Source organism: Pseudorasbora parva, chromosome 4 (assembly GCF_024679245.1).
Source record: "Pseudorasbora parva isolate DD20220531a chromosome 4, ASM2467924v1, whole genome shotgun sequence".
NCBI classification, from domain to species: domain Eukaryota; kingdom Metazoa; phylum Chordata; class Actinopteri; order Cypriniformes; family Gobionidae; genus Pseudorasbora; species Pseudorasbora parva.
In genome coordinates, this window is record NC_090175.1 from 17,490,897 (window position 1) to 17,635,075 (window position 144,179).

At 39.0% G+C, this 144,179-nt stretch overlaps 3 protein-coding genes across 3 annotated transcripts; all 3 read left to right on the top strand.

Annotated features, from left to right (window-relative positions):
• Positions 1 to 6,855: 6,855 nt before the first annotated feature.
• On the top strand, positions 6,856 to 76,426 carry LOC137073777 (mucin-2-like; the record flags this gene model as incomplete). Its single annotated transcript, XM_067442485.1, has 18 exons — positions 6,856 to 7,056; positions 20,508 to 20,574; positions 44,442 to 44,623; positions 45,520 to 45,541; positions 45,804 to 46,184; positions 47,388 to 47,570; positions 48,210 to 48,347; positions 56,739 to 56,888; positions 57,426 to 57,511; positions 60,371 to 60,430; positions 61,512 to 61,597; positions 63,289 to 63,472; positions 66,324 to 66,360; positions 67,116 to 67,268; positions 72,357 to 72,499; positions 74,072 to 75,188; positions 75,816 to 75,940; positions 76,376 to 76,426. Coding segments are annotated over exons 1-18 (3,366 nt in total), but the record flags the coding sequence as incomplete, so codon positions are not given.
• A 780-nt stretch (positions 76,427 to 77,206) lies between these two features.
• Positions 77,207 to 87,930, top strand: LOC137073778 (mucin-2-like; the record flags this gene model as incomplete). The annotated part of the gene is made up of 9 exons (XM_067442486.1): positions 77,207 to 77,275; positions 78,768 to 78,804; positions 81,921 to 82,052; positions 84,381 to 84,505; positions 84,673 to 84,694; positions 85,179 to 85,280; positions 85,383 to 85,442; positions 85,614 to 87,223; positions 87,862 to 87,930. Coding segments are annotated over 9 exons (2,226 nt in total), but the record flags the coding sequence as incomplete, so codon positions are not given.
• Positions 87,931 to 88,373: 443 nt separating this feature from the next.
• LOC137073942 (mucin-2) lies at positions 88,374 to 92,005 on the top strand. Its single transcript, XM_067442649.1, has 7 exons — positions 88,374 to 89,979; positions 90,058 to 90,221; positions 90,337 to 90,458; positions 90,584 to 90,645; positions 90,755 to 90,858; positions 90,953 to 91,116; positions 91,298 to 92,005. The coding sequence occupies exons 1-7, from the start codon at positions 88,409 to 88,411 to the stop codon at positions 91,391 to 91,393; spliced, it is 2,283 nt and encodes a 760-aa protein (XP_067298750.1). The 5' UTR covers positions 88,374 to 88,408; the 3' UTR covers positions 91,394 to 92,005.
• The last annotated feature ends 52,174 nt before the right edge of the window (positions 92,006 to 144,179 follow it).

A 144,179-nucleotide genomic window follows, 5' to 3' on the forward strand; every position in this document is an offset into this window, starting at 1 on the left:
TTTTTTAATGAAAACAACCATTCACTGCCATTATAAAGCTTCTTTTAAAACATTTTTAATATCACTCCGACTGTATTCCTCTGAGAGAAGAATGTCATGTACACCTAGGATGACTTGAGGGTAAATCATCATTATCATCATTTTCATTTTTGGGTGAAATATCCTTTTAAGTAATTTCATTAACATGAACGCATCAAGTTACCAAACTTTATTTTTACTGGAAGGTTATATTATACACATACACAATTAATCATCAGATATTTAATTATGAATTCATAATTTTTGGATTATGAATTAATAATTAACCCCCCCCCCCCCCTTCGGTAATCCCCCCCAAAATAAATAGAGAAATAAAATAAGTAAATTAAATATATGTTGTGATAGTAATCACACTGGAGCAGGAAGTTTTCACTGTCTCATTTAATTTCTCTCTCTTTATTGATTAGTCACTGACAGTAAATTGTCAGGAAATATGCCAAGCATGAGCTACACCTAGTTAACTGCTTTTGGACATCAGTACAATTATTCAACAACGACTTTTATTAATAGCAATGAGGCTTGACAAAAAACTGCCTTGTTATTCATATCCTCTGAATATGCTACAATGAGTGTGTCAAGGCAAGTAGTGGCGTTGAGGTGTGTCTGATGATTTATGCACTTGACTTGAAAGGAACAATGAGCAATTTCAAAGCAATTATGCCAGATGACACTTGATAAATTTCAGGCCAGCTTTAGTTATGAAATACTTATTTATGGACCAAGACAAAACTGTTCCATGGCAACCATTGTTTGAGCCATAATATTGTCACTAACCCTCCATCAAACTGCATAAAAAACTTCCAGAATCAGTAATTTTGTTTATTGCTCTATATGGTATTTTGGTAGAAGTTTATTTTATGGTAAATGCCCATGACCAGACATTTTGGATTAATACTAATACAGTTTTGGTGCTGTTACTGCAAATGCTCGGTCACCTCTAAGTTTTAGTCTGGTCCTTGGAACTTCTAATAGAGGTTCAACATTGCAATGTGCACACAATTTAATTGCTAATTGATTGTTGTAAATGTGATGTATTTCTATTGGCATGCCAGTCTAATATATATACAGCATTTAATCAATTATGGTATGGCTGTTTTGCTTTTATGTTATTATATGTATTGAGTTTTAATCCTATAATGTTATTAATGTGTGTACAGAACATTGGTCAACAGATGTTGTTTTAATAGCTTTATAAATAAACTAAAACTGACATTCATATTAATTAAAAGATGTGTCATATTGTGGTCTAAAAACATTGCTTTTATAGGATACTCTTTTGACTTTTACAAAATCCTTATTACCATTATCGGAATAATTGCAGAATGAGACGGTCTTTTTATAAAGAAAAATGTAATTGCTCCAGTCAAACAAGGTTATTTTCTTATTGGTTGAGTGATGATAAAGGTATGCAGTATGGCCAGTCCCTTGGTGTAATATAGACCAGAAGTTTTCAAACATTTTAAACCTGTCTCCTTCATTTTATCACACCTGATTCAACTAATCAGCTCATTAGTAGAGACTGCAAGAACTAAATTAGGAGACATACGACATGTGCAGGCCAGGACATGTTTAAATGATCAAGTGTTAAAGTGTTCTTGTTAGTTGACATCAGTATTTCCTATTTGTATAAAGATAATATTCAAATTGTAGAAGTTAATTATATATAACTAACTCTTGGTGGAAAACGAATCATCATTAAAATAAGTGATTGTATAAGATAAGTGATTGATCGCATAGGTCTAATATCTTCAGATCCCTTATCTTTACATCATAACCATCTATATCTGTGGTTTTTAAACCACTTAAACTCTGCGGACCCTGTACATTTTGAAAGTAGACCACTGTATGTGTGTATGGGAAGCTTTTCAATTTGGGTAGGCCAAATCCAGGCGGAAATCCCCAAAATGGTCCCAGATCTTAAGAGGTTAAACAATGAAACATTAATTTTACCCACCTTTTTAGTAAAATGACTGGCTTCTTTTTTAGTCTATGAGCTTTGTCATGCAATAAATAACCTTCATACAGAATTAGCCTCGTTAATCATAACATGATGCTTTTTCTCCACTTATTCTCACCTCCCAACCTTGTTCACCTCCTTTGTAATTTTGGAACCATAGTATTCAAGTAACAAGACAAACCTGCTGCACAACTCTACATTTAAGATTCAGAGCAACCAATTGTACAAATATTGCTGTTATCTCGAACATAGATCAAGCTTCTTTCTGGCAACCAATTTACATAACCTGGTTTTAAAGTAATTGGCATTAAAAACAAAAACATTAAATCGAACATTTTTAAATAAACCAATTATACGATTCAGTGTTTATTGTTAGATCATAAAAAAGCAAACAAATGTAGGTTTAAATCTATAGGCATTTTGGTAACATCGCTTAATGAATGCAAAATAAAAACTATTACAATATAACACTTATATTGCAAGATTAAGCACATATTTTTGTTTTTAGCCTCTGTTTTATACATTTTTGATGGGAAGTGGCAATAAATTAAACATAATAAATAATGTAAGCATATCTGCTCCCTTCATTTAAGTTTATTTTCATGTTGGACAAGTAAATAGATCAATTAATCAGCAGCAATTCATGACATTATTGTACAGTAATAGCAAACCACAACCATCCAACAATCAATTCCAAAGGGATAAAATCAAGTCCCACACATTTTTTGGGAAGAAAAGGCAAGCCCCACCATCTCATGGCTTTAGGACAACTGTGCTTGGTGGGAAATATTGCACATTTACTGCAGTTAGCTAGTGACCATGAACCAAGACAATAGCCACATTCATTAGATAATAATATTTATAAGATATCATGTCATGTTAAAGGTCACTCTCAAATGAAGTTGTTATCATTTGTTATAATTTGCAGTTATCAATTTTGCCTATATTTGTATAGGCAAAATTGCTCTCTCACACACACACAGAGAGAGAGAGAGGGGGGGGGGGGATCAAAGGCTCACTTGAGACTTTTTACCCAGAAGATTAAAAAAAACTCTCTCTCTCTCTCTCTCTCTCTCTCTCTCTCTCTCTCTCTCTCTCTCTCTCTCTCTCTCTCTCTCTCTCTCTCTCTCTCTATATATATATATATATATATATATATATATATGACAGAAAGTCTTTGATAATGTCTAAATATAAATTCAAATGCAATACCTACTAAAAGTTATTACACATGAATTGTACAAACTAGTACAAAGTAGTTTAAAATTCAGAGCCTCATAAAAAAAATCCTCACTCAAACCAAAATAACTATCAAAGCTATTATCAGAGCTAATGGGTAAATTAGAAAGTTGTTCAGTTCGATGAAAATAATATATATTTACTGAGTTTGACTGTGGGTTAAACTAACCCCCACCCCACTTTAGTCAAAAGGTGGCGCTACAGAGCTCCCTCTCCACGTTCATTTCTTCAACGTCAAGGTCAAGGTATTATTTATTGTCTCCCTTAGGAGAAATTTGTTTCAGATTAAAGAACTGCTACAACGAAAACGCACAAGACATATTCAACATAAAAATAAAAAAAAACATTCTAATCCTATAACCCTATATCATAAAAAAAGTCTCAGGTTACTCAAGTGACCTATGTTCTCTGAATAGGGAACGAGACACTGCGTAATGACGCAGTTGGGGTACGCCCCTGGGCGTGCCGATTGTCTGCACCCTCTAGCTCATAACCTTTGAGCTATACTGGCGCGCACGCTATCTTCTCTCCAGATTTCGCTGCCGAACAAGACAGCTTGTCGGTAACACAGGTAACGTGAGTAACCTGAGACGTTCTCTTTCATAGGTTCACTTCGACGCTGCGTAATGATGCATATGGGGAACGGTATACCACACACGCCAAGCTAAAGCACTGCTGCATCTGACATGAACGTCAGGTAGACCTGAATGGCTGGATTAAGCTGACAGAACATGCAAACCCGGAGCCATGTCAAGATCTAGATTATACAATTTGACAAATGTGTGTGGTGAGGACCAACCTGCTGCGACACAAATGTCCTCCAAGAGAGCCCCCTTGGAGAGCGCCTGAGAAGAGGCCACACCTCTAGTAGAGTGTGCTTTAATGCCCAGAGGTGAAGGAACTCTGCGCACCTCGTAAGCTAAAGAGATAGCCTCTATCACCCAGTGTGACATACTCTGCTTTGTACGCGGCAAGCCAAACGCGGCAAGCCCACGGCGGCCGGCTCCGAAACATACCAGCAACTGGTTAGACTTCCTCCAACCACCCGAGTGGTCAACCAGAGGTGGACAAAATACACAACTCTATTACTTGAGTAAAAGTAAAAGTACTACTGGTCAAATATTACTCCGTTACAAGTGAAAGTTGTAAAAATTTGATTTTTACTCAAGTAAAAGTACAGAAGTAGTTGTTTTCAAAAGTACTTAAGTATCAAAGTAAATTTCCTTTTTTATGCCCGTGCATTATTTTATTATTGTTGTATAAATGCACACTGTCATCATGGTTTAAGTCATTCAGTGATGCTCCATCTGACATACTACCATATGACTAACTTAAACTCATTTAAATACTTGTATATAAGTTACAAAGCTCTTTACAAAGCTGATGTCACTTTAAGGCCAAATTCACGGATCCAATACATTGATACACATCTGATATTCTCCCAACTTTCCTCTTCTCTTTCTCCCAGATGTTTATATTGTTATTATTTTATAAGACATGCACCAAGTGTATGCCAACTAAACTAATCTTGATTTTTTTTAAAAACTGAAACACACTTTCAAAGTATGGCTATGGTTGCACACACTTGTGCCTAAGAACTGTCTTCTTCCATTTTGCTATGAACTGATCAGTGTTCAAAAAAGTTGGGAAAATGTATATGACCCTATAAGAGTGATTCCTGACAGACTGTCTGAAACAACAACACCAAAAAAACATTTAAAGATGGAAAAAAGTCATCCTCCGACTTTCAGAGCTGCTGCAGAAACGACTTTCGACCTAGACAGAAATGTAGTAAAAAGTACAATATTTGTCTTTCAAATGTAGTGAAGTAAAAGTAAAAGTATCCAGAAAAAAATTATACTCCAGTAAAGTACAGATACTCAAAAAGTGTACTTAAGTACAGTACTCAAGTAAATGTTGAGTTACTGTCCACCTCTGCGGTCAACATGCAACTTCAATGCCTTAACCAGGCAGAGCAAATGCAACTTCTCGTCCTCCAAGGGCGTGAAAGGCGGAGGGTGGAATGAATAGAGGATGGTTACCTGCGAGCGGAAAGATGTGGACAAAACCTTGGGCTAATAACCCGGCCTGGGTCTCAGCGAAACCTTAACCAGGCCGGGAGCAAAGTCCAAGCAAGCTTCACTAACAGAAAGGGATTGTAAGCCTCCCACTCGCTTCAATGAAGTAAGAGCCAATGAAGGAGCAACCTTAAGTGTCAGAACCCGCTCTGGAGCTGACTCTAATGGCTCAAAGGGAGCCCTCGTCAAATCCTCCAGGACAATAGACAAGTCCCAAGAGGGTACACCAGGGGAGCGAGCTGGCCTCAGGCGCCTGACCCCTCTCATAAAGGATGAGACTAAAGAGTGTTTCCCCAAAGGGGTCTCATCCAACTCCCTGTGAGCGGTAATAGCCGCTACATACACCCTGAGTGTAGTAGCTGCCGCCCCAGCTGCAAACTTCTCCTTCAGAAATTCCAGAACTGAACCAATAGGGCAGTTGACTGGACTTCTACTATGGGCTGAGCACTATGCCTGAAAAACCTCATAAGGTTAGAGGGGGCTCTGGCATTAGGCAGACCGGCACTTAAGACTGGCGGCCTCTGATAGGCCACACCCACAGCTTCCAGATCTCGGAATGAGGATGCCAGATCCTGCCCTGGAGCTGTAAAAGCAGATCCTTTCTGACCAGAATCTCCCAAGGAGGGGAGTCCAGAAGAAGAATCAGCTCCGAGAACCACGTCTGAGATGGCCAGAACGGTGCCACCAGCAGAAGGCTGGCCTAGCTCTCTCTCAATCTGTGCAGAACCGCCGGAATCAGCTTGATTGGCGGGAAGACATAGAGCCTCAGCTTCGGCCAGGGGTGAGCGAATGCATCCACTCCCAAATCTGGGCCACTGTGAGAGGATGCAGCATCCATTCCCCTGACTTGAGTTTCTGCCTCGAAAGGAAGTCTGCCACGAGGTTTAGAGTTCTGGGGACATGGACTGCCCTGAGGGACAGGAATTTGCCCTGGGCCCACAGGAGGAGACGGCGTGCATGGCTGTCCAGGGTGCGCGATCGTGAGCCCCCATGGCGATTTACATGAGACACCACCGCCATGTTGTCTGTCCTGACAATGACATGGTGCCCTGTGAGGAAAGGGAGGAAATGCCAAAGGCCCAGGAAGACCGCTCTCAGCTCTAGGCAGTTTATGTGCCAGGCCCGAGTCTCCTCCGCCCAGATGCCGCATGCTGGATGGCCTTCGAACATCGCACCCCAACCGGTGAGAGAGGTGTCCGTCGTAACCATCTGGCGATGGAAAACAACCCCCATGCCGACACCTCTTTGGAGAAAATGAGGGTCTCGACACACTGATAGGGCTCGAAAGCAACCTTGCGACACCCTCAGTAGGCGGGGGATCCTATAGACCGGATCCCTACATGTTTCATTTACCAATGGAAGGGCCTCATGTGAAACAGCCCCAGAGGAAGGACCTGGGAGGCTGCCGCCATGAGGCCTAAAAGCCTGCGTCATGTCCCTACAGAAACATGATGGCCGCGCTTGAAGCAAGCCAGACAGGTCCTGATACTGGAAATCTCTCTGGACTGGGCCAATAAGAGCCAATCGTCCAGGTAGTTGAGTATGCGGATGCCCTGGAGCCTCAGCGTGGCCAGTGAAGCATCCACACACTTCGTGAACGTCCTTGGTGCCAAGGGCAAGGCCAAAGGGGAGCACCCTGTTCTGGAAAACCTTCCCTCCGAAGGCAAACCTGAGGAACTTCCTGTGCCGCTGAATGACCTGAATATGGAAATATGTGTCATTCAGGCTGTTGCCATGGAAACAGTATTTAAGATACCAATAATTCTTTGCAGATCTACATTATTCTAGTGAAGTTTTTAGAAAATTGGGTGGTAAAGAGAGTGATTTCAAAGCATTTTTGTTCAACGAACATACAGTTAAAATTTTATCCAAAACAGTCAATGTATGTAGAAGTTATTACACGCTCCCTGTTTCCCATGTCTCAGCATAATTTTTTAAAACCACAGCCAACCCATTTGAGATATCAAAAGTCTGGTCATAATGTAGCATCCTCAATGTCTTCTTGCTGACGTCTTGCTGTTTGTGTCAAACAGATGAATTCTCTAATGACTGTGGTGCGGAAGTTGTTTGGCCCGATGAGATCTATATGTGTACCGGGTTTCATACATATATGTGCTAGTATGTAACCAAGATTTCAGATTGCGTTCAAGGGGTTGCTGTAGAGCCCCCCTGCCATACCTATGTACCAGCTTTGGCCAAGCCCTAATGGCCACATATTTCGACCTGTGTGCAAAGCATATTAAGGGCCCCAAAACCTTGACAAAAAATAAGGATACAATAAAAAAATATATAGCTGCAAGCAGCAATAACGGGACCAAGTCCTGGCGCCACCCCAGAGTCTTTAGGGCAGCTGTGCATTATGGGCAAATGTTCCCCTAAATTTAAACAGAATATCCCACATTTACTTCAGACAGATGGTATCATGACTGTGAACCACCACAGCCACATCCATAAGATCATTAACATTTAGGCAAATATCCCTAAGAAACCTAAGGAAAGCTTACTTCTAAAAATATCATGTTTTTGTACAGGCCATATCATACAAATTCATATGAAATCTCAGCCTTGTAAAATAGTTATTTTTTTCTGAAAAAAAAAAAAAAATCAGCTAGTCATATAACTATTTCAAATACTGATATATTTAAAACCAAATGCATTCTGTTATTTCTTCTTATTTCTTATATGGGTTAAGTATTTATTTTACCTTATTATAATAGCTAGATTCAACCTTACCTGAACTAACAGCAATTAATTTTTACCCCCCTGTTCTAAATGTCAGGTTAAAAACACATGCAGTATTCTCAGATTCCTTACCCTTTGTTTCCACTGAACAGAAAAGGTTTCCATCATTGTCCAGCGAATTCTATTCAAAAAGCCCATCCCATGTGAAAACTTTGTGCTTGGTGCTAAGAATATCCACTTGGTCTTTAGCCTAGAATTTTGAAATCACGGGGTTTGTATAGTTGCGTAGGAAATGTTTTAGGGCACCTGTTTAGGACACTTTCGTTGGGTGTTCTAATTCTTAAGACCTTGATTAGTTGATTCATGTTTTTAATTAGGTTTGGTGATGAACTCTGCAAGAAGGTTGTCCTCCAGGACTAGGTTAATAAAATCTGTAGATTAACAGAATCATACAGAATTATAAGAAACAAAAAGCATAGACTTCATGAGAAATAACCTAAGTTGACATAACAGGTTTGATGGCACTGCCTTCTATTTAATGATTGTAGCTTTTTACTCAAACACATTTTTCTATGCACATCTTTCATATTAAGCAGATGCATTTTTTTCATACCCTAAAAAGATGTATTAACGAAAGAAGTTTTAATCTCTAAGATTGATTGTTGTTGGCTATTGCTGTTATAAATAAGAAACCACTCCTTAAGTGAAAGTGTTAAGCATGCTGATGTGAATTTTAATACATAATATTATTTATAAATGGTGTAGTATGATTTTGTGATTCATCAAAAGAAAACTGTACCTCTGGTAACTGTACATTTGATGACTATGTAATTGTCACTCTCTCTGCTCTTTACAAACCCCGTAATTATGAGATTGTATTTCAAAGAAGAAAAGCATTCAAGCTTAAAGTTGGTCATTACTAAATCCTTTGTATCTACGTCATCAAGAAGGTGGTGTGGCTTTCGAAGCAATCCTACCTAAATTTCTCAACAAAAAAAACAACCGAACTGACTGCAGCACAAAAAGCTGCTGAATTGATCTTTGTTTGCGTTATTTTGATCATTACTTTCCTGTTTATCGTTGTAAAGCCGCTTTTAAACTAGATGTAGCCTATTTTATAAAGCGCTAAATAACATCGGACTTGAATTTACATGACATTTCTTAATGTAACATTTCCATGAATTCAAAGTTTAATTTTATTTTTTATAAAGGCTATTTTGTGTTACACCAATACAGAATAGAGATCAATTGTAAATTAAATTCTACTTTAAATAAAATAGCCCACAAACAATACAACTTGCTAGCTACTATATGTGGAATTATATTAAAAGACAAAAGCCGAATTATAAAGATAACTCACTGAACGAATGAGCGAACGAACGAATTTCTGCGGATGGAAAAAAGAACACCTATTATAGGCTAATCAACTTCTAATATCTAATAACATAAATATAGAAAAAAGGCCTTTTAAATCTGTCGTCGCTGATTTGATTAGCCTACATATATGCGACATAACAGTCATTTATAGCCTATAACAATAGCCTTTTTAATGAAGCCTTAAATTATTTGTTTAAATGTGCGCATAACGTTAGATTTATTCAAAGCATATGTAGCCTAATTAAATGTTTTAACATAAAATGTTATGGCCGATCACTTTCGTTTTTGACATTCACATTATCTTCCTTGTTGAAATGGCATAAAAGGGAATACCACTGGTCTGTTTTCATGCATGCTTCTGTGATCAGTCACAAATCACCACACCTTACAAACTTCTAATTCCATCACCTACATTTTTCATGTCAGTCTGTTAGCCTAATTGAAGAATCGAAGGACAAATCGTAGAGAGCTCTGCAAGAAGAATTATACCGTTTTAGAGCTCATGGTTATGAGTTTGAACAGCGAGAAAAGGTAGGTTAGCCTACTTAAACGCTAACAAACTTGTAAATGTATTGATGAAATACTGTAGCTAATCTTTAAAGATTTATTAATGTCTCTGAATTTGCATTTAAGTCGGATATATATATATATGTATATATATATATATATATATATATATATATATATATATATATATATATATATATATATATATACATACACGTAGGCTAATATAAATATATATATACATGATATAAAAATATATATATATACATGATCTTATTAACATGGCAGGCGTTTTCTAGCAAATGTGTGTGTGTGTGTGTGTAATATATATATATATATATATATATATATATATATATATATATATATATATATATATATATATATATATATATATATATATATATATATATATATATATATATATATATACACACACACACATTTGCTAGAAAACGCCTGCCATGTTAATAAGATCATTTTTATTTCATATTTCTATACATTTATACAATGCATTTATAGAATGTATCCTCTTTTTTTTTTTAGCTGATTTTAGATTTTTTTGTTTTTTTTTGCACCGTGTCTTTATATTTTCATGTTCATATTTTCATATTAATCTGATACAAATTCAAGTTATTTAAAATGCATACTTGAGAATTGTGCAGAAGGTTACAAGGAATTGTGCAGAAGGTTTTTTTTGCTTATTGTTTTATTCTGTCGAGTGTTAAGGCAACAGTTATGCTATTTTTTTCCTGGGATCTTCTGGCCAAAAAAGCTTTTTGGAGGAGTTTGCCCGGTTGGTGGTGCCGCATCAGACGCTCCAAGCAAAATAGCACTCACTCTGGAGAAACTCTACCTGCCTTCAGTTCAGATCGCTTTCCACACATGCTCATGTGCAATGTGTTGCGTTCAGCTAAATCTCGATGGAATCGTAGCTATAGCTAATGATTTTTAGATCCCCCGCGTGGTCTTGGTATTTTTAATGTAGCCTAACAATTTTATTACGAATTAATAAAAATAAATGTAAAAAAAAAAAAAAATCATGCACAAAATTTGAACTGATGCCTTTGTTTTACACCGCAGTAAAGCTAGTTTTCAGTTTGATAATCAGATTTTGTTCGACTGTAAATTCGCTGTAGTCGCATAGGCTGCAAATAGCCTAATATCGCATGCCATCACGATTTGGGAATTCAGGTGACGCGGGCCGAAATCGATGTTTCTTCCACAGTGACTCTTAATTTTATAATGCAATAGCTTAAAAATGTCGACACTTGGAAGACTGAAACCAGCATCAGCTTGACCTGCTTGATTATTTTAACCCCACAGCAATTGCACTTATCCATAAAACTGTTTAACGTCTATTTCTAAAACAGGCAGAACGCGTTAATACACAATGATTTGTTTTAGATCGAGCCTAATTTTTGAATAAATAATAATAATACAAAATAAATAAAAAAAACAATAACATTGAATTGCTTTCCGTGTTTCTGTGTTTAATTTTTTATTGTGTAATAATGACAACAAGTAGGTAGGCTATGTGCCAATTAAATAACGGTCTAGCCATTAGATGAATCAGATAGGCTAATAAATATATAGAAAATGGTAATTTAGTCGATCAAGTCATACTAGGCTCATATAGACTATTTGGGATTTGTGAAATATTTTTGATCAGTTAACCCTTCCATGAACCATGAATCCTTAACTTTTCTATTCTGATTTGTGAACTCTCTTACAGTATAATTTCGACCACTCAACCCATTAGCCTTTAACTTCACTAATCCCATTTGTGAAATCAAAATAGTAAAGTTAAGGAAATAAGGAAGGATTAACTGAACAAAATTATACTGGGATTAGAAATGTTTATTAATTGTAAAAAACAACAACATATAGCCTATGTGAAACCTTTTCACAAATAGGAACAGTGATATAAATAGGAAGAACTCATGTTATATATATATATATATATATATATATATATATATATATATATATATATATATATATATATATATAATTTATTTTTTTTTCCTTCCTTTTTTCACCTCACTCCAGTCTAAACTAGGCTAAATTATTGTTTTTAGGTAATTTGTCTACACATTGCCATATAAATAACCTGAAAATACTGAAGTTCATTTAGATTAAATCTTACTATCCACTCTTACTAAAAAAAAATATATTAGCACACTTATATTCTTATTTCAAGAGGTGTTCTGAGTAAATGATTTGTTTGTAACACATTTCAATATGGTTTGATTATTTACCATTACATTAGTTCCCAACCTTTTTTCAGACATGGCACCCTTTGAACCTTTTCTAAATGGTGTGGCACCCTCTGACATACGTTACGCTAGGGGTAACGGTACAGATTGCTCACGGTTCGGTTTGTATCACGGTTTTAGGTTCACGGTTTCTGTACAGTTCGGTATTTGCTATGTTCAGGGAAAAAAGGACTACTGTCAAATAAAAATAAAGAAAATAAGAACAAATAACTTAAATACAAGCAGAAGCACAAATAAATACTATTGACCAAAGATACTAATAAAATAAACAATGCTTTTCAGGTTTTTGGTCTAACATTAGTTTTTAGGTAGAGAAATCGAATAAAGTAATCAAATGTAGAATAACTGCATATATTAGTTATATTTCATATTTTTAGTTATATTCATAGTTTCAATAATAAAAAAAATCATTATTAAACTTACAAAAGCTATTCAATCAAGAGCAGTGAGTGATGTCATTATCTTTTGTTTGACATTAGACAGACAGCAGTAAATGACAGACTGCCCCTTTAAGACCTAATGCAGGGATACATTTTGTCTTTCTTGACTGTATACAGCTCTCTTAAAGGGTTACTTCAGCGATTAGCATATGGCTTTCTATCAGTAGAAACCCTGGAGTATATTTGAATTATCGTGCTCCCCCCTCTCATGTCCCCCTGAGACAAGAGGCATTTATGCATTTTATTTCTTGAAAAATTAATCCGGTGATGCAAATATCATCGATTTGCCGGTAAAATGTTTGGCCAGACAAAGACTACAGCCAGCAGAGGGAGTTATTTCCGAATGTTTTCAACTCGCACATGGGGGATGGGGTCGCACTTACAGCTCAGCTCGGCTAAGGAGTTCATGGAAACGGTGCGGCCTGTGGAGCAAAGTGAGTATTTTATCTTCTCAAGTTAATTCCTATGAAAGTTAATCTTCCAAAGGCATGAACTGAAAACGCGCCAGACTGAACACGCGCTGAGAACTACTGCCGCGAGCGTGGACGCGTTTACCTCAGCTCTCATCAGGATGCTTGTAATCTGACTCCTGCTGCGTTTGTGCTGACACTTCCTCAGCGGCTAAATCACAATATATTGAACAGACAATTTTCAGTTTTAAATTGAAGTGTCTGTTCTCTAACTGAACTGATTTTATGAAAATGAACGCATTGGTGGCTTTGGGAGTGGCTTTAAATGGCAGCGAAGAGCTCTGGGAATTGTAGTCTTTCATCCCCATAAGACAAAAATAAATTTTCTGTCTTTTTGAAAGCACCAAATTCAAAAATAATTTCACATTTCTACTACATTAATGACCCAGTTTAAATAGCCAACAGATTAATCTTTCCAGCACTGAAGTACCCCTTAACCATATACATCAAGATGGACATGTTGACATACTTTTTGTGTGAGTTGGTCCGTTCAAGCACAAGATTTGAAAGAGAACTCAAGTGAGACGTGTGTGCGCTTTGGGATATGTGCACAGAGATAATCTTCTCATGCTCTAGCCTACACATGGCCATGGGTGATGATGCCTATAATGACCTGGGGTCTCATTTATAAAACGTGCGTACGCACAAAACAGGGCTAGAAACGTACGTATGCCAGTTCTCACGCAAAGGTTGTGATCTATAAAAAACAAACTTGACGGGAGAATGTGTGCACCTTTAAGCAAATTTTGAGCTGTGCGTACGCACATTTTTAATTTTTTAAATTTATTTTATTTGCGACACATAGTGAAATCGTGAACTGAAGTTAGATTGTAGAAAATAAATATGAGAAGAACGATTATAAGAATCAATTAATGACATTTCATTTTCACTCCATTTCATACGTTATATCCACATTATCATGAAGATTAAATCCAACAGTGTTATTTGTGCTGATTGTTTTAGGCTATGCATCTAGTAAAATCCACACATAATTCAAAATGTATTAAAATAATATATCACTGCCTTACAGTCACATCGTCTACAACGGGAGCGCAAGGGGAGATGGCGGGACTACATGTGATACAGAATAGCATGAAATACCCTTTTGTTAGAGATCTGCGCGCAACACAGTGTAAAATATTTTCCTTAAGTCTGCAAATACAGTCGAAGCACAATCGCTACTCATCATCAGTCCTAGCTATTAACTATTACGGTGTTCATTACAAAACCGTCATGAAGAAGCATGTGTTCACTATAACATTTTCTTCTTCAATTTTCCCCCAAAAATAGCCTACATTCTGTGATTTTTTTCAAGGTGTTAACGATCAGTCTATTTGTTAAAATAAATCCTCCGGTAACCCGTGTATGTAATGCTTGATGGCACTGCTGGCACTGTTGGAGGATTAATCCAATGGCAGAATAAGGAGAGAACAAGTTTTCATCTAGGGATATTATCAGCAAAACTTCATTAATTTTATTCAAATTTATTCTAAAACATAAAAAGGAAATTGAATGATATTCAGCAATGTAATGTGTAAGGCACAAAGAGCATTTATAGTCCATATCTAATATTTTTCAATGTCTTTTACCTTTGAAAGTGTTAAACATGGTGTCACGTGGATGGGAATATGCATGCAAATGATATGCAGATGAGGTTATGCATAGTAAAACTAGGCGTCGTAAGCTCCATATATGGTGATTTCGGGGAGGAGACAGGGTGGAGAAGCACCTACGCACAATCTGCTGCTGGCTGTGATTTATAAAGGGATTTTGGCGCAGATTCTGGCGTACGCATGGTTTTATAAATCTGATTTGTTACTTAGCTTTTGTACGTACATACACTTTTAGGATGAAATCTACGCAGTTTTATAAATGAGACCCCTGGTCATATTAGAACGGTAGATACGGCAGCACTCGCATGCATTGAAAACATTTTTTTACAAAGAGAGACTGTTGCCCACTTTTTTTCTTTTATTACCGCTGTTGTTTTACTGTATAACTGAGGAACCAGCATTGACAGAAACATACATAAAGAATTATTTTAAAGTTACAACCCATATATTAAAGACGCACCCCGGTTGGGAAACACTGGATTAGACTAATAAATAACATGAACTAACCATGATCAATACATTTGTTACTGTATTCATTAATCTTTGTTAATCATGGATATATCTCTGTAAATAAAAATACAGCTGTTCATTGTTTGTATGTTACTTCAAAGTGCACACTAACTAATCTAAAATCTAAACAAGACAGCGCTCGCGTTGTTAAGCCTTGTTTATATTTTCGTCTGGCTCCACTGTGCGAGCCTCCACTGACTGCTCGTGCTCCTCCCCAAACGGACGAGGTATTTATACTTGACGTGCTCGCCGTTGTGCTATTCTTTAAAACGACAGAGTACTCAGAGTAATTGTTCTACAAATCATCAGGAAAAATCATTGATAAGGAGTGGGCTAATGTACACCTCTATGATGTACACAGGTGATGATATTTATTTTAGTACATTTCACTAGGGCTGGGCGATTAACGATAATTATCACGATATAATAAAACGATAAGAACATTTCGATAAATTCTCGATATAATGCTTTCGTGTTATGCGTAATGCTGCGCATGCGTATTGCAGACCGGGCTTCTGGGTGCTGCACGCGCTGTTGTTTACATTCTGTGGCTGACAGGCTTGGCGGATCGGAATGAAGTGGAGAGATAAAAATGAGCAATAGTGAAGAAAAGTCAGCGCTCACAACCAGCTCGGAGGACACCGATATCGTTGACAAGTTAGTTCACTCAACTTCAGTGGTTTGGGGATATTTTGGCGATCCCATCCGACATAAAACAGAGCGACGTGCGTGGGCTGCTTATCATAGGTTCATCACGCGGAATGTATTATCGTGCTTCTTTGAAATTCTTCCATATAACATTAAGCCCAACACAGCGGTAAATCTATAAACTACATTCACGCACAGCAGGCTTATTACCTTGTTAGTTGTAGTGGGTGACTTGCAAGTTAACGCTACCAAACTATAATCACTAAAACATCGGACTTGTACATTGCTATCATAATTGTTTGTCTTTGGTGATGTATTAATGACTCAGCATCGCATGTATCAAAAGAGAAATAATATCATCCAATGTTTAAAATGAATAAAATAGACTAGACAGAGCTCTGGAGATCTGCAAATACTGAACTTTGCTCTCTCTCCCTCATCTCCCGACCGGCCCACTGTCGGTGAGGTAGTGATGGGACATCTGAAGCGAGGCTCCGGAGCTTGAGTCGAGCAAAAAGGGGCGTTCCAGATGAAGCCCCGATTCGAGGCTTGTATCGTTTCCGTGAAAATCACGTGACGATGACAAACGAGGCCTCGTTTTCTGTTGAATACGTCATTGCTTCATTCTGAGTATCGCTTTCGGACAAAAGTGGTTCGAAACCTCGCGGCTCTTGTGGGGTTTGCAGTAGGCATTTGCATTGGTGTTGAGGTGTTGGTTGTATGTAGTAGCGATATCATTATATATCATAGCTTGTATTATATATTATATTACATTATACTTAGTTTAGTAGATTATTAGAGTAAATTATGCATAGTAAATTAGCCTATATCTAGTTGTAATACCTATACTACGTAATTATATATATATATATATATATATATATATATATATATATATATATATATATATATATATATATATATAGCCTATATTAGTAGTAGGCCTAGTGTTATTATATATATATATATATATATATTATTGCTATTATTATTATTATTATTATTAATATTATTATAAGACTAGACTGTATTAGGGAAAGCTTTTCCCATCCCTGTTCCACAATTCCTGTCCCATAAGCACTGCACTCACAATAATTTATTTACAATCATTCTGGGCATTCACTGTCATCACTAACCTAAAGATCTACTGAATAGTTGAACACAAAGTTGTGTGTTTGTGTGAGTTGTGTGTACATAGGTTAATACAAGCAGAGTAAAATACTTTATTAATACACAGGCAATAGAAAAAGGGTGTGCCCACAGTATGATAATTTGGTTGCTCAGGATGAATAGATTTGTGTGCGATGCATTGCTTTGCACAGCAGGTGTCACTAGAGAGCAGACTGTTTCATGAGGCTTCAGGTAAATGAACCTTTTGGTGAAGCAATGGGCTGGAAAGCCTCAGTGGTTCAGGAAGCCTCATTTGGCCATCACTACGGTGAGGTGTGTGTGTGTCGGCGTTGGTGAGATGGGCGTGTGTGTGTGTGAGTGAGTGAGTGAGTGAGTGAGAGAGAGAGAGAGAGAGAGAGAGAGAGAGAGAGAGAGAGAGAGAGAGAGAGAGAGAGAGAGAGATGCACAGTGGACCAATCCACTGTGATGCAATAGAGGGGGGAATCAAAATGTTTCTTAACTTAAAACGCTTTTTTTTGTGCCTGTTTGCATTTTTAGTGTTTTACTACTTACACAATTAAGTGATGATGTTATTGATATACAGTGTAGAGTAAAAAAAAAAAATGCTTACCACAATTAATATTTTAATAAATAAATCTACCTACCTCAGTTTCAATAAATTGTTCACCTGTTGGGAAGTGTTTATCATGTTTTGGCAATAAAGGATAGTTTAAAACCACAGTTAAATATCTGTTTTCTACATATTTCACTCATGAGCAAAAATATCCCTTTAAATTTTAAAGAAATAAAAATGTTACATTTATCGTGTTATTTATCGATATCGACTGATATGGAAAATTATATTGTGATAATTTTTTTGGGCAATATCGCCCAGCCCTACATTTCACCAAAAAACACTACAAAATAATTTAAGTAAACCTTGGCTTGATATTATTAGGCTACTTGTGACATGAGAACAAAATATGCACTAAATTAACAATCTCTTAAATATTTCCTAATTTCACTAAAATTTAGTGTCGTGATTTATTTATTTGATTCAAAATGGATCTTTTTTTAAAATGGCTTATTTCTGCTTTTGTAGGCTCATTTAGTAAATATAAGCACCTAATTTGTATGTGCAAACTGGGGTCGGTGTGATGAGACGTTATCCTCGGCTAGATTCGCCTAGAACTCTTTCATCTTCGGATGCGGAGCTGCGCACGGAGTTACAAAAATATGCAAAATATGCCCACAGCATATAAATGCCGTCTTATGTGTCATTCCCTTTGTTCAGTCCAGCTCTTCACTAAGCCCCGACTGCGCAGGGCCCAGAGGTGTTGTACCCCGTTTCCCTCCTTCTGGGAACAGTAGTTATATGCACAATTCAACGTTCCCATTCAGTCAGTTCACTCGGTACAACACATGACAATGGGACATATATTCACGCCCCACCAAGTCGCTGAAGTAAACGTAAGGGACCAGCACCGCCACATATCTTTTCCCAGGGAAAGACGGCCTGTAGTTAACGCTGGTTAAACCGGACAAAACGTGTGCAGTAATGCCTAGCTGTCATCCGCACAAAATCTCAAACCATGCCAATGAAATCTCCATGTCCTCGTAGAGTGCTCACCCACCCTTCCAGGCAGAACCAACTCCTTACATGCTATAGAAATAGCTTTGTATAATCCCATGTGAAAGACATCGCTCAGATAGCGGCTCCCCATGGGCTGAGTTGGAAATCATGACAAAAAGGCTGGTCAGGCAAGTGCATAGCCTACAACTGCCCAATGCACCTGTGTACAACTTGCAAATGGCACAAGTACAAAGCAAGTCTCCTGTCTTCCTCTGAGTCAGAGATTTTACAGGGCAGGCTGCTCGAACAAGAGCGTACTACCAACATGCCTTTAGGCATATACGCCACGTTTGGGCGCAACACCACCAAGCACAGCTTGGGAGCCACCAATAGTGCATGAGGATCACTAAACGTGCTTCACTGATACCAGTACCAATGACATGGCAGCATCCTTATATTCAAAGGATTCTAGAGGCTCAAACTGAGGTTTACAACTAGCCTCCAGAGTCCAGACCTACCATCAGGTCATGACAGCACCATTACAGTTCGTAATGAGCCTAAAAACGCAGACTTAAGCTCCAGGTATACTATGGATGTCCGCATTCTGCGTACCATCCACGTGACGTAATTCTCGACTGTGCTCGAAACAGAGTGAAAAATGTAGTATGCCCAGAACTTTTTAAGAAACCAAATATGCACGCTTAAGCGCAGCACCACTAATGCCCTCGTGAAGACCGAGTCACCCAATAAACTTCCAGTATGGAATGGGAGTGATTTCCTTCGGAGAAGAAACCAGTATCCCCTCAATCAGGTACTGATATGGTAATACATATCTTCACCTGCACCAAACTTCAAACAAGCGCTACTTTGACATAACATAGAGCGCTTCAGAATGCAAGTGCCCCGTTTTGTAGCTATAATCAGATTCTCCTTCTCTCAACATGTAGGTCCTGGAGACCACAGTTCCCGTTGAGGGTACAGAATCTGCGTCCTGTAGTTCCACCGAGAGAAACGCATACAGTATAGTCTAGGGCCATGCGACAGGGCATCCACCTGTCTATTGAGAAGAACAGCGGACAGTGCGTGTTCTTTGTGGACGCAAAAAGATCTTCCTCGGCCCTGCTGAACTGAGCCCAAATCTGCGCCACTATTCGAGGGTGCAGGCGCCACTCTGACTTGTGGTCCCCCTCTGGATAGTAGGTCCACTCCAATATTCATACGGCCCGGGACATACACTGCCCAGAGTGATGCTAAATGCTCGCTGGCCCATATCAGGAGCGTCCGTGTCAGTTGCAACAGAGGAAGAGAGTGAGCACCTCCCTGTCTGTTTATATACGACATTACTGTCATGTTGTCCATTCTGACTAACACATGTCTGCCACAAGTGCTCAGCAAAGTGTTTTAGTGCCAGAAGAAACGCCTGCAACATCATTTGTGACGCTCTTTTCGGCTGCCGACCACTCTCCTTACAGAGTTGCCCTGGCACAGAGCTCCCCATTCGTTTAGTGACGCATCCTTCATCACCACTATACATGATGTAGCTCTTCCTAGAGGAATCCCCTCTGTCAACAGACTCTGGGATCCCCAGGGGATCAGAGCTGGAACGCATGACAGGATTATTGTCAGTCTGTTCTTATAAGGTGTGCTCAACTGCTGCAAAGGTTTTTTTAATTTATTTATTTATTTTTAGGAGGAGGAATTAACGTTGAAATATCTCTTCCTCCATCTTTCCTTGTGGCAAAACTCAAATTGCCATTTTGCTGAGGAAAGCATGGATTTCCCCCTCAGTAGTGGGGAAGCCCTTTCGACCAACGAAGTTGCGATTACTCCGCCGAAACAGAGGGGGCACAAGAGAACCCGGAGCCGACAGCCCCACTGGAAGATAAACTTGCTGCTAAAAAAAAAGCTTTCTCTTTGACCTTCATTTCGACAAGAATCACCATTGTGGGCTTCCCTTGTGAAAATGTGGCGTGATGGTGTTCTAGCAGCACGATGAAGAGCTGAAGAACAACGGGAATGACCCATACGACGGCATTTATATGCTGTGGGCAGGTAACCTCGCCCACGTCATCATTCGTCATTGGCCTGTCAGGCTTGAATAAAGGTTTCTTCGGCAGTTGGCGCTAGAGCGCAATATCCCATAGTCATGTGTTGTACCGAGTGAACCGACTGAACGGAAACGAGGCTTAACGTGCACGACCGCCCACTTTGGGTTGATGTAATTTTCGCCGCACACACCCTCGTGCACCCTCGCCCTGAAGTGGACGCGTCGAGTTTGGCCCTGTCCCAAATGGCACACTTCATGTGCACTTTTGGTCTTGTGGACTTACAATGGCCATTGCGGCCGCCTTCCCGATAAGTCCACAAGACCGTAGGGTGTCCCATTCGTCATTTAAGCAAGTTTGCGAGCTAAGCAGAGGACTTGCTGACTCAGAAGAAGACCATGAGGGTTTAGGGTGCCATTTGGGACAGGGCCTATAAACAAGATATAAACAAGGCGGTGAATGTGTGTGTGGCCGAGACGCTCTCTCTCGCATATGAGCCTCGCAGTAGTTTTGCAATTCTACATCACTCACCGAACAAATATGGCTTTGGCAGCAAAAAAAGGCAGAACGGGAGCACGCGCAGTCTTCTTGAATCGCTTGATTCGCTCAATGATGTGCCAGCTTCATCAAACCTGCCATCTACCATTCTGGCAGTGGTAAATGTGGGTTTGGAATGGAATGATTCGTTGCATTTTTATAATTGTAACGAGTAACTATGCAGCACATAAAAATATCGGAGTCAAAGTATTAAACTCATCGAAAATATGTACTGAAGTAAAAGTGGAAGTAGGAGAAAAAAATAACACTCTAGAAAAGTACAGATACCACCTTCTTCATCACAGCACCTGTTAGTAAGTGGGATATATTAGGCAGCAAGTGAATATTTAGTCGTCAAAGTTGTGTTAAAAGCAGGAAAATTTGCTAGCATAAGGATTTAAGTGAGTTGTGGTGTGAGGACAAATTGTGATGGCTAGACAACTGGGTCAAAGCATCTCCAAACTGCATTCCTGGCCCAAGGAAAGAACAGTGGTGAACCAGCAAGCATGGGGAAACCAAGGCTCATTAATGCACGAGGGTGTCAGGAAAAGAGAGAAGGATTAAATTTCAACAGAAATGTATTCAAACACAAAAGAAAAGCCAGCGAACATGAACTCACAGGAGGACTAGGCCACAGGAGATAACCAAACGATCTGACAAACACAGGACAGAAACACAGACATTAAATAGACCTGCTGATGAGCCGACAATGGTGCTTATAAGCTGATTAGCCACAATCAGCAGACACACCAAAACAAACATGAATGAGTCAATGAATCCATGAACCATAACAGGATCAGCTACTGTAGCTCAAATTGCTCAATAATGTTAATACTGGTTCTGATTGAAAGGTGTAAGAATACACAGTGCATCAGTGCCAACAGCACATCAACATCAGAACATCAGAACTGGATCATGGAAGAAGATGAATATTTTTTTTTACATCACATGGATTACCATAGGGAACACAAGGCACCAGGATGCACTATGGGAAGAAGGCAAGCCGACAGAGGCAGTGTGATGCTTTGGCCAATGTTCTGATGGGAAACATTGGGTCCTGCTATCCATGTGGATGCTACCTTGACACGTATTACCTACCTAAGCATTGTTGGAGACCAAAACTTTTTCCTGGTGGCTGTGGCCTCATTCAGCAGGATATTGCACCCTGCCACAAAGCAAAAAATGATTCAGGAATGTTTGAGGAGCACAACGAGAGTTTGAGGTGTTAATTTGGACTCCAAATGCTCCAATAGAGCATCTGTGGGATGTGCTGAACAAACGAGTCCGATCCACGGAGTCCCCGCCTTGCAACGTACATGACTTAAAGGATCTGCTGCTAACATCTTTGAGCCAGATACCAAACCACACCTTCAAGGGTCTAGTGGACTCCATGCTTTTACGGGTCAGGGCTGTTTTGGTAGCAAAAGGGGAACCAACATAATATTAGGAAGGGGGTCATATTGTTATCTGATCAGTGCATATATATGCTCAGCTGTCAAAATGAATTTCTTTCAGTTTAACATGTTTAAATTTTAGATTTTTTTAAAATATGAAATTGACTTACAAAACAAAACTTAATGTAGTGATCAAAATCATGTCTGCCGATCTTACTCCTGCTGTTCACTTTTCATAATTAACATTTTAAATGACCATTTTTAAAAAAAAATAACACCATAGGCTAATGTTTAAACATAGCTTAACTATAAAACTAAATAGGCTATACGTTTTCTTTAACTCTGGCCGACAAAAGTGGCGGTGCATACTGATCACTGATCTATATAATTTATATACTGACACATAAGTGCGATTTACCTGGGGTTTTCTCTCAACATCCAAGTCCCTGTATACTCTGGTATGATAAAGGCACAGGCTATATAAATTCTCTAATGTGGATAAAGGAATATTTTTTACTCATCACCATACAACATATAGGCTGACATATGTTCGTATTAGGAGAAAATATTTGTTGTTTTAACTAGAAAAATGTTGTTTTAACAACATCTCATTATTACAAGAAAAGATGTCGTAAAAACGACATATCATCTCATTATTATGACATAATTAAGAGAAATAAAATATGTATGTGGCAGCAATGCGTTACCGTACTTCTATACTGCATAGACCACACTCAATTAAATTAAACTGAATTTTATTTAATAGGCTTATATTGTACACAGCTGTATTCTTGTAACAGACACTGTATTAAGCAGTACATAAATTATTGAATAAAAATGTCTGAAATGTCTGTGCATTTTACAAATATTGCATTTAATTAACTTCATCTGAGATAAAGTAGGCAAACACCACATGAGCAGTACGGAATGCAGAAAGTGGCCGACTACCTATCTCTGTTTTCAGCTCCTCCCCAACTGCAAGTGGCAACTATAGCGATCGGTAAAATTCAGCCGAAGTTGAACGCAAAGTGTCTGGTGTATCTGAATGAGATATGACTGCTTTCGTTCACAGAGGCAGACAAAGATCATTTCAGCAATTAAAATATTAAGATCCACTCTGCCCTTTACATGAAGATATCAAATGGCTTCAGAAGACATGGAATGGCACATTAGTAATCTAATTATATATTTTTTTACTTGTAGGTATGATGGCGGAAGGAAAACTGTCTTCACCATATGTGAGTAAATCTATGTTAAATAATACACTGTTTTTAAGATAAATTTAAAAGGATAGTTCACCCAAAAATAAAAATTACCCCATGATTTACTTTTTTGCATTTTTGTGAGATGCGATGCATTTGTGTGAGAAAAATATCACTTTTAAAGGTGCCCTAGAATGAGTAGAAACAATATGTTAAATTGTTCTCGGATATCTACATAGAGTGGCTTATTTAAGGGCAAGATACAGATACAGTTTTACAGGTCCATTTACAACCCTATATATTGATAGAGTGATCCAACACCTAAAAAGCTCAATGAGCTTATGAATGGCAGTAACAAGAGCAAATGACTCCCAACTTAAAGCTTTTTTCAATCGTTAGTGGCTTTATAGGCGCTGAGAGCCCACTGATCATCCTTTAGTGGCCTAAGGCAGTTCAGAATAGGTGGCTTCCATGGTAATCCACAGTCACCCGTCGCAATGGAATAGGCTTTTAATGAAGCAGTAGAGCACATCGCACATCACAAGGGCCTTATATGATCGATGTGCAGGTCAGTACCCAAGAGGGCTGATTGATCTAATTGAGGTTTCAATTGATTGAAGGCCAGACAGCCTCCAGTGATATGTAAAATGTAGCAAGGTTAAAAACAAGGCAAAAACAAAAAAATCTTTAATCATTGAGGTGACTCATTCTTCACAATGCAAATGAAACACAAGTAGTGAGTCTAATTAACTGATTTGAAGGAAGGAATGCAAAAAAAAGGGTTGATGGTAGAGAAAAAAAACAAAAAACAACAACCTCAATTCGATATACAAAACTAAAGTGAGGAAAATAAGTATTTGAACACCCTGCTATTTTGCAAGTTCTCCCACTTAAAAATCATAGAGGGGTCTGAAATTGTCATCGTAGGGTCATGTCCACTATGAGAGACATAATCAAAAAAAAAAAAAAAAAAAACTTCAGAAATCACAATGTATGATTTTTTGCCACTATTTATTGGTATGATACGGCTGCAAATAAGTATTTGATCACCTAAGAAAATCAATGTTAAAGGTGCCCTAGAATGAGTTGAAAGAATATGTTAAATTGTTCTCTGATATCTACATAGAGGGTATGTGGCTTATTTAAGGGCAAATATTGTCCAGATACAGTTTTACATGTCCATTTACAACCCTAGAAATTGTCCCTACGATGCTCTGTTTTTGCCTTATTTGGTAGTCATTAATATTAATGTTAAGCTCTGCTCTGATTGGCTTATTTCAGCAGCTCACAGCACACAGCATTTCAGTTGTTCAGCGAAGCGGCTCGTGAGTCCTGACAGAACACAGACCGACTGAATTACACTTTAAGCAGAACATCTCAAATGGAGATTGCTAAAATACAACCTACTTGTTTATTGGTGTTTTCAGATCATCCGCGCGAGCGAGTGAGCTTGCGTGCATATGGTTGCCAGATTGTACATGTTCAGGTAAAATAACCAGATAGTATACGTGTTCTTTTCACAGAAAAGATCTGTTTGGGGGATTTAAATGACTGAAATCTGGCAACCGTACAAACCAAAACCAGTGATGACTCGTCTTTTTTTCGTCAACGATATTGCATGTTTATATAACGTTAGTCACAATGTAGGCTACGCAGTGATTGTGATGTACTCTGAAATACAAGCATGCAAAAACATCATACTTAAGTTCTCAAAAATATAAATATATATATTTTTTCAAAATGAATAGCCTTGTCAACTGACTATCGTTTTAACTTATATAGTGGAAAAGGTGACGTTTGCTAGAAGGATCGAGTGAATGATCTGTAAGCAACGTATCTATGGTTGTATTTTGTAAAACAAAAAAATATAACCTTTGTCATTAGACAAACTGTATGGTACTTGGAGTTTCCTAGTTAGTGTACTAGCATCTTGCGTTATCTAGACAATGCTGTCTCTCTAAGAAACTTTCAATTTAATCAGAAATTGTTTAAAGAGTCAATAAGTGGATAAAATCGCTACTTACTGCTTGCAGGAATACAGTTGTAATTCCCCCTTTCTTCAGTTTAAGACGGTGAGCGAAGCTTGCTTGAAATGGGCCGAACAAACGAACGATCTTGAATTAAATTGTTGTGGTATCCGATTATAATAAACCTCAACCATGACTGTTGACATTTTTTATCTGTGGGAAGGGTAGAAAAGGCCTTACGTATCCTGCACAGCCTGGAACATGACATGTGTCCATGAGAGCAGCTTGTTTACCTGCAGTCCTGATGATTCAGCAATGAACATGTTTGGACAGATGCAAATGTTGGGGGCGTACATATAAATGATCCCCAACACTTGCGTCATGGTTGGCATTATGTTGAGAATCTCGTGGTGTTTTTCATTCACAAGATTTACATATGAAGAGGAGGCAATCGTGTTTAAGACTCACATTATGTGATGTCCATGTACTGACTTATTATTTCACTATGGCAAGGTTAATTTAATTTTTCATTCTAGGGTACCTTTAAAACGTAATAAATGAAAATAACTAGCTCCCGACAGACGGCCGTACGCATCAATTTACGGCAAAAGAGTAACCGTTGATCCGGTGCATCACACATTGTGGAACATAGGATAGGATTTCGATATTAGAGGAGCTTGAGTTTGTTGCCCAGCCCTATTTGTTTAAACCATGAGAGCCATCAAAGCTTAAGCTAGTCCTACATTGAGTAAGGGTTTACTCTTTTGACGCAAGTCGACTTGCGTAGGCTATTTGCCGGAAACTAGTTATTTTAGTTTTTAAAGTTTTAAACATGGACATTTTCTCACACAAACACATCACTTAGTTAGGCAGGGTTGTCGCTAGGGGTTTTGGATCACTTTTACTCAGGACATGCTAGCTGGCAACATAGGATTCCATTCATAATGCTACAAATAATTATGCACATTTTTAAATGTAGGAAAGAAGTTAAAAAAACCCCATTTCTAAAAACAATGAAGTGTTCCTTTAAAAATATGAAAAGGATAATAATATAATGGGCAAAAACAAATCAAGAATAACTTATATTTATCTGAAACAAGCAAAAAATAAATAAAATAAACAAACAATGAATATATATTTTGACAGTATATTTGTGGTGGATGGTTTACGGCTCTACAACAGTACTTGGTCAAACTACAAAATCAGTTCAGTCTACAGAAAATGAAGATTCTACAGCCACAGATGTGCTTCAAACAATAACTAATGATTTAACCTCAATACTACTATCTACAACGACAATAAAACCTCAAACAATAGCAGAGGAGTCCACGACAGAAGCAAAAACTATCATTCATTCAACAAGCACAACGATGCCTGACACCACATCCACTATTGGAACAAAAAACACTTTGGCTCTCACTATTGAAGAACAAACGTCGACAACTGAAACAACAAACATAAATGAAACCACAACAAATCTAACAACAACAATTGATGAGACAACATTGAATTCATTTACCACAACATTTTCAACTACAGGACCAACTACTACTACTGATGTAACAACAACTATGCCTGAAAGAGGCGTGCATGATACAACAGCTGTTGGTGCAACAACAACTGTGGCTACAAGTACTCCTCAAACATCTTCAACTTTAGAACCAACATTTACGAGTGATGCAGCAACAACAACTATGTCTGATAACACAACAACTGTGGCTACAACAAGCACCCATGAAACATCATCAACTGCAGAATCAACATTGACAACTGATGCAGCAGCAACAAATATATTTGACACCACAACAACAAATGATACAACAACAACTACTTTGGAAACCACAAGTAATCCTCCAACATCTTCAACTGTAGCACCAACATTTACAAGTGATGCAGCAACAACAATTATGTCTGACACCATAACAACTATTGGTGAAACAACAACTGTGGCTACAACAAGCACCCCTCAAACATCTTCAACTGTAGCACCAACATTTACTAGTGATGCAGCAACAACAACTGTATCTGACACCACAACAACTATTGGTGAAACAACAACTGTGGCTACAACAAGCACCCTTCAAACATCACCAACTGTAGAATCAACATTGACAACTGATGCAGCAACAACAACAACTGTATCTGACACCACAACAACTATTGGTGAAACAACAACTGTGCCTACAACAAGCACCCTTCAAACATCACTAACTGTAGAATCAACATTGACAACTGATGCAGCAACAACAACAACTGTATCTGACACCACAACAACTATTGGTGAAACAACAACTGTGCCTACAACAAGCACCCTTCAAACATCACCAAATGTAGAATCAACATTGACAACTGATGCAGCAACAACAACAACTGTATCTGACACCACAACAACTATTGGTGCAACAATAACGAATTTGGAAACCACAAGTAATCCTCAAACATCACCAACTGTAGAATTAAAATTGACAACTGATGCAGGAACAACAACTGTATCTGACACCACAACAACTATTTGTGAAACAACAACTGTGGCTACAACAAGCACCCCTCAAACATCTTCAAATGTTGAATCAAAATTGACAACTGATGCAGCAACAACTGTATCTGACACCACAACAACTATTGGTGAAACAACAACTGTGCCTACAACAAGCACCCTTCAAACATCACCAACTGTAGAATCAACATTGACAACTGATGCAGCAACAACAACTGTATCTGACACCACAACAACTATTAGTGAAACAACAACTGTGCCTGAAACAAGCACCGCTCAAACATCTTCAACTGTTGAATCAACATTGACAACTGATGCAGCAACAACAACTGTATCTGACACCACAACAACTATTGGTGAAACAACAACTGTGGCTACAACAAGCACCCCTCAAACATCACCAATTGTAGAATCAACATTGACAACTGATGCAGCAACAACAATTGTATCTGACACCACAACAACTATTAGTGAAACAACAACTGTGCCTACAACAAGCACCCTTCAAACATCACCAACTGTAGAATCAACATTGACAACTGATGCAGCAACAACAACAACAACAACTGTATCTGACACCACAACAACTATTGGAGCAACGATAACGAATTTGGAAACCACAAGTAATCCTCAAACATCACCAACTGCAGAATCAACATTGACAACTGATGCAGGAACAACAACTGTATCTGACACCACAACAACTATTAGTGAAACAACAACTGTGCCTACAACAAGCACCCCTCAAACCTCATCAACTGTAGAATCAACATTGACAAATGATGCAGCAACAGCAACAACAACTGTATCTGACACCACAACAACTATTGGTGAAACAACAACTGTGGCTACAACAAGCACCCCTCAAACATCACCAACTGTAGTTTCAACGTTGACAACTGATGCAGCAACAACAACTGTATCTGACAGCACAACAACTATTGGTGTAACAACAGCTACATTGGAAACCACAAGTAATCCTCCAACATCTTCAACTGTAGCACCAACCTTTACAAGTGATGAAGCAACAACAACTGTATCTGAAACCACAACAACTATTGGTGAAACAACAACTGTGCCTACAACAAGCACCCTTCAAACATCTTCAACTGATGCTGCAACCACAACTATGTTTGAGACGACAACAACTATTGGTGAAATAACAACGACTTTGGAAACCACAAGTAATTCTCCAACAACTTCAACTGTAGAATCAACATTGACAACTGATGCAGCAACAACAACTGTATCTGACACCACAACAACTATTGGTGAAACAACAACTGTGGCTACAACAAGCACCCCTCAAACATCTTCAACTGTTGAATCAACATTGACAACTGATGCAGCAACAACAACTGTATCTGACACCACAACAACCATTGGTGAAACAACAACTGTGGCTACAACAAGCACCCTTCAAACATCACCAATTGTAGAATCAACATTGACAACTGATGCAGCAACAACAATTGTATCTGACACCACAACAACTATTGGTGAAACAACAACTGTAGCTACAATAAGCACCCCTCAAACATCACCAACGGTAGAATCACCATTGTCAACTGATGCAGTAACAACAACTGTATCTGACACCACAACAACTATTAGTGAAACAACAGCTGTGCCTACAACAAGCACCCTTCAAACATCACCAACTGTAGAATCAACATTGACAACTGATGCAGCAACAACAACAACTGTATCTGACACCACAACAATTATTGGTGAAACAATAACGAATTTGGAAACCACAAGTAATCCTCAAACATCACCAACTGCAGAATCAACATTGACAACTGATGCAGGAACAACAACTGTATCTGACACCACAACAACTATTGGTGAAACAACAACTGTGGCTACAACAAGCACCCCTCAAACATCTTCAACTGTTGAATCAACATTGACAACTGATGCAGCAACAACAACTGTATCTGACACCACAACAACTATTGGTGAAACAACAACTGTGCCTACAACAAGCACCATTCAAACATCACCAACTGTAGAATCAACACTGACAACTGATGCAGCAACAACGACTGTATCTGACACCACAACAACTATTGGTGAAACAACAACTGTGGTTACAACAAGCACCCCTCAAACATCACCAACTATAGAATCAACATTGACAACTGATGCAGCAACAACAACTGTATCTGACACCACAACAACTATTAGTGAAACAACAACTGTGCCTACAAAAAGCACCCTTCAAACATCTTCAACTGATGCTGCAACCACAACTATGTTTGAGACCACAACAACTATTGGTGAAACAACAACTGTGGCTACAACAAGCACCCCTCAAACATCACCAACTGTTGAATCAACATTGACAACTGATGCAGGAACAACAACTGTATCTGACACCACAACAACTATTGGTGAAACAACAACTGTGGCTACAACAAGCACCCCTCAAACATCACCTACTGTAGAATCAACATTGACAACTGATGCAGCAACAACAACTGTATCTGACACCACAACAACTATTGGTGAAACAACAACTGTAGCTACAACAAGCACCATTCAAACATCACCAACTGTAGAATCAACACTGACAACTGATGCAGCAACAACAACAACTGTATCTGACACCACAACAACTATTGGTGAAACAACAGCTGTGGCTACAACAAGCACCCTTCAAACATCTTCAACTGATGCTGCAACCACAACTATGTTTGAGACCACAACTATTGGTGAAATAACAACGACTTTGGAAACCACAAGTAATCCTCCAACAACTTCAACTGTAGAATCAACATTGACAACTGATGCAGGAACAACAACTGTATCTGACAGCACAACAACTATTGTCGAAACAACAACTGTAGCTACAACAAGCACCCCTCAAACATCACCAACGGTAGAATCACCATTGTCAACTGATGCAGTAACAACAACTGTATCTGACACCACAACAACTATTAGTGAAACAACAGCTGTGCCTACAACAAACACCCTTCAAACATCACCAACTGTAGAATCAACATTGACAACTGATGCAGCAACAACAAATGTATCTGACACCACAACAACTATTAGTGAAACAACAACTGCGCCAATAACAAGCACCCCTCAAACATCACCAACTGTAGAATCAACATTGACAACTGATGCAGCAACAACAACAACTGTATCTGACACCACAACAACTATTGGTGTAACAATAACGAATTTGGAAACCACAAGTAATCCTCAAACATCACCAACTGTAGAATCAACATTGACAACTGATGCAGCAACAACAACTGTATCTGACACCACAACAACTATTGGTGAAACAACAACTGTGGCTACAACAAGCACCCCTCAAACATCTTCAACTGTTGAATCAACATTGACAACTGATGCAGCAACAACAACTGTATCTGATACCACAACAACTATTGGTGAAACAACAACTGTGCCTTCAACAAGCACCCTTCAAACATCTTCAACTGATGCTGCAACCACAACTATGTTTGAGACCACAACTATTGGTGAAATAAGAACGACTTTGGAAACCACAAGTAATCCTTCAACAACTTCAACTGTAGAATCAACATTGACAACTGATGCAGCAACAACAAATGTATCTGACACCACAACAACTATTAGTGAAACAACAACTGCGCCAATAACAAGCACCCCTCAAACATCACCAACTGTAGAATCAACATTGACAACTGATGCAGCAACAACAATTGTATCTGACACCACAACAACTATTGGTGAAACAACAACTGAAGCTACAACAAGCACCCCTCAAACATCACCAACGGTAGAATCACCATTGACAACTGATGCAGTAACAACAACTGTATCTGACACCACAACAACTATTGGTGAAACAACAACTGTGCCTACAACAAGCACCCTTCAAACATCACCAACTGTAGAATCAACATTGACAATTGATGCAGCAACAAAAACAACTGTATCTGACACCACAACAACTATTGGTGAAACAACAACTGTGGCTACAACAAGCACCCCTCAAACATCACCAACTGTAGAATCGACATTGACAACTGTTGCAGTAACAACAACCATGTCTGACACAACAACAACTATTAGTGAAACAACATCTGTGGCTACAACAAGCACCCCTCAAACATCATCAACTGTAGTTTCAACATTGACAACTGATGCAGCAACAACAACAACTGTATCTGACACCACAACAACTATTGGTGCAACAATGACGAATTTGGAAACCACAAGTAATCCTCAAATATCACCAACTGTAGAAACAATATTGACAACTGATGCAGGAACAACAACTGTATCTGAAACCACAACAACTATTGGTGAAACAACAACTGTGGCTACAACAAGCACCCCTCAAACATCTTCAACTGTTGAATCAACATTGACAACTGATGCAGCAACAACAACTGTATCTGACACCACAACAACTATTAGTGAAACAACAAATGTAGCTACAACAAGCACCCCTCAAACATCTTCAACTGATGCAGCAACAACAACTGTATCTGACACCACAACAACTATTAGTGAAACAACAACTGTGCCTACAAAAAGCACCCTTCAAACATCTTCAACTGATGCTGCAACCACAACTATGTTTGAGACCACAACAACTATTGGTGAAACAACAACTGTGGCTACAACAAGCACCCCTCAAACATCTTCAACTGTTGAATCAACATTGACAACTGATGCAGGAACAACAACTGTATCTGACACCACAACAACTATTGGTGAAACAACAACTGTGGCTACAACAAGCACCCCTCAAACATCACCAACTGTAGAATCAACATTGACAACTGATGCAGCAACAACAACTGTATCTGACACCACAACAACTATTGGTGAAACAACAAATGTAGCTACAACAAGCACCCCTCAAACATCACCAACGGTAGAATCACCATTGTCAACTGATGCAGTAACAACAACTGTATCTGACACCACAACAACTATTAGTGAAACAACAGCTGTGCCTACAACAAGCACCATTCAAACATCACCAACTGTAGAATCAACATTGACAACTGATGCAGCAACAACAACAACAACTGTATCTGACACCACAACAACTATTGGTGCAACAATAACGAATTTGGAAACCACAAGTAATCCTCAAACATCACCAACTGTAGAATCAACATTGACAACTGATGCAGGAACAACAACTGTATCTGACACCACAACAACTATTGGTGAAACAACAACTATGGCTACAACAAGTACCCCTCAGACATCTTCAACTGTTGAATCAACATTGACAACTGATGCAGCAACAACAACTGTATCTGACACCACAACAACTATTGGTGAAACAACAACTGTGCCTACAACAAGCACCATTCAAACATCACCAACTGTAGAATCAACACTGACAACTGATGCAGCAACAACAACAACTGTATCTGACACCACAACAACTATTGGTGAAACAACAACTGTGGCTACAACAAGCACCCCTCAAACATCACCAACTGTAGAATCGACATTGACAACTGTTGCAGTAACAACAACCATGTCTGACACAACAACAACTATTAGTGAAACAACATCTGTGGATACAACAAGCACCCCTCAAACATCATCAACTGTAGTTTCAACATTGACAACTGATGCAGCAACAACAACAACTGTATCTGACACCACAACAACTATTGGTGCAACAATGACGAATTTGGAAACCACAAGTAATCCTCAAACATCACCAACTGTAGAAACAACATTGACAACTGATGCAGGGACAACAACTGTATCTGACACGACAACAACTATTGGTGAAACAACAACTGTGGCTACAACAAGCACCCCTCAAATATCTTCAACTGTTGAATCAACATTGACAACTGATGCAGCAACAACAACTGTATCTAAAACCACAACAACTATTAGTGAAACAACAACTGTGCCTACAAAAAGCACCCTTCAAACATCTTCAACTGATGCTGCAACCACAACTATGTTTGAGACCACAACAACTATTGGTGAAACAACAACTGTGGCTACAACAAGCACCCCTCAAACATCTTCAACTGTTGAATCAACATTGACAACTGATGCAGGAACAACAACTGCATCTGACACCACAACAACTATTGGTGAAACAACAACTGTGGCTACAACAAGTACCCCTCAAACATCACCAACGGTAGAATCACCATTGTCAACTGATGCAGTAACAACAACTGTATCTGACACCACAACAACTATTAGTGAAACAACAGCTGTGCCTACAACAAGCACCCTTCAAACATCACCAACTGTAGAATCAACATTGACAACTGATGCAGCAACAACAACAACAACTGTATCTGACACCACAACAACTATTGGTGCAACAATAACGAATTTGGAAACCACAAGCAATCCTCAAACATCACCAACTGTAGAATCAACATTGACAACTGATGCAGGAACAACAACTGTATCTGACACCACAACAACTATTGGTGAAACAACAACTGTGGCTACAACAAGCACCCCTCAAACATCTTCAACTGTTGAATCAACATTGACAACTGATGCAGCAACAACAACTGTATCTGACACCACAACATCTATTGGTGAAACAACAACTGTGCCTACAACAAGCACCATTCAAACATCACCAACTGTAGAATCAACATTGACAACTGATGCAGCAACAACAACAACTGTATCTGACACCACAACAACTATTGGTGAAACAACAACTGTGGCTACAACAAGCACCCCTCAAACATCTTCAACTGTTGAATCAACATTGACAACTGATGCAGCAACAACAACTGTATCTGACACCACAACAACTATTAGTGAAACAACAACTGTGCCTACAAACAGCACCCTTCAAACATCTTCAACTGATGCTGCAACCACAACTATGTTTGAGACCACAACAACTATTGGTGAAACAACAACTGTGGCTACAACAAGCACCCCTCAAACATCTTCAACTGTTGAATCAACATTGACAACTGATGCAGGAACAACAACTGTATCTGACACCACAACAACTATTGGTGAAACAACAACTGTGAATACAACAAGCACCCCTCAAACATCACCAACTGTAGAATCAACATTGACAACTGATGCAGCAACAACAACTGTATCTGACACCACAACAACTATTAGTGAAACAACAAATGTAGCTACAACAAGCACCCCTCAAACATCACCAACTGTAGAATCAACATTGAAAACTGATGCAGAAACAACAACTGTATCTGACACCACAACAACTATTGGTGAAACAACAACTGTGGCTACAACAAGCACCCCTCAAACATCACCAACTGTAGAATCAACATTGACAACTGATGCAGCAACAACAACTGTATCTGACACCACAACAACTATTGGTGAAACAACAACTGTGGCTACAACAAGCAGCCAACAAACATCACCAACTGTAGAATCAACATTGACAACTGATGCAGCAACAACAATTGTATCTGACACCACAACAACTATTGGTGAAACAAGAACTTTAGCTACAACAAGCACCCCTCAAACATCACCAACGGTAGAATCACCATTAACAACTGATGCAGTAACAACAACTGTATCTGACACCACAACAACTATTAGTGAAACAACAACTGTGCCTACAACAAGCACCCCTCAAACCTCATCAACTGTAGAATCAACATTGACAACTGATGCAGCAACAGCAACAACTGTATCTGACACCACAACAACTATTGGTGAAACAACAACTATGGCTACAACAAGCACCCCTCAAACATCTTCAACTGTTGAATCAACATTGACAACTGATGCAGGAACAACAACTGTATCTGACACCACAACAACTATCGGTGAAACAACAATTGTGCCTACAACAAGCACCCCTCAAACCTCATCAACTGTAGAATCAACATTGACAACTGATGCAGCAACAGCAACAACTGTATCTGACACCACAACAACTATTGGTGAAACAACAACTATGGCTACAACAAGCACCCCTCAAACATCTTCAACTGTTGAATCAACATTGACAACTGATGCAGCAACAACAACTGTATCTGATACCACAACAACTATTGGGGAAACAACAACTGTGCCTACAACAAGCACCCTTCAAACATCTTCAACTGATGCTGCAACCACAACTATGTTTGAGACCACAACTATTGGTGAAATAACAACGACTTTGGAAACCACAAGTAATCCTTCAACAACTTCAACTGTAGAATCAACATTGACAACTGATGCAGCAACAACAAATGTATCTGACACCACAACAACTATTAGTGAAACAACAACTGTGCCTACAACAAGCACTCTTCAAACATCACCAACTGTACAATCAACATTGACAATTGATGCAGCAACAACAACAACTGTATCTGACACCACAGCAACTATTGGTGCAACAATGACGAATTTGGAAACCACAAGTAATCCTCAAACATCACCAACTGTAGAATCAACATTGACAACTGATGCAGGAACAACAACTGTATCTGACACCACAACAACTATTGGTGAAACAACAACTGTGGCTACAACAAGCACCCCTCAAACATCTTCAACTGTTGAATCAACATTGATAACTGATGCAGCAACAACAACTGTATCTGACACCACAACAACTATTGGTGAAACAACAACTGTGGCTACAACAAGCACCCCTCAAACATCTTCAACTGTTGAATCAACATTGACAACTGATGCAGCAACAACAACTGTATCTGACACCACAACAACTATTGGTGAAACAACAACTGTAGCTACAACAAGCACCCCTCAAACAACACCAACGGTAGAATCACCATTGTCAACTGATGCAGAAACAACAACTGTATCTGACACCACAACAACTATTAGTGAAACAACAGCTGTGCCTACAACAAGTACTCTTCAAACATCACCAACTGTAGAATCAACATTGACAACTGATGCAGCAACAACAACAACTGTATCTGACACCACAACAACTATTGGTGCAACAATAACGAATTTGGAAACCACAAGTAATCCTCAAACATCACCAACTGTAGAATCAACATTGACAACTGATGCAGCAACAACAACTGTATCTGACACCACAACAACTATTGGTGAAACAACAACTGTGGCTACAACAAGCACCCCTCAAACATCTTCAACTGTTGAATCAACATTGACAACTGATGCAGCAACAACAACTGTATCTGATACCACAACAACTATTGGTGAAACAACAACTGTGCCTACAACAAGCACCCTTCAAACATCTTCAACTGATGCTGCAACCACAACTATGTTTGAGACCACAACTATTGGTGAAATAAGAACGACTTTGGAAACCACAAGTAATCCTTCAACAACTTCAACTGTAGAATCAACATTGACAACTGATGCAGCAACAACAAATGTATCTGACACCACAACAACTATTAGTGAAACAACAACTGTGCCTACAACAAGCACTCTTCAAACATCACCAACTGTAGAATTAACATTGACAACTGATGCAGCAACAACAACAACAACTGTATCTGATACCACAGCAACTATTGGTGCAACAATGACGAATTTGGAAACCACAAGTAATCCTCAAACATCACCAACTGTAGAATCAACATTGACAACTGATGCAGGAACAACAACTGTATCTGACACCACAACAACTATTGGTGAAACAACAACTGTGGCTACAACAAGCACCCCTCAAACATCTTCAACTGTTGAATCAACATTGACAACTGATGCAGCAACAACAACTGTATCTGACACCACAACAACTATTGGTGAAACAACAACTGTGGCTACAACAAGCACCCCTCAAACATCTTCAACTGTTGAATCAACATTGATAACTGATGCAGCAACAACAACTGTATCTGACACCACAACAACTATTGGTGACACAACAACTGTGGCTACAACAAGCACCCCTCAAACATCTTCAACTGTTGAATCAACATTGACAACTGATGCAGCAACAACAAAAGTATCTGACACCACAACAACTATTGGTGAAACAACAACTGTGGCTACAACAAGCACCCTTCAAACATCACCAACTGTAGAATCACCATTGTCAACTGATGCAGTAACAACAACTGTATCTGACACCACAACAACTATTGGTGAAACAACAACTGTGGCTACAACAAGCACCCCTCAAACATCTTCAACTGTTGAATCAACATTGACAACTGATGCAGCGACAACAATTGTATCTGACACCACAACAACTATTGGTGAAACAACAACTGTAGCTACAACAAGCACCCCTCAAACATCACCAACGGTAGAATCACCATTGTCAACTGATGCAGTAACAACAACTGTATCTGACACCACAACAACTATTAGTGAAACAACAGCAGTTCCTACAACAAGCACCCTTCAAACATCACCAACTGTAGAATCAACATTGACAACTGATGCAGCAACAACAACAACAACAACAACAACTGTATCTGACACCACAACAACTATTGGTGCAACAATAACGAATTTGGAAACCACAAGTAATCCTCAAACATCACCAACTGTAGAATCAACATTGACAACTGATGCAGGAACAACAACTGTATCTGACACCACAACAACTATTGGTGAAACAACAACTGTGGCTACAACAAGTACCCCTCAGACATCTTCAACTGTTGAATCAACATTGACAACTGATGCAGCAACAACAACTGTATCTGACACCACAACAACTATTGGTGAAACAACAACTGTGCCTACAACAAGCACCATTCAAACATCACCAACTGTAGAATCAACACTGACAACTGATGCAGCAACAACAACAACTGTATCTGACACCACAACAACTATTGGTGAAACAACAACTGTGGCTACAACAAGCACCCCTCAAACATCACCAACTGTAGAATCGACATTGACAACTGTTGCAGTAACAACAACCATGTCTGACACAACAACAACTATTAGTGAAACAACATCTGTGGCTACAACAAGCACCCCTCAAACATCATCAACTGTAGTTTCAACATTGACAACTGATGCAGCAACAACAACAACTGTATCTGACACCACAACAACTATTGGTGCAACAATGACGAATTTGGAAACCACAAGTAATCCTCAAACATCACCAACTGTAGAAACAACATTGACAACTGATGCAGGAACAACAACTGTATCTGACACGACAACAACTATTGGTGAAACAACAACTGTGGCTACAACAAGCACCCCTCAAACATCTTCAACTGTTGAATCAACATTGACAACTGATGCAGCAACAACAACAACTGTATCTGACACCACAACAACTATTAGTGAAACAACAACTGTGCCTACAAAAAGCACCCTTCAAACATCTTCAACTGATGCTGCAACCACAACTATGTTTGAGACCACAACAACTATTGGTGAAACAACAACTGTGGCTACAACAAGCACCCCTCAAACATCTTCAACTGTTGAATCAACATTGACAACTGATGCAGGAACAACAACTGTATCTGACACCACAACAACTATTAGTGAAACAACAACTGTGGCTACAACAAGCACCCCTCAAACATCACCAACTGTAGAATCAACATTGACAACTGATGCAGCAACAACAACTGTATCTGACACCACAACAACTATTAGTGAAACAACAAATGTAGCTACAACAAGCACCCCTCAAACATCACCAACTGTAGAATCAACATTGACAACTGATGCAGCAACAACAACTGTATCTGACACCACAACAACTATTGGTGAAACAACAACTGTGGCTACAACAAGCACCCCTCAAACATCTTCAACTGTTGAATCAACATTGATAACTGATGCAGCAACAACAACTGTATCTGACACCACAACAACTATTGGTGAAACAACAACTGTGGCTACAACAAGCACCCCTCAAACATCTTCAACTGTTGAATCAACATTGACAACTGATGCAGCAACAACAACTGTATCTGACACCACAACAACTATTGGTGAAACAACAACTGTAGCTACAACAAGCACCCCTCAAACAACACCAACGGTAGAATCACCATTGTCAACTGATGCAGAAACAACAACTGTATCTGACACCACAACAACTATTAGTGAAACAACAGCTGTGCCTACAACAAGTACTCTTCAAACATCACCAACTGTAGAATCAACATTGACAACTGATGCAGCAACAACAACAACTGTATCTGACACCACAACAACTATTGGTGCAACAATAACGAATTTGGAAACCACAAGTAATCCTCAAACATCACCAACTGTAGAATCAACATTGACAACTGATGCAGCAACAACAACTGTATCTGACACCACAACAACTATTGGTGAAACAACAACTGTGGCTACAACAAGCACCCCTCAAACATCTTCAACTGTTGAATCAACATTGACAACTGATGCAGCAACAACAACTGTATCTGATACCACAACAACTATTGGTGAAACAACAACTGTGCCTACAACAAGCACCCTTCAAACATCTTCAACTGATGCTGCAACCACAACTATGTTTGAGACCACAACTATTGGTGAAATAAGAACGACTTTGGAAACCACAAGTAATCCTTCAACAACTTCAACTGTAGAATCAACATTGACAACTGATGCAGCAACAACAAATGTATCTGACACCACAACAACTATTAGTGAAACAACAACTGTGCCTACAACAAGCACCCCTCAAACATCACCAACTGTAGAATCGACATTGACAACTGTTGCAGTAACAACAACCATGTCTGACACAACAACAACTATTAGTGAAACAACATCTGTGGCTACAACAAGCACCCCTCAAACATCATCAACTGTAGTTTCAACATTGACAACTGATGCAGCAACAACAACAACTGTATCTGACACCACAACAACTATTGGTGCAACAATGACGAATTTGGAAACCACAAGTAATCCTCAAACATCACCAACTGTAGAAACAACATTGACAACTGATGCAGGAACAACAACTGTATCTGACACGACAACAACTATTGGTGAAACAACAACTGTGGCTACAACAAGCACCCCTCAAACATCTTCAACTGTTGAATCAACATTGACAACTGATGCAGCAACAACAACAACTGTATCTGACACCACAACAACTATTAGTGAAACAACAACTGTGCCTACAAAAAGCACCCTTCAAACATCTTCAACTGATGCTGCAACCACAACTATGTTTGAGACCACAACAACTATTGGTGAAACAACAACTGTGGCTACAACAAGCACCCCTCAAACATCTTCAACTGTTGAATCAACATTGACAACTGATGCAGGAACAACAACTGTATCTGACACCACAACAACTATTAGTGAAACAACAACTGTGGCTACAACAAGCACCCCTCAAACATCACCAACTGTAGAATCAACATTGACAACTGATGCAGCAACAACAACTGTATCTGACACCACAACAACTATTAGTGAAACAACAAATGTAGCTACAACAAGCACCCCTCAAACATCACCAACTGTAGAATCAACATTGACAACTGATGCAGCAACAACAACTGTATCTGACACCACAACAACTATTGGTGAAACAACAACTGTGGCTACAACAAGCACCCCTCAAACATCATCAACTTTTGAATCAACATTGACAACTGATGCAGCAACAACAACTGTATCTGACACCACAACAACTACTGGTGAAACAACAACTGTGCCTACAACAAGCACCCCTCAAACATCTTCAACTGTAGAATTAACATTGACAACTGATGCAGCAACAACAACAACTGTATCTTACACCACAACAACTATTGGTGCAACAATAACGAATTTGGAAACCACAAGTAATCCTCAAACATCACCAACTGTAGAATCAACATTGACAACTGATGCAGCAACAAAAACTGTATCTGACACCACAACAACTATTAGTGAAACAACAACTGTGGCTACAACAAGCACCCCTCAAACATCACCAACTGTAGAATCAACATTGACAACTGATGCAGCAACAACAATTGTATCTGACACCACAACAACTATTGGTGAAACAACAACTGAAGCTACAACAAGCACCCCTCAAACATCACCAACGGTAGAATCACCATTGACAACTGATGCAGTAACAACAACTGTATCTTACACCACAACAACTATTGGTGAAACAACAACTGTGCCTACAACAAGCACCCTTCAAACATCACCAACTGTAGAATCATCATTGACAACTGATGCAGCAACAACAACTGTATCTGACACCACAACAACTATTAGTGAAACAACAACTGTGCCTACAACAAGCACCCTTCAAACATCACCAACTGTAGAATCAACATTGACAATTGATGCAGCAACAAAAACAACTGTATCTGACACCACAACAACTATTGGTGCAACAATTACGAATTTGGAAACCACAAGTAATCCTCAAACATCACCAACTGCAGAATCAACATTGACAACTGATGCAGGAACAACAACTGTATCTGACACCACAACAACTATTGGTGAAACAACAACTGTGGCTACAACAAGCACCCTTCAAACATCTTCAACTGTTGAATCAACATTGACAACTGATGCAGCAACAACAACTGTATCTGACACCACAACAACTATTGGTGAAACAACAACTGTGGCTACAACAAGCAGCCAACAAACATCACCAACTGTAGAATCAACATTGACAACTGATGCAGCAACAACAATTGTATCTGACACCACAACAACTATTGGTGAAGCAAGAACTTTAGCTACAACAAGCACCCCTCAAACATCACCAACGGTAGAATCACCATTAACAACTGATGCAATAACAACAACTGTATCTGACACCACAACAACTATTAGTGAAACAACAACTGTGCCTACAACAAGCACCCCTCAAACCTCATCAACTGTAGAATCAACATTGACAACTGATGCAGCAACAGCAACAACTGTATCTGACACCACAACAACTATTGGTGAAACAACAACTATGGCTACAACAAGCACCCCTCAAACATCTTCAACTGTTGAATCAACATTGACAACTGATGCAGGAACAACAACTGTATCTGACACCACAACAACTATTGGTGAAACAACAACTGTGGCTACAACAAGCACCCCTCAAACATCTTCAACTGTTGAATCAACATTGACAACTGATGCAGCAACAACAACTGTATCTGATACCACAACAACTATTGGTGAAACAACAACTGTGGCTACAACAAGCACCCCTCAAACATCTTCAACTGTTGAATCAACATTGATAACTGATGCAGCAACAACAACTGTATCTGACACCACAACAACTATTGGTGAAACAACAACTGTGGCTACAACAAGCACCCCTCAAACATCTTCAACTGTTGAATCAACATTGACAACTGATGCAGCAACAACAACTGTATCTGACACCACAACAACTATTGGTGAAACAACAACTGTAGCTACAACAAGCACCCCTCAAACAACACCAACGGTAGAATCACCATTGTCAACTGATGCAGAAACAACAACTGTATCTGACACCACAACAACTATTAGTGAAACAACAGCTGTGCCTACAACAAGTACTCTTCAAACATCACCAACTGTAGAATCAACATTGACAACTGATGCAGCAACAACAACAACTGTATCTGACACCACAACAACTATTGGTGCAACAATAACGAATTTGGAAACCACAAGTAATCCTCAAACATCACCAACTGTAGAATCAACATTGACAACTGATGCAGCAACAACAACTGTATCTGACACCACAACAACTATTGGTGAAACAACAACTGTGGCTACAACAAGCACCCCTCAAACATCTTCAACTGTTGAATCAACATTGACAACTGATGCAGCAACAACAACTGTATCTGATACCACAACAACTATTGGTGAAACAACAACTGTGCCTACAACAAGCACCATTCAAACATCTTCAACTGATGCTGCAACCACAACTATGTTTGAGACCACAACTATTGGTGAAATAAGAACGACTTTGGAAACCACAAGTAATCCTTCAACAACTTCAACTGTAGAATCAACATTGACAACTGATGCAGCAACAACAAATGTATCTGACACCACAACAACTATTAGTGAAACAACAACTGTGCCTACAACAAGCACCCCTCAAACATCATCAACTGTAGTTTCAACATTGACAACTGATGCAGCAACAACAACAACTGTATCTGACACCACAACAACTATTGGTGCAACAATGACGAATTTGGAAACCACAAGTAATCCTCAAACATCACCAACTGTAGAAACAACATTGACAACTGATGCAGGAACAACAACTGTATCTGACACGACAACAACTATTGGTGAAACAACAACTGTGGCTACAACAAGCACCCCTCAAACATCTTCAACTGTTGAATCAACATTGACAACTGATGCAGCAACAACAACAACTGTATCTGACACCACAACAACTATTAGTGAAACAACAACTGTGCCTACAAAAAGCACCCTTCAAACATCTTCAACTGATGCTGCAACCACAACTATGTTTGAGACCACAACAACTATAAGTGAAACAACAACTGTGGCTACAACAAGCACCCCTCAAACATCTTCAACTGTTGAATCAACATTGACAACTGATGCAGGAACAACAACTGTATCTGACACCACAACAACTATTAGTGAAACAACAACTGTGGCTACAACAAGCACCCCTCAAACATCACCAACTGTAGAATCAACATTGACAACTGATGCAGCAACAACAACTGTATCTGACACCACAACAACTATTAGTGAAACAACAAATGTAGCTACAACAAGCACCCCTCAAACATCACCAACTGTAGAATCAACATTGACAACTGATGCAGCAACAACAACTGTATCTGACACCACAACAACTATTGGTGAAACAACAACTGTGGCTACAACAAGCACCCCTCAAACATCATCAACTTTTGAATCAACATTGACAACTGATGCAGCAACAACAACTGTATCTGACACCACAACAACTACTGGTGAAACAACAACTGTGCCTACAACAAGCACCCCTCAAACATCTTCAACTGTAGAATTAACATTGACAACTGATGCAGCAACAACAACAACTGTATCTTACACCACAACAACTATTGGTGCAACAATAACGAATTTGGAAACCACAAGTAATCCTCAAACATCACCAACTGTAGAATCAACATTGACAACTGATGCAGCAACAAAAACTGTATCTGACACCACAACAACTATTAGTGAAACAACAACTGTGGCTACAACAAGCACCCCTCAAACATCACCAACTGTAGAATCACCATTGACAACTGATGCAGTAACAACAACTGTATCTTACACCACAACAACTATTGGTGAAACAACAACTGTGCCTACAACAAGCACCCTTCAAACATCACCAACTGTAGAATCATCATTGACAACTGATGCAGCAACAACAACTGTATCTGACACCACAACAACTATTAGTGAAACAACAACTGTGCCTACAACAAGCACCCTTCAAACATCACCAACTGTAGAATCAACATTGACAATTGATGCAGCAACAAAAACAACTGTATCTGACACCACAACAACTATTGGTGCAACAATTACGAATTTGGAAACCACAAGTAATCCTCAAACATCACCAACTGCAGAATCAACATTGACAACTGATGCAGGAACAACAACTGTATCTGACACCACAACAACTATTGGTGAAACAACAACTGTGGCTACAACAAGCACCCTTCAAACATCTTCAACTGTTGAATCAACATTGACAACTGATGCAGCAACAACAACTGTATCTGACACCACAACAACTATTGGTGAAACAACAACTGTGGCTACAACAAGCAGCCAACAAACATCACCAACTGTAGAATCAACATTGACAACTGATGCAGCAACAACAATTGTATCTGACACCACAACAACTATTGGTGAAGCAAGAACTTTAGCTACAACAAGCACCCCTCAAACATCACCAACGGTAGAATCACCATTAACAACTGATGCAATAACAACAACTGTATCTGACACCACAACAACTATTAGTGAAACAACAACTGTGCCTACAACAAGCACCCCTCAAACCTCATCAACTGTAGAATCAACATTGACAACTGATGCAGCAACAGCAACAACTGTATCTGACACCACAACAACTATTGGTGAAACAACAACTATGGCTACAACAAGCACCCCTCAAACATCTTCAACTGTTGAATCAACATTGACAACTGATGCAGGAACAACAACTGTATCTGACACCACAACAACTATTGGTGAAACAACAACTGTGGCTACAACAAGCACCCCTCAAACATCTTCAACTGTTGAATCAACATTGACAACTGATGCAGCAACAACAACTGTATCTGATACCACAACAACTATTGGTGAAACAACAACTGTGGCTACAACAAGCACCCCTCAAACATCTTCAACTGTTGAATCAACATTGATAACTGATGCAGCAACAACAACTGTATCTGACACCACAACAACTATTGGTGAAACAACAACTGTGGCTACAACAAGCACCCCTCAAACATCTTCAACTGTTGAATCAACATTGACAACTGATGCAGCAACAACAACTGTATCTGACACCACAACAACTATTGGTGAAACAACAACTGTAGCTACAACAAGCACCCCTCAAACAACACCAACGGTAGAATCACCATTGTCAACTGATGCAGAAACAACAACTGTATCTGACACCACAACAACTATTAGTGAAACAACAGCTGTGCCTACAACAAGTACTCTTCAAACATCACCAACTGTAGAATCAACATTGACAACTGATGCAGCAACAACAACAACTGTATCTGACACCACAACAACTATTGGTGCAACAATAACGAATTTGGAAACCACAAGTAATCCTCAAACATCACCAACTGTAGAATCAACATTGACAACTGATGCAGCAACAACAACTGTATCTGACACCACAACAACTATTGGTGAAACAACAACTGTGGCTACAACAAGCACCCCTCAAACATCTTCAACTGTTGAATCAACATTGACAACTGATGCAGCAACAACAACTGTATCTGATACCACAACAACTATTGGTGAAACAACAACTGTGCCTACAACAAGCACCCTTCAAACATCTTCAACTGATGCTGCAACCACAACTATGTTTGAGACCACAACTATTGGTGAAATAAGAACGACTTTGGAAACCACAAGTAATCCTTCAACAACTTCAACTGTAGAATCAACATTGACAACTGATGCAGCAACAACAAATGTATCTGACACCACAACAACTATTAGTGAAACAACAACTGTGCCTACAACAAGCACCCCTCAAACATCACCAACTGTAGAATCGACATTGACAACTGTTGCAGTAACAACAACCATGTCTGACACAACAACAACTATTAGTGAAACAACATCTGTGGCTACAACAAGCACCCCTCAAACATCATCAACTGTAGTTTCAACATTGACAACTGATGCAGCAACAACAACAACTGTATCTGACACCACAACAACTATTGGTGCAACAATGACGAATTTGGAAACCACAAGTAATCCTCAAACATCACCAACTGTAGAATCAACATTGACAACTGATGCAGCAACAACAACTGTATCTGACACCACAACAACTATTAGTGAAACAACAAATGTAGCTACAACAAGCACCCCTCAATCATCACCAACTGTAGAATCAACATTGACAACTGATGCAGCAACAACAACTGTATCTGACACCACAACAACTATTGGTGAAACAACAACTGTGGCTACAACAAGCACCCCTCAAACGTCATCAACTTTTGAATCAACATTGACAACTGATGCAGCAACAACAACTGTATCTGACACCACAACAACTACTGGTGAAACAACAACTGTGCCTACAACAAGCACCCCTCAAACATCTTCAACTGTAGAATTAACATTGACAACTGATGCAGCAACAACAACAACTGTATCTTACACCACAACAACTATTGGTGCAACAATAACGAATTTGGAAACCACAAGTAATCCTCAAACATCACCAACTGTAGAATCAACATTGACAACTGATGCAGCAACAAAAACTGTATCTGACACCACAACAACTATTAGTGAAACAACAACTGTGGCTACAACAAGCACCCCTCAAACATCACCAACTGTAGAATCAACATTGACAACTGATGCAGCAACAACAATTGTATCTGACACCACAACAACTATTGGTGAAACAACAACTGAAGCTACAACAAGCACCCCTCAAACATCACCAACGGTAGAATCACCATTGACAACTGATGCAGTAACAACAACTGTATCTTACACCACAACAACTATTGGTGAAACAACAACTGTGCCTACAACAAGCACCCTTCAAACATCACCAACTGTAGAATCATCATTGACAACTGATGCAGCAACAACAACTGTATCTGACACCACAACAACTATTAGTGAAACAACAACTGTGCCTACAACAAGCACCCTTCAAACATCACCAACTGTAGAATCAACATTGACAATTGATGCAGCAACAAAAACAACTGTATCTGACACCACAACAACTATTGGTGCAACAATTACGAATTTGGAAACCACAAGTAATCCTCAAACATCACCAACTGCAGAATCAACATTGACAACTGATGCAGGAACAACAACTGTATCTGACACCACAACAACTATTGGTGAAACAACAACTGTGGCTACAACAAGCACCCTTCAAACATCTTCAACTGTTGAATCAACATTGACAACTGATGCAGCAACAACAACTGTATCTGACACCACAACAACTATTGGTGAAACAACAACTGTGGCTACAACAAGCAGCCAACAAACATCACCAACTGTAGAATCAACATTGACAACTGATGCAGCAACAACAATTGTATCTGACACCACAACAACTATTGGTGAAGCAAGAACTTTAGCTACAACAAGCACCCCTCAAACATCACCAACGGTAGAATCACCATTAACAACTGATGCAATAACAACAACTGTATCTGACACCACAACAACTATTAGTGAAACAACAACTGTGCCTACAACAAGCACCCCTCAAACCTCATCAACTGTAGAATTAACATTGACAACTGATGCAGCAACAGCAACAACTGTATCTGACACCACAACAACTATTGGTGAAACAACAACTATGGCTACAACAAGCACCCCTCAAACATCTTCAACTGTTGAATCAACATTGACAACTGATGCAGGAACAACAACTGTATCTGACACCACAACAACTATTGGTGAAACAACAACTGTGGCTACAACAAGCACCCCTCAAACATCTTCAACTGTTGAATCAACATTGACAACTGATGCAGCAACAACAACTGTATCTGATACCACAACAACTATTGGTGAAACAACAACTGTGCCTACAACAAGCACCCTTCAAACATCTTCAACTGATGCTGCAACCACAACTATGTTTGAGACCACAACTATTGGTGAAATAAGAACGACTTTGGAAACCACAAGTAATCCTTCAACAACTTCAACTGTAGAATCAACATTGACAACTGATGCAGCAACAACAAATGTATCTGACACCACAACAACTATTAGTGAAACAACAACTGTGCCAATAACAAGCACCCCTCAAACATCACCAACTGTAGAATCAACATTGACAGCTGATGCAGCAACAACAATTGTATCTGACACCACAACAACTATTGGTGAAGCAACAACTGAAGCTACAACAAGCACCCCTCAAACATCACCAACGGTAGAATCACCATTGACAACTGATGCAGTAACAACAACTGTATCTGACACCACAACAACTATTGGTGAAACAACAACTGTGCCTACAACAAGCACCCCTCAAACATCACCAACTGTAGAATCAACATTGACAACTGATACAGCAACAACAACTGTATCTGACACCACAACAACTATTAGTGAAACAACAGCTGTGCCTACAACAAGCACCATTCAAACATCACCAACTGTAGAATCAACATTGACAACTGATGCAGCAACAACAACAACAACTGTATCTGACACCACAACAACTATTGGTGCAACAATAACGAATTTGGAAACCACAAGTAATCCTCAAACATCACCAACTGTAGAATCAACATTGACAACTGATGCAGGAACAACAACTGTATCTGACACCACAACAACTATTGGTGAAACAACAACTATGGCTACAACAAGTACCCCTCAGACATCTTCAACTGTTGAATCAACATTGACAACTGATGCAGCAACAACAACTGTATCTGACACCACAACAACTATTGGTGAAACAACAACTGTGCCTACAACAAGCACCATTCAAACACCACCAACTGTAGAATCAACACTGACAACTGATGCAGCAACAACAACAACTGTATCTGACACCACAACAACTATTGGTGAAACAACAACTGTGGCTACAACAAGCACCCCTCAAACATCACCAACTGTAGAATCGACATTGACAACTGTTGCAGTAACAACAACCATGTCTGACACAACAACAACTATTAGTGAAACAACAACTGTGGCTACAACAAGCAGCCAACAAACATCACCAACTGTAAAATCAACATTGACAACTGATGCAGCAACAACAATTGTATCTGATACCACAACAACTATTGGTGAAACAAGAACTTTAGCTACAACAAGCACCCCTCAAACATCACCAACGGTAGAATCACCATTAACAACTGATGCAGTAACAACAACTGTATCTGACACCACAACAACTATTAGTGAAACAACAACTGTGCCTACAACAAACACCCCTCAAACCTCATCAACTGTAGAATCAACATTGACAACTGATGCAGCAACAGCAACAACTGTATCTGACACCACAACAACTATTGGTGAAACAACAACTATGGCTACAACAAGCACCCCTCAAACATCTTCAACTGTTGAATCAACATTGACAACTGATGCAGGAACAACAACTGTATCTGACACCACAACAACTATCGGTGAAACAACAACTGTGCCTACAACAAGCACCCCTCAAACCTCATCAACTGTAGAATCAACATTGACAACTGATGCAGCAACAGCAACAACTGTATCTGACACCACAACAACTATTGGTGAAACAACAACTATGGCTACAACAAGCACCCCTCAAACATCTTCAACTGTTGAATCAACATTGACAACTGATGCAGCAACAACAACTGTATCTGATACCACAACAACTATTGGGGAAACAACAACTGTGCCTACAACAAGCACCCTTCAAACATCTTCAACTGATGCTGCAACCACAACTATGTTTGAGACCACAACTATTGGTGAAATAACAACGACATTGGAAACCACAAGTAATCCTTCAACAACTTCAACTGTAGAATCAACATTGACAACTGATGCAGCAACAACAAATGTATCTGACACCACAACAACTATTAGTGAAACAACAACTGTGCCTACAACAAGCACTCTTCAAACATCACCAACTGTAGAATCAACATTGACAATTGATGCAGCAACAACAACAACTGTATCTGACACCACAGCAACTATTGGTGCAACAATGACGAATTTGGAAACCACAAGTAATCCTCAAACATCACCAACTGTAGAATCAACATTGACAACTGATGCAGGAACAACAACTGTATCTGACACCACAACAACTATTGGTGAAACAACAACTGTGGCAACAACAAGCACCCCTCAAACATCTTCAACTGTTGAATCAACATTGATAACTGATGCAGCAACAACAACTGTATCTGACACCACAACAACTATTGGTGAAACAACAACTGTGGCTACAACAAGCACCCCTCAAACATCTTCAACTGTTGAATCAACATTGACAACTGATGCAGCAACAACAACTGTATCTGACACCACAACAACTATTGGTGAAACAACAACTGTAGCTACAACAAGCACCCCTCAAACAACACCAACGGTAGAATCACCATTGTCAACTGATGCAGAAACAACAACTGTATCTGACACCACAACAACTATTAGTGAAACAACAGCTGTGCCTACAACAAGTACTCTTCAAACATCACCAACTGTAGAATCAACATTGACAACTGATGCAGCAACAACAACAACTGTATCTGACACCACAACAACTATTGGTGCAACAATAACGAATTTGGAAACCACAAGTAATCCTCAAACATCACCAACTGTAGAATCAACATTGACAACTGATGCAGCAACAACAACTGTATCTGACACCACAACAACTATTGGTGAAACAACAACTGTGGCTACAACAAGCACCCCTCAAACATCTTCAACTGTTGAATCAACATTGACAACTGATGCAGCAACAACAACTGTATCTGATACCACAACAACTATTGGTGAAACAACAACTGTGCCTACAACAAGCACCCTTCAAACATCTTCAACTGATGCTGCAACCACAACTATGTTTGAGACCACAACTATTGGTGAAATAAGAACGACTTTGGAAACCACAAGTAATCCTTCAACAACTTCAACTGTAGAATCAACATTGACAACTGATGCAGCAACAACAAATGTATCTGACACCACAACAACTATTAGTGAAACAACAACTGTGCCTACAACAAGCACTCTTCAAACATCACCAACTGTAGAATTAACATTGACAACTGATGCAGCAACAACAACAACAACAACTGTATCTGATACCACAGCAACTATTGGTGCAACAATGACGAATTTGGAAACCACAAGTAATCCTCAAACATCACCAACTGTAGAATCAACATTGACAACTGATGCAGGAACAACAACTGTATCTGACACCACAACAACTATTGGTGAAACAACAACTGTGGCTACAACAAGCACCCCTCAAACATCTTCAACTGTTGAATCAACATTGACAACTGATGCAGCAACAACAACTGTATCTGACACCACAACAACTATTGGTGAAACAACAACTGTGGCTACAACAAGCACCCCTCCAACATCTTCAACTGTTGAATCAACATTGATAACTGATGCAGCAACAACAACTGTATCTGACACCACAACAACTATTGGTGACACAACAACTGTGGCTACAACAAGCACCCCTCAAACATCTTCAACTGTTGAATCAACATTGACAACTGATGCAGCAACAACAACTGTATCTGACACCACAACAACTATTGGTGAAACAACAACTGTGGCTACAACAAGCACCCTTCAAACATCACCAACTGTAGAATCACCATTGTCAACTGATGCAGTAACAACAACTGTATCTGACACCACAACAACTATTGGTGAAACAACAACTGTGGCTACAACAAGCACCCCTCAAACATCTTCAACTGTTCAATCAACATTGACAACTGATGCAGCGACAACAATTGTATCTGACACCACAACAACTATTGGTGAAACAACAACTGTAGCTACAACAAGCACCCCTCAAACATCACCAACGGTAGAATCACCATTGTCAACTGATGCAGTAACAACAACTGTATCTGACACCACAACAACTATTAGTGAAACAACAGCAGTTCCTACAACAAGCACCCTTCAAACATCACCAACTGTAGAATCAACATTGACAACTGATGCAGCAACAACAACAACAACAACTGTATCTGACACCACAACAACTATTGGTGCAACAATAACGAATTTGGAAACCACAAGTAATCCTCAAACATCACCAACTGTAGAATCAACATTGACAACTGATGCAGGAACAACAACTGTATCTGACACCACAACAACTATTGGTGAAACAACAACTGTGGCTACAACAAGTACCCCTCAGACATCTTCAACTGTTGAATCAACATTGACAACTGATGCAGCAACAACAACTGTATCTGACACCACAACAACTATTGGTGAAACAACAACTGTGCCTACAACAAGCACCATTCAAACATCACCAACTGTAGAATCAACACTGACAACTGATGCAGCAACAACAACTGTATCTGACACCACAACAAATATTAGTGAAACAACAAATGTAGCTACAACAAGCACCCCTCAAACATCACCAACTGTAGAATCAACATTGAAAACTGATGCAGAAACAACAACTGTATCTGACACCACAACAACTATTGGTGAAACAACAACTGTGGCTACAACAAGCACCCCTCAAACATCACCAACTGTAGAATCAACATTGACAACTGATGCAGCAACAACAACTGTATCTGACACCACAACAACTATTGGTGAAACAACAACTGTGGCTACAACAAGCAGCCAACAAACATCACCAACTGTAGAATCAACATTGACAACTGATGCAGCAACAACAATTGTATCTGACACCACAACAACTATTGGTGAAACAAGAACTTTAGCTACAACAAGCACCCCTCAAACATCACCAACGGTAGAATCACCATTAACAACTGATGTAGTAACAACAACTGTATCTGACACCACAACAACTATTAGTGAAACAACAACTGTGCCTACAACAAGCACCCCTCAAACCTCATCAACTGTAGAATCAACATTGACAACTGATGCAGCAACAGCAACAACTGTATCTGACACCACAACAACTATTGGTGAAACAACAACTATGGCTACAACAAGCACCCCTCAAACATCTTCAACTGTTGAATCAACATTGACAACTGATGCAGGAACAACAACTGTATCTGACACCACAACAACTATCGGTGAAACAACAACTGTGCCTACAACAAGCACCCCCCAAACCTCATCAACTGTAGAATCAACATTGACAACTGATGCAGCAACAGCAACAACTGTATCTGACACCACAACAACTATTGGTGAAACAACAACTATGGCTACAACAAGCACCCCTCAAACATCTTCAACTGTTGAATCAACATTGACAACTGATGCAGCAACAACAACTGTATCTGATACCACAACAACTATAGGGGAAACAACAACTGTGCCTACAACAAGCACCCTTCAAACATCTTCAACTGATGCTGCAACCACAACTATGTTTGAGACCACAACTATTGGTGAAATAACAACGACTTTGGAAACCACAAGTAATCCTTCAACAACTTCAACTGTAGAATCAACATTGACAACTGATGCAGCAACAACAAATGTATCTGACACCACAACAACTATTAGTGAAACAACAACTGTGCCTACAACAAGCACTCTTCAAACATCACCAACTGTAGAATCAACATTGACAATTGATGCAGCAACAACAACAACTGTATCTGACACCACAGCAACTATTGGTGCAACAATGACGAATTTGGAAACCACAAGTAATCCTCAAACATCACCAACTGTAGAATCAACATTGACAACTGATGCAGGAACAACAACTGTATCTGACACCACAACAACTATTGGTGAAACAACAACTGTGGCTACAACAAGCACCCCTCAAACATCTTCAACTGTTGAATCAACATTGATAACTGATGCAGCAACAACAACTGTATCTGACACCACAACAACTATTGGTGAAACAACAACTGTGGCTACAACAAGCACCCCTCAAACATCTTCAACTGTTGAATCAACATTGACAACTGATGCAGCAACAACAACAACTGTATCTGACACCACAACAACTATTGGTGAAATAACAACTGTAGCTACAACAAGCACCCCTCAAACAACACCAATGTTAGAATCACCATTGTCAACTGATGCAGAAACAACAACTGTATCTGACACCACAACAACTATTAGTGAAACAACAGCTGTGCCTACAACAAGTACTCTTCAAACATCACCAACTGTAGAATCAACATTGACAACTGATGCAGCAACAACAACAACTGTATCTGACACCACAACAACTATTGGTGCAACAATAACGAATTTGGAAACCACAAGTAATCCTCAAACATCACCAACTGTAGAATCAACATTGACAACTGATGCAGCAACAACAACTGTATCTGACACCACAACAACTATTGGTGAAACAACAACTGTGGCTACAACAAGCACCCCTCAAACATCTTCAACTGTTGAATCAACATTGACAACTGATGCAGCAACAACAACTGTATCTGATACCACAACAACTATTGGTGAAACAACAACTGTGCCTACAACAAGCACCCTTCAAACATCTTCAACTGATGCTGCAACCACAACTATGTTTGAGACCCAAACTATTGGTGAAATAAGAACGACTTTGGAAACCACAAGTAATCCTTCAACAACTTCAACTGTAGAATCAACATTGACAACTGATGCAGCAACAACAAATGTATCTGACACCACAACAACTATTAGTGAAACAACAACTGTGCCTACAACAAGCACTCTTCAAACATCACCAACTGTAGAATTAACATTGACAACTGATGCAGCAACAACAACAACAACAACTGTATCTGATACCACAGCAACTATTGGTGCAACAATGACGAATTTGGAAACCACAAGTAATCCTCAAACATCACCAACTGTAGAATCAACATTGACAACTGATGCAGGAACAACAACTGTATCTGACACCACAACAACTATTGGTGAAACAACAACTGTGGCTACAACAAGCACCCCTCAAACATCTTCAACTGTTGAATCAACATTGACAACTGATGCAGCAACAACAACTGTATCTGACACCACAACAACTATTGGTGAAACAACAACTGTGGCTACAACAAGCACCCCTCAAACATCTTCAACTGTTGAATCAACATTGATAACTGATGCAGCAACAACAACTGTATCTGACACCACAACAACTATTGGTGACACAACAACTGTGGCTACAACAAGCACCCCTCAAACATCTTCAACTGTTGAATCAACATTGACAACTGATGCAGCAACAACAAAAGTATCTGACACCACAACAACTATTGGTGAAACAACAACTGTGGCTACAACAAGCACCCTTCAAACATCACCAACTGTAGAATCACCATTGTCAACTGATGCAGTAACAACAACTGTATCTGACACCACAACAACTATTGGTGAAACAACAACTGTGGCTACAACAAGCACCCCTCAAACATCTTCAACTGTTGAATCAACATTGATAACTGATGCAGCAACAACAACTGTATCTGACACCACAACAACTATTGGTGAAACAACAACTGTGGCTACAACAAGCACCCCTCAAACATCACCAACTGTAGAATCACCATTGTCAACTGATGCAGTAACAACAACTGTATCTGACACCACAACAACTATTGGTGAAACAACAACTGTGGCTACAACAAGCACCCCTCAAACATCTTCAACTGTTGAATCAACATTGACAACTGATGCAGCAACAACAACTGTATCTGACACCACAACAACTATTGGTGAAACAACAACTGTGCCTACAACAAGCACCATTCAAACATCACCAACTGTAGAATCAACACTGACAACTGATGCAGCAACAACAACAACTGTATCTGACACCACAACAACTATTGGTGAAACAACAACTGTGGCTACAACAAGCACCCCTCAAACATCACCAACTGTAGAATCGACATTGACAACTGTTGCAGTAACAACAACCATGTCTGACACAACAACAACTATTAGTGAAACAACATCTGTGGCTACAACAAGCACCCCTCAAACATCATCAACTGTAGTTTCAACATTGACAACTGATGCAGCAACAACAACAACTGTATCTGACACCACAACAACTATTGGTGCAACAATGACGAATTTGGAAACCACAAGTAATCCTCAAACATCACCAACTGTAGAAACAACATTGACAACTGATGCCGGAACAACAACTGTATCTGACACGACAACAACTATTGGTGAAACAACAACTGTGGCTACAACAAGCACCCCTCAAACATCTTCAACTGTTGAATCAACATTGACAACTGATGCAGCAACAACAACAACTGTATCTGACACCACAACAACTATTAGTGAAACAACAACTGTGCCTACAAAAAGCACCCTTCAAACATCTTCAACTGATGCTGCAACCACAACTATGTTTGAGACCACAACAACTATTGGTGAAACAACAACTGTGGCTACAACAAGCACCCCTCAAACATCTTCAACTGTTGAATCAACATTGACAACTGATGCAGGAACAACAACTGTATCTGACACCACAACAACTATTAGTGAAACAAAAACTGTGGCTACAACAAGCACCCCTCAAACATCACCAACTGTAGAATCAACATTGACAACTGATGCAGCAACAACAACTGTATCTGACACCACAACAACTATTAGTGAAACAACAAATGTAGCTACAACAAGCACCCCTCAAACATCACCAACTGTAGAATCAACATTGACAACTGATGCAGCAACAACAACTGTATCTGACACCACAACAACTATTGGTGAAACAACAACTGTGGCTACAACAAGCACCCCTCAAACATCATCAACTTTTGAATCAACATTGACAACTGATGCAGCAACAACAACTGTATCTGACACCACAACAACTACTGGTGAAACAACAACTGTGCCTACAACAAGCACCCCTCAAACATCTTCAACTGTAGAATTAACATTGACAACTGATGCAGCAACAACAACAACTGTATCTGACACCACAACAACTATTGGTGCAACAATAACGAATTTGGAAACCACAAGTAATCCTCAAACATCACCAACTGTAGAATCAACATTGACAACTGATGCAGCAACAAAAACTGTATCTGACACCACAACAACTATTAGTGAAACAACAACTGTGGCTACAACAAGCACCCCTCAAACATCACCAACTGTAGAATCAACATTGACAACTGATGCAGCAACAACAATTGTATCTGACACCACAACAACTATTGGTGAAACAACAACTGAAGCTACAACAAGCACCCCTCAAACATCACCAACGGTAGAATCACCATTGACAACTGATGCAGTAACAACAACTGTATCTTACACCACAACAACTATTGGTGAAACAACAACTGTGCCTACAACAAGCACCCTTCAAACATCACCAACTGTAGAATCAACATTGACAACTGATGCAGCAACAACAACTGTATCTGACACCACAACAACTATTAGTGAAACAACAACTGTGCCTACAACAAGCACCCTTCAAACATCACCAACTGTAGAATCAACATTGACAATTGATGCAGCAACAAAAACAACTGTATCTGACACCACAACAACTATTGGTGCAACAATTACGAATTTGGAAACCACAAGTAATCCTCAAACATCACCAACTGCAGAATCAACATTGACAACTGATGCAGGAACAACAACTGTATCTGACACCACAACAACTATTGGTGAAACAACAACTGTGGCTACAACAAGCACCCTTCAAACATCTTCAACTGTTGAATCAACATTGACAACTGATGCAGCAACAACAACTGTATCTGACACCACAACAACTATTGGTGAAACAACAACTGTGGCTACAACAAGCAGCCAACAAACATCACCAACTGTAGAATCAACATTGACAACTGATGCAGCAACAACAATTGTATCTGACACCACAACAACTATTGGTGAAGCAAGAACTTTAGCTACAACAAGCACCCCTCAAACATCACCAACGGTAGAATCACCATTAACAACTGATGCAATAACAACAACTGTATCTGACACCACAACAACTATTAGTGAAACAACAACTGTGCCTACAACAAGCACCCCTCAAACCTCATCAACTGTAGAATCAACATTGACAATTGATGCAGCAACAGCAACAACTGTATCTGACACCACAGCAACTATTGGTGAAACAACAACTATGGCTACAACAAGCACCCCTCAAACATCTTCAACTGTTGAATCAACATTGACAACTGATGCAGGAACAACAACTGTATCTGACACCACAACAACTATTGGTGAAACAACAACTGTGGCTACAACAAGCACCCCTCAAACATCTTCAACTGTTGAATCAACATTGACAACTGATGCAGCAACAACAACTGTATCTGATACCACAACAACTATTGGTGAAACAACAACTGTGCCTACAACAAGCACCCTTCAAACATCTTCAACTGATGCTGCAACCACAACTATGTTTGAGACCACAACTATTGGTGAAATAAGAACGACTTTGGAAACCACAAGTAATCCTTCAACAACTTCAACTGTAGAATCAACATTGACAACTGATGCAGCAACAACAAATGTATCTGACACCACAACAACTATTAGTGAAACAACAACTGTGCCAATAACAAGCACCCCTCAAACATCACCAACTGTAGAATCAACATTGACAGCTGATGCAGCAACAACAATTGTATCTGACACCACAACAACTATTGGTGAAGCAACAACTGAAGCTACAACAAGCACCCCTCAAACATCACCAACGGTAGAATCACCATTGACAACTGATGCAGTAACAACAACTGTATCTGACACCACAACAACTATTGGTGAAACAACAACTGTGCCTACAACAAGCACCCCTCAAACATCACCAACTGTAGAATCAACATTGACAACTGATACAGCAACAACAACTGTATCTGACACCACAACAACTATTAGTGAAACAACAGCTGTGCCTACAACAAGCACCATTCAAACATCACCAACTGTAGAATCAACATTGACAACTGATGCAGCAACAACAACAACAACAACTGTATCTGACACCACAACAACTATTGGTGCAACAATAACGAATTTGGAAACCACAAGTAATCCTCAAACATCACCAACTGTAGAATCAACATTGACAACTGATGCAGGAACAACAACTGTATCTGACACCACAACAACTATTGGTGAAACAACAACTATGGCTACAACAAGTACCCCTCAGACATCTTCAACTGTTGAATCAACATTGACAACTGATGCAGCAACAACAACTGTATCTGACACCACAACAACTATTGGTGAAACAACAACTGTGCCTACAACAAGCACCATTCAAACATCACCAACTGTAGAATCAACACTGACAACTGATGCAGCAACAACAACAACTGTATCTGACACCACAACAACTATTGGTGAAACAACAACTGTGGCTACAACAAGCACCCCTCAAACATCACCAACTGTAGAATCGACATTGACAACTGTTGCAGTAACAACAACCATGTCTGACACAACAACAACTATTAGTGAAACAACATCTGTGGATACAACAAGCACCCCTCAAACATCATCAACTGTAGTTTCAACATTGACAACTGATGCAGCAACAACAACAACTGTATCTGACACCACAACAACTATTGGTGCAACAATGACGAATTTGGAAACCACAAGTAATCCTCAAACATCACCAACTGTAGAAACAACATTGACAACTGATGCAGGAACAACAACTGTATCTGACACGACAACAACTATTGGTGAAACAACAACTGTGGCTACAACAAGCACCCCTCAAATATCTTCAACTGTTGAATCAACATTGACAACTGATGCAGCAACAACAACTGTATCTGACACCACAACAACTATTAGTGAAACAACAACTGTGCCTACAAAAAGCACCCTTCAAACATCTTCAACTGATGCTGCAACCACAACTATGTTTGAGACCACAACAACTATTGGTGAAACAACAACTGTGGCTACAACAAGCACCCCTCAAACATCTTCAACTGTTGAATCAACATTGACAACTGATGCAGGAACAACAACTGTATCTGACACCACAACAACTATTGGTGAAACAACAACTGTGGCTACAACAAGTACCCCTCAAACATCACCAACGGTAGAATCACCATTGTCAACTGATGCAGTAACAACAACTGTATCTGACACCACAACAACTATTAGTGAAACAACAGCTGTGCCTACAACAAGCACCCTTCAAACATCACCAACTGTAGAATCAACATTGACAATTGATGCAGCAACAACAACAACAACTGTATCTGACACCACAACAACTATTGGTGCAACAATAACGAATTTGGAAACCACAAGCAATCCTCAAACATCACCAACTGTAGAATCAACATTGACAACTGATGCAGGAACAACAACTGTATCTGACACCACAACAACTATTGGTGAAACAACAACTGTGGCTACAACAAGCACCCCTCAAACATCTTCAACTGTTGAATCAACATTGACAACTGATGCAGCAACAACAACTGTATCTGACACCACAACATCTATTGGTGAAACAACAACTGTGCCTACAACAAGCACCATTCAAACATCACCAACTGTAGAATCAACATTGACAACTGATGCAGCAACAACAACAACTGTTTCTGACACCACAACAACTATTGGTGAAACAACAACTGTGGCTACAACAAGCACCCCTCAAACATCACCAACTGTAGAATCGACATTGACAACTGTTGCAGTAACAGCAACAACTGTATCTGACACCACAACAACTATTGGTGAAACAACAACTATGGCTACATCAAGCACCCCTCAAACATCTTCAACTGTTGAATCAACATTGACAACTGATGCAGGAACAACAACTGTATCTGACACCACAACAACTATCGGTGAAACAACAACTGTGCCTACAACAAGCACCCCTCAAACCTCATCAACTGTAGAATCAACATTGACAACTGATGCAGCAACAGCAACAACTGTATCTGATACCACAACAACTATTGGGGAAACAACAACTGTGCCTACAACAAGCACCCTTCAAACATCTTCAACTGATGCTGCAACCACAACTATGTTTGAGACCACAACTATTGGTGAAATAACAACGACTTTGGAAACCACAAGTAATCCTTCAACAACTTCAACTGTAGAATCAACATTGACAACTGATGCAGCAACAACAAATGTATCTGACACCACAACAACTATTAGTGAAACAACAACTGTGCCTACAACAAGCACTCTTCAAACATCACCAACTGTAGAATCAACATTGACAATTGATGCAGCAACAACAACAACTGTATCTGACACCACAGCAACTATTGGTGCAACAATGACGAATTTGGAAACCACAAGTAATCCTCAAACATCACCAACTGTAGAATCAACATTGACAACTGATGCAGGAACAACAACTGTATCTGACACCACAACAACTATTGGTGAAACAACAACTGTGGCTACAACAAGCACCCCTCAAACATCTTCAACTGTTGAATCAACATTGATAACTGATGCAGCAACAACAACTGTATCTGACACCACAACAACTATTGGTGAAACAACAACTGTGGCTACAACAAGCACCCCTCAAACATCTTCAACTGTTGAATCAACATTGACAACTGATGCAGCAACAACAACTGTATCTGACACCACAACAACTATTGGTGAAACAACAACTGTAGCTACAACAAGCACCCCTCAAACAACACCAACGGTAGAATCACCATTGTCAACTGATGCAGAAACAACAACTGTATCTGACACCACAACAACTATTAGTGAAACAACAGCTGTGCCTACAACAAGTACTCTTCAAACATCACCAACAATTGTATCTGACACCACAACAACTATTGGTGAAGCAACAACTGAAGCTACAACAAGCACCCCTCAAACATCACCAACGGTAGAATCACCATTGACAACTGATGCAGTAACAACAACTGTATCTGACACCACAACAACTATTGGTGAAACAACAACTGTGCCTACAACAAGCACCCCTCAAACATCACCAACTGTAGAATCAACATTGACAACTGATACAGCAACAACAACTGTATCTGACACCACAACAACTATTAGTGAAACAACAAATGTAGCTACAACAAGCACCCCTCAAACATCACCAACTGTAGAATCAACATTGACAACTGATGCAGCAACAACAACTGTATCTGACACCACAACAACTATTGGTGAAACAACAACTGTGGCTACAACAAGCACCCCTCAAACATCATCAACTGTTGAATCAACATTGACAACTGATGCAGCAACAACAACTGTATCTGACAAAACAACAACTACTGGTGAAACAACAACTGTGCCTACAACAAGCACCCCTCAAACATCTTCAACTGTAGAATTAACATTGACAACTGATGCAGCAACAACAACAACTGTATCTGACACCACAACAACTATTGGTGCAACAATAACGAATTTGGAAACCACAAGTAATCCTCAAACATCACCAACTGCAGAATCAACATTGACAACTGATGCAGGAACAACAACTGTATCTGACACCACAACAACTATTGGTGAAACAACAACTGTGCCTACAACAAGCACCCTTCAAACATCACCAACTGTAGAATCAACATTGACAATTGATGCAGCAACAAAAACAACTGTATCTGACACCACAACAACTATTGGTGCAACAATTACGAATTTGGAAACCACAAGTAATCCTCAAACATCACCAACTGCAGAATCAACATTGACAACTGATGCAGGAACAACAACTGTATCTGACACCACAACAACTATTGGTGAAACAACAACTGTGGCTACAACAAGCACCCTTCAAACATCTTCAACTGTTGAATCAACATTGACAACTGATGCAGCAACAACAACTGTATCTGACATCACAACAACTATTGGTGAAACAACAACTGTGGCTACAACAAGCAGCCAACAAACATCACCAACTGTAGAATCAACATTGACAACTGATGCAGCAACAACAATTGTATTTGACACCACAACAACTATTGGTGAAGCAAGAACTTTAGCTACAACAAGCACCCCTCAAACATCACCAACGATAGAATCACCATTAACAACAGATGCAGTAACAACAACTGTATCTGACACCCCAACAACTATTAGTAAAACAACAACTGTGCCTACAACAAGCACCCCTCAAACCTCATCAACTGTAGAATCAACATTGACAACTGATGCAGCAACAGCAACAACTGTATCTGACACCACAACAACTATTGGTGAAACAACAACTATGGCTACAACAAGCACCCCTCAAACATCTTCAACTGTTGAATCAACATTGACAACTGATGCAGGAACAACAACTGTATCTGACACCACAACATCTATTGGTGAAACAACAACTGTGGCTACAACAAGCACCCCTCAAACATCTTCAACTGTTGAATCAACATTGACAACTGATGCAGCAAAAACAACTGTATCTGATACCACAACAACTATTGGTGAAACAACAACTGTGCCTACAACAAGCACCCTTCAAACATCTTCAACTGATGCTGCAACCACAACTATGTTTGAGACCACAACTATTGGTGAAATAACAACGACTTTGGAAACCACAAGTAATCCTTCAACAACTTCAACTGTAGAATCAACATTGACAACTGATGCAGCAACAACAAATGTATCTGACACCACAACAACTATTAGTGAAACAACAACTGTGCCTACAACAAGCACTCTTCAAACATCACCAACTGTAGAATCAACATTGACAACTGATGCAGCAACAACAACAAGTGTATCTGACACCACAGCAACTATTGGTGCAACAATGACGAATTTGGAAACCACAAGTAATCCTCTAACATCACCAACTGTAGAAACAACATTGACAACTGATGCAGTAACAACAACTATGTCTGACATCACAACAACTATTAGTGAAACAACATCTGTGGCTACAACAAGCACCCCTCAAACATCATCAACTGTAGAATCAACATTGACAACTGATGCAGGAACAACAACTGTATCTGACACCACAACAACTATTGGTGAAACAACAACTGTGGCTACAACAAGCACCCCTCAAACATCTTCAACTGTTGAATCAACATTGATAACTGATGCAGCAACAACAACTGTATCTGACACCACAACAACTATTGGTGAAACAACAACTGTGCCAACAACAAGCACCATTCAAACATCACCAAATGTAGAATCAACATTGACAATTGATGCAGCAACAACAACAACTGTATCTGACACCGCAACAACTATTGGTGAAACAACAACTGTGGCTACAACAAGCACCCAAAAAACATCACCAACTGTAGAATCAACATTGACAACTGATGCAGTAACAACAACTATGTCTGACATCACAACAACTATTAGTGAAACAACATCTGTGGCTACAACAAGCACCCCTCAAACATCATCAACTGTTGAATCAATATTGACAACTGATGCAGCAACAACAACTGTATCTGACACCACAACAACTATTGGTGAAACAACAACTGTGCCTAGAACAAGCACCCTTCAAACAGTTTCAACTGATGCTGCAACCACAATTATGTTTGAGACCACAACAACTATTGGTGAAATAACAACGACTTTGGAAACCACAAGTAATCCTCCAACAACTTCAACTTTAGAATCAACATTGACAACTAATGCAGCAACATCAACTGTATCTGACACCACAACAACTATTAGTGAAACAACAACTGTGCCTACAACAAGCACCCTTCAAACATCTTCAACTGATGCTGCAACCACAACTATGTTTGAGACCACAACAACTATTGGTGAAATAACAATGACTTCGGAAACAACAAGTAATCCTCCAACATCTTCAACTGTAGCACCAACCTTTACAAGTGATGCAACAACAACAGCCATGTCTGACACCACAACAACTATTAGTGAAACAACAACTGTGCCTACAACAAGCACCCTTCAAACATCTTCAACTGATGCTGCAACCACAACTATGTTTGAGACCACAACAACTATTGGTGAAATAACAACGACTTTAGAAACCACAAGTAATCCTCCAACAACTTCAACTGTAGAATCAACATTGACAACTGATGCAGCAACATCAACTGTATCTGACACCACAACAACTATTAGTGAAACAACAACTGTGCCTACAACAAGCTCCCTTCAAACATCTTCAACTGATGCTGCAACCACAACTATGTTTGAGACCACAACAACTATTGGTGAAATAACAACGACTTTGGAAACAACAAGTAATCCTCCAACAACTTCAACTGTAGAATCAACATTGACAACTGATGCAGCAACATCAACTGTATCTGACACCACAACAACTATTAGTGAAACAACAACTGTGCCTACAACAAGCACTCTTCAAACATCACCAACTGTAGAATCAACATTGACAAATGATGCAGCAACAACAACAACTGTATCTGACACCACAGCAACTATTGGTGCAACAATGACGAATTTGGAAACCACAAGTAATCCTCAAACATCACCAACTGTAGAATCAACATTGACAACTGATACAGGAACAACAACTGTATCTGACACCACAACAACTATTGGTGAAACAACAACTGTGTCTACAACAAGCACCCCTCAAACATCTTCAACTGTTGAATCAATATTGATAACTGATGCAGCAACAACAACTGTATCTGACACCACAACAACTATTGGTGAAACAACAACTGTGCCAACAACAAGCACCATTCAAACATCACCAAATGTAGAATCAACATTGACAACTTATGCAGCAACAACAACAACTGTACCTGACACCACAACAACTGTTGGTGAAACAACAACTGTGGCTACAACAAGCACCCAACAAACATCACCATCTGTAGAATCAACATTGACAACTGATGCAGTAACAACAACTATGTCTGACATCACAACAACTATTAGTGAAACAACATCTGTGGCTACAACAAGCACCCCTCAAACACCATCAACTGTTGAATCAATATTGACAACTGATGCAGCAACAACAACTGTATCTGACACCACAACAACTATTGGTGAAACAACAACTGTGCCTAGAACAAGCACCCTTCAAACAGTTTCAACTGATGCTGCAACCACAATTATGTTTGAGACCACAACAACTATTGGTGAAATAACAAAGACTTTGGAAACCACAAGTAATCCTCCAACAACTTCAACTTTAGAATCAACATTGACAACTGATGCAGCAACATCAACTGTATCTGACACCACAACAACTAGTAGTGAAACAACAACTGTGCCTACAACAAGCACCCTTCAAACATCTTCAACTGATGCTGCAACCACAACTATGTTTGAGACCACAACAACTATTGGTGAAATAACAACGACTTTGGAAACAACAAGTAATCCTCCAACATCTTCAACTGTAGCACCAACCTTTACAAGTGATGCAACAACAACAGCCATGTCTGACACCACAACAACTATTAGTGAAACAACAACTGTGCCTACAACAAGCACCCTTCAAACATCTTCAACTGATGCTGCAACCACAACTATGTTTGAGACCACAACAACTATTGGTGAAATAACAACGACTTTAGAAACCACAAGTAATCCTCCAACAACTTCAACTGTAGAATCAACATTGACAACTGATGCAGCAACAACAACAACTGTATCTGACACCACAACAACTATTGGTGCAACAATAACGAATTTGGAAACCACAAGTAATCCTCAAACATCACCAACTGAAGAATCAACATTGACAACTGATGCAGGAACAACAACTGTATCTGACACCACAACAACTATTGGTGAAACAACAACTGTGGCTACAACAAGCACCCCTCAAACATCTTCAACTGTTGAATCAACATTGACAACTGATGCAGCAACAACAACTGTATCTGACACCACAACAACTATTGGTGAAACAACAACTGTGGCTACAACAAACACCCCTCAAACATCTTCAACTGTTGAATCAACATTGACAACTGATGCAGCAACAACAATTGTATCTGACACCAAAACAACTATTAGTGAAACAACAACTGTAGCTACAACAAGCACCCCTCAAACATCACCAAATGTAGAATCAACATTGACAACTGATGCAGCAACAACAACTTTATCTGACACCACAACAACTATTGGTGAAACAACAACTGTAGCTACAACAAGCATCCCTCAAACATCACCAATGGTAGAATTACCATTGACAACTGATGCAGTAAAAACAACTGTATCTGACACCACAACAACTATTAGTGAAACAACAACTGTGCCTACAACAAGCACCCTTCAAACATCACCAACTGTAGAATCAACATTGACAACTGATGCAGCAAAAACAACAACTGTATCTGACACCACAACAACTATTGGTGCAACAATAACGAATATGGAAACCACAAGTAATCCTCAAACATCATCAACTGTAGAATCAACATTGACAACTGATGCAGGAACAACAACTGTATCTGACACCACAACAACTATTGGTGAAACAACAGCTGTGGCTACAACAAGCACCCTTCAAACATCTTCAACTGATGCTGCAACCACAACTATGTTTGAGACCACAACTATTGGTGAAATAACAACGACTTTGGAAACCACAAGTAATCCTCCAACAACTTCAACTGTAGAATCAACATTGACAACCGATGCAGCAACAACAACTGTTTCCGACACCACAACAACTATTGGTGAAACAACAACTGTGGCTACAACAAGCACCCCTCAAACATCACCAACTTTAGAATCAACATTGACAACTGATGCAGCAACAACAATTGTATCTGACACCACAACAACTATTGGTGAAACAACAACTGTGGCTACAACAAGAACCCCTCAAACATCACCAACTTTAGAATCAACATTGACAACTGATGCAGCAACAACAATTGTATCTGACACCACAACAACTATTGGTGAAACAACAACTGTAGCTACAACAAGTACCCCTCAAACATCACCAACGGTAGAATCACCATTGACAACTAATGCAGTAACAACAACTGTATCTGACACCACAACAACTATTGGTGAAACAACAACTGTGGCTACAACAAGCACCCCTCAAACATCACCAACTGTAGAATCAACATTGACAACTGATGCAGCAACAACAACTGTATCTGACACCACAACAACTATTGTTGAAACAACAGCTGTGGCTACAACAAGCACCCTTCAAACATCTTCAACTGTTGAATCAACATTGACAACTGATGCAGCAACAACAACTGTATCTGACACCACAACAACTATTGGTGAAACAACAACAGTGGCTACAACAAGCACCCCTCAAACATCTCCAACTGTAGAATCAACATTGACAACTGATGCAGCAACAACAATTGTATCAGACACCACAACAACTATTAGTGAAACAACAACTGTAGCTACAACAAGCACCCCTCAAACAACACCCACTGTAGAATCAACATTGACAACTGATGCAGCAACAACAACTGTATCTGACACCACAACAACTATTGGTGAAACAACAGCTGTGGCTACAACAAGCAACCTTCAAACATCTTCAACTGATGTTGCAACCACAGCTATGTTTGAGACCACAAATACTATTGGTGAAATAACAACGACTTTGGAAACCACAAGTAATCCTCCAACAACTTCAACTGTTGAATCAACATTGACAACTGATGCAGGAACAACAACTGTATCTGACACCACAACAACTATTGATGAAACAACAACTGTGGCTACAACAAGCACACCTCAAACATCATCAACTGTAGAATCAACATTGACAAATGATGCAGCAACAGCAACTGTATCTGACACCACAACAACTTTTGGTGAAACAACAACTGTGGCTACAACAAGCACCCCTCAAACAAATTCAAGTGTTGAATCAACATTGACAACTGATGCAGCAACAACAACTGAATCTGACACCACAACAAATATTGGTGAAACAACAACTGTAGCTACAACAAGCACCCCTCAAACATCACCAACGGTAGAATCACCATTGACAACTGATGCAGTAACAACAACTGTATCTGACACCACAACAACTATTGGTGAAACAACAACTGTGCCTACAACAAGCACCATTCAAACATCACCAACTGTAGAATCAACATTGACAACTGAGGCAGCAACAACAACAACTGTATCTGACACCACAACAACTATTGGTGCAACAATAACGACTTTGGAAACCACAAGTAATCGTCCAACAACTTCAACTGTAGAATCAACATTGACAACTGATGCAGCAACATCAACTGTATCTGACACCACAACAACTAGTAGTGAAACAACAACTGTGCCTACAACAAGCACCGCTCAAACATCTTCAACTGTTGAATCAACATTGACAACTGATGCAGCAACGACAACAACTGTATCTGACACCACAGCAACTATTGGTGCAACAATGACGAATTTGGAAACCACAAGTAATCCTCAAACATCACCAACTGTAGAATCAACATTGACAACTGATGCAGGAACAACAACTGTATCTGACACCACAACAACTATTGGTGAAACAACAACTGTGGCTACAACAAGCACCCCTCAAACATCTTCAACTGTTGAATCAATATTGATAACTGATGCAGCAACAACAACTGTATCTGACACCACAACAACTATTGGTGAAACAACAACTGTGCCAACAACAAGCACCATTCAAACATCACCAAATGTAGAATCAACATTGACAACTTATGCAGCAACAACAACAACTGTATCTGACACCACAACAACTATTGGTGAAACAACAACTGTGGCTACAACAAGCACCCAACAAACATCACCATCTGTAGAATCAACATTGACAACTGATGCAGTAACAACAACTATGTCTGACATCACAACAACTATTAGTGAAACAACATCTGTGGCTACAACAAGCACCCCTCAAACATCATCAACTGATGCTGCAACCACAATTATGTTTGAGACCACAACAACTATTGGTGAAATAACACCGACTTTGGAAACCACAAGTAATCCTCCAACAACTTCAACTTTAGAATCAACATTGACAACTGATGCAGCAACATCAACTGTATCTGACACCACAACAACTATTAGTGAAACAACAACTGTGCCTACAACAAGCACCCTTCAAACATCTTCAACTGATGCTGCAACCACAACTATGTTTGAGACCACAACAACTATTGGTGAAATAACAACGACTTTGGAAACAACAAGTAATCCTCCAACAACTTCAACTGTAGAATCAACCTTTACAAGTGATGCAACAACAACAGCCATGTCTGACACCACAACAACTATTAGTGAAACAACAACTGTGCCTACAACAAGCACCCTTCAAACATCACCAACTGTAGAATCAACATTGACAACTGATGCAGCAACAACAACAACTGTATCTGACACCACAACAACTATTGGTGCAACAATAACGAATTTGGAAACCACAAGTAATCCTCAAACATCACCAACTGTAGAATCAACATTGACAACTGATGCAGGAACAACAACTGTATCTGACACCACAACAACTATTGTTGAAACAACAGCTGTGGCTACAACAAGCACCCTTCAAACATCTTCAACTGTTGAATCAACATTGACAACTGATGCAGCAACAACAACTGTATCTGACACCACAACAACTATTGGTGAAACAACAACAGTGGCTACAACAAGCACCCCTCAAACATCTCCAACTGTAGAATCAACATTGACAACTGATGCAGCAACAACAATTGTATCAGACACCACAACAACTATTGGTGAAACAACAACTGTAGCTACAACAAGCACCCCTCAAACAACACCCACTGTAGAATCAACATTGACAACTGATGCAGCAACAACAACTGTATCTGACACCACAACAACTATTGGTGAAACAACAACTGTGGCTACAACAAGCACACCTCAAACATCATCAACTGTAGAATCAACATTGACAAATGATGCAGCAACAGCAACTGTATCTGACACCACAACAACTATTGGTGAAACAACAACTGTGGCTACAACAAGCACCCCTCAAACAAATTCAACTGTTGAATCAACATTGACAACTGATGCAGCAACAACAACTGTATCTGACACCACAACAACTATTGGTGAAACAACAACTGTGCCTACAACAAGCACCCTTCAAACATCTTCAACTGATGCTGCAACCACAACTATGTTTGAGACCACAACAACTATTGGTGAAATAACAACGACTTTGGAAACCACAAGTAATCCTCCAACAACTTCAACTGTAGAATCAACATTGACAACTGATGCAGCAACATCAACTGTATCTGACACCACAACAACTATTAGTGAAACAACAACTGTGCCTACAACAAGCACCGCTCAAACATCTTCAACTGTTGAATCAACATTGACAACTGATGCAGCAACGACAACAACTGTATCTGACACCACAGCAACTATTGGTGCAACAATGACGAATTTGGAAACCTCAAGTAATCCTCAAACATCACCAACTGTAGAATCAACATTGACAACTGATGCAGCAACAGCAACAACTGTATCTGACACCACAACAACTATTGGTGAAACAACAACTATGGCTACAACAAGCACCCCTCAAACATCTTCAACTGTTGAATCAACATTGACAACTGATGCAGCAACAACAACTGTATCTGACACCACAACAACTATTGGTGAAACAACAACTGTGCCTACAACAAGCACCCTTCAAACATCTTCAACTGATGCTGCAACCACAACTATGTTTGAGACCACAACAACTATTGGTGAAATAACAACGACTTTGGAAACCACAAGTAATCCTCCAACAACTTCAACTGTAGAATCAACATTGACAACTGATGCAGCAACATCAACTGTATCTGACACCACAACAACTATTAGTGAAACAACAACTGTGCCTACAACAAGCACCGCTCAAACATCTTCAACTGTTGAATCAACATTGACAACTGATGCAGCAACGACAACAACTGTATCTGACACCACAGCAACTATTGGTGCAACAATGACGAATTTGGAAACCTCAAGTAATCCTCAAACATCACCAACTGTAGAATCAACATTGACAACTGATGCAGGAACAACAACTGTATCTGACACCACAACAACTATTGGTGAAACAACAACTGTGGCTACAACAAGCACCCCTCAAACATCTTCAACTGTTGAATCAATATTGATAACTGATGCAGCAACAACAACTGTATCTGACACCACAACAACTATTGGTGAAACAACAACTGTGCCAACAACAAGCACCATTCAAACATCACCAAATGTAGAATCAACATTGACAACTTATGCAGCAACAACAACAACTGTATCTGACACCACAACAACTATTGGTGAAACAGCAACTGTGGCTACAACAAGCACCCAACAAACATCACCATCTGTAGAATCAACATTGACAACTGATGCAGTAACAACAACTATGTCTGACATCACAACAACTATTAGTGAAACAACATCTGTGGCTACAACAAGCACCCCTCAAACATCATCAACTGTTGAATCAATATTGACAACTGATGCAGCAACAACAACTGTATCTGACACCACAACAACTATTGGTGAAACAACAACTGTGCCTAGAACAAGTACCCTTCAAACAGTTTCAACTGATGCTGCAAGCACAATTATGTTTGAGACCACAACAACTATTGGTGAAATAACAACGACTTTGGAAACCACAAGTAATCCTCCAACAACTTCAACTTTAGAATCAACATTGACAACTGATGCAGCAACATCAACTGTATCTGACACCACAACAACTATTAGTGAAACAACAACTGTGCCTACAACAAGCACCCTTCAAACATCTTCAACTGATGCTGCAACCACAACTATGTTTGAGACCACAACAACTATTGGTGAAATAACAACGACTTTGGAAACAACAAGTAATCCTCCAACAACTTCAACTGTAGAATCAACCTTTACAAGTGATCCAACAACAACAGCCATGTCTGACACCACAACAACTATTAGTGAAACAACAACTGTGCCTACAACAAGCACCCTTCAAACATCTTCAACTGATGCTGCAACCACAACTATGTTTGAGACCACAACAACTATTGGTGAAATAACAACAACTTTGGAAACAACAAGTAATCCTCCAACATCTTCAACTGTAGCACCAACCTTTACAAGTGATGCAACAACAACAGCCATGTCTGACACCACAACAACTATTAGTGAAACAAGAACTGTGCCTACAACAAGCACCCTTCAAACATCTTCAACTGATGCTGCAACCACAACTATGTTTGAGACCACAACAACTATTGGTGAAATAACAACGACTTTAGAAACCACAAGTAATCCTCCAACAACTTCAACTGTAGAATCAACATTGACAACTGATGCAGCAACAACAACAACTGTATCCGACACCACAACAACTATTGGTGCAACAATAACGAATTTGGAAACCACAAGTAATCCTCAAACATCACCAACTGAAGAATCAACATTGACAACTGATGCAGGAATAACAACTGTATCTGACACCACAACAACTATTGGTGAAACAACAACTGTGGCTACAACAAGCACCCCTCAAACATCTTCAACTGTTGAATCAACATTGACAACTGATGCAGGAACAACAACTGGATCTGACACCACAACAATTATTGGTGAAACAACAGCTGTGGCTACAACAAGCACCCCTCAAACATCTTCAACTGATGCTGCAACCACAACTATGTTTGAGACCACAACTATTGGTGAAATAACAACGACTTTGAAAACCACAAGTAATCCTCCAACAACTTCAACTGTAGAATCAACATTGACAACTGATGCAGCAACAACAACTGTTTCCGACACCACAACAACTATTGGTGAAACAACAACTGTGGCTACAACAAGCACCCCTCAAACATCACCAACTGTAGAATCAACATTGACAACTGATGCAGCAACAACAATTGTATCTGACACCACAACAACTATTGGTAAACCAACAACTGTAGCTACAACAAGTACCCCTCAAACATCACCAACGGTAGAATCACCATTGACAACTGATGCAGTAACAACAACTGTATCTGACACCACAACAACTATTAGTGAAACAACAACTGTGCCTACAACAAGCACCCTTCAAACATCACCAACTGTAGAATCAACATTGACAACTGATTCAGCAACAAAAACAACTGTATCTGACACCACAACAACTATTGGTGCAACAATTACGAATTTGGAAACCACAAGTAATCCTCAAACATCACCAACTGCAGAATCAACATTGACAACTGATGCAGGAACAACAACTGTATCTGACACCACAACAACTATTGGTGAAACAACAACTGTGGCTACAACAAGCACCCCTCAAACATCTTCAACTGTTGAATCAACATTGACAACTGATGCAGCAACAGCAACTGTATCCGACACCACAACAACTATTGGTGAAACAACAACTGTGGCTACAACAAGCACCCCTCAAACATCATCAACTCTAGAATCAACATTGACAAATGATGCAGCAACAGCAACTGTATCCGACACCATAACAACTATTGGTGAAACAACAACTGTGGCTACAACAAGCACCCTTCAAACATCTTCAACTGTTGAATCAACATTGACAACTGATGCAGGAGCAACAACAACTGTATCTGACACCACAACAACTATTGGTGAAACAACAACTGTGGCTACAACAAGCACCCCTCAAACATCACCAACTGTAGAATCAACATTGACAACTGATGCAGCAACAACAATTGTATCTGACACCACAACAACTATTGGTGAAACAACAACTGTGGCTACAACAAGCACCCCTCAAACATCACCAACTGTAGAATCAACATTGACAACTGATGCAGGAGCAACAACAACTGTATCTGACACCACAACAACTATTAGTGAAACAACAACTGTGCCTACAACAAGCACCCTTCAAACATCACCAACTGTAGAATCAACATTGACAACTGATGCAGCAACAACAACAACTGTATCTGACACCACAACAACTATTAGTGAAACAACAACTGTGCCTACAACAAGCACGCTTCAAACATCACCAACTGTAGAATCAACATTGACAACTGATGCAGCAACAACAACAACTGTATCTGACACCACAACAACTATTGGTGCAACAATAACGAATTTGGAAACCACAAGTAATCCTCAAACATCACCAACTGTAGAATCAACATTGACAACTGATGCAGGAACAATAACTGTATCTGACACCACAACAACTATTGGTGAAACAAAAACTGTGGCTACAACAAGCACCCTTCAAACATCTTCAACTGTTGAATCAACATTGACAACTGATGCAGCAACAACAACTGTATCTGACACCACAACAACTATTGGTGAAACAACAACTGTGGCTACAACAAGCACCCCTCAAACATCACCAACTGTAGAATCAACATTGACAACTGATGCAGCAATAACAATTGTATCTGACACCACAACAACTATATGTGAAACAACAACTGTGGCTACAACAAGCACCCCTCAAACATCATCAACTCTAGAATCAACATTGACAAATGATGCAGCAACAGCAACTGTATCCGACACCACAACAACTATTGGTGAAACAACAACTGTGGCTACAACAAGCACCCTTCAAACATCTTCAACTGTTGAATCAACATTGACAACTGATGCAGCAACAACAACTGTATCTGACACCACAACAACTATTGGTGAAACAACAACTGTGGCTACAACAAGCACCCCTCAAACATCACCAACTGTAGAATCACCATTGACAACTGATGCAGTAACAACAACTGTATCTGACACCACAACAACTATTAGTGAAACAACAACTGTGCCTACAACAAGCACCCTTCAAACATCACCAACTGTAGAATCAACATTGACAACTGATGCAGCAACAACAACAAATGTATCTGACACCACAACAACTATTGGTGCAACAATAACGAATTTGGAAACCACAAGTAATCCTCAAACATCACCAACTGTAGAATCAACATTGACAACTGATGCAGGAACAACAACTGTATCTGACACCACAACAACTATTGTTGAAACAACAGCTGTGGCTACAACAAGCACCCTTCAAACATCTTCAACTGTTGAATCAACATTGACAACTGATACAGCAACAACAACTGAATCTGACACCACAACAACTATTGGTGAAACAACAACAGTGGCTACAACAAGCACCCCTCAAACATCTCCAACTGTAGAATCAACATTGACAACTGATGAAGCAACAACAATTGTATCAGACACCACAACAACTATTAGTGAAACAACAACTGTAGCTACAACAAGCACCCCTCAAACAACACCAACTGTAGAATCAACATTGACAACTGATGCAGCAACAACAACTGTATCTGACACCACAACAACTATTGGTAAAACAACAGCTGTGGCTACAACAAGCAACCTTCAAACATCTTCAACTGATGTTGCAACCACAGCTATGTTTGAGACCACAAATACTATTGGTGAAATAACAACGACTTTGGAAACCACAAGTAATCCTCCAACAACTTCAACTGTTGAATCAACATTGACAACTGATGCAGGAACAACAACTGTATCTGACACCACAACAACTATTGGTGAAACAACAACTGTGGCTACAACAAGCACACCTCAAACATCATCAACTGTAGAATCAACATTGACAAATGATGCAGCAACAGCAACTGTATCTGACACCACAACAACTATTGGTGAAACAACAACTGTGGCTACAACAAGCACCCCTCAAACAAATTCAACTGTTGAATCAACATTGACAACTGATGCAGCAACAACAACTGTATCTGACCCCACAACAAATATTGGTGAAACAACAACTGTGCCTACAACAAGCACCATTCAAACATCACCAACTGTAGAATCAACATTGACAACTGAGGCAGCAACAACAACAACTGTATCTGACACCACAACAACTATTGGTGCAACAATAACGAATTTGGAAACCACAAGTAATCCTCAAACATCACCAACTGTAGAATCAACATTGACAACTGATGCAGCAACAACAACTGTATCTAACACCACATCAACTATTGGTGAAACAACAACTGTGGCTACAACAAGCACCCCACAAACATCACCAACTGTAGAATCAACATTGACAACTGATGCAGTAACAACAACTATGTCTGACATCACAACAACTATTAGTGAAACAACATCTGTGGCTACAACAAGCACCCCTCAAACATCATCAACTGTAGTTTCAACATTGACAACTGATGCAGCAACAACAACTGTATCTGACCGCACAACAACTATTGGTGCAACAACAGCTACATTGGAAACCACAAGTAATCCTCCAACATCTTCAACTGTAGCACCAACCTTTACAAGTGATGCAACAACAACAACCATGTCTGACACCACAACAACTATTGGTGAAACAACAACTGTGGCTACAACAAACACCCCTCAAAAATCTTCAACTGTAGAATTAACATTGACAACTGATGCAGCAACAACAACTGTATCTGACACCACAACAAGTATTAGTGAAACAACAACAACTGTGCCTACAACAAGCACTCTTCAAACATCACCAACTGTAGAATCAACATTGACAACTGATGCAGGAACAACAACTGTATCTGACACCACAACAACTGTTGGTGAAACAACAACTGTGGCTACAACAAGCACCCCTCAAACATCTTCAAATGTTGAATCAACATTGACAACTGATGCAGTAACAACAACTGTATCTGACACCACAACAACTATTAGTGAAACAACAACTGTGCCTACAACAAGCACCCTTCAAACATCACCAACTGTTGAATCAATATTGACAACTGATGCAGCAACAACAACAACTGTATCTGACACCACAACAACTATTGGTGCAGCAATAACGAATTTGGAAACCACAAGCACCCCTCAAACATCACCAACTGTAGAATCAACATTGACAACTGATGCACGAACAACAACTGTATCTGACACCACAACAACTATTGGTGAAACAACAACTGTGGCTACAACAAGCACCCTTCAAACATCTTCAACTGATGCTGCAACCACAACTATGTTTGAGACCACAACAACTATTGGTGAAATAACAACGACTTTGGAAACCACAAGTAATCCTCCAACAACTTCAACTGTAGAATCAACATTGACAACTGATGCAGCAACATCAACTGTATCTGACACCACAACAACTATTAGTGAAACAACAACTGTGCCTACAACAAGCACCGCTCAAACATCTTCAACTGTTGAATCAACATTGACAACTGATGCAGCAACAACAACTGTATCTGACACCACAACAACTATTGGTGCAACAATAACGAATTTGGAAACCACAAGTAATCCTCAAACATCACCAACTGTAGAATCAACATTGACAACGGATGCAGCAACAACAACTGTATCTGACACCACAACAACTATTGGTGAAACAACAACTGTGGCTACAACAAGGACCCCTCAAACATCATCAACTGTAGTTTCAACATTGACAACTGATGCAGCAACAACAACTGTATCTGACAGCACAACAACTATTGGTGCAACAACAGCTACATTGGAAACCACAAGTAACCCTCTAACATCTTCAACTGTAGCACCAACCTTTACAAGTGATGCAGCAACAACAACTGAATCTGACACCACATCAACTATTGGTGAAACAAAAACTGTGGCTACAACAAACACCCCTCAAAAATCTTCAGCTGTAGAATTAACATTGACAACTGATGCAGCAACAACAACAACTTTATCTGACACCACAACAACTATTGGTGAAACAACAACTGTGCCTACAACAAGCACCCTTCAAACATCTTCACCTGATGCTGCAACCACAACTATGTTTGAGACCACAACAACTATTGGTGAAATAACAACGACTTTGGAAACAACAAGTAATCCTCCAACAACTTCAACTGTAGAATCAACATTGACAACTGATGCAGCAACATCAACTGTATCTGACACCACAACAACTATTAGTGAAACAACAACTGTGCCTACAACAAGCACCCTTCAAACATCTTCAACTGATGCTGCAACCACAACTATGTTTGAGACCACAACAACTATTGGTGAAATAAAAACGACTTTGGAAACAACAAGTAATCCTCCAACAACGTCAACTGTAGAATCAACAGTGACAATTGATGCAGGAACAACAACTGTATCTGACACCACAACAACTATTGGTGAAACAACAACTGTGGCTACAACAAGCACCCCTCCAACATCTTCAACTGTTGAATCAACATTGACAACTGATGCAGACACAACAACTGTATCTGACACCACAACAACTATTGGTGAAACAACAACTGTGGCTACAACAAGCACCCCTCAAACATCACCAACTGTAGAATCAACATTGACAACTGATGCAGCAACAACAATTGTATCTGACACCACAACAACTATTGCTGAAACAACAACTGTAGCTACAACAAGCACCCCTCAAACATCACCAACGGTAGAATCACCATTGACAACTGATGCAGTAACAACAACTGTATCTGACACCATAACAATTATTAGTGAAACAACAACTGTGCCTACAACAAGCACCCCTCAAACATCACCAACTGTAGAATCGACATTGACAACTGATGCAGTAACAACAACAACAACTGTATCTGACACCACAACAACTATTGGTGCAACAATGACGAATTTGGAAACCACAAGTAATCCTCAAACATCACCAACTGTAGAATCAACATTTACAACTGATGCAGGAACAACAACTTTATTTGACACCACAACAACTATTGGTGAAACAACAGCTGTGGCTACAACAAGCACCCTTCAAACATCTTCAACTGATGCTGCAACCACAACTATGTTTGAGACCACAACAACTATTGGTGAATTAACAACGACTTTGGAAACCACAAGTAATCCTTCAACAACTTCAACTGTAGAATCAACATTGACAACTGATGCAGCAACAACAACTGTATCTGACACCACAACAACTATTAGTGAAACAACAACTGTGCCTACAACAAGCACCCTTCAAACATCTTCAACTGATACTGTAACCACAACTATGTTTGAGACCGCAACAACTATTAGTGAAATAACAACGACTTTGGAAACAACAAGTAATCCTCCAACAACTTCAACTGTAGAATCAACATTGACAACTGATGCAGCAACAACAACTGTATCTGAAACCACAACAACTATTGGTGAAACAACAACTGTGGCTACAACAAGCACCCCTCAAACATCTTCAACTGTTGAATCAACATTGACAACTGATGCAGCAACAACAACTGTATCTGACACCACAACAACTATTAGTGAAACAACAACTGTGCCTACAACAAGCACCCCTCAAACATCATCAACTCTAGAATCAACATTGACAAATGATGCAGCAACAGCAACTGTATCCGACACCACAACAACTATTGGTGAAACAACAACTGTGGCTACAACAAGCACCCCTCAAACATCATCAGCTGTTGAATCAACATTGACAACTGATGTAGTTTCAACATTGACAACTGATGCAGCAACAACAACTGTATCTGACATCACAACAACTATTGGTGCAACAACAGCTACATTGGAAACCACAAGTAATCCTCCAACATCTTCAACTGTAGCACCAACCTTTACAAGTGATGCAGCAACAACAACTGTATTTGACACCACATCAACTATTGGTGAAACCACAACTGTGGCTACAACAAACACCCCTCAAAAATCTTCAGCTGTAGAATTAACATTGACAACTGATGCAGCAACAACAACAACTTTATCTTACACCACAACAACTATTGGTGAAACAACAACTGTGCCTACAACAAGCACCCTTCAAACATCTTCACCTGATGCTGCAACCACAACTATGTTTGAGACCACAACAACTATTGGTGAAATAACAACAACTTTGGAAACAACAAGTAATCCTCCAACAACTTCAACTGTAGAATCAACATTGACAACTGATGCAGCAACATCAACTGTATCTGACACCACAACAACTGTTAGTGAAACAACAACTGTGCCTACGACAAGCACCCTTCAAACATCTTCAACTGATGCTGCAACCACAACTATGTTTGAGACCACAACAACTATTGGTGAAATAACAACGACTTTGGAAACAACAAGTAATCCTCCAACAACCTTAACTGTAGAATCAACATTGACAACTGATGCAGGAACAACAACTGTATCTGACACCACAACAACTATTGGTGAAACAACAATTGTGGTTACAACAAGCACCCCTCAAACATCTTCAACTTTTGAATCAACATTGACAACTGATGCAGGAACAACAACTGTATCTGACACCACAACAACTATTGGTGAAACAACAACTGTGGCTCCAACAAGCACCCCTCAAACATCTTCAACTGTTGAATCAACATTGACAACTGATGCAGACACAACAACTGTATCTGACACCACAACAACTATTGGTGAAACAACAACTGTGGCTACAACAAGCACCCCTCAAACATCACCAACTGTAGAATCAACATTAAGAAATGATGCAGGAACAACAACTTTATTTGACACCAAAACAACTATTGGTGAAACAACAGCTGTGGCTACAACAAGCACCCTTCAAACATCTTCAACTGATGCTGCAACCACAACTATGTTTGAGACCACAACAACTATTGGTGAATTAACAACGACTTTGGAAACCACAAGTAATCCTTCAACAACTTCAACTGTAGAATCAACATTGACAACTGATGCAGCAACATCAACTGTATCTGACACCACAACAACTATTAGTGAAACAACAACTGTGCCTACAACAAGCACCCTTCAAACATCTTCAACTGATACTGTAACCACAACTATGTTTGAGACCGCAACAACTATTAGTGAAATAACAACGACTTTGGAAACAACAAGTAATCCTCCAACAACTTCAACTGTAGAATCAACATTGACAACTGATGCAGCAACAACAACTGTATCTGAAACCACAACAACTATTGGTGAAACAACAACTGTGGCTACAACAAGCACCCCTCAAACATCTTCAACTGTTGAATCAACATTGACAACTGATGCAGCAACAACAACTGTATCTGACACCACAACAACTATTAGTGAAACAACAACTGTGCCTACAACAAGCACCCCTCAAACATCATCAACTCTAGAATCAACATTGACAAATGATGCAGCAACAGCAACTGTATCCGACACCACAACAACTATTGGTGAAACAACAACTGTGGCTACAACAAGCACCCCTCAAACATCATCAGCTGTTGAATCAACATTGACAACTGATGTAGTTTCAACATTGACAACTGATGCAGCAACAACAACTGTATCTGACATCACAACAACTATTGGTGCAACAACAGCTACATTGGAAACCACAAGTAATCCTCCAACATCTTCAACTGTAGCACCAACCTTTACAAGTGATGCAGCAACAAGAACTGTATTTGACACCACATCAACTATTGGTGAAACAACAACTGTGGCTACAACAAACACCCCTCAAAAATCTTCAGCTGTAGAATTAACATTGACAACTGATGCAGCAACAACAACAACTTTATCTTACACCACAACAACTATTGGTGAAACAACAACTGTGCCTACAACAAGCACCCTTCAAACATCTTCACCTGATGCTGCAACCACAACTATGTTTGAGACCACAACAACTATTGGTGAAATAACAACAACTTTGGAAACAACAAGTAATCCTCCAACAACTTCAACTGTAGAATCAACATTGACAACTGATGCAGCAACATCAACTGTATCTGACACCACAACAACTGTTAGTGAAACAACAACTGTGCCTACGACAAGCACCCTTCAAACATCTTCAACTGATGCTGCAACCACAACTATGTTTGAGACCACAACAACTATTGGTGAAATAACAACGACTTTGGAAACAACAAGTAATCCTCCAACAACCTTAACTGTAGAATCAACATTGACAACTGATGCAGGAACAACAACTGTATCTGACACCACAACAACTATTGGTGAAACAACAATTGTGGTTACAACAAGCACCCCTCAAACATCTTCAACTTTTGAATCAACATTGACAACTGATGCAGGAACAACAACTGTATCTGACACCACAACAACTATTGGTGAAACAACAACTGTGGCTCCAACAAGCACCCCTCAAACATCTTCAAATGTTGAATCAACATTGACAACTGATGCAGACACAACAACTGTATCTGACACCACAACAACTATTGGTGAAACAACAACTGTGGCTACAACAAGCACCCCTCAAACATCACCAACTGTAGAATCAACATTAAGAAATGATGCAGTAACAACAACTGTATCTGACACCACAACAACTATTAGTGAAACAACAACTGTGCCTACAACAAGCACCCTTCAAACATCACCAACTGTAGAATCAACATTGACAACTGATGCAGCAACAACAACTGTATCTGACACCACAACAACTATTGGTGAAACAACAACTCTGCCTACAACAAGCACCCCTCAAACATCATCAACTGTAGAATCAACATTGACAAATGATGCAGCAACAGCAACTGTATCTGACACCACAACAACTACTGGTGAAACAACAACTGTGGCTACAACAAGCACCCCTCAAACATCTTCAACTGTTGAATCAACATTGACAACTGATGCAGCAACAACAACTGTATCTGACACCACAACAACTATTGGTGAAACAACAAATGTGCCTACAACAAGCACCCCTCAAACACCATCAACTGTAGAATCAACATTGATATCTAATGCAGCAATAACAACTCTATCTGAAAGCACAAAAACTATTGGTGAAACAACAACTGTGGCTACAACAAGCACCCCTCAAACATCAACTGTAGCACCAACATTTACAAGTGATGCAGCAACAACAACTATGTCTGAGACCACAACAACTGCTGGTGTAACAATAACGACTTTGGAAACCACAAGTAATCCTCCAACATCTTCAACTTTAGCACCAATATTTACAAGTGATGCAGCAACAACAACTATGTCTGACACCACAACAACTATTAGTGAAACAAAAAATGTGGCTACAACAAGCACCCCTCAAACATCTTCAACTGTAGCAGCAACATTGACAACTGATGCAGCAACAACAACAATCTCTGACACCACAACAACAATTGATGCAACAACAACTATTTTGGAAACCACAAGTGATCCCCCAACATCTTCAACTGTAGCACCAACCTTTACAAATGATGCAGCAACAACTACTATTTATGAGACCACAACAACTACTGGTGCAACAACAACAACTTTGGAAACCACAAGTAATTCTCCAACATCTTCAACTGTAGCACCAACATTTACAACTAATGCTGCAACCACAACTATGTTTGAGACCACAACAACTATTGGTGAAATAACAACGACTTTGGAAACCACAAGTAATCCTCCAACATCTTCAACTGTAGCACCAACATTTACAAGTGATCCAGTAACAACAACAACTATGTTTGAGACCACAACAACTATTGGTGAAACAACAACTGTGGCTACAACAAGCACCCCTCAAACATCTTCAACTGTAGCACCAACATTTACAAGTGATGCAGCAACAACAATAACTATGTTTGAGACCATAACAACTACTGGTGCAAAAATAACGACTTTGGAAACCACAAGTAACCCTCCAACATCTTCAACTGTAGCACCAACATTTACAAGTGATGCAGCAACAACAACTATGTCAGAAACAACAACAATTATTGGTGCAATAACTACTTTGGAAACCACAAGTAATCCTCCAACATCTTCAACTGTAGCACCAACATTTGCAAGTGATGCAGCAACAGCAACTATGTCTGAGACCACAACAACTATTGGTGAAACAACAACTGCGGCTACTACAAGCCCCCCTCAAATATCTTCAAATGTAACACCAACATTTACAAGTATTGCAGCAACAACAACTATATCTGACACCACAACAACTATTGGTGAAACAACAACTGTGGCTACATCAAGCACCCCTCAAACATCTTCAACTGTAGCACCAATATTTACTACAAGTATTGCAGCAACAACAACAATTTCTGACACCACAACAACTATTGGTGAAACAATAACTGTGGCTACAAGCACCCCTCAAACATCACCAACTGTGGAATCAACATTGACAACTGATGCAGTAACAACAAGTATGTCTGATATTGCAACAACTATGGGTGAAACAACATCTGTGGCTACAACAAGCACCCCTCAAACCTCACCAACTGTAGAATCAACATTGACAAATGATGCAGCAAAAACAAGTATGTCTGACATCACAACAACTATTAGTGAAAAAACATCTGTGTCTACAAGAAGCACCCCTCAAACATCTTCAGCTGTAGCACCAACATTTACAAGTGATGCAGCAACAACAGCTATGTCTGACACCACAACGACTATTAGAGAAACAACAACTGTGGCTACAACAAGCACCCCTCAAACATCACCAACTGTAGAATCAACATTGACAACTGATGCAGTAACAACAACTATGTCTGACATCACAACAACTGTTAGTGAAACAACATCTGTGGCTACAACAAGCACCCCTCAAACAACATCAACTATTGAATCAACATTTACAAGTGGTGCAGCAACAACAACTATGTCTGAGACCACAACAACTACTGGTGCAACAACAACGACTTTGGAAACCACAAGTAATCCTCCAACATCTTCAACTGTAGCACCAACATTTACAAGTGATGCAGCAACAACAGCTATGTCTGACACCACAACAACTATTAGCGAAACAACAACTGTGTCTACAACAAGCACCCCTCAAACATCTTCAACTGTAGAATCAACATTGACAACGGATGCAGCAACAACAACTGTATCTGAAACCACAACAACCATTGGTGAAACAATAAATGTGGCTTCAAGAAGCACCCCTCAAACATCATCAGCTGTAGAATCAACATTGACAACTGATGCAGTAAGAACAAATGTACCTGACACCACAATAACTATTAGTGAAACAACTACTTTAGAAACCGCAAGTAATCCTCCAACATCTTACACTGTAGCACCAACATTTACAAGTGTTTCAGCAACAACAAGTATGTCTGACATCACAACAACTATTGGTGAAACAACAACTGTTACTACAACAAGCACCCCTCAAACATCATCAACTGTAGAATTAACATTGACAACTAATGCAGCAACAACAACTGTACCTGACACCACAACAACTATTGGTGAAACTACAACTGTGGCTATAACAAGCACCCCTCAAACTTCATCAACTGTAGCACCAACATTTACAAGTGATTCAGCAACAACAACTATTTCTGACACCACAACAACAATTGATGCAACATCAACTACTTCGGAAACCACAAGTAATCCTCCAACATCTTCAACTGTAGCACCAACATTTACAAGTGATGCAGCAACAACAGCTATGTCTGACACCATAACACCTATTAGCGAAACAACAGTGGCTACAACAAACACCCCTCAAACATCTTCAACTGTAGAATCAACATTGACAACTGATGCAGTAAGAACAAATGTACCTGACACAACAACAACTATTGGGGCAACAGCAACTACTTTGGAAATCGCAAGTAATCCTCAAACAACTTCAACTGTAGCACCAAAATTTACAAGTGATTCAGCAACAAAAACTATGTCTGACACCACAACAACTATTAGCGAAACAACAACTGTGTCTACAACAAGCACCCCTCAATCACCACCAACTGTAGCACCAACATTTACAATTGATGAAGCAACAACAACAATCTCTGATACCACAACAACTATTGGTGAAACAACAATGACTTCGGAAACCACAAGTAATCCTCCAACATCTTCAACTGTAGCACCAACCTTTACAAGTGATGCAGCCACAACAGCTATGTCTGACACCACAACAATTATTGGAGAAACAACAACTGTGGCTACAACAAGCACCCCTCAAACATCTTCAACTGTAGCACCAACATTTACAACTGATGCAGTAATAACAACTATGTCTGACACCACAACAACTATTAGCGAAACAACAACTGTGTCTACAACAAGCACCCCTCAAACATCAACTATAGCACCAACATTTACAAGTGATATAGAGACCACAACTATGTCTGACACCAAAACAAGTATTGGTGCAACGACAACAACTTTGGAAACCACAAGTAATCCTCCAACATCTTCAAATATAGCACCAACATTTACAAGTGATGGAGCAACAACAACTATGTCTGAGACTACAACAATGACTCTGGAAACCACAAGTAATTCTAAAACATCTTTATCTGTAGCACCAACATTTATAAGTGATGCAGCAACAACAACTATGTCTGAGACCACAACAACTATTGGTCAAACAACAGCTGTGGCTACAGCAAGCACCCCTCATACATCATCAAATATAGCCACATTTACCAGTGATGCATCAACCACAACTATGTCTGTGGCTTCCGCAATTGTAATGACCCCTCAAACAATATTGGGGATGTCAACAACAGCACCAACCACTGTAATTAATCCATCAAATATGACTATGCCTGAAACCACAACAATACTTACAACAACTGCTACTATTGGTGAGACACAGACAACCAGAACACAGCATCCAACAACAAATACTGTAGCTGAAATCACAACAGCATTTCCATCTTCAGTCATTGATGGGTCAACTACAACCTTGGATTCTGAAACCACACCAACAACCACTTTTTTGAAAGAAACAATAACATTAACCATGACAACAATCGGTGAGACAATGCCCAGAAGCACAATGTCCCCTTCAATAATAGTGGAGGGGTCAACTACAGCACCAACAACTACAATTCAAACAACAATCAGAACTATGCCTGAAACCACAAACACTAATTTTGAAACTTCAAATACAACAGCAACTTTGTTTTCTGAATCCACAATGACTACAAACAACCCAGCAATCACAGTTGGGGCAGAAATGACAAGACTTCCAACTACAAAAACTACTGGGGCAATATCTACAGATTCAGCTTCCACAAGTACAACTATCGCCACACATTTCTCACCTACAACACTAAATACTACAGGCTATTCAACAGTTTCTACTGTTGCTGCCAGCATTTTTGAGACTACAACTTCCATTTCCACAACAATAAATCATCCAACCCCCACTATATTCGCAACTACAACAGCACTTCCAATTGCTGCTACTGGAAAGACAACCACAACTTCAGCTTCTGAAACCACATTGACTACAAATAATTCAACAACTACTTTTGTGACAGAAACCACAAAAGTACTTCCAACTACAACTACTGATGTTATGCTGTTAGTTTCCAAAACATCACATTTCCCCCAAAATACTGCGGTAACTGAGACCACATCAACACATCTTACTTCAGCTATTGTTGAGAGAACTACAGCCATGCCTACATCATCAACTTCCACTGTTACATCAGTCAAGTCAACAACTCAAACCACCATATCAGGAACTATACCATCAAATGTTACTCAGGCTGCAATAACCCAATTCATTACACCTCCAAATCTAAAAGTGACAGAAAGGATATCTCAGAAACCTACAGAAACACCAAATGTGTAAGTGAATACATTTTATTGTGTAAAAGGTAACCATTTTATTAATTCTCTTACTTACCCACCATTATTCTTTTTCAGGTTTGGGAGAGTGATTATTTACATTCGGCTTATATTTATTACACTGGGCCCCATACCAAATGAGGATAAAATAATAAAGTTAGCTAACTCTTTGTTGGACTCACGTCTCAGAATCAAACGAGATCTAAGTACCCCTGTGAGCTTTGTGAATGTTACTTATTCAAGTGAGTTTTCTCTCCTCTGTCCAGTTGACAGTAAACAATTTTCCATATTAATAAAGAGATATGTGCCTACAGTATCATCTAATTTGTATTATATGATTTGTTTTTTCTTTTTAAGAAATTTCTGATACATCATATACCCTGAAGTTTGGTTTTGAAATCAACAATGTTTCCATGTCAGAGAAAACTGAACTCAGGGATAGCACATATAAGTTAATCCAGGACTCTATAAATAAATTGGTGAGTTTGATTTGTATTTAAAATAAGAGTTTTTATCCAGCTTTGATTTGATTAAGCTCAACTTTTACCATCAACTTTAACTATTAATACACAAATTAATTTGTTTCCCTATCTGACCTGTTTAGCTGAACCAGATCCTAACTGACCCCAAAGGTTCTCCTTTTGTGTTCAACGAGGCCAATTTTACGTAAGATTTAAACTAAGAAATGGTTTGATTGGATGTAAAAGAAGAAGCACATTATGTACTTTTTTTAAAAGTGTTTACTTATGTTAATATAATATTAATTTCTCTGCAGGGGTAATTCCACCACTATTGAGGCTGATGTACAGTATGTTTTCTCAGAAAGTGACATCAAGACACCCAGTGCCTTTCTCTCTGCACTTCTTGTGGTTAATAAAGGTATGTTCTTCTGCATATAATACATTTTAATAGTTTTATAACTCTTTGAACTGGAAGGTCTCATTTTAATTATTTTACACCTTCTCATCTCCAGAGACTATTACCACAACTACACCTTCTGCAACAAGAACCACCTTTTACCCCTCATTGCTGAGCACTACAATCATAAACAACAGCACTAGTGCAGCATGGGTGGTGGCCATTATTGTTCCTTGTGCTATAGCCATCATACTTGTACCTTGTTGGATTCTCCTTTGTGTAAGTATCATAAAGGTTTAAAGAAAAATATGCATATTATAATTGAAGTGATTAGTGATAACAGAAACATGATATGCAATTAATTCGATAATTTATCTGTTTTTTAGTTTATAGTTAATTCTAGTCTAATATATAATAACTCTCTCTCTCTCTCTCTCTCTCTCTCTCTCTCTCTCCTTAGTGTTTGCTCTGTGGATGCTGTACCGCATTAAGAAGACGTTGGCACAGAAGACGGTCATACAACGTACAGTACACCACTCGAAACAGCATCTTCTAGAGAACTAGAGACACAAGAAGAGAAACATGTTAGGAAAAACGATTACTGCTTATTATTATCCAAATTGTGACAGAGGTACTTTATGTTCAGATTTATCTTTCCATAATGAATATGAGAATCTTAGAAATTGTATAATACACAATATACTATTTATTATTTTCTTGGACCTGTATTGCTGGACAGACAGGATCTCAAATTGTGATGAATGTAATTTATTTTCAGAAAATGTACTTAATAATTCTAAGGTTTACAAATTTACCTTTTACAATATTTAAATTTGTTTTCAAAATAATTTATTTGATATTACACATTTCATTTTAATGGGCAATATGGATGATGTTTTACCTATTCACACGTTATGCACTTTATGCACAAGACAAATCCTACACCAAGAAAAGTGTAGCACGTCCTTTAAATCACTTCTATTCTAATTTGACAAAATTATCCCACAGCTTATGAGAAAAAAAAAAAAGATTTCACCTTTTATATCATACCCATCATGATTAATGTTTTACCAAATGACTACTGATTATATCAATCAAGCAATCAACTTTATTTATATATCGCTTTTACAATCACAATTGTGTCAAAGCAGCTTCACAGTGTCAAACAGGACAATATTGCAACAAAATTAATTATATAGCATGACACCATGTCTAAATAAAACCTTATGTTGAAAAATACTGTCAAATGAATGGTCTGTTTTTTTTTTGTGTTTACCTTCTGCTCCCTGTACTTTTTGTTTTTCATTGGTCACATGTTCCTTTGCTCTGTTTCCCCGCCACTTATCTGTTTCCATGGTCACCCTCATTAGTCTAGTTTAATTCAGCTGTGTCTAGTTAATTATCTCGGTTCTGTTTGCTATTTAAGTTCATCTTGCCTAATCACTCTGGGTTTGGTCTTGAGTTATGTTTAAGGGTGGTTGGTGGTCTGTTTCAACTTCATTTGAGTAAAAGCCTATCTGTTTGGAAGCCTGTTCAGTTTCCCTATTTGAGACAATCAATCTGATTTTGTTCCTAAATTGTTCTGATTTTGAGATTGTGTGTTTTCCTCATCCAGTCAGAGAAACACAGCCAGTTTCTGTTTCAGTGCCTGCCAGGAGTCTGCTCCAGCCTGCTGCACGACCCCTCAATTTTCCAAAGAAATGTTTTTTGGGGGGCTATATACCTGTGTGGGACACATGTGGGTGGGGCTTTTGATCTGCCAGGGCACCCAGAGACTGCTGATCCGCCATGGCCGTCTGAGTCGCCTGATCCGCCTGATCCATGGCCTCATGACCCTCCTGAGCTGCTGTTACCGCCATGGCCTCATGAGCCAAAAGAGAACATAAACCTTTTGTTTTATTGGCCATCTCGATATTTTTGTGCATTGACCAGCGCCATTAGACCCAAGTCAGACCAGACTAAAAATTGAACAGATTAACCAGAATACTGTTCATCATAATGTTATGTCATGTCTATAGTGCCTTAGTCTAGGATATACACCGATTAGGCACAACATTATGACCACTGACAGGTAAAGTGAAGAACGCAGATTATGTTCTCCATTATGCCACCTGTGGTTCGTACGGGTGCCTGAAATCCTTGAAAGTGCTTGAATTTTGGATAAAGTGCTTAAAAATGCTTGAAATTGTAACTATTTATTTTACAACAAATACATATCTGACTAAATAGTTTGTTAATTAAATGTAAAAATGAAATGTTGGAGAGCCATAGACAGTAAAAGAAAGAGAGCCTATTTCCATGTGTGACTCCATGGGGGCCATGTTGTCGTTTCAATGAACGTTGGCTGAAAGATGCTAAATACGAATTTTGGATCAAACGGGCACAAACCCCACGAAGTGCCTCTTGTAAAGTCTGCAAAAACACTTACAGCTTTTCATTATGGGCGAGTCTGCTCTTTCGAGTCATTTGAGTCACATGAAAGGTGGGCTAAGTCAGACTTTCAAGTAAGCTAACTAAAGTAGTTTACTGTAGCCTACACATTAGCGCCTATTTGTTTAACTTGCGCTATTAACTGCTAGCTAGGAATTCGCATAAGTCACAGAGTACTTATATGTATTTGTGATAATGTAAGATTAGCATGTCCGTTATGGTTCATTTGTGGAATAGGCAGTGAACGTAACGTTAGCCACAAATCCGCAAATTAAAACCTACAAACGTTAGCTCAGTACATAAAAATAGTGTCAGATGGTCATACAAGTAACTTAGTGATGTCAAAAATATTGATATTTTGATATGCATAATGCATCGATAATGAAATTTCCAAAACGATACCTCCCCTCTTTACACTTGTTGGTCTCCTCTCCGGCCGACAGGTTAACCCTCTGAACACTAACGTGCCAACGCGTTCTGCTGGATTTTTCTTTATGACAGTGTGTTAGTGTGTGATCGGTCTGAATTTCGCACAGGATTGCACATAATTCTACAAATTCCCACAGATTTCGCGCTCATACCGTTATAAAGCCGACCTCTGACATAAGTAAATAAAATAAAAAATAGCTCCTTTTCCCAGCTTATCAATGGTCAAATACACACAAAAATGTTACACTGTTCATCTGGGTTTTTAACCATTTGAAGTCAAGCTTTCTTGTGCTGTATGTAAGCTATTGCAACACAATTACCCCATTGTAGAACATGCACTGTAGGCTAAGCATATTTGTGAGATAATTGTATTTGGTAATTGATCAATGTTTTTTTTAAAAAAGCTTAAGCTTTATCATATAAATATAGGCATAACCCAGCAAACACAGCAACGTTGTAAAAACATTTTTTTCACGTTGTGAAAAGGTCGCGATAACGTTTTTATCCGACGCATTTAATACGACAGATGTAGGTTTTCATGTTAATAAAAAGTTTTCACAACGTTCCAGAAACGCACTTATAACATCTTTATCACGTTGCCACGTCTCCTTTTAACGTTGCAGAAACGTTCTTATCACGTTGCTACGTCTTCTTGTAATGTCGCAGAAACGTCTTTATCCCGTTACCACGTCTACTTGCAACGTTGCATAAACGTATTTTTAACGTTTTTATCACCTTACCATATCCTCTCCTTCCAACGTTGCAAAAACATGTTTATAACGTTTTTATCACCTACCACGTCCATATCTCCTTCCAACATTGTAGAGACATACCACGTTCAAAATGGTTCTTCACTTCACACATGCTGTGATCAAAATGTTTTTTTTTTTTTTACTGTTATCTTTAATATAACAACAATATTATAACTGCAGTAAGAAAAATATATTGTGGTCTTTTTAGATCTCTGTAGAATTTGTCAAGGCTAGTCACACGTTATAATATTTCTGTCAATCTATTCAGCTATTAATAACGCTTTTTACATTTCACCTTACCTGTAGGCCTTACCTCTGTTTGTTTCCCATTTTATTAAACTACATAAACATATGTAGTACTAATAATTTATACTACACACAACATTTGTCAGTCATTGTATTTATTCACGCAATATAAAAAGCAATATGATAGAGATTAGTTCACAAAAAAAGAAAAATCTGTCATTTACTCATCCATGCATTATTCCAATCTAAATCTGTATGACTTTCTTTCCTCTGTTAAACACAAAGGGAGGTGTTAATGTTAACCTTAAGTCAGGAGATATTAAGCATAATGTTCCATAATTCACAAAAGAAAGTGAATGGTGAATAAGAAACATTAACTCGAATGTCTAACAAAGTCATACAAGTTTGGAACAACAACAGAAAAGTTAAATGATAACAGCTTTTTCATTGTTAGTAGAGATAATGTAAATTGAAATCCTTGAGATTTTTTTCAAAGACTACAATTAAAGCTCTCATTAATAATAATAAAAAATTCTAAACAGATAAATAAAAATACCGGTATGCCAATAAAACAAAATGGTACAAATAAAGTACAGCACATGCAAATCATGCAATGACTGGCAAATTTAAATAGGAACATTTACAGAAAAATGGATAGAAAAAAAAAAATCAGTGCACAGATGTTATAACAAAAGAGATTAATCTATAAAATGTAAATTCTCATTTTAACTAGTTACAGATTATTTTATTGCAATTATTATTATACTGCAATCTAATTTATTTTTGCACTAAAACCAATGCTTATATTTTAAGGATTTTTTTTCAACACAAATTATAGATAAGGCATCCAAAATACAAATTATAACTTATTAATAAATATTATTATGAGACAGTGCGACACACGTCATAATATGAATGCCACGCTCACCGGGGGGAAAACGTACTCGGTTACTTTCGCAACCTCGAGAGAGGGAACAAGTATTGCGTATGGGAAAAACTCCTTTTCTCGAGAATATGAAGCACAACTTTATTAATAAAGGTATCTATGTAAAGCGCAGTGCAGCACGCACACAGCCTTAGTGTGCAGACGAGCGTGTTTGACACAGGCTAGTTGACTGCAATATTTCATCTCCAGTCACTTAACTAAGGGAACTGGGAGAATGTAAGGAAGTGCGGGTGGTATGGAAGCCATTCTACAATGCCGTTATGCTCTAGTCTAGACTGAAAGTGCGTGTGCAGACAAGCGTGTTTGACCATAGGCTAGTTGACTGCAATAATACATCTTCAGTCACCTGAACCAAGGGAACTGGGAGAGTATAAGGAAGTCCATGGTGTAATCCGGCCGCGGCGGGATTTATTTGTGATTTTGTAGGGCTGAATTAACAGTGCACACTGTGTAGTGGACACATTGTCTACAGTGTAAAAACCTCTTCAGCCGCCTGAATAAAGGGGACTGGAAGTGATAGAGTGAAAAAAGACCTAGCTTGGCAGCCATATATTTGATGCCCTTATGCTCTGACAGTGAGCGCGTGCTATGAAGTAAGTCGCACTCTAGTCAGCGCTGTGGAAGGGGTGCGCACTATCATGACAAGGCAGCCATTACAACTTCCTTGGCAGTAAGCGTGCGCCGCAGCGAGAACGTTCTTGACATACCCAACAGCCTGAGTTCGCTCGTCTAAGTTACTCTAGTATTCTCTGTCCACAGCGGTTCTTAGCGCGACAGAATGAGAGAAGAGGAAGAGTGAGGAAAGCTGCGTCTGTCCGCGGCACTTCTTCAGCACGGCGGCGGCAAAATGTGACGAGAGCTTCGGTTTCGAGTTTGTTTATACACTCTAGTATTCTCTGTCCGCGGCTGTTCTTGGCGCGACTGAATGAGAGAAGAGAAAGAGTGAGGTAAACTGCGTCTGTCCGCGGCGCTTCTTCAGCATGACGGCAGTGAAGAGAGCTTCAGCTCGAGTTTGTTTATTTACTCTAGTATTCTCTGTCCGCGGCGGTAGTGCGACTGAACGAGATTAGAGGAAGAGTGAGGAAAACTGTCTGTCCGCAGCGCTTCTTCAGTACGGCGGCATAGTGACGAGAGCTTCAGCTTGAGTTTGTTTATTTACTCTAGTATTCTCTGTCCGCGGCGGTAGCGCGATTGAACGAGAAAAGAGGAAGAGTGAGGAAAACTGTCGGTCCGCGGGGCTTTTTCAGCACGGCGGCATAGTGACGAGAGCTTCGGCTCAAGTTTGTTTATTTATTCTAGTAGTCTCTGTCCGCGGCAGTAGCGCGACGAAACGAGAGAAGAGGAAGAGTGGGGAAAAACTCTTGTCTGTCTGCGGCGTTTCTTCAGCATGGCGTTATAGTGACGAGAGCTTTAGCTCGAGTTTGTTTATTAACATTCTCTCTCCGCGGCGCTTATTTAGCGTGACAGAATGAGAGAAGAGGGAGAGTGAGAAGAGCTCCGTCTTTCCGCGGCGCTTATACGGCGCGGCGGAACGAGAGAGTCCTCGCATACAACAAGCCTGTAAGCTCTTAGAAGTGGCATTGCAGCGGCAACACACACACACACTCAACATAGACACACAGAATAAAGGATATTTAACGCCGGATGGCGCAGCTGGAACGCAGGTGGCTGAAGGCGGAGACTCGGAGGGAAACCGGCGTCCTCAGGGCTGCAGGGATGTTCCGGGGGTTGCTTTTCAACGGCGGTTTGCTTGATTCCGGAGGTCAGCGACGGTGTCGCTGAAGGAGATAAAATCTGACACCTATGGTGAATCAGGGTCTTACATAGCCTCCTGTATGCTAAAATAAGCCCCTTTTTCGGCGGTCTCTTTGGAGCGCCCCCATTGGTTTGCTCCTCTCAGCCGCCTCACCATAGGTTCCTGCAGTTGCCGCGGCCCGGCCAATCAGAGTGCTCCTCGCGCCGGGCTATTGCTGTGCAGCTGCACTGCGCTTTACATAGATACCTTTATTTATAAAGTTTTGCTTCATATTCTCGAGAAAAGGAGTTTTTTCCATACGCAATACGAGGAACCTCTCGAAAGGGAACAAACCGTCTCCATTGACTTTCTATTGCAGGAAGCGGCCTCTTTGTTGTTTCAGACTTATTACAAAAAAAAAAAACAATGTCTCAAAGCTGATATGTGACAAGGTGTACAGAAAACAAGCTAAAAACCCTAGGAACGAAAACCCAGAAGTTTTTATAAGCTGTTGACCCAAAAAACGAGTGTTTAAGGACTAAAGTGGATAACAGGCACTTGAGAAGGAGCGCAACATGCTATATTACTGTCACAGTTCATGAATCTGCTGTCTCTCTCTCGTCTTGTGAACTGTCTGTGGGCGTGGTCACTGATTAGCATCAGCAGCGCCAGCTGGTTGTCATCAGTGTGTGTCTTTATATGTTCAGTAACTGGTGTCTCATGTTGTCAGATCGTTGTGGTTCCTGTGTGTTCCTGCTGTTCCCGCTGTTCCCGATCCCTGGAGTTTGCTTGTTCTTTGTCGTCTGCTTGTTCCACTCAGCACCGGGATAAGAGCACTGCACTTGGATCACTCACGGGATTGGAGCACCTTCACCACGCTGTCTACCAAGGTCCCTGCGTTCGTTGTCATCGTCTTGTGGCCGTCTGAACCTGTGTTCTTCGTGGCTTGTGCCAATCTAATAAAGAGCTTTTGCATTTGCATCCACTGTCTGTGTATCATTACAATTACACTGAGAACTACACACACTGGAGGGGAAAGTAATCAGCGACAGGAAATATAATATATAAAACTGGCATTTGGATATTTGACAAAATGTTTACTGCACATGTAGGCATACTGAGTGTCAGGATCCCAAAATTGACCCATTCTTCTTGCTGAAGCTTCACGTCTTACTGCCTGTATCCACTTTTGTCCTTAAATGCTCGTTTTTTGGGGTCGACAGCTTATAAAAACTTAGTTATGTGTTTTTTAGCTTGTGTGCTATACACCTCGTCACATATCAGCTTTTAGACATTGCCCTGTTTTCTGTAAAAGAAAAGTAAAAGAAGACGAGGTGACCGCTTCACGCAATACAAAATCGATGGGCGTGGCCTAAATACACTCTGTCTCTATTATTGTTCAATAAATAATATTTTATAACATTGGCATACCTGATTTTGAGAAACAGTCAAGTGTTTTAGGCTGTTTCACACTGGTACACTAAATACCGTAGATGTATTATAGCAAACAAAGTTTAGTCATGTTCCTGAGTAATATCTGCATGCACCTAATTCTGCAGAGGACATATAATACACCATTAGACAGCAATCCATATGAGAGAGAAGTCTGGTGTGGAAGGTAGCTCTGGAACCGACTTCTGTCCAGGATTTCACAACATAAAATCCATCTTCACAAACTGCCCTGAAATACAATTCAAACATCAACAAGGATTGTTATAAATATATTGGCCCTCATTTATCAATCTTGCGTAGAAACGGGCGTATATGTTGGTGTAAGATTATGCTTACACTCCTCTCACCGCCTGATTTATGAAACTGTGCAAAACTCTGCAATCCAGGTGTACGCAATACTTGCCTTTGATAAATGCCGTGGCTGAAACCGATCATTTATAGAATAACACGCCCCTATCCGCTTGTTAAGTCGTGACGTAAGGAACACCGTTTCCGGGTCCAAGCCTCAACTCGTTTCACTTGAGAATGCCATCGACGCCCGTTTATGAGCGCTATTTATTCATATTAAACATCAAACGTTTAAAAAAGTTTAACATTTTAAATACTTACAGTCTACACAACAGTCTCTGTGCTCACAGCATCACATACAGTAATATTTTAATGATTTTAAAAAGATGAATCACTGTCTGGCCATCTGGAATTTTGGTATGGAGAGAAAGGTTATGATTATAGCTTTTTTGTAGTATTACACCACATTGTGTGTGTATATTAGCACCGTTTGTAGATTTTCTTGTGAAAATAGAGCGTTTGGACCCGAAAGGACTGCCGCGTGACGTCAGTCTTAACAACCGGATATAGTCTCTCCCTCCCCCACGCTCTCTTTTTACGCCATGGACACACGGAAGACGGCAAAGAAGCGAAACGTCTCAATCATCTTACTAGTCCACTAGTCAGGGCACTGATCAGGACATAAGTCAATGGGCTGACTCCCTGATCAGTGCCTTGACAACTGAACTAGGGAGCTGATTAAGACGCAGCAGCCCCGCGGCTGACACGCAACAGAAATGCCACGCTCACGCCACGCTTGCAGGCAAAATCGATATTATGTTGTTTTTTACAATTAGGCCTATATCTGCATTTAGTTTAACCTACAGACTTTCAAACATGAACATGTCATTTATTAATATGTATTCGTGTCAAAATGACATAAAATCAGCTTTTTTCTTTGTCTACTACCGGTAACAGTTGTCATCCACATTATAGAGACACTCGCGCTCCTTCCACAGCTGAATAAGTATTTCTTCCGTGGTGGAGTTACACTTTTTTGATCCTGCTGGTCTCCATTTCTTGTTTGTTGATTTTCCTTGGCTTGTAGTCAGTGATTTCCGGTTTCAGTAGCGATGCGTCATGTGTTCTAAAATTGGCTCAAAATATCAAACATGTTTGATATCCTCAGACTGGATGGAATCAAAATCTGAAGCTAAAAATCGGAGTCTATGACCATGATATACTACGTGATTTTTCATAGAATCTATTGGCTCAAATCTGCAGACTGGCTCTGACTTTTGTCAACTAGCGTCAACTTGTTCAGATTCTAAATCGGGGGGATATCGGGTAGTGTATTTCAGCCTTTAGGAATAGTTTTTCTGTGCATTTTCGCACTAACTCAAAACGTGCGTACATCACCTCTGGCGCTGTACCTCTGGAGCTGGCGTAGGATTTGTGCGTGCCGTACACCAACGTCCATATTCATAAATCTCAAAGTCACCGTGGGTTTGGGTGTACGCAAGGTGTACGCTGGAAATTTGGTGTTCGCACTTTTGATAAATGAGGGCCAATGTGAGGTTCGTACATTCACAATGCTCATTTGGCCTCGGTGGTGAAGTGTGCAGAAAATTCTGCCGGACTGAAATGTAGTCTTTTAGTCATACCCTTCTTATACTAATGGTAACAACTTTATAACACAACAATGATTCACTCTCAAAACTACCTCTTGTTAATACTGCAAATACCACGTAGAGTCAAACATGGATGAAATCACAGAATCCAGTCACAAATGGAATTTACTGTATTAAGCAGAACGTTACAGAATTTGGAAATATTTTTTATGTATAAATCAAATTAAAGGGCTCTACAATGAATCAGATATTGATACAGACTAGTGTCTGAATATTAAAGCTCAAAAAGACTGGAACTGAAATCTGAAGTGTTTGTTCTGCCATGTCTATAGTATGTGAATGAGCACTGCAGTTTTAACTACTACTACTTAAACCAAAGCACACCAGACACTCGTGATGATTTCAGTGTCCACTGTCTCCCTATACATATGCACACATGAACTTCATCTGCAAAGTTGATCTCAAAGTTACTTCATGAACATTTAACCATTTAATTTGCTAGAATGATCAACATATACAGGAATGTATGCATGTATGTTTTACTTACAAGTCAGATGGTTCATAGTGCTGGACGGCCATCAGAATCTAGGAACATAAACAATTTGTCACAGAGCCAACAAGTGGTAACTTATACAATGTCACTCAGGTAGGTTTATTAGAAATAAATAAACTAGAGCATAGGTGAAAATGCAGCAAAAAATGATTAATATACAGGATATACAATATATAATATCGTAAGATACCAGAATTTACGTTTAGGTTTTACAGATGCATGGTTATATACGAGGTCAATACTTGTTTACTATAAAAGATCAAACATGTTTAAAATAGCGCATGTGAGTGACGTCACCGATTAACGTAAAGTGCAAACTGTTTGGTTAAATACTTAAATTAACGTTCCTTTCATTCAACCATTGACAAATGGCCAGCAAAAACTCGTATCTACACATATTATTTGATTAAAAGCCCAAATGTTCATACAGTTAGCCTAACTTACCTCTTAGCCTAACGGTTAAGACGCTAACGGACTTTTTCCGAAGACACTAAACCATTTCTTTAATGTAAATATTCAACAGAAGCATGTAAGAAAGTGTCAAGAACAGTTGTATGTATTATATGTGTAATATTAGGGACTAAACTTACCTGAAATTAGTGAAAACAACAGTGGCAGACGGAGCTTTGCTGCTTGTTGTCAGACGAGCGATGCCCCGTTTCCATGGTAATGGAACATTGGCTGAACACGTCAACACGTAATTTGTGCAGTGTTGCGTTTACAAGAATACATACATCTAGAATTAAAACATTGCATACTGAAGTATAATGTCCCGATAGTTGATTACGTAGGCCATCGTTCAAGCGGAAACTGCAGCCTATGCCTACATAAAACTGTAAATGGAATGAGAATGAAAGCTTGTATAATATAATATAATATAATATAATATAATATAATATAATATAATATAATATAATATAATATAATAATATATAATATAGGCATAATATAATTTAATATAGGCCTACTATAATATAATATAATATGATATAATATAATATAATACTCTAATATAGCTTTGCTATCAGTTAAATATTCACAACATTGATATCGAATGCTCAGCTCTGCATACATCAGCCTCATCTGTTCGATCAGCCACTGAATCGTTTATGTTAAAATGTTACTGTCACGTTCTGTTTGTGAAAAATATACAAACACTGTTGGAGGTTTGGCATATCGTTGTATTTTGGTACTGTCATGACGTTTTTAAAACGTTTTATTCCAACGTGCAGATAACGTTATTTTAACACCTGAATAAAACGTCTACCAAAAGTTGTAGTTTGGTCTAGTTTTGTTTTCGTAGTAAACAAACGTGATATTTAATTTTTTCTGACTAGGCTAGGCTATAAGAAAACGTCCCAGGTAGGCCTATTTTCACAACGTTTTATTTTGGGTAGGGCCTACATTGTTTTTCTATTTTTAAAAAAACTCAACATTACCTAATTGCAACCAAAATACAACGTTGTGGAAAGTTGTAAAAACGTTTTGTGTTTGCTGGGAATTTACGGGTGGGACATGTCCCCACCACTTTTTTAAAACAACTTGCTTCACGGATGAACCTAACTAATACAAACAAAACATCTCTGGTTAACTAGAAGAGTATCATTTTGTTCGTTTGTTAAATAAGATGCGATCTGGCGCTCGTTGCCGCTGTAATCATCAGTGGTGCAGATTTCTCTCGCGGCTCATGCAGCAGTCTTCACACAGACGAGCGCTTTATAATCTATTTCTAATTTATGTTAAAGTATAATCTGAATTGTACATTAAGCTCAATTGTATCACCCCGTAGCACAAATGTAAGCTGCTCATCCCAAATAAGGGCAGTGACGTCAGTGGCGTCCATGGGGTTTCCTTGAGTGTGCCGGGCGAGAGAGAAACACCTGTGTCAAATTAGTAATTAGAGATTAAAGCTATAAAGGTATGATGCTTTTGTTGTTTGGGAGGGCTTTTTCTGTGAGTGCTGCTGAGTTCCTTGCCGAGGCTGCCGTGTCGGGACGTGGGCTGAGGATTGTTCCTGTTGCGTGCGAATAGCTGGGAGGGATAGTTTGTAGTATTGGGGTTTTCCCCTACTAAGTTGGGCGGCCGCCGTTGATTTCCCCGAACGCTGTATCCCACGTCCGGTAGCGGGTAAGGAAGCCAGCAGCCCAGCAAACAGGGGACGTCCCCCGGACGTTGCGAACGTCCGTTTAGGTCCGCAGTAGGTCCGGGTTGTAACGTTCGCTGACGGACGTTCGGCGGACGTCCGCATTTGGTCCGCTTTGTAACGTTCGCTCGCGGACTTTCGGGGGACGTCCGCATTTGGTCCGCGGTGGAACGTTCGCTCGCGGACTTTCGGGGGACGTCCGCATTTGGTCCGCGGTGGAACGTTCGCTCGCGGACTTTCGGGGGACGTCCGCATTTGGTCCGCGGTGGAACGTTCGCTGGCGGACGTTCCGAGGACATTTTGTTCAGGCCAGTTCGCGAACGTCCCTATTTCGTCCCTCAATGGCATGCCATTTCCATAACAACACTTGCAAAATCCAGCCGCCCCAAATCTGCCTTTTATCAACAACCTGACACTTTGTAACTCAGACAAACGGAAAATTGTACTAAAATAAACCCATATTGTATTTTAAAAGGGGATTTAGTTATTCCTTAAAATGTGAAAAAATGGAAAGTGTTTGCAAAAAATGTTTTTTTTTTTTTTGTAGATTGACAATATATTGCAAATAAGCAAGGCCTAGTAAAATATGATCTAAATAGCTATTGCAAATAACTTTCGTGTTACTAACTTATCAATATCACTAATGAAAGACGTCTTCAAATCACGAGTTTGTTTTATAATTTGAACATATAAATACGATACCCTTCAATAATATTAATAGGACATAGGCTACAATTTATTATGTATTTCACATGCATGAGAAAAATTAAGGTTGAATCTCCGGATCTGAATCGACTTCAACAGATGAATGCATTCAATGAAAACGTGAAGAATGAAAAAGCACATTCCTGGAAAGAAGGTGGAAATAACACAGGTAAGAAAAATAACATTTTCCTACCCATTTACTTGTCAAATTGTTGGTCAGATGAAGGCGATTGGTTTTATTCAAAGAAAGGCTATTTTAAGAAGAACATTTTAATAACTGCATTTAAGACTTTTAATTCAGCTTAAATAACAACACACACACACACACACACACACACACACACACACACACACACACACACACACACACACACACGTCTGGTGCGCTATCTGTCTGGGGACTCACCATAGATGTAATGGTTTTTATGCTGTAAACCATATTCTGTCCCCCTACACTGCCCCTGCCCCTGAACCTACCCATCACAGGAAACTTCCTGCATTTTTACATTTTCAAAATAACTCATTATGTATGATTTATAAGCTTTTGTACCCATGGGGACCTCAATTTAAGTCCCCACAGTGACACGAGTCCCCATGAGTCTGTGTGCATTCAGGTTGAAGTCCCCAGCAGGCTAGAAAAACATGTACACACACACACACACACACACACACACACACACACACACACACACACACACACACACACACACACACACACACACACACACACACACACACACACGAAGAAAAAAGTGAAATATAGCCTGCACTGGGAGATACAAGCAAGAGTCGATCAAATGCGCCTAACCGTGTGACGTCATTGTTTGAGGTACGCGCAGCACGTATCCATGGCAACGTTTAGCTGCGTAGAGAGAGTTAACGGTCCTGCCGGATTCCCTCAGCTTAGAAGCGGCTTTTAGTTCTCTTTCGTCGTCGAAAAAGGTATTTATAATTTTAGATTAGTAGACATTTTAGCTATCATAACAATTGTTAATCTTGTAAAGTTTAAAATATGACAATTTCACATTTTAAAAGGTTTCCTTCGTGTAGTAAGTTAACGTTACAGCTGCAAACCGTTAACGTTAAGTTATGCTAACACTTTTTAAAACTGAAATGAGACAACTTTATCTGATATTGACAAATATAGGGCTTAAATATCGAACTTTCCAAAGTAAATACACACTGAGGCAAAAGACAAAAGCCTAAATTGGGACGGCCTGATGTTATCCTGGACCATGGTCTAACGAAATCAAGTTTTTTTTCAATGGACAAACGATGACACTAATAGTATTAGTCATATAAGATAATAACACTACTGAATGTGTTCATTTTGTTGTTTTAGGTTAGAAGCCAACGAGAAGAATTGCCATCGGACTGCAGTTACACAGCTGACGACCAGAGACGCGCGTGTGCGCGCACACACAGCTGCCTGCGCGTACACCATGGTTTACACACGAACACCCATGGAAAGAGCACACCACCTTTACAGTTGTTCAAATAAAATAAATATATTTTGTTCGTTACAATTCCTACGTGTCTGTTTACTTTGGTTTCCCGAAATGCAAAATAAAATCGAATAAAACGATGGTAAATAGAAAGTCCCATAAACGTCCTGAATGGCCGCTTGACGTCCTGTAAACGTCCCCGTGAATGTCCGGAGGACGTCTTTGAGGACGTCCGCGGGACGTCAAGAGGACCCTACACATGGACGTCCGGGGGACGTTCGCGGAGGCCATTTAGGGGACGTTCTGGGGACCTTTTTTTGTTAGCTGGGAGTACACTTTTATTTTCACCGCTGTAGTGTTTGATGTGTTTTTTAATGTATTGAGATATATATATATATATGTAGCCTATGGTGGTTGTATTGCCGGGGAGACTTATTTCATGTGTGTGCCAATATTGGTCCCCCGGCGCTTTTTGTCTGTAAAGTGAGCGTGTGTGTGCAGGGGGTTTGAGGGCAGGTTATTATCTCCTAACGCTCCTGTAGGTTATACAGCTCGACGAAGGCTATGTATTTGGCCCGAGTGGTATCGATGGTCTGAGTGATATTTGGTGTGTATTTATTGGTGTTATTTAATGAATTGATTATTTATGCTACGGTGAGGTTTTGCGGTGTAATGAAATCATGCATGTATTGTGATCCTAGGAATTAATTGAATGGGTGTTTTTTATAATAACTGTTGAGACCCCGAGTTAAATATGTTCCTGCTTGTTGATGTTGTATTCTTCTTATAGTTAACCTTGCTGGGTATTAGTATTATCAATTAACAAATTTCCAGTGAATTGTACCTATCTTGATCATGTTAACCTGGCGCCCCCTGAGTTTTAATACCATTGTCCATGAATAAAATTGTTATATTTTCTCTCTTGAGTACTTGAGTGTTTTCTTGGTTATTGAGCCCACAGTAAATTCATGGTCCAGTAGAGAACCTGTGAATTAACCTTTCGTAGTAATTGGGGGTGGGTTACAACTTGGCGTAGTTTTGGCAGTCTGGACTGTGGGCAGTATCCAAGAAAATGTCAACTACACAACAATCAGAACCGTTATCTTCTACATTGAGTGAGCAGCAGCAGAGAGTAGATGGTTCACCTGACAGGGGTCAGAATCCAGTGACGAATTCAAATATGGTTATGTTTCCTTTGATGATGGGGGCACATTGGTGTCAAAAATTTAACGGAGATCAAAGAGCGCAGGGGAATAATTTTCAGGATTGGTATAATATGCAGACATCAATGTTCAATATGTACCCCTTTTCTGAGGCGCAAAAAGTCTCAGCTTTGATAAATAATTTGGATGGTGAAGCAAAGAGGGAAGTGTTAGCTTTGTCAGTAGCACAGCGTACGACAGCTGAACAGATATTGTTATTCTTGAAAAATAGCTATGGAGACATAGTCCCCCTTGCAACCCTTCGGGCCCAGTTTTTTACTCGGAAACAAAGGACAGATGAGAATGTTAGACAGTTTGCATTGGCACTTCAGGAATTAAGTAATCGGTTGGAGAATAGGAATGATAGTACAATTGTGGGTGACGTCTTGCGTGATCAATTTATTTTAGGGCTCTGTGATGCAGGACTGCGTCGGGAACTTCGGGGTATGGTTAGAGCAGTCCCTGGGAGTTCTTTTGTAGAAGTTAAACAAGAAGCTATTCTTCGAGCAGAGGAGTTTGGGGAGGTGAGGCAGGCAGTAGCCGCAACAGTACAGTTAAAATCAGTCCCAGATACGTCAAAATTAGTTGAAGAGATTAAACAGGAGGTTTTTTTGCAGTTAAGAGGAGAGATAAAGGATATGGTTGCTGGAATGATTAATGAAGTGCGTGAGGGAGTACAGACTTTGAGGCCCAATAGTGATAATGCAAGACCAAGGTATGAGTTTAGGAGGGGTCAAAGAAGCTCAGATCAATTTGACCATCAAGGAAGGCCGATCTGCCGACGTTGTAAACAAGTGGGGCATATTGAAAGGCGTTGTGGGGTTGTAGAGGGAGCTCAGGGGCCTTTAAACTTGTAAAACCCACTGTACAGGCCCAAACAGTGGGTACAGGGGGTAGTGGCCAATCAGAAAAGAAAGATAATTTAATAGGACAATGTCCAGTTGTTGAAGTGATGATACAGGGGGTTAAAACGCCTTGTTTGATTGATACGGGGTCACAAGTAACTACATTGACTGAAAGTTATTTTAAGAAATATTTTGAGACTAGAGGGCCAACAATGTACCCACCCATCCAAAAGTTTAATCTGGTGGCTGCGAATGGGTTAGTTATTCCATATATAGGATATATTGAGGTGGATTTGAATATATGTGGGAAGGTTATACCAAAAAGGGGAGTGTTGATTGTTAAAGACTCAAATGGATCATCACATCCAGGACTGATTGGCATGAATGTGATTAGAGAGTGCAGAGATTTCCTTATGACGCAGACTGGGGATAACGGGGTGGGATCTGAAAGTGAACTGCAGGTCAAGGTGTGGCATCAGATGTTTTCGGTGTGTGACGATTTGTTAAAGTTTGCTGATGAGACAGGACAGATAAGTTCAATTTACTGGCCGCAGGGACGACGAAAGATGATACCAGCACAGTCAGAAATGGTGATAGAGGCACGTGCTCGTGTACGACCTGACGGGAAGGATTATGTGGGTCTGGTAGAACCTTGTCAAGATGCATTGCCGGGCCAGTTATTGGTAGCCAGATCATTGAGCACAGTTTCTAAAGGGAGAGTTATGGTTAGAATTCTAAATCTTTCCCCAGTCCCAGTGACTCTTTTTCAGCGTTGTCGAATAGGGCAGATTTTTGATGTTGACTTGTGTCCGAGTCGGAAAAGGGATGTAGAGTTAAGACCATTGGATGATGAGACTGTGGAGGTGGGGGTAAGGCAGAATAGAGTGCAGAATGTAGAACAGGAGCAGGTGTTTGGGCCAGTAGCTGTCCCATTAGATCCATTGCAATTTAGTACTGAACAACAAGATATGATTGCCAAATTATTATTCAAACACCAGAAAGTTTTCTCAGAACATGATGAGGATTATGGGTGCACTGATAGGGTTTTACATGTGATACCAACAGGTGATGCAGCCCCAGTTAGAGAACGGTATAATAGGATTCCACCAAAATTGTACCAAGAAGTACGGGGACTTTTGAGTAACATGCTGGAAAATGGTATTATTAGGGAGAGCTTTAGCCCTTGGGCAGCGCCTGTAGTGCTTGTCAGAAAGAAGGACGGCACCCTTCGTTTCTGCGTGGACTACAGGCGGTTGAATAGTGTAACCCATAAAGATTCATATCCCCTCCCCAGAATTGAAGAATCGTTGGCTTCATTGAAGAAATCTAGAGTTTTTTCAACATTAGATTTGGCACATGGGTACTGGCAGGTGGGGGTGCACCCAGCTGACAAGGAAAAGACTGCCTTTGTGACCCCTATGGGGTTGTATGAATTTAATCGGATGCCAATGGGGCTTTGCAATGCCCCAGGAACATTTCAGAGACTGGTTGAAAGTTGCCTGGGCGACCAAAATTTTGAAACATTATTGCTCTATTTGGATGATATAATTGTCTTCTCTCCTTCTTTTGAGGCCCACATTGCCCACCTGGACCTGGTCTTCAGCCGCCTGGAGAACTTCGGTTTGAAAGTTAAACCCACTAAGTGCTTTCTCTTCCAGCATGAAGTGCATTATTTAGGTCATGTGATTGCAGAAGGAGGGGTGTCACCAGACCCAGAGAAGTTGCAAGCAGTGGAGGCCTGGAACACCCCTCAGAATATTACTCAGTTGCGGGCTTTCTTGGGCTTAGCAGGCTATTATAGACGTTTTATTAAAAACTTTGCCCAGATTGCAGCACCCTTGAACTCAATGATGTGGGGGACCTCAAAACGACGTACCCGACCGGTCACAGGTAAACAAGACCGCTGGGCATGGGGAGAGGCACAGGACATGGCATTTATGAAATTAAAGGAGAGTCTTCTACAAGCACCCATATTGGCTTATGCTGATTTTCAGTTGCCATTTCTGTTGTACACCGACGCCAGTCAGACAGGATTGGGAACAGTGCTGGCACAGGTACAAGAGGGGAGGGAGAGAGTGATCTCCTATGCAAGCAGAAGTCTTCGCCCAACAGAGAGAAATGATAAAAACTACAGCTCATTCAAACTAGAACTGTTGGCGTTAAAATGGGCCATAGTAGAAAAGTTTAGGGAATATCTTGCTGTATCTCCCTTTACTGTTTTTACAGATAATAATCCATTGGCTCATTTGAATACAGCAAACCTGGGTGCAGTGGAGCAACGATGGGCAGCACAGCTCGCAGGATTTCAGTTTGAGGTGCGTTATAGACCGGGGCGGACAAATGGAAACGCAGATGCCCTCTCCAGGTGGCCGGTGAATGAGACATCTTGTGAGACTACAGAGGATGGGATAGCTCCATGTGGTGAGGGTGGATATGTAGCATCGGAAGTGGTCCGTGCCTGTGTTCAGGCCTTCGTTCCAGCAAGTAAAGATGTGGAGGAGGGCCAGGAGATTGAGGCAGGGGCACAAATGAATCAAGAAGACCGAGTTGGCCCCAGCCTGCTGGCCGAATGGGTAAAAGCACAGCGGAATGATCCAGTGGTGTCACGATTGTGGGTCTATATGGACAGAGGGAGAGGGCCTGTTCCAAAAGAACGAGCAGCTGAAGATCGGTCTACTCAAGTGCTGTTGCGACAGTGGGCCCGCCTCTGTGTGAGTCAAGGACTGCTGTGCAGGGAGGTATGTGATCCAAAGACATTTGACAAATGGAAACAAATAATTGTACCTCAGTATCTGCAGAATCAAGTCCTGGAATGGGTGCATGACCACGCAGGACACCTGGGAGTGGAGAAGACCCTAAGCTTGGCTCGTCAACGTTTTTTCTGGCCAGGGCTGGCACGAGGAGTGGAGAAGTGGTGTCTCCAATGTGTCCGTTGCAACCTGCATAAGACTCCAGCCAACAGAGTGAGTGCCCCTCTTGTATCTATACGGTCAGAATACCCTCTACAGATTGTCTCTGTCGACTTTTTGTCATTGGAGACTGCACGCAGTGGAATGTGTAATATTTTAGTAATGATGGATCACTTCACTCGTTACGCAGTGGCAGTGCCAACTTTGGACCAAACAGCAGTGACTACCGCAAAGGTGTTGTGGGAACATTTTATACAGCCTTTTGGGGGGTTTGATCAGTTGCACTCTGACCAGGGCCCCAATTTTGAATCAAAGGTTATCAAGGAGCTATGTTCATTGTACAGCATCACTAAGTCTCACACAACGCCCTATCACCCTGCAGGAAACGGACAGTGTGAACGCTTTAATCGGACATTGCTAAGTATGCTGGGTACATTAAGGGACGATCAAAAAGAGAACTGGGACCAGTATGTGGCAGAGTTGGTACAGGCCTATAATAATACACCTCATTCCTCTACAGGATATGCCCCTTACTTTCTAATGTTTGGCCGCCATGCGAAATTGCCCATTGATGTGATGCTGGGCCGAGGAGAGGAATTTTCAGGGACAGCGGGCAGCTGGGTGCATCATCACCATAAAAGATTAGCGATTGCTTATAATCAAGCCAGAAAACAGGTCCAGAAGGCGCAGTCTCATCAAAAGAAGGGTTTTGACCGTAGAGTCAAGGGGGAACCTTTGTTGGTGGGCCAGAGAGTAATGGTGTTAAATAAGAGGGCTAGGGGACAAGGTAAATTGGATGATAAATGGGAACGGAATGTATATATAGTTACGTCACAACCGAATCTTGATATACCTGTTTATGTGGTTAAGCGGGAAGGGGTTGATGATGACGGGCGGGTGTTGCACTGTAATATGTTAAGCCCATGCAAGTTTGAAATTGCCTTGCCCCTAGAGGGGAAAGAAGTAGAGGTTTTGCCTCCTGATTCTGTTAATCCTGTGAACAGTAATTGGTGTGTGTATCCTTTGGTGGGGGGATGTTTTTCAGAGTTGCCAGCACCCGTACAGAAGGATGGCAAAATCGCCCATAATATGGACATTGATGAGACAACATTGCCGATCGTACAGGGGGAAGGTCCCTCTACCCCAAATGCATCACAGGTTGAGGGTGTAAGACGGTCCACTAGAGCCACGAAGGGCCTGTTACCTCAACGGTATAGAATGTGAGGTGCTTGAGTGGGAATGTGCGGACACATTTGGAGTAGGGGGGGTGGTTGTAAGCTGCTCATCCCAAATAAGGGCAGTGACGTCAGTGGCGTCCATGGGGTTTCCTTGAGTGTGCCGGGCGAGAGAGAAACACCTGTGTCAAATTAGTAATTAGAGATTAAAGCTATAAAGGTATGATGCTTTTGTTGTTTGGGAGGGCTTTTTCTGTGAGTGCTGCTGAGTTCCTTGCCGAGGCTGCCGTGTCGGGACGTGGGCTGAGGATTGTTCCTGTTGCGTGCGAATAGCTGGGAGGGATAGTTTGTAGTATTGGGGTTTTCCCCTACTAAGTTGGGCGGCCGCCGTTGATTTCCCCGAACGCTGTATCCCACGTCCGGTAGCGGGTAAGGAAGCCAGCAGTACACTTTTATTTTCACCGCTGTAGTGTTTGATGTGTTTTTTAATGTATTGAGATATATATATATATGTATGGTGGTTGTATTGCCGGGGAGACTTATTTCATGTGTGTGCCAATATTGGTCCCCCGGCGCTTTTTGTCTGTAAAGTGAGCGTGTGTGTGCAGGGGGTTTGAGGGCAGGTTATCATCTCCTAACGCTCCTGTAGGTTATACAGCTCGACGAAGGCTATGTATTTGGCCCGAGTGGTATCGATGGTCTGAGTGATATTTGGTGTGTATTTATTGGTGTTATTTAATGAATTGATTATTTATGCTACGGTGAGGTTTTGCGGTGTAATGAAATCATGCATGTATTGTGATCCTAGGAATTAATTGAATGGGTGTTTTTTATAATAACTGTTGAGACCCCGAGTTAAATATGTTCCTGCTTGTTGATGTTGTATTCTTCTTATAGTTAACCTTGCTGGGTATTAGTATTATCAATTAACAAATTTCCAGTGAATTGTACCTATCTTGATCATGTTAACCTGGCGCCCCCTGAGTTTTAATACCATTGTCCATGAATAAAATTGTTATATTTTCTCTCTTGAGTACTTGAGTGTTTTCTTGGTTATTGAGCCCACAGTAAATTCATGGTCCAGTAGAGAACCTGTGAATTAACCTTTCGTAGTAATTGGGGGTGGGTTACACAAACAGGTGCTGCTGGAACAGATGTTTGTAAGGCCAGCAGAGGGCGCTCACCATGTGGAATATGTGAGTCCTATAGTGTATTGGCAGGGACACTATACTGTAATAAACTCAGTCCTTTGAGGAGATGTTTAACTGATCCTGGTCCTGTTGTTCTTTGGCTGCCATCTCATCATCCAAGTGGAGGTTGCACACTTGTGGTGGTTGAGGGGAGACCCCTTGAAAGTATCGTAAATAACTTTGGGTGTACAGTATACACTGCTCAGATTAAGGGAACACTTAAACACACACTGGATCTCAAGGAATGAAATATCAATGAATCTTTATTTATAAAGATTCTATAATTTGTTAAGAACAAAATTATGTCAATGGAAACCAAAAGCATCACAGCTGGATTCAAATACAAATAATCAATGTAAAAAAACTGAAGTTGCAGGCTGATCCAACTTGGAGTTTCTCCAAGTAGCAATTCATAATGTAAGTCAGTAATGTGTATGGCTCCAAAGTGCCTACTTGCACCCACGAAAACATCTGGGTATGCTGTTAAATAAGATTAAAATAACATCAGATTTGTCTTATTTTAAATAAACACAAAAAAAAAAAACATGAAAAATTAACAAGAAATTTACTTTTGCTTATGGTTAATGTTTACTGATATCCTCAAAAGGGTATTTTTTTATATATATATATATATATATATATATATATATATATATATAATAATGTTGATATGGCAACTAGTAAATACACTAAGTTTCGTCATCTTGGCATTTGTGAAAAGTGTTAAACTATGTGTTACAACTAACCCCACATTAGGTTGTGCCTGCTCACCCCTACATTCGATCATATATACAGAAGAAAAGCTGAGTTAGTTTCAGCTGCAAAGTTTCTCTTAATAAGCAGATATGCGTGTATGTACAGCTGGCTAATATGCGCTCTGTTATCTTGCACTTTATAAAAGGTGTTTATTATTGTTAGAACTCAGAACTGGTTCTGGCACACTTGGCATCGCTCGATGATCAGGCCAAAAGAATGTCTGTGCAAGGCTGTAAGGAAAGCGTGAGCGGAAAGCCTTTAAATGGAGATGTTTGTGTCTGTTTTATGCAAATGACTTACCTCATGCTCGTTTTATGAGGTTCATAAAAGACAAAGATAAGCTGTACCGAATCTTTCCTAAGAACCATGAGTTCCCCTATGAATGTTTTTGCTGGGGTTAGGGCCTTAAATTGGATAAAATACACAAAACTAGGACAGGGACAAATAGCCTTGATGGGTATTATCGAATTTACTGCAAATGGAGATGACAAACTTAATAAAACTTAATATGTCACACAGAATTGTACTTGACGGTAAAGCACTGATTTTGACCTAGGATGCAGTAAAGCCAATTTACTGCTTTAAAATGTTGACATAATTTTCCTCACTCTGTCATTACAAACCTGTATGACCTTCTCTCTTCAGTGAAACACAAAAGAAGATATTTTGAAGAATGTTGGCCTAATTTATGTAAGACACTGATCATTCTCAATGAATTAACATTTAGTTAAATTTCATTAGATCTATTAACAAAAATAATAAAACATAGAGAAAAAAGCATTGTCCTTAATCCATGGGATTTTAATTTCGCAATATTTAAGTATAATAGCAATTTTTAATAAATACATTTCTTCCAAATCAACATATTTCTTCACTGTTATTGCTGCAAAGCTAGATTGACAAGTTTGTAGTTGTGTATTGCCGTTTTCCACTTTACCCTGTCATGTAATTACATGTTTGCGGCTGTTTTACCACAGAACCTGTAATGTTCCCATATCATACGATTGTTACCAAAATTGAGTCAAAATGCTGTTCATCACTTCATAGAGCAAAAGAAACGCAGCGTAGTTTCATCATTGGTAGCGCTGTGCGGATATTCGCCTTTTGCAGTTTCCCATGGCCTTGCTTTGGCATGTTAATTCAGAGGACAAACCAATGGGCCGCTGTTGCTGTATGACGGGCCAGTCAGTATCGACCCCAAAGTTTGTCGGCCCACCGGGAATATACCCGGTATACCAGATTACAAGTCCACCCCTGGCTACCATGCTTTTTGTTTTTATTAGACAAAAAAACTTAGTATGTTGTTGGGCAAGTTACTGAAAATTAGTAATTAGTTAGAGGTACAAGTTATTTCGTTTAAAAGTAATTGAATTACTTTACCAATTACTGTATATCCAGTAAAGTTACTAGTGAAAGTAACTTTTAAGTACTTATGTCTTTTTTTAAATGTAAATATGAACAGTAGGTCTATGGAACATTAAAACACAATAAACATCATTTTTAGACCGATTTATTTTAGACCTATTTATTGTCATCAACAGGGCAACCGACCTTCAAATCAAGTAGGCCTAGTGCCTATGGCATTTAGTGTCCACCACCAGCAGCAGTGAGCATTTCTTCGGCACAGCTGGGAGGGTTATGGCCTTTTTTATACCTGGTCACTTTATTCATTTTCTCTGACCAGATATCTATCCGATTGTGAAAAGACCAGAAGTATCTGGTTGGTTTAACCATGTGTACATTTCACTCCTGGCAAATTGTTAAAGGGGTGGTTGCATGCGATTTCACTTTTTTTTAAACTTTAGTTAGTGTGTAATGTTGCTGCTTGAGCATAAACAGTATCTGCAAAGTTACAGCAAGTTCAATGCAAACGGAGATATTGTCTTTTAAAGTTATGACAGTTTATTGATTACAAAATGGCCAGTTTGGACTACAGCAAGCTTCTTCCTGTGACATCATAAACCCTTGCTATTAACATAACAGATGTGAGTTTCTTACCATTACGTGTTAGATGTGACTTCTGCCCGTAATGGTAAGGGGCGTGGTGTTTACGGAAAACCTGTGCTTGGCACTTCAGCCAATAAAACACATGAAACTTAGCCTGAAAAGCCAGACCCACATCAATATGTTTGGTCTGGAAACTCACCATTGACAGCTCAATCCGAGGGGCGGGATAAACGGTTGTTTTTCAAACTCCCTCTGCACGGCGTGCACGCAATTGGATATCGCTACAACCAACCAGAGCAACGAAGGTGAAGCAGAGCTCGTTGACAGATTAACACATCTTCCCTTCTTAAGAATGACTTCAGTGCCGTTCTTTATCATCTTCTCAGAGAAAAGCTTAACTCCAAGTCGCGGTCAAAGCTGATTCGAAAGACCACTGTTCGCCAGTTTCTGTGTTTACTAGAAGCATGCAAAAGCCCAACTCGGCCGTCATTATATTAAGCCCCGCCCACCAACTCTATACACGATGTGATTGGCTCGACCAGAGTTTGGCGTTTACAGCTCAGAAGTGTATTGAGAGCTGCTAGATAACACTCGCGGCAAATTAGATTTGCTGCCGCTAGGGTGCGTCTAGATTTCTAGGCTACATGAAACTACATTTAATCAATCTAATTGATCTAATCAATAAGACAAGGAATGGTCTAATGAATGGATATGGGCTTCATAAGGTGCTTTCACACCTGCCTCATTTAGTTCGGTTGAATCATACTAGAGTTCCTTTCCCTCTTTGGTGCGGTTCGTTTGGTCAGGTCTGAAAGCAGCAATCACACTTGTGTGCGCACCAAAAGCGGACCAAACAAGCGTACCAAGACCTCCTTGAAGAGGTGGTCTCGGTACGCTTTCAAGCGAACTCTGGAGCAGTTCGTTTGCGGTGAGAACGTGATCCGACCTCAAACAGAACCGACTGCAAAAGTACTAATCATTTTTGGACTTAACCAGCTGCCGTAGTCAGCTGGGCTGACATTGTGAGCATGACATTATTACCTGATAGATCGTTGGCAATATTTTCGGAAGATGAGCATGTCAGAGTTAAGAATAAAAAATGCACGCCTCCGCTTGAAGTGAGGAGTGATGCGCACTCGCCATTTGCAGTGCATTAGAATATTGTTTTCAAGTCGCATCTGTGCTTCATTATAGAAACATATTGTTTGCATACTGTGGTTAATACACACAATGTAGTAGATTATGGCCAGGGACAAAACTAGCCCGTGCAGTAATTTATTTATTGTTATTATAGTTTGCTGGCTGCCTTTTCTGTTGGAATTTTCCCACACGTCAATTCTGACCAATTGAAAAGAAGTTTAGGAAATACGCCATGGCCAATGAGTGATGTGGATGTTGTCACGTGCCTGCGTTTTGGTTCGTTTCAACTGGTTCGGACCAAAGCAATCAGTGTGGTGTGAAAAGGAACCAAAAAAGCTGAAAAATGCAACAATGTATAATTGTTTGCCCTTGGTTCGGACCAAATGAACCGAACTAGAGATGTGAAAGCACCCATAGAAGCAGGAAGCAAACGAGCCATTCAAAGGACAGTGGAGACAGCGGTGTGGAATAATATATATAAAAAAAAAACATAAAGTAATGTTATGTTAGCTATATTAGGCAGCTTCATGTGCTCTTGATACATGCTTCATGAAAACATAAACCAAAAAAAATGTATAATCAAAATAAAAGATTACCTGTCCAGTAGAAATACAGCCAGCAATGAGTTGTTTTTCAGGTCCCTCAATTCTCACCATCGTTGAAAAGCCACGCAGATATTTACTTGCGTTTGATTTCTTTGTTTATCCAAAGACTTTCTGTGCATTGCCTTTTCTTGTACTGTCTTCCTTTTTTGCATTGTTTGCCTTCGCTGACTGTAAAACCCTGCACTGTGAATTTTGAATGCTCTTTCTCTGCCATTATTTTGCCTTGGTTTCTTGCCTCTTGAACTGCTCAGATCAAACGAGCGCGCGCTTGTGGGCAGATCCTGTAGAGAAAGCGGTTATCGCCATGGTAGCGAGACAGAGTGACTGTCGCCCAAGCCAATCATTTGTTTCCTCCCGAACGAAAATAATGAGCGGTGTTTATTGCAGATTAAAAAGTCTAGAGTCACTCAGTTTTTATACTCTCCTTTTCAGAGTACTAACATTTTAATTATGTATTGACATATAAAGAAAGTTTAAACAAGTTTGGATAAAAGTGTTTTAGATCAGTCCGTCCTACCCTACCTTTAATTAGCAGGGAGCGCGCGCAGCTCTTAAAGGGGCCACACTATATTTCTACTCGTTACAGGGTGCAGTATAACATGTCTATAAAGAGGTCTGCATGTTAATCGCCTCCGTGTTTGTATCAAGTTACGTTAGGCCCCGATCACACAGAACACGTTTTTCTAGGCAACCCTTGAATCACCTGTACTATCAGTCAAATCAATGTAACAGTCAACACGACGGAAGGCCCGCCTCTCCATTCATTCGATTGGACAACAGAAAATAAACGCGATGATGTCGGGCGCTTTTCCGCAGAATACCCAAGCCGCTGTGCTTGATGTCTGGACCCCCTACGGTTGTGTTGGTGTGCATAAGGACTGAAGAGAGGCCTCAGACATTAGCTAAGTCTGAGTCATTAAAAAGTCAACTCTATGTCAACGCGTTTAAAAAGTCAACGCGTTTTAAGCGCTTGCTGCGCCTCGCGTTTTTGAAGGAGCGCTCCGCATGAAGTTGAAAAAAAATCAACTCTATAGTTGACTCTAGTCAAGTCAACTCGTTAAAACGCGTTGACACATAGTTTACTTTTTTCAACGTCATGCGGAGCGCTCCTTCAAAAACACAAGGCGCAGCAAGCGGTTAAAATGCATTCTGTGAGGCCCCGATACTAAGTATGCGTGCGCGCACTAACACACACACACACACACACTCACACCATTTATTTGAAAGATGTAATTGATTGCTATCTGCAGCTTCCGCTATAATGCAGCACCTGCCCAGCACCCCCAAGAAATGTCTGTAATTTTTTATATTTATATTTTAATGTCATGTTTGAATATTCCTTTTCATGTTTTAAAAATAGGAGTTAAATAATAATTTAAAATTATATATATTTTAGTCTATAACAAGAGGCCCAAACAGGTGATCTTCTTTGTCCAATGGGCTCGGCGCCCGCGAACCTCTGACCTTAACTAATTTCATTCAGCTTGTTTTTGATTTTACTTGTTTTTGAAGTAACGTTACACCAAAATGTATCGTTTTTTGCTCACTACACGTCCACATAGTCACATCCTGAAACGAGAAACGAGACTGTGAAGGTGCAGACACAACACTCGTCGTCACAGAGCCTCAGGAACAACTTCAAGACAAGCTGGGGATGAACTTGAAGACGGAGAATCGGTGGCGGTAACTGGCGTAACTGCATGGGCGTCGCTAGGCCCTTTTTAGGCCTAAACTTATGCCTCAGCCCCCCTAAAAAATATGTGATTAACCCAGTACCGCCGCTGGCCGTCTTGATGCCCTACGTATCATTTTTATTGGTGCCCGTGGGTGTCGCGTTCACGTATTTGTTGACAGAAATTTATCGTGGTGCCCCCCTCAGCACTTGGTGTCCTACGCGCAGCGCGTGGTGGGAGCGGCGGCACTGGATTAACCTTTAAAACATATGAAACTGGCGGGAGGATTCGGCTTCGTCCCGTTTTTTAGTCTGTCTCTCCAATCCGCAGCGGCTCTGAGCGCAGTGCACGTCAGAGAAGCAGAGGTATGTGGTATGTAGTGTGTGTGTGTGTGTGTGTTTGTGTGTAAATCTGAGCGTCATTGGTCTGTCACCGCTCGTCATTGTTAAAATATTTGATAAAACCAATCAAATCAGAGTAGGCGGGCTTTATGGTCACATAAACTGCTGAGGCTGAGCGTAAACTCGACGTCAAGTTGCCAAACTAAACATTCATGTTTGACAGCTGCTGCTCAAAGTCAGAATTGTTAAAAAGAAAACAAACAAAACAAAAGAAAAACAATTTTAGTCAAATGAATAAACTTTTGTCTAATTTCGCCATTTTTAACTGAAAATATGCCTATTCATAAAGTAGGCCTTAACGAACAAGAAATATTAACCAAGCCATTTTAATCAGATTAGGCATGAGATTAATAATGAATGTATTAAAATAATAATATTGTAAATTAATATAATTCTATTTGTAACATTTAGTAAATAAAAAAACTCAGCTTTTTCAGCCTGTATTGGGCATAAGTAATGAATGTGTTCATATTGTGAATTTAATAAACTTTAATAAACAGTAAATTAACGTGTCTAAGAAAAATTATTCATTAAACATAAATATCAGTATGTTAATATGTAAACCATATGTTTACTTTATTCACTGACAAAAACGGAACAAAATATCAGCCAAAGCTCAGCGTTATGAGGGGAAGAGACAGGGCAAGATAAAAACAGAAAAAGAGAGATGTGGAGATAAGAAAGACAAATAATCTACTGCCCAGTGACATGGTTTTAAAGCTATTGTTATCTAATTTTTTGGCCTTCAGAAACATCTTTAAATGCACATATGCAGATCATAGAAATCAAAATTTTCTCAGGATAGCATGCCCCCGAACCACCATAACATTTGGGATCTATAAACCTGCCTATTGGGTATGATTAATGCATGTACAGTATGGCCATGCAGTAAGGTGTTAATATTTGCTTTATAAGTAATAATAAACAGCCATATCTTCTGGGTATGCATGTTTGTAAGCTATTAGTTAATAGCGCAATTTGGACCCTAAACTAAATAGTCTGTTACCATTTTTTTCTACAGGCCTACCCTCACAGGGGGCTGAGCCCCCCTAAAATGAAAATCTTAGAAACGTCCCTGGCCGCCACCAAACAAACCATGTCACATTGGGTAAGGGATGCTATTGCTCTTGCCTATGAGGCACACGGTCATGCTTTGACAATAGGCTTAAGGGCTTACTCCACCAGGGGGTTGCCTTCTCTACTGCATTCTCTCCACACACATACTGTACATAAGATTTTATAGCTTGGATCATGTAGCTCATGTCCTTGAGTCAACATTGCAAGCTAATGTCTGAGGCCTCTCTTCAGTCCTTATGCACACCAACACAACCGTAGGGGGTCCAGACACCATCAAGCACAGCGGCTTGGGTATTCTCGTTCCCATGCACTTTGTGCAGCATTGAGTGAATCATTTGAAAGGGAACTCTCAGGGTTACTTGACTGCAACCCTGTTCCCTGATAATGTGGAACAACATGCTGGACTGCAGTGCCATGCTGATGATGTCCCATGACTGCTCTTCAAACAAAAAAGACCTAAGGGCTTGCAGCTGGGGTCATCTATTTACAGCCTTGTGTAGCAAGTGCACGTGACGTCACCGTCCTATGCTGTAATACCTCCAGGGTAGTTTCATTGATGTGTTTAAACACACTTTTTTTTTTACAGGGGTTACGATAAGACATTTTCCCATATGCACTTTGTGCAGCATCTCATTCCGCTTTAGCAGGGAACAGGGTGACAGTCAAGCAACTACAAGTGTTTTGTTCAATTATAGTGCAACCAAGTTTAACAATTTATAGGGATTATAAAAAAATGCCCCACATCTGACTGATTGCAATTTATTTGGCACTTACTATACATTTTTTTTTTTACATATGGCCCATAGCTATATAAGAGCAAGATCATGAGCATCTACTCGTTGACCTCTTGTGCTCCGCGATCTCACGATAATGTTGCAATGAAAAAAGTTTACACAGGACTGGCAGGACATGCATTGATACACCTTAATTCTACATGTAATGTGGTTTATTTTGAAAGGTGAACTGTCTTTGTAGTGTTAAGAGAGGGGAAAGCTAAGGCCGATTTGTTTGCACATACTGCTGGGCGTGTTCTAAAACATTAGTGAAAGACATTCTTTCAGCTTACTATTCATTTCTATTTTTCTGCACCAAACAAGTGAAATTTGCCAAGATATTCTCAGGGATGATAGACTAGATGCTCTAGAATAATATGTTTTGGAAAGCAAAATGTTGACACCCCCCCCCCCCCCCCCGATAAAAAAAGACATTCAATCTTTTTTTACCTTCCTGAAAATGTCCCAGTGCAACATCCGACGGGTTTTTGCAGATCGCATCAGATATAAATGCATCATTCATTCATTAGGCCTACTGATAAACTAATAGGTCTATAATCAGACATAACCTCTGTGATGAGAAAAGGTTTTAGAGACTTTAGGCCAATTCACACTGCATCAGACATTTTAATTCCGATTCAACATGTTAAGTTGGTGAAATTAAGCTGCCAACAGACTCCAACAAGTGTAACACACTGACCTGAGAAAACCAGACGAAAAGTGTATTAATATTTTTACCACTATTATACAGCGCTTTCAAAGCACAGTTCTTTATTGAACATTATAAAAAGGTTTCTGGTTAGAACCAAAAAGGGTTTTGTTATTATTAAAAGTCAAAGAACTGGTACTGTTAAGTCCATTTCTTTTTATGTAGGTAATCATTTCATAATCATTATGTTTCATTATGTGGCAAGCAAGCTTGATATATGACGATTTACTTGATTTGTATAGCCTATCCTTCACCTGTTCACGGCATTCTTTAGCTGCAGTCTCAATCCAGTATTCATAGACACTAACCTGCAACCCACAAAAGCTGGTCAAACTGGTTTTATTTATTCTTAAAATATTTTCAAAAGTGCGCAGATCTTCGCTGGAAAGACACTGACGTCTTTGCTTCAAGGGGAAAGGTTTTTATTTTTTTTATTTTTTATATATAGCCAAACACTTGATTATTGTATTTGTATTTGATGTAAGTAATATAGTATATTGTATTATATTCCTTATGTCATAAATAAGCAATCCCATATTGACAGCTGCAATATAATATTTGAAGTGAACCTGCAACTATTGCTAAATCTTCACACTTGGCCCATCCCAAGTGAGAAATTTGTACTCAGAGCACTACATACATACAGAGTCTACATACTCTTCAGATCTAAGCAACTTTTTAATTGAAGTCTGATATCATATAGGAAAAGAATCACATTTTGTGTCATTGTTTCAAGTTTATGTCAAGTTTTATTTTAGGCTACAATAGTGGCCTTGTGAATATTAAATAGCTAAAGCATGTGACCTGAAAAACTGTGTAAATCTGAAAGTAGCACATCTAAAACCATTCCTCTCCGAAATCGGATCTTTTGGATGTCAGTAATGTATATAAGGTATAGCAGGTCAATTCCCAATGGAAAATCAATGCCTGAAATAGATTCTTATCTCTGCCTTTACTTATTGCCAACACACGTAACTTAGGCTACCTATCAAAAATTAATTTAGATGCTAATTAATTAAGCAGGATGTATTCATTTATTTTATTTTATTTTATTTTTTATATAGCCAAACACTTGATTATTGTATTTGTATTTGATGTAAGTAATATAGTATATTGTTTTATATTCCTTATGTAATAAATAAGCAATTATCTGAAAATCCCATATTGACAGCTGTGTAATATAATATTTGAAGTGAACGTGCAACTATTGCTAAATCTTCCCACTTGGCCCATCCCAAGTGAGAAATTTGTACTCAGAGCAGTCTACATACTCTTCAGAGCTAAGCAACTTTTTAATTGAAGTCTGATATTATATAGGAAAATAATCACATTTTGTGTCATTGTTTATTTAAGTTTTATTTTAGGCTACAATAGTGGCCTTGTGAATATTAAATAGCTAAAGCATGTGACCTGTACAACTTTGAAAATCTGAAAGTAGCACATCTAAAACCTTTCCTCTCCGAAAGCGGATCTTTTGGATGTCAGTAATGTATAACGTATATGGAAAATGGAAAATCAATGTCTGTAATAGATTCTTATCTCTGCCTTTATTTACTGCCAACACACGTAACTTAGGCTACCTATCAAAAAATTATTTAGATGCTAATTAATTAAGCAGGATGTATTAAATATGAGCTGATATCAAAATACAACAGTGTATATTGGACAATTATAACTACATTTGGACAAAATAAAAAATAAATAGCCGATATAATGATTATTAATTCCAAACAGCCTCTGATCATTTGTCTGTGTGTGTGTGTGTGTGTGTGTGTGTGTGTGTGTGTTTGTGTGTGTTTGTGTGTGTTTGTGTGTGTTTGTGTGTGTGTGTGTGTGTGTGAGCGCTCACTTTGTTGAACATTCCAAGGCACACCTTATACCAGTATAACAACAAAACATGAGAGCAATTCCATATTTAGCTTTTAGACGTCCTGATGTGCGTATGCACGACAAAAAACATTGAGACTCACCCTAAACCTATTATTATAAGAAAGAATTAATGATTTTTTATGAGGTGGCTTTGCAGGTAACTGTATTGGTTTGTTTTCCAGCATCAGTATATATCCTACAGTGCATGCAATTATTAAATTAACACATAAAATGATAACTCTCCTTAGCCTAAAAGGGAGTTTGGCAGAAAGTCCTATAAAAAAAGAAGAAGGATTTAATTGATGATTATGATTTCACCATATTTCATCTCCTGTCTACTATCAAATCTCAAAATCATATGAAGGCTGGCCCTTTGACAGGGAGTTGGGGGAAGGGGTTACTCTTTGGGCTCAGGGGAAAGAGTAGAAATGGCCTGTGACAGGTAGTCCTTGATTAAATATATGAGCAAAATGGTTTGATAACTAAATTGTACATAGTATCACCATAACAGTTCTATTAAAATAAAAAGCATATTAGTGATAAATAAAAGAATATATCTGTCCCATAGACTTTTAATTTGTCTCTGTGATAAAACATCATTTAATAATTTTGAAACAAACTTTTAACTTTTTATAATGAAACATTTATAGGCTTCTACAACAATTACAACCACTGATTATGGAATGTGCATAGCAAAGATTTATTCTGGTTTATTGTTTATCTATTTCATAAAGCCTTTTATTGGGTTAATTTTACCTTTTATTTCTTCATGTCTTTTTACCTTACATCAAAATAGATACTACCAACAAACAAAAAAAAAACTTTTATTATCCTGACTGAAATGAATTCTTGAGATTCACATTAGCAGTAATCAGCATTGTATTTACACCCTTCATTGTGGACAGGGAATAATACCATCAGTATGCTTATGTATTGCGTACAACAGGGTTTGGTCGCTGAACTACACGTTTTACCACACCCTACAAACGTCAATCTGCCTTTGATATAGCATCACCTGAAATTGTGCTTTTCAGTATGTTACTTTTGAACTAAGAAGACAAATCACATAGAGCATTGCAATACCTTTTGGAGTACATGGTTATGACTTTTAATAGCATGAGGAGGTAGGTAAATGATTACATATGAAATGTTTGACCGCTTATAATAATATACAATACTTTATTTAATTTATACTAACATATAGAAATATGTTATAGAGTAACATTAGCCACTGTATCTGCTTGTATGTTTTGTTGTCAACTTGGTCAGCTTTATGTCAAAGCAGGGTTGTGCACCATTCAAAATTGAATTAGGAATGCCTTTTAAATTGCAATTACATTTTTGAATTTGAATTTAAATTGAATTAAGTTAAATACATTTGCAACTAGAATTTTTTTTAATGTTGACTTGACAAAGCCTTGTTTGAGTGTTTTGAAGAAGAAAAAAAAGTCTCACAATTTTAAGATTTATAGGCTTGAACAGGGAGAAAGAAAGATTGATAGAAACCCATACACAGACAGATGGATAAATAAATACATAGACAATTATAAATAAATCAATAATTAAATCTCTTTTAATTAATTCATTTATAAACTATTTTATTTCCAACATACAACACATCACATCACCATACCACACTTGGAGCACTTTTAATTCCCTTGTAAATTCGCATGGGACTCTTCATCAAGATAATTCAAGTTTGTAAAATACAAGATTGAAGGAAACATAGACTACAGGCAGCAACAAACAGCAGTGTATGTTTAATGTTAAGCAACAAACATGTTAAAAGAAATCCAAACTACTAAAATGAACAAACCCTTTAATGCAGGAAGCATACACTCAAAAAATGCTGGGTTAAAAAACAACCACAGTTGAGTTGAAAATGGACAAACAGAGGAATTGGGTTGTTTTAACCCGGTGAATGGGTTGTTTTATACCAGCGGTTGGGTTAAATATTTGCTTAAAACAAGTTGCTGGGTTAAAACAACCCAATCACAACACGATTCCTCTCTTTGTCCATTTTCAACACAACTTGGGTTGTTTTTACCCAGCATTTTTTAGAGTGTACACCACTAGTGTTAATGTCAACAAGCAGGGGCAGCCAAGCCTTTGGGAAATAAGTATATTGCTGTTGAAAATTTTCTGTTACAAATTTTCTGTTACAAATGCCTTCTAATGGTATAAAGGTTGTTGGGCAAAAGCGTGCATGTTTGGTTACCAAAAGGGGGAACCCATGAACAGCTGTTTGAAACCTAAAATTACAAATAAAGAGCCATTACATGCCATTTTCTCATTGGAACACACCCCCTCAGCCGGGACTGAGTGGCAGAAGAGCTGCTGAGCGGAGTTAATAGGAACCACAAGTAAAACAGTTATCAGTTTAAACTGATTGGACTCGGTATAGTGTTCCTTGTGACAAATGACCAAAGATCCAGTGATCCATGGATATTGAAATGCAGCCAGGAATCATGTTTTCCTGATATTTATATGAGCCAGATTTCGATACAAATATTTATTTTGAGAGTGAATCCCGCATGTAAATGCAGATATGGGTCCATTGAAGCATATTTGTGGTCGCTTGTTAAAGAGTTAGTTCACCCAAAAATGAAAACTCTGTCATTAATAACTTACCCTCATGCCATTCGACACCCGTAAGACCTCCATTCATCTTCAGAACACAAATGAAGATATTTCTGTTGAAATATTTATGTTCTTCTGGCTTTCATTGACACCAATGTCCTTTCCTCTCTCAAGACCCATAAAAGGCACTTAAGACGTCGTTACAAAGCCCATCTCACTACAGTGGCTCTACAATCATTTTATAAATACACGAGAATAGTTTTTGTGCGCAAAAAAACAACAACTAAATAAAGACTTGTATATATTGATGGGCCGATTACAAAACAAAGTTTTGAACCACTATGCATGTGTATTGATTCATGATTCGGATCGCCAATTTCACGTGATTTCAGCAGTTTGGCGGTTTGACACGTGATTCGAATCATGAGTGTCGAACTACATGAGGGTAAGTAATTAATGACAGAATTTCCATTCTTTGGGGTGAACTAACCCTTTAAGAATGGAAACCAAAAGTTTTATCCAGATTCTGATTATGTTATAGTTTTTTTTTTTTTTTTTTTTTAATCGCCTACCTAGCTAACGCAAATACGTAGTTACATAACTGCAACATAATCTCCTGCCTAAACGTTGGTAGTGGTGATGTAACTAGTTACGTTGTGGCAACTGGAAAAGTGAAATTCGCTGATACATTGTCACAACGTAACTTTGTAACGTTGGCAGTTATTAATTGCAACGTTGTGGCAAATCAATAGTTGTGTGTTGGTAATCAGTTGGTAATTCTGTATAATTGTATCTTTTTTGGTGGGCAGACATGATGTAGTGTAATCCTAATTTATGTCTTCATTTGCCCAACCTAATGTAAAGGCTATTCCAATAGCTGTGAATGACGAATGAAGACTCAAAGTGACTTCAGTTCATTTATTATGAAAAACAAACAAAAATGAACAATAAAACATGCAAATTATAAAACAAAAACATAGGACATAATAAATGAAAGCATTCAAGATGCTCTGTGCACAGCATTATAATGTTAAACATAAAGTATGCTTTGATGCAGCTCTCCAGCTGATGTGAGGACATGTGCATACCTTCACAGACATGACAAACATGTGACAGTCAGAGCAAAAACATGAGTCAGATGTTTCACTTGGATCATGGCCTGATTAGTTAAGAAAAGAAAAGAACAAATTCTGAAAGTCATATCTCAAACTCATTGTGACGTGCGTGACATCTACCAATTATCAATGTGGTGCGTATTAGAAAGGCTACAGTGCCACCTTGTGTCTTATTGTCTGTAATCCATACTTTAATCTGTTTCAACATTTGTTGGAAATCTCTAAAGAACAAACACTAGAACATCAAGGTCATAGGTTCGAATCCCGTGGAGTGCAAGAACCAATAGAACTGTATGTATTTTGAATGCCAAATAAGCTGCTTCATATGAGTCCATTCAAATATATGACAAGGAATATTTGAACAAAGAATTAAATTAAGACAACAGCATACAAAATAGATAAAATGAAAACTAGTCCATGTTGGCTTTGGCTTTTTAAAATGACATAAAAAGCATGTTTGTCATAGATGCTTTAGTTTAAACCTTTTAAATTCTACTGTTTGTGACAGAATTAAAAAAAATTAGTCTCTGAAAGCATGATACAATTTTTTTTTCACAATTTCTTTAAATCTTCTCTAAAGAAAAAAAAAAAGAGCTACGTATTACTACAAAGATTTATTATTTGTAGATCTGTAATTCTGCAAGAGTATAAACAGTATAAAACTATAAACAGTATCCGTAATGTTTAGCACATAACACCCAAAGCTCTTTGAATGGACATTTTTTGAAATATCTTAAAGAAATCAAATAAATGATTTTCTTCTTTTTAGGTGGTGTTTCCTTTCAAAAAATGATGCCAAATGGACAGTTTTCCTCACCATATGTAAGTATACTTTATATCAAATCTGGGTATTATATGCTGAGATATTGATTATAATAATAATCATAATCATAATGATAATATAAAAACTATTATTTTAGGTATTAAATGATGTCCACCCAAATAAATAATAATCTAAAAAGTCAAACATTTCATTTTGAAACATCAAAAGGTAATGATGAAATATGTCTTTCTTTTTTATTGCCAGTATGTGTATGGTGTACCGTTTGTGGAGGTACATCCTCCCTTACTACAACTGCACCAACAACAACAGCCAGTGAAGTTTGTATAGTAAAAACTAAAGCGTCTCTTACCACATCTATGACCCCCAAACAAAATAAAATATGTCTGTCTGTGACTTTCACTACTACACCTTCTACAACTACGGATTCAATATCAATGACATCTTCAAGAACAAATGAAGCTTCTACAGAATATTCAACAACAGCTCCAGGTTCAAACACAATGTCATATTCAACAACAGCACAACCTTCAACAACTGAAGCTTCAACCAAAGCTGTGGATCCCACAACCATGCTTGTATTCTCAGAACCTCCAACTGCATTTCCAGCAACAGAAAATATTGCTCCAACAGAGCCAACATCTTCAGCAAAAACAACTGAATCTTTTACAACAACATTTGTCACTCCCACAACCATGCCAATTTTCTCAGAAATTACAACATTTCTGACAACCACTTCTTTACAAAATTCAACTAATAATCCAGATACAAGTGCATTTGAAGATCAAAGCACTACATCTTCATCAACCAGTGCATCAACTCTCATAATTGTTACTCAAGAAACCACTATGCCATTGTCTATGTCAACAAGTGGTGCCTCCCCAACTAATATTGTGAATCCACTGACTGAATTTGCAACTGCAACAATTGCAACAGCTCAAACAACAGCAGTGGTCACAAGCACGCTGTTGTTCAACTCTTCATCTCCAGTCCCCAGTGAAGCTCTGGTCCTCAGTGCCATCAACACTCTCCGGCAAAGCAGGGAATCAAAGTTTAATGACTCAGTGAAGGTGCTGAATGTCACCTATCAGAGTAAGTTTCGTTATCTTGAATTTAAAAACATTTCAAATAAAAATGTTTCAACCAGTGATGTAATGTCAAGTTTTTCAATAAAATGTTTGATTCTTTGCCAACAGAAATCTCTGAAACCTCCTATGCCGTCATCATTAAGTTTAGTCTGAGTAACATCAACATGTCTGAAGTCCCTGAGCTCAGAAACAACACCTACAAGCAAGTGCAGGATGTCGTCAATAATGCGGTAAACATTCATCATTAAATGAACACATTAATGGGACAAATATAAAGCTTCTTCAGAGTTTAATGAATGGTTTGATTTTCTTCTGCAGCTGAACACTCTTCTGAATGAACCTAGCAGTCCAACTTTTCAACCCAAATCATCTAACTTCACGTAAGATGCAATCTGACTTTGAAATATTCAGGTTGTCTTTGCACATTTTAGATTTATAAAGCCATCCAAAGCAAAAAAAAAATACTTTTTGTAGGTAATTATCTTACATTGTTTGCAATATTTGTGAATTGAAGTACTTAAACAATGTCTTCTGTTTTTCCCACAGGAGCTCTTCAAACCAGATTGATGGCAGTATGGCATACACCGTCCAGGATGGAGATATCATAAAACCAGTCAGCTTCCTGAATCTACTTCACTCACAATTGGGTATGTCAGTAATTATGAAATATGGCTATACAATATTATAAAACAAAAATAAATAAATAATTAAAAAAAAATGTAAATCACAAAAGTCTAATTGTTTTTCTTTTGACCTTGATTGCAGATCTGACCACTACAACAGTGTTTCCAGAATCAACAACCGGTTCCTCTGTGGCTCCTCCAAATCTAATGTAGGTGTTGATTTTCTATTTTGAGATCTAGCAGTCAGTCATGGAGTAATTTTTTGCAAAATGAGAAATATATTAAACAAATGCTGTGCTCTTTACAGATCTGGTCCAGCAGTGGTCACAAGCACGCTGTTGTTCAACTCTTCATCTCCAGTCCCCAGTGAAGCTCTGGTCCTCAGTGCCATCAACACTCTCCGGCAAAGCAGGGAATCAAAGTTTAATGACTCAGTGAAGGTCCTGAATGTCACCTATCAGAGTAAGTTTCGTTATCTTGAATTTAAAAAAATTTCAAATAAAAATGTTTTAACCAGTGATGTAATGTCAAGCTTTGACTGAATAAAAATATGTGATTCTTTGCCAACAGAAATCTCTGAAACCTCCTATGCCGTCATCATTAAGTTTAGTCTGAGTAACATCAGCATGTCTGAAGTCCCTGAGCTCAGAAACAACACCTACAAGCAAGTGCAGGATGTCGTCAATAATGCGGTAAACATTCATCATTATATGAACACATTAATGGGACAAATATAAAGCTTCTTCAGAGTTTAATGAATGGTTTGATTTTCTTCTGCAGCTGAACACTCTTCTGAATGAACCTAGCAGTCCAACTTTTCAACCCAAATCATCTAACTTCACGTAAGATGCAATCTGACTTTGAAATATTCAGGTTGTCTTTGCACATTTTAGATTTATAAAGCCATCCAAAGCAAAAAAAAAATACTTTTTGTAGGTAATTATCTTACATTGTTTGCAATATTTGTGAATTGAAGTACTTAAACAATGTCTTCTGTTTTTCCCACAGGAGCTCTTCAAACCAGATTGATGGCAGTATGGCATACACCGTCCAGGATGGAGATATCATAAAACCAGTCAGCTTCCTGAATCTACTTCACTCACAATTGGGTATGTCAGTAATTATGAAATATGGCTATACAATATTATAAAACAAAAATAAATAAATAATTTTAAAAAAATGTAAATCACAAAAGTCTAATTGTTTTTCTTTTGACCTTGATTGCAGATCTGACCACTACAACAGCGTTTCCAGAATCAACAACCGGTTCCTCTGTGGCTCCTCCAAATCTAATGTAGGTGTTGATTTTCTATTTTGAGATCTAGCAGTCAGTCATGGAGTAATTTTATTGCAAAATGAGAAATATATTAAACAAATGCTGTGTTCTTTACAGATCTGGTCCAGCAGTGGTCACAAGCGTGCTGTTGTTCAACTCTTCATCTCCAGTTCCCAGTGAAGCTCTGGTCCTCAGTGCCATCAACACTCTCCGGCAAAGCAGGGAATCAAAGTTTAATGACTCAGTGAAGGTCCTGAATGTCACCTATCAGAGTAAGTTTTATTATCTTGAATTTAAAAATATTTCAAATAAAAATGTTTTAACCAGTGATATAATGTCAAGCTTTGACTGAATAAAAATGTGTGATTCTTTGCCAACAGAAATCTCTGAAACCTCCTATGCCGTCATCATTATGTTTAGTCTGAGTAACATCAACATGTCTGAAGTCCCTGAGCTCAGAAACAACACCTACAAGCAAGTGCAGGATGTCGTCAATAATGCGGTAAACATTCATCATTATATGAACACATTAATGGGACAAATATAAAGCTTCTTCAGAGATTAATGAATGGTTTGATTTTCTTCTGCAGCTGAACACTCTTCTGAATGAACCTAGCAGTCCAACTTTTCAACCCAAATCATCTAACTTCACGTAAGATGCAATCTGACTTTGAAATATTCAGGTTGTCTTTGCACATTTTAGATTTATAAAGCCATCCAAAGCAAAAAAAAAAAAATTTTGTAGGTTATTATCTTTCATTGTTTGTAATATTTATGAATTGAAGTACTTAAACAATGTCTTCTGTTTTTCCCACAGGAGCTCTTCAAACCAGATTGATGGCAGTATGGCATACACCGTCCAGGATGGAGATATCATAAAACCAGTCAGCTTCCTGAATCTACTTCACTCACAATTGGGTATGTCAGTAATTATGAAATATGGCTATACAATATTATAAAACAAAAATAAATAAATAATTAAAAAAAAATGTAAATCACAAAAGTCTAATTGTTTTTCTTTTGACCTGGATTGCAGATCTGACCACTACAACAGCGTTTCCAGAATCAACAACCGGTTCCTCTGTGGCTCCTCCAAATCTAATGTAGGTGTTGATTTTCTATTTTAAGATCTAGCAGTCAGTCATGGAGTAATTTTATTGCAAAATGAGAAATAGATTAAACAAATGCTGTGTTCTTTACAGATCTGGTCCAGCAGTGGTCACAAGCGTGCTGTTGTTCAACTCTTCATCTCCAGTCCCCAGTGAAGCTCTGGTCCTCAGTGCCATCAACACTCTCCGGCAAAGCAGGGAATCAAAGTTTAATGACTCAGTGAAGGTCCTGAATGTCACCTATCAGAGTAAGTTTCGTTATCTTGAATTTAAAAAATTTTCAAATAAAAATGTTTTAACCAGTGATGTAATGTCAAGTTTTGACTGAATAAAAATATGTGATTCTTTGCCAACAGAAATCTCTGAAACCTCCTATGCCGTCATCATTAAGTTTAGTCTGAGTAACATCAGCATGTCTGAAGTCCCTGAGCTCAGAAACAACACCTACAAGCAAGTGCAGGATGTCGTCAATAATGCGGTAAACATTCATCATTAAATGAACACATTAATGGGACAAATATAAAGCTTCTTCAGAGATTAATGAATGGTTTGATTTTCTTCTGCAGCTGAACACTCTTCTGAATGAACCTAGCAGTCCAACTTTTCAACCCAAATCATCTAACTTCACGTAAGATGCAATCTGACTTTGAAATATTCAGGTTGTCTTTGCACATTTTAGATTTATAAAGCCATCCAAAGCAAAAAAAAAAAACTTTTTGTAGGTAATTATCTTACATTGTTTGCAATATTTGTGAATTGAAGTACTTAAACAATGTCTTCTGTTTTTCCCACAGGAGCTCTTCAAACCAGATTGATGGCAGTATGGCATACACCGTCCAGGATGGAGATACCATAAAACCAGTCAGCTTCCTGAATCTACTTCACTCACAATTGGGTATGTCAGTAATTATGAAATATGGCTATACAATATTATAAAACAAAAATAAATAAATAATTTAAAAAAAATGTAAATCACAAAAGTCTAATTGTTTTTCTTTTGACCTTGATTGCAGATCTGACCACTACAACAGCGTTTCCAGAATCAACAACCGGTTCCTCTGTGGCTCCTCCAAATCTAATGTAGGTGTTGATTTTCTATTTTGAGATCTAGCAGTCAGTCATGGAGTAATTTTATTGCAAAATGAGAAATATATTAAACAAATGCTGTGTTCTTTACAGATCTGGTCCAGCAGTGGTCACAAGCGTGCTGTTGTTCAACTCTTCATCTCCAGTCCCCAGTGAAGCTCTGGTCCTCAGTGCCATCAACACTCTCCGGCAAAGCAGGGAATCAAAGTTTAATGACTCAGTGAAGGTCCTGAATGTCACCTATCAGAGTAAGTTTTATTATCTTGAATTTAAAAATATTTCAAATAAAAATGTTTTAACCAGTGATATAATGTCAAGCTTTGACTGAATAAAAATGTGTGATTCTTTGCCAACAGAAATCTCTGAAACCTCCTATGCCGTCATCATTATGTTTAGTCTGAGTAACGTCAACATGTCTGAAGTCCCTGAGCTCAGAAACAACACCTACAAGCAAGTGCAGGATGTCGTCAATAATGCGGTAAACATTCATCATTATATGAACACATTAATGGGACAAATATAAAGCTTCTTCAGAGTTTAATGAATGGTTTGATTTTCTTCTGCAGCTGAACACTCTTCTGAATGAACCTAGCAGTCCAACTTTTCAACCCAAATCATCTAACTTCACGTAAGATGCAATCTGACTTTGAAATATTCAGGTTGTCTTTGCACATTTTAGATTTATAAAGCCATCCAAAGCAAAAAAAAAAAACTTTTTGTAGGTAATTATCTTTCATTGTTTGTAATATTTATGAATTGAAGTACTTAAACAATGTCTTCTGTTTTTCCCACAGGAGCTCTTCAAACCAGATTGATGGCAGTATGGCATACACCGTCCAGGATGGAGATATCATAAAACCAGTCAGCTTCCTGAATCTACTTCACTCACAATTGGGTATGTCAGTAATTATGAAATATGGCTATACAATATTATAAAAGGTTTAAAAAAAAAACACTTTTGCTGTAAATCACAAAAGACTAATTGTTTTTCTTTTGACCTGGATTGCAGATCTGACCACTACAACAGCGTTTCCAGAATCAACAACCGGTTCCTCTGTGGCTCCTCCAAATCTAATGTAGGTGTTGATTTTCTATTTTGAGATCTAGCAGTCAGTCATGGAGTAATTTTATTGCAAAATGAGAAATATATTAAACAAATGCTGTGTTCTTTACAGATCTGGTCCAGCAGTGGTCACAAGCGTGCTGTTGTTCAACTCTTCATCTCCAGTTCCCAGTGAAGCTCTGGTCCTCAGTGCCATCAACACTCTCCGGCAAAGCAGGGAATCAAAGTTTAATGACTCAGTGAAGGTCCTGAATGTCACCTATCAGAGTAAGTTTTATTATCTTGAATTTAAGAAAATTTCAAATAAAAATGTTTTAACCAGTGATATAATGTCAAGCTTTGACTGAATAAAAATGTGTGATTCTTTGCCAACAGAAATCTCTGAAATCTCCTATGCCGTCATCATTAAGTTTAGTCTGAGTAACATCAGCATGTCTGAAGTCCCTGAGCTCAGAAACAACACCTACAAGCAAGTGCAGGATGTCGTCAATAATGCGGTAAACATTCATCATTATATGAACACATTAATGGGACAAATATAAAGCTTCTTCAGAGATTAATGAATGGTTTGATTTTCTTCTGCAGCTGAACACTCTTCTGAATGAACCTAGCAGTCCAACTTTTCAACCCAAATCATCTAACTTCACGTAAGATGCAATCTGACTTTGAAATATTCAGGTTGTCTTTGCACATTTTAGATTTATAAAGCCATCCAAAGCAAAAAAAAAAACTTTTTGTAGGTAATTATCTTACATTGTTTGCAATATTTGTGAATTGAAGTACTTAAACAATGTCTTCTGTTTTTCCCACAGGAGCTCTTCAAACCAGATTGATGGCAGTATGGCATACACCGTCCAGGATGGAGATATCATAAAACCAGTCAGCTTCCTGAATCTACTTCACTCACAATTGGGTATGTCAGTAATTATGAAATATGGCTATACAATATTATAAAAGGTTAAAAAAAAAGCACTTTTGCTGTAAATCACAAAAGACTAATTGTTTTTCTTTTGACCTGGATTGCAGATCTGACCACTACAACAGCGTTTCCAGAATCAACAACCGGTTCCTCTGTGGCTCCTCCAAATCTAATGTAGGTGTTGATTTTCTATTTTGAGATCTAGCAGTCAGTCATGGAGTAATTTTATTGCAAAATGAGAAATTGGTTAAACAAATGCTGTGTTCTTTACAGATCTGGTCCAGCAGTGGTCACAAGCGTGCTGTTGTTCAACTCTTCATCTCCAGTCCCCAGTGAAGCTCTGGTCCTCAGTGCCATCAACACTCTCCGGCAAAGCAGGGAATCAAAGTTTAATGACTCAGTGAAGGTCCTGAATGTCACCTATCAGAGTAAGTTTTATTATCTTGAATTTAAAAAATTTTCAAATAAAAATGTTTTAACCAGTGATGTAATGTCAAGCTTTGACTGAATAAAAATATGTGATTCTTTGCCAACAGAAATCTCTGAAACCTCCTATGCCGTCATCATTAAGTTTAGTCTGAGTAACATCAACATGTCTGAAGTCCCTGAGCTCAGAAACAACACCTACAAGCAAGTGCAGGATGTCGTCAATAATGCGGTAAACATTCATCATTATATGAACACATTAATGGGACAAATATAAAGCTTCTTCAGAGATTAATGAATGGTTTGATTTTCTTCTGCAGCTGAACACTCTTCTGAATGAACCTAGCAGTCCAACTTTTCAACCCAAATCATCTAACTTCACGTAAGATGCAATCTGACTTTGAAATATTCAGGTTGTCTTTGCACATTTTAGATTTATAAAGCCATCCAAAGCAAAAAAAAAATACTTTTTGTAGGTAATTATCTTACATTGTTTGCAATATTTGTGAATTGAAGTACTTAAACAATGTCTTCTGTTTTTCCCACAGGAGCTCTTCAAACCAGATTGATGGCAGTATGGCATACACCGTCCAGGATGGAGATATCATAAAACCAGTCAGCTTCCTGAATCTACTTCACTCACAATTGGGTATGTCAGTAATTATGAAATATGGCTATACAATATTATAAAAGGTTAAAAAAAAAACACTTTTGCTGTAAATCACAAAAGACTAATTGTTTTTCTTTTAACCTTGATTTCAGAACTGACCACTACAACAGCGTTTCCAGAATCAACAACCGGTTCCTCTGTGGCTCCTCCAAATCTAATGTAGGTGTTGATTTTCTATTTTGAGATCTAGCAGTCAGTCATGGAGTAATTTTATTGCAAAATGAGAAATATATTAAACAAATGCTGTGTTCTTTACAGATCTGGTCCAGCAGTGGTCACAAGCGTGCTGTTGTTCAACTCTTCATCTCCAGTTCCCAGTGAAGCTCTGGTCCTCAGTGCCATCAACACTCTCCGGCAAAGCAGGGAATCAAAGTTTAATGACTCAGTGAAGGTCCTGAATGTCACCTATCAGAGTAAGTTTTATTATCTTGAATTTAAAAATATTTCAAATAAAAATGTTTTAACCAGTGATATAATGTCAAGCTTTGACTGAATAAAAATATGTGATTCTTTGCCAACAGTAATCTCTGAAACCTCCTATGCCGTCATCATTAAGTTTAGTCTGAGTAACATCAACATGTCTGAAGTCCCTGAGCTCAGAAACAACACCTACAAGCAAGTGCAGGATGTCGTCAATAATGCGGTAAACATTCATCATTATATGAACACATTAATGGGACAAATATAAAGCTTCTTCAGAGTTTAATGAATGGTTTGATTTTCTTCTGCAGCTGAACACTCTTCTGAATGAACCTAGCAGTCCAACTTTTCAACCCAAATCATCTAACTTCACGTAAGATGCAATCTGACTTTGAAATATTCAGGTTGTCTTTGCACATTTTAGATTTATAAAGCCATCCAAAGCAAAAAAAAAATACTTTTTGTAGGTAATTATCTTACATTGTTTGCAATATTTGTGAATTGAAGTACTTAAACAATGTCTTCTGTTTTTCCCACAGGAGCTCTTCAAACCAGATTGATGGCAGTATGGCATACACCGTCCAGGATGGAGATATCATAAAACCAGTCAGCTTCCTGAATCTACTTCACTCACAATTGGGTATGTCAGTAATTATGAAATATGGCTATACAATATTATAAAAGGTTAAAAAAAAAACACTTTTGCTGTAAATCACAAAAGACTAATTGTTTTTCTTTTAACCTTGATTTCAGAACTGACCACTACAACAGCGTTTCCAGAATCAACAACCGGTTCCTCTGTGGCTCCTCCAAATCTAATGTAGGTGTTGATTTTCTATTTTGAGATCTAGCAGTCAGTCATGGAGTAATTTTATTGCAAAATGAGAAATATATTAAACAAATGCTGTGTTCTTTACAGATCTGGTCCAGCAGTGGTCACAAGCGTGCTGTTGTTCAACTCTTCATCTCCAGTCCCCAGTGAAGCTCTGGTCCTCAGTGCCATCAACACTCTCCGGCAAAGCAGGGTATCAAAGTTTAATGACTCAGTGAAGGTCCTGAATGTCACCTATCAGAGTAAGTTTTATTATCTTGAATTTAAAAATATTTCAAATAAAAATGTTTTAACCAGTGATATAATGTCAAGCTTTGACTGAATAAAAATGTGTGATTCTTTGCCAACAGAAATCTCTGAAACCTCCTATGCCGTCATCATTATGTTTAGTCTGAGTAACATCAACATGTCTGAAGTCCCTGAGCTCAGAAACAACACCTACAAGCAAGTGCAGGATGTCGTCAATAATGCGGTAAACATTCATCATTATATGAACACATTAATGGGACAAATATAAAGCTTCTTCAGAGTTTAATGAATGGTTTGATTTTCTTCTGCAGCTGAACACTCTTCTGAATGAACCTAGCAGTCCAACTTTTCAACCCAAATCATCTAACTTCACGTAAGATGCAATCTGACTTTGAAATATTCAGGTTGTCTTTGCACATTTTAGATTTATAAAGCCATCCAAAGCAAAAAAAAAAAACTTTTTGTAGGTAATTATCTTTCATTGTTTGTAATATTTATGAATTGAAGTACTTAAACAATGTCTTCTGTTTTTCCCACAGGAGCTCTTCAAACCAGATTGATGGCAGTATGGCATACACCGTCCAGGATGGAGATATCATAAAACCAGTCAGCTTCCTGAATCTACTTCACTCACAATTGGGTATGTCAGTAATTATGAAATATGGCTATACAATATTATAAAAGGTTAAAAAAAAAGCACTTTTGCTGTAAATCACAAAAGACTAATTGTTTTTCTTTTGACCTGGATTGCAGATCTGACCACTACAACAGCGTTTCCAGAATCAACAACCGGTTCCTCTGTGGCTCCTCCAAATCTAATGTAGGTGTTGATTTTCTATTTTGAGATCTAGCAGTCAGTCATGGAGTAATTTTATTGCAAAATGAGAAATAGATTAAACAAATGCTGTGTTCTTTACAGATCTGGTCCAGCAGTGGTCACAAGCGTGCTGTTGTTCAACTCTTCATCTCCAGTTCCCAGTGAAGCTCTGGTCCTCAGTGCCATCAACACTCTCCGGCAAAGCAGGGAATCAAAGTTTAATGACTCAGTGAAGGTCCTGAATGTCACCTATCAGAGTAAGTTTCGTTATCTTGAATTTAAAAATTTTTCAAATAAAAATGTTTTAACCAGTGATGTAATGTCAAGCTTTGACTGAATAAAAATATGTGATTCTTTGCCAACAGAAATCTCTGAAACCTCCTATGCCGTCATCATTAAGTTTAGTCTGAGTAACATCAACATGTCTGAAGTCCCTGAGCTCAGAAACAACACCTACAAGCAAGTGCAGGATGTCGTCAATAATGCGGTAAACATTCATCATTATATGAACACATTAATGGGACAAATATAAAGCTTCTTCAGAGTTTAATGAATGGTTTGATTTTCTTCTGCAGCTGAACACTCTTCTGAATGAACCTAGCAGTCCAACTTTTCAACCCAAATCATCTAACTTCACGTAAGATGCAATCTGACTTTGAAATATTCAGGTTGTCTTTGCACATTTTAGATTTATAAAGCCATCCAAAGCAAAAAAAAAATACTTTTTGTAGGTAATTATCTTACATTGTTTGCAATATTTGTGAATTGAAGTACTTAAACAATGTCTTCTGTTTTTCCCACAGGAGCTCTTCAAACCAGATTGATGGCAGTGTGGCATACACCGTCCAGGATGGAGATATCATAAAACCAGTCAGCTTCCTGAATCTACTTCACTCACAATTGGGTATGTCAGTAATTATGAAATATGGCTATACAATATTATAAAAGGTTAAAAAAAAAACACTTTTGCTGTAAATCACAAAAGACTAATTGTTTTTCTTTTAACCTTGATTTCAGAACTGATCACTACAACAGCGTTTCCAGAATCAACAACCGGTTCCTCTGTGGCTCCTCCAAATCTAATGTAGGTGTTGATTTTCTATTTTGAGATCTAGCAGTCAGTCATGGAGTAATTTTATTGCAAAATGAGAAATAGATTAAACAAATTCTGTGTTCTTTACAGATCTGGTCCAGCAGTTGTCACAAGCGTGCTGTTGTTCAACTCTTCATCTCCAGTTCCCAGTGAAGCTCTGGTCCTCAGTGCCATCAACACTCTCCGGCAAAGCAGGGAATCAAAGTTTAATGACTCAGTGAAGGTCCTGAATGTCACCTATCAGAGTAAGTTTTATTATCTTGAATTTAAAAATATTTCAAATAAAAATGTTTTAACCAGTGATATAATGTCAAGCTTTCACTGAATAAAAATATGTGATTCTTTGCCAACAGAAATCTCTGAAACCTCCTATGCCGTCATCATTATGTTTAGTCTGAGTAACATCAACATGTCTGAAGTCCCTGAGCTCAGAAACAACACCTACAAGCAAGTGCAGGATGTCGTCAATAATGCGGTAAACATTCATCATTATATGAACACATTAATGGGACAAATATAAAGCTTCTTCAGAGTTTAATGAATGGTTTGATTTTCTTCTGCAGCTGAACACTCTTCTGAATGAACCTAGCAGTCCAACTTTTCAACCCAAATCATCTAACTTCACGTAAGATGCAATCTGACTTTGAAATTTTCAGGTTGTCTTTGCACATTTTAGATTTATAAAGCCATCCAAAGCAAAAAAAAAATACTTTTTGTAGGTAATTATCTTACATTGTTTGCAATATTTGTGAATTGAAGTACTTAAACAATGTCTTCTGTTTTTCCCACAGGAGCTCTTCAAACCAGATTGATGGCAGTATGGCATACACCGTCCAGGATGGAGATATCATAAAACCAGTCAGCTTCCTGAATCTACTTCACTCACAATTGGGTATGTCAGTAATTATGAAATATGGCTATACAATATTATAAAAGGTTAAAAAAAAACACTTTTGCTGTAAATCACAAAAGACTAATTGTTTTTCTTTTGACCTGGATTGCAGATCTGACCACTACAACAGCGTTTCCAGAATCAACAACCGGTTCCTCTGTGGCTCCTCCAAATCTAATGTAGGTGTTGATTTTCTATTTTGAGATCTAGCAGTCAGTCGTGGAGTAATTTTATTGCAAAATGAGAAATTGGTTAAACAAATGCTGTGTTCTTTACAGATCTGGTCCAGCAGTGGTCACAAGCGTGCTGTTGTTCAACTCTTCATCTCCAGTTCCCAGTGAAGCTCTGGTCCTCAGTGCCATCAACACTCTCCGGCAAAGCAGGGAATCAAAGTTTAATGACTCAGTGAAGGTCCTGAATGTCACCTATCAGAGTAAGTTTCGTTATCTTGAATTTAAAAAATTTTCAAATAAAAATGTTTTAACCAGTGATGTAATGTCAAGCTTTGACTGAATAAAAATGTGTGATTCTTTGCCAACAGAAATCTCTGAAACCTCCTATGCCGTCATCATTAAGTTTAGTCTGAGTAACATCAACATGTCTGAAGTCCCTGAGCTCAGAAACAACACCTACAAGCAAGTGCAGGATGTCGTCAATAATGCGGTAAACATTCATCATTATATGAACACATTAATGGGACAAATATAAAGCTTCTTCAGAGTTTAATGAATGGTTTGATTTTCTTCTGCAGCTGAACACTCTTCTGAATGAACCTAGCAGTCCAACTTTTCAACCCAAATCATCTAACTTCACGTAAGATGCAATCTGACTTTGAAATATTCAGGTTGTCTTTGCACATTTTAGATTTATAAAGCCATCCAAAGCAAAAAAAAAATACTTTTTGTAGGTAATTATCTTACATTGTTTGCAATATTTGTGAATTGAAGTACTTAAACAATGTCTTCTGTTTTTCCCACAGGAGCTCTTCAAACCAGATTGATGGCAGTATGGCATACACCGTCCAGGATGGAGATATCATAAAACCAGTCAGCTTCCTGAATCTACTTCACTCACAATTGGGTATGTCAGTAATTATGAAATATGGCTATACAATATTATAAAACAAAAATAAATAAATAATTAAAAAAAAATGTAAATCACAAAAGTCTAATTGTTTTTCTTTTGACCTTGATTGCAGATCTGACCACTACAACAGTGTTTCCAGAATCAACAACCGGTTCCTCTGTGGCTCCTCCAAATCTAATGTAGGTGTTGATTTTCTATTTTGAGATCTAGCAGTCAGTCATGGAGTAATTTTTTGCAAAATGAGAAATATATTAAACAAATGCTGTGCTCTTTACAGATCTGGTCCAGCAGTGGTCACAAGCACGCTGTTGTTCAACTCTTCATCTCCAGTCCCCAGTGAAGCTCTGGTCCTCAGTGCCATCAACACTCTCCGGCAAAGCAGGGAATCAAAGTTTAATGACTCAGTGAAGGTCCTGAATGTCACCTATCAGAGTAAGTTTCGTTATCTTGAATTTAAAAAAATTTCAAATAAAAATGTTTTAACCAGTGATGTAATGTCAAGCTTTGACTGAATAAAAATATGTGATTCTTTGCCAACAGAAATCTCTGAAACCTCCTATGCCGTCATCATTAAGTTTAGTCTGAGTAACATCAGCATGTCTGAAGTCCCTGAGCTCAGAAACAACACCTACAAGCAAGTGCAGGATGTCGTCAATAATGCGGTAAACATTCATCATTAAATGAACACATTAATGGGACAAATATAAATCTTCTTCAGAGTTTAATGAATGGTTTGATTTTCTTCTGCAGCTGAACACTCTTCTGAATGAACCTAGCAGTCCAACTTTTCAACCCAAATCATCTAACTTCACGTAAGATGCAATCTGACTTTGAAATATTCAGGTTGTCTTTGCACATTTTAGATTTATAAAGCCATCCAAAGCAAAAAAAAAATACTTTTTGTAGGTAATTATCTTACATTGTTTGCAATATTTGTGAATTGAAGTACTTAAACAATGTCTTCTGTTTTTCCCACAGGAGCTCTTCAAACCAGATTGATGGCAGTATGGCATACACCGTCCAGGATGGAGATATCATAAAACCAGTCAGCTTCCTGAATCTACTTCACTCACAATTGGGTATGTCAGTATTTATGAAATATGGCTATACAATATTATAAAACAAAAATAAATAAATAATTAAAAAAAAATGTAAATCACAAAAGTCTAATTGTTTTTCTTTTGACCTTGATTGCAGATCTGACCACTACAACAGCGTTTCCAGAATCAACAACCGGTTCCTCTGTGGCTCCTCCAAATCTAATGTAGGTGTTGATTTTCTATTTTGAGATCTAGCAGTCAGTCATGGAGTAATTTTATTGCAAAATGAGAAATATATTAAACAAATGCTGTGTTCTTTACAGATCTGGTCCAGCAGTGGTCACAAGCGTGCTGTTGTTCAACTCTTCATCTCCAGTTCCCAGTGAAGCTCTGGTCCTCAGTGCCATCAACACTCTCCGGCAAAGCAGGGAATCAAAGTTTAATGACTCAGTGAAGGTCCTGAATGTCACCTATCAGAGTAAGTTTTATTATCTTGAATTTAAAAATATTTCAAATAAAAATGTTTTAACCAGTGATATAATGTCAAGCTTTGACTGAATAAAAATGTGTGATTCTTTGCCAACAGAAATCTCTGAAACCTCCTATGCCGTCATCATTATGTTTAGTCTGAGTAACATCAACATGTCTGAAGTCCCTGAGCTCAGAAACAACACCTACAAGCAAGTGCAGGATGTCGTCAATAATGCGGTAAACATTCATCATTATATGAACACATTAATGGGACAAATATAAAGCTTCTTCAGAGATTAATGAATGGTTTGATTTTCTTCTGCAGCTGAACACTCTTCTGAATGAACCTAGCAGTCCAACTTTTCAACCCAAATCATCTAACTTCACGTAAGATGCAATCTGACTTTGAAATATTCAGGTTGTCTTTGCACATTTTAGATTTATAAAGCCATCCAAAGCAAAAAAAAAAAATTTTTGTAGGTTATTATCTTTCATTGTTTGTAATATTTATGAATTGAAGTACTTAAACAATGTCTTCTGTTTTTCCCACAGGAGCTCTTCAAACCAGATTGATGGCAGTATGGCATACACCGTCCAGGATGGAGATATCATAAAACCAGTCAGCTTCCTGAATCTACTTCACTCACAATTGGGTATGTCAGTAATTATGAAATATGGCTATACAATATTATAAAAGGTTT

Bases quoted from the DNA above. Each gene is read 5' to 3' on its own strand.
- LOC137073942 (XM_067442649.1), top strand. From the start codon at position 88,409: ATGTCTGACACCACAACAACTATTAGCGAAACAACAACTGTGTCTACA. The intron at 90,646-90,754 runs GTAAGATTTAAA...ATTTCTCTGCAG, and splicing joins TTCAACGAGGCCAATTTTAC to GGGTAATTCCACCACTATTG. The intron at 91,117-91,297 runs GTAAGTATCATA...CTCTCTCCTTAG, and splicing joins CTTGTTGGATTCTCCTTTGT to TGTTTGCTCTGTGGATGCTG.